The sequence below is a fragment of the Aquarana catesbeiana genome, linkage group LG01, assembly GCF_042186555.1.
Source record: "Aquarana catesbeiana isolate 2022-GZ linkage group LG01, ASM4218655v1, whole genome shotgun sequence".
Lineage (NCBI taxonomy): Eukaryota > Metazoa > Chordata > Amphibia > Anura > Ranidae > Aquarana > Aquarana catesbeiana.
This window is the reverse complement of record NC_133324.1, coordinates 421,587,223-421,712,573: the sequence shown is the minus strand read 5'-3', so window position 1 is coordinate 421,712,573 and position 125,351 is coordinate 421,587,223. Positions and strand designations below refer to the sequence as shown.

The following is a 125,351-nucleotide window of genomic DNA, read 5'->3' as shown; positions in this document are numbered from 1 at the left end:
TTACAACCCAAAACCTGCTGTTACTCTGTGTGTATGGCGATGTGAGACTTTCACAGCCTAGCCACAGAGGGGACCAAAATACATCTTTAGACATTCTAGGGGGATAAATAATGAATCTAATTTCATGACTACCACATCACAATTGTGGAGCACCAGGGCAGTGGAAAAGCTCACTGGTATTTAAGAGGCATGGTGAGCCTTTAGAAGGCTTCAGACACAAAGTAGTCAATTTAATAAGAGATTTCTCACACAGCATAGGCATTTTTAGCAGAATGTATTTTGGGGTGTAGTTCTGAGTATGGTGATACCATATGTGTGAGACTTTTTAAACAGATTATATACCAGACATGGTATCTGGTGTATTGCATAAATCAACCAATTGTATTGGTTGCCTCTATACGAGTGATCAGGGACTATAACTTGGTGTAGCGTCACCTATAGCAGTCCCAGTTCCTATAAGCCAATCAAGCCTAGCCTGCAACACCCAGCATTGTCATGTTTACTAACCAGGAAGTACAAGAGGCTGAAGAAGAGAAAAGCAAAAGAATTCCCTTGGTTCCAATAGTACAGTTTTCTGCAGGGGGTGGCTGGGACTGGTGTCTCGCTGGAACATAGTCGGACATGCAGATGGGTCCGTTCAGGCTACAGGCAAAGGATTGGTCCATGCAATAGGCAGAAATGTGGTTAATAAACAGGCCAAGGTCAGTACAGGCAGAGGCTGCACTGGTATGGCAGTGATCAGGAACATTGTTGCTGGCTGCACTGGTCAGGGGACTAGTGTGGCATCAGGAACAATGTTGCTGACTTAGACTTTTCAGGTGCCACTGCAACTGATGTGGCAGTAATTAGGGACACTGACTGGCAGCACTGGTCTGGTGACAATATACAGCTGTGTAGGTAATCAGAGATAATGGCTGGCAGCAGTGATAGCGCAGCCAGCAATGTCGCCACAGTGAAAAAAAAAAAAGTATTACATCCTAGTAACAAAGCACTACTCTGAATTGCTTCTACAACCACGATGGCTGTATAAGCAATTGTTTGACAGTTCTCCACTGCATTCCTGCAGCCATTTAGAATTTGATTGTTCAGTGATCACATGGTAGAGGCCCAAGCACCACCTCCCTATACCATGGGATTTCTATAGCCAGAGTTCACAGTAGTTCTGAATGTCGGCCATCTTTACTACTGGACATGCGATCACATGGTACAAGGGCAGAGCACCACTGCTTGGTACTCGGATTGGTGATCCACTGTTTAAGTTGGACACACTCGCACAAATGCAGACCTGGGAGTACGTCTCCCACCTCCCCCCACAGTAATAGTGTATATAGGTGGTCCAGGAGGCAGAGCACTCTACTCCAGCCCCTGACTGGGATTGCACCATGCAAGAACAGCTGGTGATGTCACAAAGAGGCAAAGTATTCTGGCAGCTACCATCTTAACCTTTCCCATGTGTTTACAGGGCAGGCAAACTACAATTCGCACTGGGGAGCCTGGGACTGAAGCTGGCGGTTCAGTCAGCTTACCATAGAGATGACTGAGGACCCAAAATGTCCCTGATCATCTCTATGATCTAAGAAGCCTTAAGCAACTAGTAACAGGCCCCCAGATGTCTCAGTAAAAAGTACCTGTTACTGCCCATACTATCACAAGGGATGTTACTCATTCCTGGTGATGGCAATAAAGTTGATTAGCCACTTCCACACCAAGCCATAGTAAAATGACGCTGGCAGGAACATCTCCCTCCGGGTGGATGTTGCATGACACCGCCTATTCTCACGCGCAGCGTGGCCATCAGGGATGAGGCATGTCCTTCAGGACACAGCCGATCAGTGTAAAGAGACCATAAAAATGGCTCTTTACCACGTGACCAGCTATGTCCAATCACAGAATGTAAACAAATCACGGCAACTAGCTGTTACTGGGTTCTCCTCCTCACACACCAATCGTGTGTGAGGAGGAGATTGTGGTAACAGCTAGTTACTGATCACAGTGTAGACTAAATCACACCGATTGCCCCCAGTAAGAGTACCCAAGTACCTAATCAAGATATACAAATGTGTGAAACAATCAGCGCCACCCTAAATTAATTAAGTGCAAATTTGCAGCCGCTATACACTTTAAATATATATGTTTGTGTGTGTGTAAGTGTACCAAAAGAGACACACAGTGCAGCGCTACTACGGTGCTAATTCAATGCTATACTTAGTGCTATGTATACATGCAATAAAATTCAAATTCATAAAAAAAATTCATAATAAATGTCCCATAAATCAATATCAATCTTGATAGTAGTGCTCCAGTGTTATTATCATATCACCGTACTTCTCAATAATTCTTATTGCTTGTGCAAACCACCAGATATTTAATCTACTCACCTCAAGGATGAGTCAAGAAGACTCAAATTAACTTTATTTTCACTCACCAAACTTATTTTCTTTCTCTCAGGACTCAGCTGTTCAATTTCTACCTTTCATGATCTCAATTCCACCCAATATATCCCTCACAGATAGGGGGTTGATCTATGAGATTATTCAGCTGTTCCTCCACTCCAAGGGACTCATGTATCATGTAATCAAAAACACAGCCGACATAGTGCTCTCTGCTATAAAACTTTTATTTAAAACCCCGCTAGAATAGGACACTTACTAGATATAAAAACAAAATTTGCTTGTTAAATGTATTGACTGCTCACTCACCACCGTGGCTGCGCAATGTCAAAGGCTCGGATCCTCTCCTCTGCACACGTGTCAACCTCTGAATGGTCTTCCTCAGCAGATGCAGCAGTCTTCCTGACTTGTCCTTGAGGTGAGCAGATTAAATTGCTGGTGGTGGTTTGCACAAGCAATAAGAATTATTGAGAAGCACGGTGATATGATAACAACACTGGAGCACCACTATCAAGATTGATATTGATTTAGTTTATGGGACATTATGAATTTTTTATGAATTTGAATTTTATTGCATGTATACATAGCAGTAAGTATAGCATTATACTTGTATCACTGTAGTAGCGCTGCACTGTGTCTCTTCTGGCATACAAATATATATATATATATATATATATATATATATATATATATATACACACACACACACACACATATATATATATATATATATATATACACATACACACACACACACACACACACACAAATATATATATATATATATATATATATATATATATATATATATATATATATATATATAAAAATAAATATACACACACACACACCCCCAAGTGCATGTCACCAGCCTAGGGTACCTATCTGCAGCCCATGCCTCATAGAATATACGTTGAGGCATTTGTTTTCCAAAATGGGGTCACTTTGTGGGTAATTCCACTGTCCTGGTGCTCCAGGACCTTCAAAAGCGTGATAGGTAGGAATGAATTTCTATGTGCAATTCATGCTCCTAGAACACCTGATGGTGTTCCCTGCATGTTAGGCCTCTGTATGTGGCCAGGATGTGAAATAGTCTCACACATGTGGCATCACCATACTCAGCAAAAATTAAACCCCAAAATACATTCTGCCGCTCCTCCTGAGTATAGCAATACCACATGTGTGAGACTATTTCACAGCCTGGCCACATACAGAGGCCTAACATGCAGGGAACACCATCAGGTGTTCTAAGAGCATAAATTACACGTCTAGTTTAATCCCTACCAATCACACTTTTGAAGGCCCTGGAGCACCAGAACAGTGTAATTTCCCACAAAATGATCCCATTTTAGAAAGAAAACACCCCAACTTATATTCTATGAGGCATAATTGGTCTTCTGAACATGTCTTTTTTTTTTTTTTTTGGAAGGCATGTTCAGACGACCAATTATGCCCCATAGAATATATGTTGGGGTGTTTGCTTTCTAAAATGGGGTCATTTTGTGGGTAATGCCACTGTTCTGGTGCTCCAAGGCCTTCAGAAGTGTGATCGGTAGGAATGAAACTAGATGTGTAAGTTAAGCCTTTAGAACACCTGACGATGCTCCCTGAATTACCAAACAACTGGGTACTATTGTGTTTTTGTGCATTAAGATTCACTAAAAAGTGTATTTCTTCCAAAAAAATTGTATTTTTCAAATCTGCTGAGCAAATACTGTGCAACATAAAAAATGACAACACCCACCTCTGCTTAAAAAAAAAAAAAAATATATATATTTATTGTAAAACTATATAGTGTAAAAAATTACTGCACTACCAAAGCTAAAGGCAAGCTGCTAGCAGAACAATATGACCAATTGTATATAAATATAGGGGGGAAAAAGTGCAGCGCTGAGTAAACGTGTACATAGAAGTGAAACACAATATGTTGAAGTTAAATGAGTATACAAGCATAAATGTGCAAAAAGTTACTGTGATATCCAAACAAATTAATATAGGTACATATAAATATATAAACTGCACGTGCTGAAAACCAATTAATCATCCAAATAAAAACAGCATGGACAGATTGTAACAGGGCAAAAAGTCCACCAATATCGATGCTGAACTATACTCACAAACCACGTATAAGTGTAAGGAGTAAAAAGACAGTCTTATACAACGTGGATGCTAATATTCAACTGTTCTGTGACGAAACACCTGAGGCTGTGCATCCACCATCCAAGGGAGGGGGTAGGTACTCTTACTGAAAGATGTGAGTCAAACGGGCATGGATAGGAAATGAAATCCCAGACCGTCTCCGGAAGTTGGAAGCTGGGGACACCAGTTGAAGTCCTGTAGGACGAAACGTATCAGGGTACCGCTTGCCAGCTCTGCACACTGCGCGTGTTTTAATGTTAACTTGTGATCACATTTTACTGTAGACATCTGAAGTGATGTTAGTACCCTTTTATTAAATAAATCCATACGTTTTTGAACGATGCCACGTGGAAGCCTTAATTTTTATGATTCCCATTTCCATCATTGATGGATGAGAGATCTGTGGATATCATCTGAATTTGGAGATTGTGGCTTGAGTCCCCGTTTCCAGCACTTGCCTGTCCGTTTTATCACCGCTGGCATGTGTCCCCATCTTCCAGAGACCGTGGCCTGGGATTTCGTTTCCTATCCATGCCCGTTTGACTCACCGCCGCTGGCGTGTGTCCACATTTTTCGGTAAGAGTAGTGCGTCACAGAACATTAGAATATTACCATCCACATTGTGTACGACTGTCTTTTCACTTCTTACACTTATAAGTGGTTTGGGAGTATTGTTCAGCATCGATATTGTTGGACTTTTTGCCCTGTTACAATCTGTCCATGCTGTTTTTATCTGGATTAGTAATTGTTTTTTAGCACGTGCACTTTATATATTTATTTATATGTACCTACATTCATTTGTTTGGCTATCACGGTAGATTTTTGCACATTTATGCTAGAGGTGCGCATCTTCACTGGCCTCACGATTCGATTCTGCGATGCATCACGATTACAGCGCAAGGTTTTCATCCAAAAAAAATTCAAGTATAGCCAGGAGAACGTCATTTTTTTAATTCTATCTGTTCTTAAAAAAAAAAAAAAAAAAAACACAACACTTCCTGCATGTAGTAAAGTCTAAACACAGCAGACAACAACTTAAAGGAGCTCCAGGCTCTCCCACAAAATACTAAAAGAGATGGATGAATACTAAAAGAGACTGCGGACATAATACAGGAGATGGTCAGAGACTGCGGACATAATACAGGAGATGGTCAGAGACTGCAAACATAGTACAGGAGATGGTCAGAGACTGCAAACATAGTACAGGAGATGGTCAGAGACTGCAAACATAGTACAGGAGATGGTCAGAGACTGCAAACATAGTACAGGAGATGGTCAGAGACTGCAAACATAGTACAGGAGATGGTCAGAGACTGCAAACATAGTACAGGAGATGGTCAGAGACTGCAAACATAGTACAGGAGATGGTCAGAGACTGCAAACATAGTACAGGAGATGGTCAGAGACTGCAAACATAGTACAGGAGATGGTCAGAGACTGCAAACATAGTACAGGAGATGGTCAGAGACTGCAAACATAGTACAGGAGATGGTCAGAGACTGCAAACATAGTACAGGAGATGGTCAGAGACTGCAAACATAGTACAGGAGATGGTCAGAGACTGCAAACATAGTACAGGAGATGGTCAGAGACTGCAAACATAGTACAGGAGATGGTCAGAGACTGCAAACATAGTACAGGAGATGTCAGAGACTGCAAACATAGTACAGGAGATGGTCAGAGACTGCAAACATAGTACAGGAGATGGTCAGAGACTGCAAACATAGTACAGGAGATGGTCAGAGACTGCAAACATAGTACAGGAGATGGTCAGAGACTGCAAACATAGTACAGGAGATGGTCAGAGACTGCAAACATAGTACAGGAGATGGTCAGAGACTGCAAACATTGTACAGGAGATGGTCAGAGACTGCAAACATTGTACAGGAGATGGTCAGAGACTGCAAACATAGTACAGGAGATGGTCAGAGACTGCAAACATAGTACAGGAGATGGTCAGAGACTGCAAACATTGTACAGGAGATGGTCAGAGACTGCAAACATTGTACAGGAGATGGTCAGAGACTGCAAACATTATACAGGAGTTAAGAGACTGTGGATAATAATGCAGAGTTGTTGTGTGATAAAGGCACATATAAGACAATTCTATCATATGGACTTGTGTTGGATTATGTAGATCAGCTGAATGGTGAATGTGACTCAACCTTAAAGATGGTCAGACTGGTAAGAGAAAGCAATAAACATAGTGTGCGTCACCCCCAGCATCATACTGGGAATAATAAGAGCAGACATTTGTGTTTTTATTTCTGACAATCTAATGGTGTCCTATGTCCCCACCCGAGCTGTCATCACATTCAGGAAGATATCACACCATACCTCCTGTCTATATTTCTCCTCCATACAGCCCAGTCCCCTGCAGTGGCAATGACATTACTTATCAGATTCCACTACATGCCCTGACTCCCCCCTTTGTCCCCGGATCACAGCTTCCCTCTCTGTACTCATATGCTGTTCTCCCGGTGCCCGTTCTGCAGGCCCTGGCTGCCGGTCTCCCTGGCAACGCTGTAAACACTGAGTGATAAGAAGGACGATCTGCCTGCTCACCATCCCCTCGATCTCCATTCCAGCCACCGCTGTTGGAGAATCTGACAGAACACCGGTGTTCTTACGTCTCATGTCTCTCCTGACGTCAGCAGGGAATTCTCAGGCCCGCCCACTGACTGTAGCTATCAGAGATTCAGAAGAGAGGCTGGTGGGGCTGACGTCAGGAGAGACGAGGCGTGAGGGAAGAGAGGCGGGCGGGGCTGACGTGAGCAGAGTGGAGAGAGGCGGGCCAGGCTGATGTCAGGAGAGATGAGGCGTGAGAGGAGAGAGGCGGGCCGGGCAGTCACATGAGTGGCATATACACAAACTGAGAAATGAGGTAACACACAGAGGGCTCTCCCGGGAGGGGCAGGGCAATCGATTCTCCCGGTCGCATGCACCGATGCCGCATCGGGGACACCCGAATCGCGATGCTGCGATTAATTTCAGCACCCCTAATTTATTGCTTGTATGTATACTCATTTAACTTCAACATATTGTGTTTCACTTATATGTACACGTTTACATATATATATATATATATATATATATATATATATATATATATATATATATATATATATATATATATATATATATATTAGGTTGGGGGTTCCAAGATTTTTACATATATGTGAGAAGTGTCAGAACTGGCAGGGGGGTTTAACCACCAGCCGACCAGCTTGCGCAGATATACTGCGGCAGGTCGGTTCTATTGTGTGAATCGACGTACCTGTACGTCAATGTGCAAGGAGGATAGCGGGTGCCAGTGTACTCTGTCTGCCGGCGACCCGCGATCGCAGCAAGGAGAGACAGAACGGGGAACTGCAAACAAGGCGATTTCCCATTCTGCCCAGTGACATGACAGAGATCTACTGTTTTCAGTGATCGGGAGCAGTGATCTGTCATAACCCTGGTAGCCCATCCCCCCCTACAGTTAAAACACACTGAGGGAACACAGTTAACCCCTTGATCGCCCCCTAGTGTTTACCCCTTCCCTGCCAGTGTCATTTTTACATTGATCAGTGCATTTATATAGCACTGATCAATGTAATAATGTCACTGGTCCCCAAAAAGTGTCATTTGGGGTCAAATTTGTCCGTCGCAGTCCTGCTAAAAATTGCAGATCGCTGCCATTACCAGTAAAAACAATAAAAGTCCCTAAATCTATCCCGCTGTTTGTAGACGCGATAACTTTCATGCAAACCGATAAATATACGCCTATTGCGATTTTTTTTTTAACCAAAAATATGTAGAAGAATATACATCGGCCTAAACTGATGAATAAATTATTTTTATATTTTTGGATATGTATTATAGCGGAAAGTTTGTTTATAGTGCAAGAAATAAAAAACACAGGTGATCAAATACCACCAAAAGAAAGCTCTATTTGTGGGTAAAAAAAGGACGTCGATTTTGTTTGGCGCAATTGTCAGTTAAAGTGACGCAGTGCCGTATCGCAAAAAATGGCCTGGTCATTAAGGGGGAAAATCCTTCCAGGGCTAAAGTGGTTAAAACTACTGCTTCCTCTGTAGCAAAGGTTACAGGTTTGGGATCATGGCATCTGCTGCAGCATCCCCAATCCTTTCCTGTACATCCTCAGTTAAAGGATGTGCTTTAAGCAGCAGGCAAAGAGAAGCTGTGACTTTAAATATGCCAAAGTTTTTAATTTGGATTTATTAAGTCTTATCTTTTTGGTTCAACAATTCAAGTAGTTAATCATGACAGGTTGCGATTTCTGCAGGTCAACTGACTCTCTTTACAGATGATTTTCATTGGCCAATATTATTTTCCTTTGCTGACCTAGAAAAAAAAAAAAAAAAAAAAAAAAAAAAAAAAAAAACTTACTCTAGAGCTGTAAATGTTTATGTACGTGTTGTCTGATGGACTTGGATCACAATGTTTGCTGGCTGGAAGGACTTATTTTACAACTCTCACACCACTTACTTTACATAGAAGTACAATTACATAGTATGAAGTTCCATTTAATCAGCAGTATTACATCAGAACTCCAATTCTGCTTAGTATTGTGTGCTACAGTAGAATGTGTAACTGTATGCTTTATACCTAGAAAAGAAAACCCATAAAGATGTTCTGTAAGCATGCAAATCTCCACTTCTTTGATTACAGTCTGCAGACTTATAAAGTTCATATCCTGTCCTTGGCATTTATCTTTGTGACCTTAGGTGTGTCGTTTATTGCTGCAATGTTCTATTTTTAATTAAAAGTTCCTGGGTCAACGTATGCATATGCAAGAAAGTCTCCAAGTTTATTGCCCTCGCTGTCATAGTGAAGCATCTTAAAGCAAACATCACAGAAGAAACATGGGTCATCTGGTGCAAAGCTGTCACTTTTTGTCACCCACCTAAAAGGAGAAAAATGAAACATTAAAACACGTCATTACTACATAACTGGTTGCTGTAAATAAATAGAACACTGCCAATGCCTTAGTTTCCACTCAAACATTGAGAACAAGTTAAAAATATGTAGATAAAAATCACAGGCAATATGTATGGGGTGCTGCCATTGATGGGAAAAAAAAAATAGGATTTTTAAAACAGCTTACCTGTAAAATCCTTTTCTTGGAGTACATCATAGGACACAGAGCCTCAAGTAATTACTTGGTGGGTTATGGGCCTACCTTCAGGTTTTGATACTGGTATAACCAATACAGGAAGTTGACACCCCTATATAACCCCTCCTCCTTCCAGGAGTCCTCAGTTTTTGTAGCCAAGCAATATAAGCAATATACTCTCACCCCATAAAACAGAGGGGTGGGAGCTCTGTGTCCTATGATGTACTCCAAGAAAAGGATTTTACAGGTAAGCCGTTTTAAAAATCCTATTTTCTTTATCGTACATCATAGGACACGGGGCCTCAAGTAATTACTTGGTAGGATGTCCCATAGCAATGATACTTGAGGGGAGGGAGACACAACCCGTAGGGAACCCCCAGACCTTGAGGAATTATACTGCTGCCTGCAGCACACTGCGCCCGAAGGCAATATCCTCATTCCATCTTACATCTACTTGATAACATTTTGTAAATGTATGCACTGAAGACCAAGTCGCGGCCTTGCAGATCTGAGACATGGAGGCCTGGTGACGCACTGCCCAAGAAGCACCAACCGCTCTGGCAGAGTGCTCCTTAACTTGAAAAGGGGGAATCTTTCCCTTTAAATCATAAGTTTGAATTATAACCTGCCAAATCCACTTAGCCACAGTGGATTTTGACGCTGCCTGTCCTTTTTTAGGACCCTCTGGCAGAATAAATAAGACATCAGTCTTACGAATCTGAGCAGTTTTCTTTAAATAGATCTTCACTGCTCTCACCACATCAAGACAATGTAGTGACTTTTCTTCTTTGGAACATGGTTTTGGAAAAAACGATGTCAGGACAATATCTTTATTCGGATGAAAGCCTGAAACCACTTTTGGCAAAAAGCCTGGACGAGGGCATAACACCACCATGTCCTCATGAATAACCAACATGGTTTTGGAAAAAAATGGCAGGACAATATCTTGGTTTAGGTGGAAACCTGAGACCACTTTTGGTAAAAAAAAACCTGGACGAGGGCCCAACACCACTCTGTCCTCATGAATAACCAAATATGGCTCTTTACAGGAAAGAGCAGCCAATAAGGAAACCCTCCTTGCTGAGGATATAGCAACCAAAAATATCAGCTTCCTAGTCGGAAGGACTAAGGGAACATGCTGTAATGGTTCGAATGGCGGTTTTTGTAACACTGACAAAACTAAATTCAAGTCCCAAGGGCTTAAGGGTGAATTAACTGGCGGATTAATCCGCATCACTCCTCGCATGAAACCCCGGACTAAAGAATGCATAGCAAGTGGTCTTTGAAATAAAAATCGATAAGGCTGAGACTTGGCCCTTAATAGTACTCAGGGCCAACTTCATCTCTACGCCTACTTTTAGAAAGGCAAGAATTCTGCCTATAATATATCTCCGAGGGTGCCAACCCTTGGATTCACACCAGGAAACATAAGCTTTCCAGACTCTATAATATATAGCTCTTCTTCTTTTCAGAATGTGGGTCTCAATAGCCAGGCCGTTAAATTTAGCATTCGTAAAGTAGGATGGAACATCGGCCCCTGTGAGAGCAGGTATGGCCTTCGTGGAAGGGACCACAGATCCTCCACTGCCATCTTTACGACCTCTGCATACCATGACCTTCTGGGCCATGCTGGTGCTGCCAGAATTACCGGTTTTCTTTCCAGCTTGATCCTGCAGAGAAGTCAAGGCAGCAACTGAATAGGGGGAAATGCATAGATCAGTAAAAGCTGATCCCACAGTATCATCAACGCATCTGTTCTGCATGCGAATAGATCCTTTGTTGTGGACACAAAGTTGACTAACTTTATGTTGCACTGGATGCTAGAAAATGCTAGAGTCCCCCATCCTTGACAAACAGCCCGAAACATGTCGGGGTGAATAGACCATTCCCCTGGGAATAATCTGCTGGCGGCACATGTAGTGCGCGTGTCAATTCTCTATTCCCAGAATGAAGACTGCCGTTGGGCACGGAATATTTCTTTCTGCTCAAGTTAAAATATGGTTCACTTCTCTCTGCACTGAGAGATTCTTGGTGCCCCTTTTGGCGATTGATATAGGCCACAGCCGTGGCATTGACAGATTGGATCCTGTCGGGACAATCCCTTAACCTGGAAGTCCAGGCTTTTAGAGCCAGACGCACTGCCCGAATCTCTAGGATGTTGATGGGCAAGGCTCTTTCGGTTCTTGAACATTGTCCTTGGGCAGTTGTCTTCTCTGTCATTACCACTTTCCAGATAAGTGGTCTGAAGTATTTACCCTTTAGGACATTCTTTAGTAACCACCAATTGAGGCTTTGGAACACCCTTGGGGACAGCCGCATTGGCAAGTCCAAAGCTTGGATCGTTTTGTTCCAAGCAAATAGAATACTGTTTTGCAACAGTCTTGAAAGGAACTGGGCAAAGGGAACTGCTTCGAATGAAGCCACCATCCTTTCTAACAACCTCATGCAAAGGTGAATGGAGGGACCTCCTATTGACCTGACCATCCGCACCAACTCTTTTATAGGAGTGGTGTTTTTTTTTTTTTTTTCCTGGGCAAGAAGACTCTTTTTCTGGGCTGTATCTATGATCAGACCCAAATACTGCAGCCCTTTTTTAGCGATTTTAATGGAGACTTTACTAGGTTGAGAGTGCAACCCAGACCTTTCCAGGTAACTGGTTGTAATAAACCTTACTTCGAACAGCGATTGGTCTATTAGCAATAGATCGTCTAGGTATGCCAAGACTGTTTAAGCCCTGTGCCCTTGACCTGGCTACAGGTGGGGCTAGCACCTTTGTGAACACTCGAGGTGCTGTAGCTAGCCCGAAGTGCAAGGCTATAAACTGAAATGCTGCTGTTCTACTTCGAACCGCAGAAACCTTTGGTGAGCAGGAAATATATGGACATGCATATATGCGTCCCTGATGCCGATAGGTGCTAGAAGTTTTCCTCCTTGCAGGATAGAAACTACTGACTTGATCGACTCCATAGAAAGGAGCCGATCTTCAGGAACTGATTTAGATTCTTTTAGATCTAGAATGTATCTGTTGAATTTCTGCGTGGCTCTGTACATGTACAGGAAACGCATGAAAAAGGCAGTGACGGTTCCAAGGAACCTAAGAAAAAACAGAACAATCAGCTGACTCTACTAGAGGTAGCTTGAAAGAGGCACAAATCACCTTTGTAAGAGGTTTGTACCAGCAATTTCTCAGCTTGCGAGGCTGAAAAAAAGTTCAACTCTAGTTGTCTCCTCTGCAGAGGAGTACTTGGTTTGCCTTTCTTCCCGATTACCTGAGGGTAATCCTTCATCCTCTACCCACTGTTCCCTTGATAAGGGATCTCAGGTGGGGGAGGGGATCTAACACGCTTCCCATCCTTGGATAGCGGATGCGATTAAAGTCGCTAATTTTCCTTCTAGGCCCTGCAGGGCAGAGGAAAAATGCATCTTCAATCATGTATACAGGGGCTGAATATTTTCTCCTCTTAGGCTGTTTCCACTATTGCAACCCCAAAGTTGCGTGATTTTACCGTGATCCTTTGCCGCCGAGAATACGTCGGGGCACGATTTTGATGCGACAGGAAACAATGCCTGTGTATTCTAGAGGTTTATGGACCTCAAATCGCATCAAAGTGGTACCAAAGTAGTGCAGGGACTACCTTGAAGTCGCACAGATCTGAACAGTATTTCTTGGAAATCATGCCATAGAGTCTGACGGTGGAGGCCGTCACCGCTGCCTAGAGGCAGCTGCCCCTGCGCAGGGGAAGAAATCTGTTTAAGTGACTTGCCCAAGGTCACAAGGAGCCAATGTGAGGACGAGGTCCCACGTCTTTCAGGAAGCCTCCCATGGCTACGCTGACCGTCAGAGTAGTTAACCAGTGAGGAATGGCTCCTTCACTAGTGAACGCCGACATGTGGATCTGAACCCATGTCTGTCAGGAAGTCTCCCATGGCTGCACTGGCCATCAGAGTAGTTAACCTGTGAGCTGTTGTGGCTTCACTTAAAATAAAAGGACATTTAAACCTTCTACTGGACAAAAAGAGCTTTACTGCTATAAATCATTTGGATGTATTTCACCAAACCTTCCCCAATGAAAAGGGAAACTAGTCAGACACCCTTTTTTGCAAGATGCTTCGGCTGACCAACCTTTTTAACCACAGGGTCCTAAGCATGTGTTTTAGCACAAGCACAAGGCGAGACACCTGGTGGTTAGGGTCTTTTATGGCATCTATGGCGAAACATAGCGCCATTGGTAGGAGGATTTTAACAAAAAAATTCCAACTCCTTATCTGTTGGATGCTTAAGCAATTATGCATCTTGTTGCTGGAAATCGCAGCGTCTACTGCTGGTACTTTCCAACCTTTGTGAATTTTTCCTCCATGATAGAGAACTGAGAAACTCTTTGGAGGGAAAAAATGCTTATCCAGATGATCCCATTCAGCATAAATAAGCACCGTAAAAGGTTTTTTTTTTGTTTTGTTTTTTAAAAACCAAAGAAGGGACCTGGACTTTCAGCTTACTCTGTTAGGAGTAGTATAGAAAGTGGAATGAACCATCAATCTGCATAAGGTTCATCAACAGTTGTTTCCTCCGCAGAGGAAAATTTGGCTTGTTTTCCCCCGTGATCACCTGAGGATAACACCTCATCCTGTGCCCACTGTTCCCTTGGAAAAAGGGGTTTGAGGTGGGGGAGGGGGATCTAGCATGCTTCCTATCCTCTTGGATGGAGAATGCGATTAAAGCCGCTAATCCTCCTTCTAAGCCCAACAGGGCAGAGGAGAATGCATCTTCAGTCACATACACAGGGGCTGAAGTGTGAGAAGCAGTTGCACCACCAATTGCTTCCAATGACTCACCCTGGCTTGCCATGTCAGGTATCTCCGGAGAGGATGACAGTGTGGAGGCATGACTCGAGTTCCCAGTGCCTGGGGGTGGAATCCTTGGTACCTTTGTGGTACACTGGAAATCAAATGTGCTAAGCACAACAGCAGAGGCACTTTAACAAATTATGGTATTTGCTGAACAATAGTTTTAGCAAAAGAAAACAATGTCACCATAAGGATCATCCTTTGATGCCAAGTACCATAATATTTCCTGTGCTGGAAATGCCTGTTTACACACCTTTACATGCCCAGTGCTCCTGCGTCTCTTAGTGTGACAGACTTCTGTCTTCAGCATATGAACTGAGAGCGTCTGTGTTAAGCCTCAGGTGAGAAACTGATTACACATAAGTGTCAGCTGTTACCGCACCTCTCCAGGAGGAGAGGAGAGGGGAGGGGAATTTTTATCAGCAGTGTTTGTTAAGCTCCTAGTTTTAAAGGAAGACTTCACTTCATACAAAAAAAAAAATGCAAATGGCTGGTTTTGTATGTTCATAAACTACTGCTGTAACCCCTTTAGATCCCCCAGAAGAGGAACACCATCTGTTCAATTAAGAACTCCCATCTGGCTCCAGGGACCACACCCGCTGTTATAGCCAGACACAGAGCTGCTGAAAAAGGCATCATACTAGGCAAGTGTAATATACTCCCTCTAGGGGAGACATTTTAAGGCATACAGTTATACATTTTTTATATATATATATATATATATATATATATATATATATATATATATATATATATATATATATATATATATATATATATATATATATATATATATATATATATATATATATATATATATTTATTTATTTTTTTGGAGAAAAGGCATAGGTGGACTTTTTACAGTTCCTAGGCTTCTCCCCTTACCTTATCCTCGCTGCAGGATACTGCTGATTTAACAGACAGGTCCAACCTTCACCTATCACGGCGGGCAGCATAGTTAAACCTTCAAAGACTGGGGCCCTTTTCAAAGGGGTTCCGCTCTCAGAGAAGCTTACAGGCAAAACCTTGTTCTTCAATGCGAGGCCCGGGTACCATCCTATGGCCTCAGGGGCGAGGATGGATCCGGTTGTGGAGGTTTTTTAAATCCAGCATGGATCCCTCCCTGGAGCTCCTCAGAGCACATCTTCACTCGTGACCGACACTGGCGAAAAAACTGAGGACTCCTGGAAGGAGGAGGGGTTATATAGGGGAGTAAACTTCCTGTATTGGTTATACCAGTGTCAACACCTGAAGGTAGGCCCATAACCCACCAAGTAATTACTTGAGGCTCTGTGTCCTATGATGTACGATAAAGAAAATACTAATTGCTTGAATTGTATATGACAAATACTTTCAATCACAGCCCTGGAATATGTACACTGTAAATTGTCAGAATGAATGTCTATGCTCATTGAATTTAAGTGGAACAACTATGACAGCCACCGTAGGATTTTCCTCTCTATTCTGGTCCTGGTGACAACCCAAAATTTGGAATTTTCTTTCACTTGCAGCGTTTACAGTAAACAGGACAATTAGATAGGGCCAAATTCCCTAATGGGGATACAGACAGACATAAAAACCTGACATAATTTCTAATCCCTCTTCACTATATCCAAAACTTAATAAAATACAGGTTTGGCCTGCATTCACACCTGAGCGTTTTCAGCTCATAAAATGCCCGAAAAAACACCTGAAAAACGCCCAACAAGCAAAATCCCATTCATTTCAATGGCACCTATTCACATCTGAGCATTTTGTCACTTGAAGCAAAACGCCTGAAACAAGCCCTAAGCTCAAAAAAGAACATGAGCTTCTTTGGGCCAGATTACGGGCATTTTTCTGCCTTTTACAGAAGGCCTTATGGGATCAGGACCAGATAAAGTGAATAATATGCCTACAGAATTTAGTAAGATGAAGTTGACTGGGCACCTTGGATCAAAGTATTTGGAAGAGCATTTAGTCAGCCACCTCCATGCATCATTATTTGTATCCATTGTAAGTAAATATCCCTTGATAGAACATTTAAATAAAGAACGTGACCTCCAAATACAATCTTTTGGATATCTCCACAAAAGTCCCCCATCAACGTCTCTTCTATTCAGATCAAGAGTCCTGAATGCACTCTGACTTTCCTGATAGTCAGTGCTGGGAAAAGCTTGCATGAGTACTGGAGCCAGAGACTGCCAGAACACAAGCATTTTCAGGAGTTTGATCATGGCAGCCTACACATACTCTGTGGACAGAACATGATTTTAAAAATGTAAATTAAAAAAAGGGAAGAGACTTACTTTGCAATATACAATTTACACACGTAACACTTTCTTGACAAAAGCCAATGCCTTCTAATATGTAATGGGTACAGGTGCCTTTCTAAGCAGTCATCATGGTGTACTAACCTTTTTAAGAAAGGGGGAAAAAAAGTGTCATTGTCATCATTCATTGCATGAATCAAAGCTTAAACTGCATTATATATTACACACATCCATCCCAAAATATTCCTAGGATTAGGTAGGGATTAGATTTTTTTTTTTTTTTACGGCACATTTCAAAACTGGCATAATACCCATGGGGTATAGTAAGCAGTGTGTAGTATTAAAGAAGTGCAGGGCATCACATAGTACCTAGTGGCAGTCCAGAGCAGAGCGGAAGCTGTATGTGCTGGCAATGAGTAGTATACAATGGCAGTGCAGTGAACTTTATATAGTGGAAGCTGCATAAATTGTCAGTGCCAAGCAGTGTGTAAAGCTACAAGATTAGTTCACAGTTTGGTCTATTGCGAGATAGAGGACTCAAATCACACAGACCCCTGGGTAATGTCTAGCAGGACAAAACAAGCTCCATGGGGAGAGAGAATGGGGGTAAATGGTAAGTGTACCCTTTAGGTTTTGGAATAGCATAATTCTTTTAAGCCATAAAAATTCCACATTCAGTGCAATTAACCCCAAAAATGTGTAAACTATAAAAATTAGGGAGCAATCCACATCAAATGCCTTGACCTAAAACAAAATATCCCAAAAATAATTGCACGCAATCCTTTTAAATCATAACCATACTTCATACAAAATTCCATATTTGTACAATTACCTTATCAATACATATTAACCGCTTGCCGACCAGCCTCCGCAGTTCTACTGCGACAGGTTGGCTCGGCTGCACGAATTGCCATACCTGTACGTCTGTTCGCTCAACAGCTATAGCAGGCGCGCGCGTTGCTGGAGCTGATGCGTGTGGCTGCGATGTCCACCGGCCACCCACGAACGCTCCACAGAGAGCCAGAACGAGGGTCCATCAATGAAAACAAACAGATCCCCTCTCTCAAAGAGGAGTGGAGAGAGATCGTCTGTTCCTAGTGATCAGGAACAGGGATCTCTCTCTACTCCCAGTCAGTTCCATCCCCCTAGTTTTTTTTTTTTTTTTAACAGAAAATTTTTTATTAAACAAATCAGCATTACAAGATAATTTAGTACATTCAAAGTAGAAAGGATAATAACAGTAAAATCTATCTTCAAACTGTAGTCTCTGTAGATATTCCAGTTATGCAGATGACAGAAATATCACATAACAATACCCCTTATTGCATTATAGTATTATACCATCGTAGATAAAATTATGTAAGTTAACAATTTCAATCCAGCCTGATATGGAGGGGGAGGGGGAGAAGAGGGGGGGGGAGAGGAGAGGGGAAGGGGAAGGAGGGGAACGAGAGAGAGGGAAGGGGGGGGGGGGGGCGAGAGGGGATGAGCACAAGAAGAGTAGGCAATGAGATATAGGATGTCCTCCAATGAGTTTCACAGCATACCAATTATGGATCAGGGGGCTCAGGGACCCCAGAGGCGTCTATCCAAGAGGACCAGATTTTATCGAACTTCCCTGGGCATTGCCTACTTTCATATGTCAACCTATATAGGGGAAGTACCATGTTTACCGACCTTCTCCATGATGCCAAAGTAGGAGGCTCTGCTAGTTTCCATACCAGTAAGATTTCACGCCTAGCATAATATAATGCAAAGGTAAGACACAATTTACTATACCTGTCTCCCTCAAGATCCTCCAAATGGCTAAGCAATAGTATCTGAGGATTGACCGATACATTTAAGCCTGTAATATTGCTCAGTGTGGAGGCCACTGCTGACCAAAAGGGTCTAAGTTTGGGACAGGACCAGACCATGTGCCACAAGGTGCCCACCTCCTGTCTGCATCTCTGACAATTGGGGTCCCTTTGATTGTAAATGCGTGCCAATATCTGGGGGGTGAAGTACACTCTGTGTAGGAACTTAAATTGTATGAACCTATCTTTCGCTGTGATCATGGAAGGAATGTAGGAAATTAAACACTCCTTCCAATCCTCTTCGTCCAGGGAAGGAATATCAACCCTCCACTTTTCCCATGTCTTAGTTAGTTTGGTGTCATATTCTACTGTGAGATATAAATATAATGTTGAAAGCGGCTTCCCCATCACACTAGAAATCAAGAGCTGTTCAATGGAGTCCGATTCCAAAATAAGGGGGGCAGGGAACTGAGCTTCAAAAGCATGCTTTAGCTGCCAGTATCTAAATTGGAAGGAGGATGGGATAGCAAATGATTGCCTCAGGGCCTGGAAAGTCATAAGCCTACCGTCCTGAACTATATGTTTTAGTGTGAGAATACCCTTTTTTGCCCAGATAGAGGGGTCTGGTATACTGTGAAGGTGAGGGATTACTCCATAGGGGCATATGCGGTGAGATATGATTAGGTTTCCCATATATCTTCCTAGCCTCCTGCCAGACCTTAACGGTGGTCCGCATCGAGGCGGTCATGGACGGGCTAGCCCTAAGTCCACGAAACGGAAGGTTGCTCAGGGCTGCAAAGGAGCCCAAAATGGCTGCCTCGAGAATGACCGCAGGATTCTGTGTGGGTTGGGAGAACCACCACCGGACCGTAACAAGAACAGCTGCCCAGTAATAGATTTGAAAGTTCGGTAGTGCCAATCCCCCCCCCCCCCCCGAAAGTGGGAGATATAGGATCTGCTTGGCCACCCTAGGTGGCCTCCCAGCCCACACAAAATTGTATCAACAGACTCTCCAACCGTCGAAAAAAGGCCCTAGGAATGTGTGTGGGTGTGTTGCGGAAAAAATATAAATATTTAGGAAGGAAAATAATTTTTAGCAGGTTTACTCTGCCGACCGGGGTCAGTGGAAGTGAACGCCAAGCAGCGCACCTAGCCGTTAGCTGTGTCATAAGTGGACGCAGATTGTTGTCCATATAATCCTGGACTTTACCACTGATTTTAATCCCTAGGTACTTGAAATCCTCCACCCATTTAAGCTGCGCGTGTGGAACTCTAGGGGTCGACAGGTGAAGCGGGAACAGTATTGACTTATCCCAAATAATATGGATCCCCGAATATCCGCCAATCGGTTGATCAGATCTAATAAATAAAGCAGAGCGTCGTCCGCATATAGCGAAATTTTCTCCTCAATTGGGCCCACCTGAAGCCCCCTAACCTCGGGGTCAGCCCTCAGCAGTATAGCCAGGGGCTCCATCGCCAGAGCAAATAAGCTCGGGGAAAAGGGACACCCCTGTTTCGTACCCCTAAATAATTTAAACTTCTCCGATATACTGGCTGAAGGGCTATGGTATAGCATGCGGAGCCACTTCGTAAAACCCGGGCCAAACCCAAATCGTGAGAGCACCTCCCATAAGTAGCCCCACTCGATGGAATCAAAAGCCTTCTCCGCGTCGAGTGAGGCCACTATTCCCCCGGACGCCTCATCCGCCCTGTCTATATGAGTATATAGGCGTCTAATATTGATGTCAGTACCTCTCCCTGGGCATGAAGCCTTTTTGATCCCTGTGGATCAGGGCAGTGATGACTAGGTTAAGCCTATTGGCCAATCCTTTTGCCAGTACTTTTGCATCCACATTCAGGAGGGATATGGGGCAATATGAAGAGCATAAAAAGTAGGGTCCTTCCCTTGTTTGGGGATTACCACTATGATCGCTTCACTCATTGTATCCGGGAGTTTCTCGAGGCGCGTCGACGCAGAAAAGAGGCCCTGAAGTTTGTCTACTAGTTCTGCCGCGTATTGTTTGTAAAATTCTACATGGATACCGTGGGGTCCCGGTGTTTTCCCCGTCTGCATTGACTTGAGTGCCCGGAGTATTTCTAAGGATGTAATTGGGGCATCAAGCTTCTCACGATACGTCACCGTAAGGGTTGGGATATCAATGTTATCTAGGTATGCTACCAGATCCTCCTCTCTCTAGTCTGCCCTGGATGTGTAGAGGGATTTATAGAATTCCGCAAAGCAGCCATTGATCTCTTCCGGTGTGTGAACTATCTGTCCCAAGGGGTCCCTGATATGGGAAATGCTCATCCCTCCCGCCTGTTCCTTGGAGAGCCAGGCCAGCAGGCGGCCCGCTCTCTCTCCCTGCTCAAATATACGCTGAGATTGAGCTAACATTTTTTTCTGGGTAAGAGAGGTAAGAAGACGAACCACCTCCGACGTCATAAGTTGTAATTGTGAATAGTGTACAGGGTCTCGGGTACGGACAAAGAGAACCTCCGCACTACTCGCATCCCGCTCCGCTCTTACCAAGTCTGCCCTGCGCTCCCTGCGAACTCTGGCTATGATGGTCTGGTAGTGTCCCCTCGTCGTGGCTTTAAAGGCATCACAGACAACTGTAGGGTCAGCCGAGCCCACGTTTACCGCCCAGAAGTCAAGCAGCTCCGTTCTGAATTGGGAGTCCACAGCAGTGTCTGAAATCCAAAACCTCGAGAGCCTCCATATCTTGTCTACAGGACCCAATGAAAGGTCCAATGACAACAACAGGGGGGCGTGATCAGAGATTCCTCTAGGCAGTATTCGTATATCTGTGACCCGTGGGAGGACCGGACTTTCTGCGAAGACTAAGTCTATTCGGGAGAACGCCCTATGAGAGGCCGAGTGGCATGTGTATGCCCTGGTCTGGGGGTGTCTCCACCTCCAGACATCAGTCAGGCCATAAGTGTTCGCCCACTCAGTCAACCCAGAGTAATGATGTCCCGCAGACATCAGTCTGTCAAGATCCGGGTCAGGGACCATATTAAAATCACCCAATATAATATTGTTATCAGATGCAAAGTCGGCTATCTTGCTGGTGATCTGATTGAGCACCAGCAATGAAGCCGGAGGAGGCAAATACAAGCCCACAATGGTCCACGTCAAAGAATATATTTTAGCATGGATGATAACATAACGACCATCTGGGTCCAGGGCCAAATCCAGGAGCCGAAAAGGAAGAGATTTCAGTATCAGGATAGTAACACCCCTGGAGAAACTGGAGTGTGTAGAGTGGTAGTGGTAGCCCACCCACGTTTTTTTAAGGGCCAGAACCCTACTTCCTATGAGGTGCGTTTCCTGGAACACACATATATGTGGGTTATATGCTTTAATAAATTGGAACACCAGGGAACGCTTGATCGGGGAGTTCAGTCCCCTAGTGTTCCATGAAATATTAAGGGAGGACATGGTTACTCAGAATGATAATATTAGGATTAATGTAAATCACGGCTCCTGAAGCGTACCCCCGGACCCACAACGGACACACCTGGAAACTTTGCAATGCTGATGAGTCAATTTTTTTTTAGTGCAAGTATAACACAAAAACAAAACCAAACTAAAAACAGTCCAACATCTAACGTAAATTAAAATAGCCCCATTAGAGGGACTTTTGCCACCCCCCACCCCACCCGACCCCCCCAAACTGAGGCGGGCTTCAATCCCAAACCAATTCAGCTCGCCGGCTGCAACAGAGGGTCCGTGGAAGAGGCGAGCCCAAACCCCCCCGAGGATTCACACGGGGGGGGGGGGCAAGCAGCAGTTCAAGCGGCTTTCCAAATGTGAGATCTCCGCTAATGGACTGTAACAGGCTGTGAGGTGTTAAAAGTCAGACAAAGGAGAAGTAGACCATATTGTGACCCCACAGTAAAGTCGATCCATCATTAAGGGGTATCTAGAGCAAGAACTTCAGTGCGCCCCAAGGGGACATGCAAGTGCCAAGAAGCTTCATATCTCAACAGTCACCTGACCAAATTCTTTGGCAGGGGCATTAACTTATAATTTCCTGGTAGGGGATAGTTAGTTACCCCCCTCAATTTCTAACACACCATGGGGTTGAACTGGGCACAACCTGTGCAGCAAAACTAAGTCATCCATGGAGTAGTTCGTGTATTAACCCAAACCTGGGCCCAGGTTGTTGTAAATAGACCATTGAAGAGGACATTCGGTACAAACCGGATAGTCGGTGGTAGTGATTCCAGCCAGGCAGAGGCCTCTCTCGGTGTGGTGAAAAATCGAGTTGTCTCTCCGTCTTGGACCCTCAGACGAGCTGGGAAGAGAATACTGTAGCGAATGTTGCGTGATCTCAATGCCGCTTTAACCTGGTCAAACGATTTCCTGAGCCTCTGGGTCTCCACCGAGTAGTCAGGGAAGATCATCAATTTAGTGTTCTGGAATCTGAGGTCCCCCACATTTCTGGAGGCGCGAAGAACTTCATCTCTGTCTCTAAAATTAAGGAGATGGAGTATGAAGGTGCGAGGAGGGGATCCAGGAGGCCCCGGCTTAGGCGGCATACGGTGTGCCCTCTCAACTGTATAGTAGGGTGACCATCGGGCCTCCGGTAGAAGGTCACGCAGCAAGCCTTCTATAAAGGAGGTAGGATTGTTCCCCTCCATCCCCTCCGACAAACCGATAATACGAAGATTATTGCGCCGATTTCTGTTCTCTGCGTCTTCGGCTCTGTATTCTAGGGCCTTTACTTTAGTTTGAAGTGTACGGAGTTGTACTCCATGTTCCGCCGTGGTGTCTTCAGTGGTACTCAGTCTTTGTTCCGTTTCAGTAACTCGCGACCTGATTTTGTCTATATCTTGGCGGATTAGACCCATATCCAGTTGGACAGCTTCAATTTTTGTTGTTAACGTGGATTGGCAAGTTGTGATGGCCGCCATGACGTCCGCCAGCCAGGGGGGACGAGAGTCGTCCGACTCCATGATGCTTGTCTGTGAGGCTCTATGGGCGCTGCGTGTGTTGTGAGCCTCCGGTGCGAGACAGGTGGGCGTTTGAGGGAAGTCCGACTGCGGCGGAAAGGTCAAACTTTTGCCCCCTTTACTGTATTTTGCACTAGACGACCTGCGCCTCATTCAGAATTCCGAAGCCCTGATCTGGGCAATATCCAGTGGCTGGCCGTGGGAGCCTGTCAGTGGGTTCAGGGGTGTTCAGGCAGTGGGTGCAGAACTATACGTGCCCCCCAGAGAGTCTTCCCCCTCACCTGCAAGTTAAGTAGAACAGGAGTGGTCCTCTTCAGGCTTCCACAGGCCTACAGGAACATACAGCTCATCCACAGAGTGCCTCACCTAGGATGTCAGGAATGGGGATGGTTTAGGGCCTGTTCCGCTGTCCAGGTGAAGGCCTCCAGCCGTCCCAGGGCCCCCTCCTCCAGGTATCCGGGATCAATTACTCCCCCAGGCGATCCAGCGGCCCCAGACCCCCAGGAAAGGCAGAGGCTGCGGCCTATTAAATCGTGGTGGGTGATCAGGCCCCGTTCAGCATTTATAGCCAAGCCCGAGCCCACCGGTTAATCTCCACCCGCGGGCCGCAGCAGGCTGTGATGGTTGATGGAGGCGCCGACTGCGCCAAGGGTCCTCCAGGTCGCGGCGCGGGCCACTGGGAAAGGCCGCGGCTAAGGCCTAGTGCCGCGAGGTAGGCCGGGGGGCGTCCGGCGGGCCTCGATCTCTGCCCAGGACCACAAACTCTCCTCTCTCCTCAGTAGACAAGAGATCCGCAGGTCCCCCACAGTCAGCAGGGACGTGTCCGCGGAAGATTGGAGGCTGATGGATCCGGATTAATGTAGTGGTGTGCGGAGCTCTCTAAAAACGCCGCCGCTCACCTCACCATCTTGGCCACACACCCCATCCCCCCAGTTTTACACTTAACCCCTTTCCTGCCAGTGTCCTTTATACAGTGATCAGTGGCTATTTTTAGCTCTGATCACTGGAATAATGTCAATGGTCCCAAAAAAGTGTCAAAAGTGTCCATTCTGTCCATCGCAATGTCGGAGTCCTGCTAAAAATCGCTAATCACTGCTATTACTAGTAAAAAAATAAAATAATGAAAATGCCATAAATGTATCATTGCTCCAGAGCTGTGTTATGCTAACACACGGGGGGGGGGGGGGGGTGTTACTGGCCAAATCACCAGGTGAACACAGAGGGGAAAAAAAGCCAAAGAAAAGAAAAACTAATGCAGCCACCACATCTCATGATCTGTAAGCTGCAATATATTAAATTTTTTGGTTTGAGGTTTAACATCTCTTAAAGCGGACCTTCAATTTTTTCAACCTTCCATCTATTAAATCTTTTGCCCTTGTTGTTTTAACATTGGATAGTAAAACATTTTTTATGCCAATAAATACCTTATACAGCTCACTTCCTTTTTCTTATCTGGTCAGTAGCCTAGGCTTATGACATCATGCACAGCTCTCTCTCAAGTGAGAGTTTGCCAGGAAGGGAGGGGGGATGAGTCATAAGAGGGCCAATCAGAGCTGCAGGGCTGCAAAGCTGGAGGTGTGCCTCTGTGTAAATCCAGGAAGTAAACAGGTAGCAGCTTCAGCTGCCCACAGTTAAGATGGATGCAGCCAGACTCGGTGGAGGGAAATTTCTGCCGCATATTTGGCAAGTACAGAATCACAGTATATATAAAATAATATGCAAAGTGATTGGTGGCAAGCTTCAGAATGGCAAAGATGTTTTTATTACAAATTATGTGAGCAGACTGCAGTTCCTCCAAGTCCTAAGAGAGCCTGATTGCGATTTTGCCTGTGAGGAAGCAAAAGAAGGATTTAGGGTAGAAATAATGAAGGGCCAAGGAACAAAACAAGATTGTAGCCCTAGCACACCACCCTAGGGAATGCAAGCTGTCCAAGGGTCTGCAAAGGTCATTGGAGTAGAAAAACTAAAAGGGACACTTCTCAATGCTCAGAAATGGGGACAATTTCCCAGTCTGCTCCTTAGACTCCTTCAGCTGGATAAGATAAGTGTTCTTGTCAAGCTCAAGTTTGTAGCTATCCAGGGGTCTGCAAATATCAACAGACGTCCTCACACTCTGGAAAGCAGGGGCACATCTTGAGGAGGAAGGATTGTCTGAAGATTTGGCAGACTTGGATCAGAGAGCCAAGCTTGGAGGCATCAATGTTGAAATCAAGAAAGTGGAGAAAGTAAAAGGGACACTTAATGCTCAGAAAGGAAGACTGTTTCACAGTCTGCTATTTATGCTCCCTCAACTGGACAAGTTGAGCGTCCTTGCCATCATTAATGAGAAGTAGAGCACGTCCAAAGAGACAATGTCCCTTGAATGCCATGTGAATTACATTTCTTACAAGACAGATACAAACAGGTTGCACATTTGCTGGACAGCTTGGTCTGGAAAAGGAAGTTACAAAAATAAACAAACATACTGGCCAGATCAACAGGTAAATGTAAACGACAAATGCCTAAACAAAGTAAACTAATGTAGAAGCCACATTAAAGGCTCTTCAGCAGATTGAGGGGATGGTGGGATGTTAGGGGGCGCTGTGGGAGCTCTCAAAAGTTGAGGGGCACTGCAGGCCACTAAGGGAAATGAAGGGACCTGCAGCTGGTTGGAGGCATTCAGGGGCTGGGAGGGGACGGGGTAGGGGGGAGGGGCTTAATGCAGAAGATATTCCCTCCTCCTCCCTTTTACTTCAGGCATGCTATCTGTGCAGATATCCATCAGGAAGGAAGCATGAAACTACACTCCCTGTTAGGCGCAGTTACGAATGACCTGTCTGCTGCTGCTCTGCATCAAGAGAGGCACTGATCTACCATGCCTTCTGAGGCAGAATGGAGCAGCGCTCAGTTCTGGCAACCTGGTAACACAGCAGCTGTCCCCTGAAAGTCCAGTTTGTTTACTCATGGCTGGGAGGAGGGAGGGCGTGACCTGCAGTTGAGAACCACTGATTTAGGACACATAGCATACACCATGTCGTCCTTTTTACTATGTGTGCATACATCTTTAGACAGGACCTTTACCCTAGATGACTGTGCTCCCCAATAAATATACAGTCAAACACTATGTGACTATACACCAACACATATTGTACATACTAAACTTTCTAAAATTAAAATACATTTCAAGCAGCTTTTTTATGCAACAAGAAGATGCACAGCCTTCTTGTTTTTATTCAGACACAAACATATTTCTTTTATAGATTTTACTTCAGATAACTGCAAAAATTCATGCCATATACTTACCTTATATCTGTAATTGTTACAATATGCTCACAATCTCCTTGATGGCTGTACAGATAAGGAAAGCCAATTTTTATGTTGAGGTCATTAAACGTATAGTCTTCCATCTTAGCTACCTGAAATTTACCATAGCCTCTGTCACGGGATTCAGCCCATTCAACTATAGTTCTGAAAAACCAAACAAATTTTAGAGAACTGTTAGTAAAGCTGAATTCCAGGGAAAAAAACATTTATACTTGCATTAGGTTTCCATCCTCGGGGAAGATGACTAAGGTAATTTAACTAATTCCTCACTCCTCCAGTAAACAGCACTAACCTTAACTACCTGACACTCTGGAATGTGGGTGACCCTTGGTGATCTCATATACTATGCAGGGCGGCTGGCCCTACATGGCATGAGATGGTACCAGAGAGCTGCGACAATCCCAGAAGCAAAGGGAAGAGGCTTCACGGGACCAGTCACACAAAGTGAAGGAAGCCTGAGGGGGAAGAATAAGGTAAGTATGTCACCTTATTTAACATTGACATAACTTGTCTTGATGTATAATGGAATAGAACATGCTAGCAGAGGTCCACAAAATGTAGGTTTCGCATGGCCAACAGAAATTTTATTTAAATGATATGTAATAATGAAGATGTATTTTGTTAAAGGTTAGTTATAATTGGGAGCATTGCTGGTACAGGGTTAAGAAAAGGGGAAAGGGGTGGTGGCAATGGTAGAAGAAATAAGACCCGAGGGGGCAGGAGGCGGAGCCTAGCGGAGCAGACATGCATTGTTAGAGCTCCACACCGCTGAGGAGAGAAGAGAAGGACAAAGCGGAGCCTGCAGGCTCAAAAGGTATCCATTTGAACCTTTTTGCCCCAGGGAACAAACTGTGAAAGTTTGGGCAGGAAATATGGTACTGGGAAGAAACCGTGGCAGAAATAAAAATCACCTCACAAAGAGCTCACAGGCACTCACTGCAGCTGAAGCAGCTCCAGTCACCTCACAAGATACAGCATCAGGGCGCTCTCACAGACAGAAAATGTCACAGCAAGACTCTCCATTTGAGTCAGATACAGAACAAATCCTCTCACAAACTTCTCCACAAGCCTCCTCAGTATCCCCAGTAACATTATTACAATTTGAAAAGATGCTTCATAAGGCTTTAAAACAAACCTCAGACCAAATAACAAACAGCCTAACCAAAGAAATAAGAGAGCTGGGAAACCGCACCGCAGCCTTAGAAATAAAAATGGATGAAACTGAAATTACAACCCAAGAAAATATAACAGAATTGGAACAATTAAAAAAAGAGAATTTAATACTTCAAACTAAGCTCGAAGATTACGAAAATAGAGCCAGACGTTCAAACTTGCGCATAAGGGGAATACCTGAAACTGTGACAGACCTGCAATCTACTATTACTGCTCTATTACAAGAACTAAAGCCAGATATCCCTATTGAACGTTTAGAACTGGACAGAGTACACAGAGCCCTCACAGCCAAAAAGAAAGATGGACCCCCACGTGATATAATCACAAAATTTCATTATTACAGAACGAAAGAACAAATACTAATTGCTGCAAGAGAAAAAAAGGAACTTAATTTTCAAGGACACAATTATCAAATTTTTGCTGACCTATCCCAACTTACTATTACTAAAAGACGATCCATGAAACCCCAACTAATGGAACTGCAACGCCACAACATTAGGTATCAATGGGGCTTCCCCTTTTCAGTCAGATTTAACTACCAAGGTACAATTTACAGAAGCAGATCAGCAGATGAACTACAACAAACCCTTTTAAAATTAAATCTGACAGAACCCACAAGCAGCAACACTCCCACACGCAGAAGAATGGCATCATCTTCACCTTCAGGCAGCACCCAGAAAATTTCAGAACAAAATGGGAATCATCATTCTCACAAAAGAGGCCGTTATGCCACATCATCCATGGACCAAGAAGATTCAATGGACTGACATCCTAATTCCTGATATCTCTTCATTTATTATACTAAGAGATGGTTCTCTATAAAAAACCTATATTTATAACGGAATGTAACTGCATTCTGATAGTCACACACTGTGTGGGATCATGTTACATTCCAGTTATATTTCTTATTACTTCTGATTCATATAGCCTTAGAATATATAAGTGAAATAAGGAAATTCTTGTTTAGTTATATATTATCAGGTAATAACAATAGATTTATTACTTTTTAGGACAAATATGTTCAATAATCCAGAAGTAATGGAAGCTTTTTCTTTCTTTTCTTAAAACAAATATATTATTACCTAACTAGTTCCTAGAATTAGGTTTTTGTTTATTCTAATCTGAAGCAATACAACCTCATTTTTATGAGTTAACATATCTAAACAGTTACATATGAATAAAATATGTAATTGTTTACTCTAAAAGGGTTAAAATCCCCAAATAATTCAAACTATCTTCATCAATACCAAAGTTATTAACAGTACCTTTCTAACTGAATTATTTAGCCTAGGGCAAGACTAACCATATACAACCACCCTGGAATAAATAATTTCAACAAAAACTATATTCTGCACTCCAATTAATGAAACATCATTTTGATGTCTTTTGACATAGCACTTCTCTCCTGTAAGCGGAAGATCCGTGTACCCCCATTAGCCCTCCTCATTCTCCCAACCATATTATGTGGGAGTGTGACGAAGGCACTTATTCCCCTGAGAGAGATATTTATTCTCTTTCACGGGTAAATTGTGATTACTTGCAAAAAATAATTTATACAATGTATCATCTAATCTCATATGTTTTTTGTTTACTCTTTACTCCAGAATTCACTGGTTTCTTTTCTATCTATTCATCTCTTCAGTCCACACAGGTTGATCTGCGCAGTCAGCTCTGCATAACAAAAAGTAAGTCAAAACTATTTGATCTGTTGCCATGGCACCACTGAATATACTTTCCCTGAATGTTCAGGGAATAAATGTCCCTCAAAAAAGGACCAAAGCCTTCCGTACCTTACATAACAAGAAGGCTCACATAGTATGCCTCCAAGAAACACACTTCACCAAAGATTCTACTCCAAAATATATTTCTCCTTTTTATCAACAAATTTACACGGCTTCTGCCTGTACCAAGCAAAGGGGAACTCTAATTGCATTTCACCGATCCACACCATTCACCTTATCATCAGAAATTAAAGACCCAGAAGGTAGATACCTGATACTCATGGGTTATATAATGGATACAGCAATCACGGTGATTTCCTACTACGCCCCTAACAAACAACCTACACCATTCCTCACACATATATTACAAGTGATTAATACACACAAAATAGGAACAGTGATAATGTGTGGGGATTCGAACCAGGTCCTCCTCCCATTTCTAGATAAATCACCTTTTACACCATCCAAAATAACCTCTAGATTACCTTTTTCTAAACTTCTTTCCAAATACAATCTGGTAGATTCATGGAGAGAAAGTAACCCAATGAAAAAGAAATTCACTTATTTCTCGCACCCTCATCAAACCTTCACCAGAATAGATCATATTTTTCTAACAATAGGAATGATACCAGAAATTATTGCATCAGATATAATTCCGATTCCGTGGTCTGACCATAATGCAGTATACACTACTATAGCCTCAGCCATACCAAAAGTGCATGACCCAACGTGGTACTTACCGGACATAATGCTCAAACACCCACTACATCAGATGGCCATTGAACAAGCTTTAAAGGAATACATATCAATTAATAATACAACAGACATCTCCCCAATAACACTGTGGGAAGCTCATAAGCCTGTCTTGCGTGGTACAATACAAAGACAAATGGCACTATTTAAACGGGAACGCAAAAATCTAGCAAAAAAACTAGAACTCAATTTTAATGCAGCCTACATATCATTTCAAGATAATCCATCTCAGAGTACAAAATCTCGATTGGAATACGATCTATTTCTCACTGAGTCAGTTGATAAATCCCTCAAACGCTCCAAACACAATTTCTACATGAATACAAACAAACCAGGTACATATTTGGCTCGGGCATTAAATTCAACTAACAAATCTTTCAAACCAATACGTTTGAAATTATCAAAAAATGTTTACACTTGTAATCCAGTTAAAATAGTCCATAAATTTCACTCACATCTCGCAACTTTATACAAGACAAACAATGAACTTAATCCTACAGAGGCTGAATCCTTCTTCTCAAAAATAACCTTACCTGAGTTATCTCAGAATCAAAAAAGCAGTTTGGATGAGCCTATAACTATAGATGAAGTTGCTAACGCCATAAAAGACCTAAAACTTAACAAAAGACCAGGCCCAGACGGCTACTCGGCTTTATACTATAAAACATTCTCAGAAATACTCTCTCCCATTCTCACTGAAACTTTTAACAAACTTCTAGATGGACATTCTTTTCGGCAAGAAACACTAATGGCAATTGTTTGTATGATCCCAAAACCCCTTTCTGATGATACTTCTTGTGTGAATTATCGGCCTATCTCTCTCTTAAACCTCGATATTAAATTATTAGCAAAAATAATAGCAAAACGCCTCAATAGCATTATAGGAAAATTAATACATAGAGATCAAGTAGGCTTCATGCCAAATAGACAGGCAGGCGATAATATACGCAGGGCAGTGTTATTGGCACATATTGCTAAAAAACGGAAAATCCCTTTATGTTTTCTATCTCTCGATATTAAGAGGGCATTTGACACAGTATCCTGGCAATATATGCAATATTCATTACAAAAATGGGGTTTTGGACCCCACTTTTTAACATGGATCAAAGCATTATATAATAAACCCAAAGCCTATATAAAATATGCTGGATACAAATCTGAAGCCTTTAATATCGAAAGAGGTACCCGACAGGGTTGCCCATTATCTCCCTTATTATTTGCCCTTATACTCGAACCCATGGCCCAATACATCAGAACAAACCAAACTATAACTGGCATTGAAGTAGGAGGTATTACACACAAATTATGTATATTTGCAGACGATATATTACTTTTTCTATCATCACCACAGGTCTCTGGTCCTAACTTAATACCAGCTCTTGATGGATTTGCAGCCCTATCCGGCCTTATGATTAATCCTAAGAAATGCCTAGTGCTTAATATTTCACTCACAAACATGGAATTGATCCCGGCTAGGGCTGCACTCCCATTCACATGGGCAGAAAAATCAATCCCATATCTTGGAATTTATTTAACGGCATCTCATTCTGACTTATTCTCAACCAATTATCCTCCTGTATTAAGACAGATCACAAATCTAATAAAACAATGGTCGCAACTTCCTTTATCCTGGATGGGGAAGATTAATGCAATCAAAATGACTATTCTACCCAAATTGCTTTATCTATTCAGAGTCCTCCCTATTCCAATTCCTTCCTATTTTTTGAGAATAGTACAAAAAAGAGCAACTTCGTTTATATGGGGCTCTTCTAAACCACGTATACCTATACACACACTACATCTTCCCAAAAATAAAGGAGGCCTGGGATACCCTAATTTTACTAACTACTACAGAGCAGCACATTTGGCCAGTCTGTCCAAATACCATGCAAAACAGGAAATCCCATTATGGGTATTTATAGAGGCTTCAGAAAATGACCCTCTATTAATATCAAATTTATTATGGCTTGATCCTAAAGACCGCTTTAAAATTCATAATCCCATAACTAAACACTTCTTATCTCTCTGGGATAAACTAAAAACCAAATATCAGTTACAATCTCCACACAATCCTCTCCTTTCTTTTATCAGAAATCCGGCCTTTTATCCGGCATGGATCTACCCAAATTCTTTTAAAGCTTGGACAACATCAGGCATTCAGACACTAAATGACTTCATAGCATCTAAATCATTCCTTTCATTCCCATCGCTTAGAGAAAAATATGATCTACCAAACTCTGAGATATTTAGATATCTCCAAATCAAAAATTTCTATACACCATTCCTAAAGGGGGATACACCATTATCCCAATTATCCATTTTTGAATCAATCTGTACAAAAGATCCATTTGCTAAAGGTACAATTTCATCACTTTATAATCAATTATATGGAGTAGCAAATCTTAATAGACCCTCTTACGTTCAGAGGTGGGAGGAGGACCTGGGACGAACTTTAGAAGACACGGACTGGTCTAACATATGGCTCACATCTAAGTCATCTTCACCCAACATCTTAGCACTGGAGACAAATTATAAAGTCCTAACTCGCTGGTACCTTGTACCCGCTAGAGTGGCGAAATATTCACCTAATACCTCAGCTCTTTGTTTTCGAGGATGCCAAGAAATAGGCACATATTTACACATATGGTGGACGTGCCCAGTAATCCAAACCTTCTGGAAGGAAGTCTTCGTGATTGCATCTAAAATATTTAAAAAAATAATACAACCAGATCCATATTTAACTTTACTTAATCTAAAACCGGAATGGTTAACACTCTCTCAATTCAAACTTATGATCCAACTAATAACGGCTGCAAAACAAACAGTGGCCAAGGCATGGAAATCTCCTACATTGGTACTAGCAGAAACAATTCACAGAATGAATAATACAATGTCCCATGCTAAGATGGTAGCCATCGATCAAAATCAAATTCCAAAATTTGAAAAATTTTGGCATCCTTGGATAAAACAACAGTTCCTGTCAAACTTCAATGACTCTGTCCTGTTGCCATGGTAACAGATTAAATGACTTGCGGAGACACCCATTCTAAGGCTTCAAAGAGAACTAAAAAGAATAATAAACTGACGAGCAGGACAACCTTGTGGACCATACCTCTACCTTTCAACCCTTTTTCTTCTTTCTCTTTCCTTTTCTCCACCTTACGATTAAAGCTTATTATCAGAATTTATTTGACCTATATACACTCTACTTGTAAACAATATGTATAGTAAGTATAAATCATTTAAATACCTACAAAAGTAACTAAGGAAATGATATATATCTTTAATTTAGGTTTACGTGAACCCAATGTTTAATATTTGAAATTTCATGATATTTACCTATATAAACCCTACTGTAAAACAATGAGCTTACTTTATAGATCCTTGTAAACTTACTTTATGTATCTTTATAACATTGTATACTCAATAAACTTCTTTTGACAAGGAAATAAGACCCACTTCTTAAAATGAAAAGAGATCAGATGAAAGAGTGAAGTAATAAAATCCATGGAGAAGGTAGGAGAGTTGTGAGGATCAAGGACAATGTTTAATGAGTCTCCCAGACTGAATCGTAAGGTACTTTTACTCTCTATGAAAACCTCTTAGTACATTTGAAGGCTTGACGAATGCTGTTCAAAAAGTTTTTCAAAATTGAATTTGCTTTGAACACTTGTCTTGGGACTGATGAACGTTAATGAAAACCATATACACTATTGCAAGAAAAAATTTCCAACCTGTTCTTTCGAATTTTCTCATCATGAACAATTAGAAAATTGAACAAATGTTTATTAAAAAAAAAATAAATAAATCAAATAAAAAAAAAAAATAAATAAAATAAAAAAAAAATAAAAATAAATTTTGGAACACAAATTCTACTACTTTATAGCCAGCTTTACACAGGCCTTCTGATGAACCACAAATATAAATGCAATGTCCTAAATTGGATACTCTATAGGTGCCTCTGCAGTGCTCTACTAATGCTGCCGGAATTGAGCGGCACACAGGATTGCCACTTAAGTGCAACAAAGTCACCTCTTTTCAATCTGCTGTGGCATTCCTACCACCATCTGCATTGTAGAAAAGTGGTGGACTGGACTTGGTGTTTCAAATCGACTGAGGTTAAAAATATAATTATTAAACATGCCAATGCCCCTTAGAACACTATCTAAACAATAAAACATTTTGATCACCTGAGATATACAGCCACTTTTAAACTGATCTTGGAGTACAGTTTTTTATTTTAAAACAAAAAAATAAATCCTTAATATACCTGCAGATATTTTCAATCATTAGAACTTGTGATAGTACCATTGGCTGCAGGTTAAAAGAAAGATGACCCACAAAGTCAGTTAAAAAATGGATTTTTGCTTTTAAAAATCCTTTCCTTGGGAGTACATCACAGGGCATCTTCATATCTATTATGGCAGGATCAGGATCATGGTGCCACCTTAAATGTGATTGAACACAAAAAAAATCCACTTAGGCACAGCATGCCATCAACAACAAAGGAGGGGGGGGGGGGAATCCCTCTGTCCTGCATATACTCTAAAGAAAAGGAATTCACAGATAAACCAAAAATCTTATTTTCTTTATCATACATCCCAGGGCACAGGACATCTTCATATCTATTGTGATAAGGATGTCCCAAAGCACTGAATATGAGGGGAGGGCAATATGGCAACAAGCCAACAGGCCCCAAAAATCCAAAACTACAATAGGTTAAAGCACAGCCACTTGTAAAACCATACTTCTGATGGAGGCATCTGCAGAGGACCAAATATCTGCCTGCCAGTACTTCATAAAGGTATGGACAGAAGACCAGATACCGCCTTACAAACTTGAGGAACAAAAGCTTGTTGCAAAATAGCCAAGTAAATGGTCCAAGCAGCCATAGAATAGGCCATTAAAAAGGAACAACGGAACCCTTCCTTTAAGACCATTACCTGAGAATGATTCATTCAAAAATGGTAGATTTTGAGGCTTCTCACCCCTTCCCTTGTCTGTCGGGAAGAACAAACCGAGAATCAGATAGTCAAATCGGCGCAGACGATTTTAGTTAAATCTTTACTGAGCAAAACCACATCCAAGGTATGAAAAGCTCCATCTTCTGTCAGCCTCACTAAATTCTTTTTGTAGATTAAATGAAAAAACAACCTTATGCAAAAAAAAAAAAAAAAGGATTTTTATAACGGCTTACCTGTAAAACCCTTTTCTTGGAGTACATCACGGGACACATAGCCACAGTAATAACTGTATGGGTTATATGGCACCTTCAGGTGATGGACACTGGCACACCCTAAACAGGAAGTTCAATTCCCATATAACCCCTCCCCTTACCGGGAGTACCTCAGTTTTGAAGCAAAGCAATACACGTGTAACCAGAAAGAGGGGAGGGACATCTGTGTCCCGTAATGTACTCCAAGAAAAGGATTTTACAGGTAAGCTGTTATAAAAACCCTTTTTTCTTTATCGTACATCACGGGACACAGAGCCACAGTAATAACTGTATGAGAAGTCCCAGAGCAATGCCACCTGAGGGGAGGGGAAACATAAAACGTAGGGTGCAATCAGACCTGAGGACCTATACTGCTGCCTGCAGCACACTGCGCCCAAAGGCGATATCCTCATGCCTTCTTACATCCACCTGATAGAATCTGGTGAACATATGGACTAAAGACCAGGGTGCGGCCTTGCAGATTTGAGCCATGGAGTCTTGGTGATGCACTGCCCAAAAACCACTAACATCCCTGGTGGAGTGCACTTTGACCTAAAAAGGTGGAAAAAATTTTCTTCAAGCCATAAGCGCGAATAATTACCTGCCGAATTTATTCGGCAATAGTAGATTTTGATGCTGCCTGTCTCTTCCTACTACCTTCAGGCAACACAAAGCATCTCTATTTTTCGAATCTGAGCAGTCACCTTCAAACAGATCTTGACTGCTCTCACTACATCCAAAGAGTGTAGTGACTTTCTTCCTTAGAACAGGGTTCTGGAAAAAATGAAGGTAAAATATCCTGGTTTAGGTAAAAACCTGAAACCACCTCTGGCAGAAAGCTAGGATGAGGATGCAATACTACTCCATCCTTGTGGACGATTAAATATGGCTCTTTACGAGAAGGAGCCACCAACTCTGATACCCTTCTTGCAGAAGAAATGGCTACCAGAAAAACTAGTTTCCTTGTCAAAAAGGTATATGTCGTATCGGCTCAAAAGGCTGTTTCTGTAATGCCGACAGAACTAAATTCAAGCCCCAAAAGGGTTCAGGGGTGCTCTAACTGGTGGATTAAGCTGCGTTATCCCTGTATAAAGCTTTGGATCAAACAATGCGAAGCAAGCAGATGCTGAAACAATACTAATAAGGCCGAGACCTGGCCCTTGATAGTACTCAAGGTCAGTTTCATCTCTAGCCTCACCTGCAGAAAGGCAAGAATTTCACCTATGGCATACTTGCTAGGATGCCAACCCCTGGATTCACACCAAGAATATATGCTTTCCAGACTCTATGAAAAATGACTCTGGAAGCTGATTTACTTGCATTAATCAAGGTAGGTATCACTGAGCCTGAAAGCCCACGATTCCTTAGAATGTGGGTTTGAATAGCCAAACCGTTAAAATTAGCGTTTGTAAAGTAGAATGGAACACTGGTCTCCACTATAGCAGGTCTGAACGTGGTGGTTGGGGCCATGGGGCCCCTACCACCATCTTTACTATTTCTGCATTCCAAGATCTTCTGGGCCACGCTAGGGCCACAAGACTACCGACTTCCTTCCTTCTTGATCCTGCGAAGAAGTCGAGGTAGCAGCAGAATAGGAGGGAATGCATAAATCAGTGAGAACAGATCCCACGGGGTCACCAACGCATCTGTTCTGCATGCGAGTGGATCCCTTATTCTTGACACAAAGTCGTCAACTTTGTTGTTAAACTTGGATGCAAACAGACTTACATCTGGGATCCCCCATCTTGGCATATAGCCAGGAAGACGTCGGGGTGAAGGAACCATTCCCCCGGGAACAATTGCTGGCGACTTAAGTAGTCTACCTGCCAGTTCATTACCCCTGGAATGAAGATTGTTGATATGTATGGCACATGTTTTTCTGCCCAGTTTAGGATATGGTTTACCTCTGCCTGGGCTGCCTGACTTCTGGTGCCCCCTTGGTGATTGATATAAGCCACTGCTGTGGCATTGTCAGATTGAATCCTGACAGGAGAATTCTGCAACCTGAATGTCCAGGCCTTTAGGGCTGGACGCGCTGCCTGAATTTCTAGAATGTTGATGGGCATGGTCCTTTCGGTTCTGGGTCGTTTCCCTTGGATAGACGCTTCTTTCAGGACTGCCCGGTAAGGAGGATTTCCCCTTCTGCAGATTCTCGGATAATCTCCACCAACTGAGGCTCTGGCGCATTTTTCGGTGACAAAAGCCCTGGAAAATCTGGTGTCTGAATCTTCTTGTTCCAGGACGATAGGATACTTGTCTTGCAGCAGTCTCAAATGAAAATGAGCATAGGGAACTTACATAGTAGGTGAGGTTGAAAAAAAAAAAAAAAAAAAAACACAAGTCCAACCTATGTGTGTGAATATATGTCAGTATTACATTGTATATCCCTGTATGTTGCGGTCTTTCAGGTGCTTATCTAATAGTCTCTTGAAACTATCAATGCCCCCCGGTGAGACCACCGCCTGTGGAAGGGAATGCCACATCCTAGCCACTCTTACAGTAAATAACCCTCTACGTAGTTTAAGGTTAAACCTCTTTTCTTCTAATTTTAATGAGTGGCCACGAGTCTAGTTAAACTCCCTTCTGCGAAAAAGTTTTATCCCCATTGTGGGCTCACCAGTATGGTATTTGTATATTGAAATCGTATCCCCTCTCAAGCGTCTTCTCCAGAGAGAATTGGTTCAGTGCTGGCAACCTTTCCTCATAACTAATATCCTCCAGACCCTTTATTAGCTTTGTTGCACTTCTTTGTACTTGCTCCATTTACAGTACATCCTTCCTGAAGACTGGTGCCCAGAACTGGACAGCATACTCTAGGTGCGGCCTGACCAGAGTCTTGTAGAACAGGAGAATTATTGTTTTATCTATCTCTGGAGTTGATCCCCTTTTTAAGGCATGACAATATTCTGTTTGCTCTGTTAGGAGCAGCTTGGCATTGCATGCCATTGCTGAGCCTATCATCTACTAGGACCCCCAGGTCCTTTTCCATCCTAGATTCCCCCAGAGGTTTTCCCCCAGTGTATAAATTGCATTCATATTTTTGCCACCCAAATGCATTATTTTACATTTTTCTACATTGAACCTCATTTGCCATGTAGTTGCCCACCACATTCATTTGTTCAGATCTTTTTGCAAGGTTTCCACATCCTGCAAAGAAGTTATTGCCCTGCTTAGTTTAGTATCTTCCACAAAGACAGAGATTTAACTGTTTACCCCATCCTCCAGATCATTTATGAACAAATAGGATTGGCCCCAGCACAGAACCCTGGGGGACCCCACTACCCACCCCTGACCATTCCGAGTACTCGCCATTTATCACCACCCTCTGAACTCGCCCTTGTAGCCAGTTTTCAATCAATGTACTTACCACCTTATGGTCCATGCCAACGGACCTTATTTTGTACAGTAAACGTTTATGTGGAACTGTGTCAAATGCTTTTGCAAAATCCAGATACACCAGGTCTACAGGCCTTTCTTTATCCAGATGGCAACTCACCTCCTCATAGAAGGTTAATAGATTGGTTTGGCAAGAACGATTCTTCATGAATCCATGCCGAATACTGCTACCGTTCTCATTACTAAAATCTTGTATATAGTCCCTTATCATCCCCTTCAAGAGTTTACATAATATTGATGTTAGGCCAACTGGTCTGTAATTAACAGGGATGTATTTTGGGCCATTTTTAAATATTGGTGCTACATTGGCTTTTCTCCAATCAGCTGGTACCATTCCAGTCAGTATACTGTCAGTAAAAATTAGGAACAATGGTCTGGCAATTACTTGACTGAGTTCCACAAGTACCCTCGGCTGCAAGCCATCTGGTCCCGGTGATTTATTAATGTTTAAGTCTAATTTTAATTCTGTCCTCTGTTAACCATAGAGGTGCTTCCTGTGATGTGTCATAAGGAAAAACACTGCAGTTTGGGTTACTGAAGCCCCCCCAATTCCCTCGTGAAGACTGAGGAGAAGAATAAATTCAATACCTTCACCATCTCCCCATCTTTTGTAACAAGATGTCCTTCCTCATTCTTTATGGGGTCAATATGGTCTGTCCTCCCTTTCTTACTGTTTACATACTTAAAGAATTTCTTGGGATTTTTTTTTGCTCTCCTCCGCTATGCGTCTTTCATGTTCTATCTTAGCCGTCCTTATTGCACCCTTACATTTCTTGTTGCATTCTTTATAAAGTCTAAATGCCGATGATGATCCCTCAACCTTGTATTTTTTTAAGGCCTTCTCCTTTGCTTTTATATGCATTTTTACATTGGAGTTAAGCCATCCAGGAATTTTGTTCGCTCTTTTAAATTTGTTACCCAATGGGATGCATTGGCTAATGCCCTTATTTAATATGCTCTTAAAGCAATCCCATCTCTCCACCGTGTTCTTTGTTCCTAAGATTTTATCTCAATTTATGCCTTCTAGCAAGGTTCGTAGTTTAGGGAAGTTGGCTCTTGAAATTCAGTGCTTCGAATGAAGCCACCATCTTCCCCAACAACTTTCTACAAAGGCGAATAAAAGGACCCTTCTTTGCCCTGACCCCCTGGATCAGCTCCTTTATGGCGCTGACCTTTGCCTGGGGTAAAAACACCTTCTTCTGGGCTGTACCCATGACCAGACCCAAGTACTCTAATCCTCTCTAAAGAAGATTTCTCTAGGTTGATGACCCAACCTAGGCATTCCAGGTAATTGACTGTGGTGACCACTCTTTGGTCCAAGCTCACTACCGACCGGTCTATTAAGAGCAAGTCGTTCAGGTATGCTATTATTGCTATACCTTGAGTCCTTAATAGAGGTCGACCGATATATCGGCCGGCCGATATATCGGCCGATATTTGGCGTTTTTTACTTAATCGGCATCGGCCGATTGTGCTGATAAAAAAGGCCGATTATAACTTCAGCCGTGACTTGCAAATGACTTCTGTAATAGAAGTTAATGCAAGTTTCCCTAAGTTATCTGTGGAGAGGATTCTCTCCTCCTCTGGGCAGCCTGCCAAGTCTGATAAGAAGATACATTGTATCTTTCAGGTTCTTTTTATCAATAGACTGAACTCCGTGTGTAGAAGTTTTCAGTTTAACCATTTAAAGACTAAATCTTTTCTGACACTTGTTGCTTACAAGTAAAAATCCTGTATTTTCTGCTAGAAAATCACTTAGAACCCCCAAACATTATATATATTTTTTTAGCAGAGACCCTAGGGAATAAAATGGTGATTGTTGCAAATATTTTATGTCACACGGTATTTGCGCAGCGGTCTTTCAAACGCAATTTAAAAAAAAAAAAATACAGTAATGAATTAAAAAAAAAAAATAAGCAGTAAAGTTAGCCCATTTTTTTTCGTCCAAAAGTTTTGATTACCTGTTTTTGTGTATTTATTATTTTAAGATAGAGTTTTTTTTTTTTTTTTTTTTTTTTTTTTTAGGTTTTTTTTCTAAATTATACATACAAGTGAACTGATTGAAGGTTTGTTTTGTTTAATGTTTAAATGAAAAAAAATTTCTGTATTACTTAAGGCTGCTTTCACACTGGAGCGGGCAGGCGTTGATGGTAAAACGCTGCTAGTTTTAGCGGCGCTTTACCGTCATTTTAGAGGCGCTATTCGGCTGCTAGCGGGGCGCTTATAACCCAGCTAGCGGCCGAGGAAGGGGTTAAATGCGCCGCTGCCAAAACGCTTTGCAGGCGCTTCGGCAGCGGTGCGCATTCATTTCAATGGGCAGGAGTGGTGGAGGAGGGGTATACACCGCTCCAAAGATGCCGTTTGCAGGACTTTTTTTTACATCCTGCCAGCGCATCGCCTCAGTGTGAAAGCACTCGGGATCTCACACTGAGACTGCAGGGGAGCCGTTTTACAGGCACTTTACAGGTGCTATTTTTAGCCAAAAAGCGCCTGAAAAATGCCCCAGTGTGAAAGGGGTCTAACTGTTAGATTTTATGAGATGAAGGGAAAAAAGAAAGGAAAAAAAAAATCGGCCAAATATATCGGCCCAAAAAAATCGGCATCACATATCGGCCATCGGCCACCGCGATTTCTAAATATCGGCATCGGCATCGGCCAGAGAAAAACCCATATCGGTCGACCTCTAGTCCTTAATCTGGCCAGAAGTTTTGTAAACACCCGAGGTGCAATAACTAGACCGAAAGGCAAGGCTACAAACGAAAACTGATGCTTTTCTACTACGAAACACAGATACTACTGGTGAGCGGGGAAAATAGGTAAATGCAAGTATGCATCCTTGATGTCGATTAATGCCCTTGTAGGATGGAGACTTCTGAATGGATTGATTCCATGCGAAAAGAACGAATCATCAGGAACTGGTTTAGATCTTTGAGCTCTAACATGGGTCTGACATCCCCATTTGGTTTTGGTAACGTGAAAACGTTTGATTAAAACCCTGACCCTTGCTCATCCACGGGGACCACCATGATAATTTTTGCGACAAAAGTCGGTCTAATGCTAGAAAGGGAGATCTTTCTCTCTGGATCTTTGGGGACAGTTGACCTGAGGAAACAAGGAGACAGGAATTACCAGAACTCTAGTCTGTAACCTAGAGCTTTTGTGGGGACCACCCATCTGTCCCGAAATTCTTTCCTGCCAGACCTTAGAGAGCTGCAGAAGTCTTCCCCCTACTTGAGCTAGCGGGGTGCCTCCTCATAAAGCGGCTTTAGCGTTCTGTCCTGCGGGTTTTCTTTCCCCAGGACTTCTTTTGTCCCTGGGGTTGACCCTGAGGTTTACCTCTTGAACCTGACGGCGGAGGCCACCGTGACTGCCCGGAGGCTGATGCCCCTGGCACTGGAAAAAAACAGCCCGTTTAAATGAGGGACGTTACTGTTTTCCTTAAAGTGGAGTTCCACCCACTTTTACAACTCTTCAGCATCCCTCACTAAACTGTGCACTGTAAACGAATTGGATATTTAAAAATTTTTTTTCTCAGCACTTACTGTATATCTGCTGTATTCATTTTTCATGACCTCCTCCCTGGCCGCAGCCCATCGCATCATTTCCTGTTTGCAATGCATTCTGGGAAGGGGCGGCAACTTCCTCTGACACTGCCGTTGATATGAAAACCTGACCTGAAACCTATTACACTGCTTGTGCTGTACTGAGCATGTGCAAGATCTGCAAGGATGAGATCCAGGAAGAAATACAGTCTGGCTTCAGATGCCCACACTGAAGATAACCACAGCCTGCTGTAAGTTTATAAAATAACAAACTACTGCTATAAACTAACAAAACCGACCTTAGTTTACAGTATTATAGGGCTATTTTTATTTAAAAAGTATAATTTCGGCCGGAACACCACTTTAACTGGCAAAAAAGGGGTACTCCCAAAACAGCTTTTCACAGCGGAAGGAAAACCAGCCAGGAGCTTTTGCATGGCGCTTCGGCTGACCAACTTTTTCAACCATAAGATTCTACGTATATGTACCAACCCAAGCGTAAGGAGAGAGGTTTGAAGAATAGAATCTCTAATTGCGTCAAACACAAAGCCGCTGGCAGCTCAGATAATTCCTGAGCCTGCTGTTCAGGGAACACCTTGAGTACCTCTTTCAAATGGTCTCTCTAGGATTGACATACCCCAATTGCCGCTCCTGCAGGCTGAGCCACTGAACCTGCCAAGGAGAAAAATGTTTAACAGGAATTCCAATTTTTTATTAGTTGGATCCCCAAGCATTTGTGCACTGCCAAGCAGACAAGTCAAACTTTTATTCACAGAGGATATCACAGCGTCAATTCCCTGTATACTCCACCCCTTAGTAAAATGTTTTCCTTCATAGGATAAAGTGTTAAAAACTTTTTGGGAAGAAAAAAGTGCTTATCTGGGTGATCCCACTCAGAATACATAAGCTTTCTTAGTAATGAATGGACAGGAAAGGCATGCAAGGCTTGTGGAGGCTTTAGTGAACCCAAACAGAAAGTGGGCTCTTTAACCGACTCAGTTAAGGGTAGCTTTAATGTGGAGCGGACCCAATTTCTCAGCATGAGAAGCTGAAGGTTCTTCCCCACTTGATCCCATGGAAGAAGAATCATCAGCCTCTTCACGGTCCCCTGAGGGGGATTCATCCTCCCCCTCCCACAGTTCCTTCGTTTGAGGACCCTGGGTGGTAGAAGGGGACCTAATGCGTTTTCTTCCACTCTGTGAAGATGTGATTAAAGCCTCTAATCTTTCCTCTAAACCACTCATAGCTGAGGAGAAAACCTGCTCAGTTATATAGACAGGGGCTGAAGTGTCGGAAGCAATTGCAGCCCCTGATGACCCCAATGGCTCACTATGACCAGCCTCCTTAGATCGGGGTGGTGTTACAGAGAGAGGGTCCCTAGGACTTAAGGGCGACCCCTTTGAGTCCTTGGTCTTTGTGGCATTTGAACCACCTCCTCTGGTCATAGTGCTGAGCACAAATGCAGAGGTACCACAAAAAAATGCACCCACTGCTGAGTAATAGTCCAGCAACTGCTGCTGCTATTAAGCTCAGCCTGATGCTTTAAAATAAATGTGCCTGGGAATGCCCGTGTCACCCACTCACATGCCACTCGTCTGCTCTGTGTCCCTCCTAGCTGTATGCCCCTGAAAAAGGTGCATTTTATAACTATGCAGCCCGTGTTGTGGACGCTCAGTTAGCGCCAACGCCGCTAAGCCCCGCCCCCTTCCTCCGACCACACACCGTGCCCCCCTTCTTCACATTTTAAATTAGATCGTTTCCCGCGCGAGCGGGCTCCGATGCAGACCGGACGGGGGAGAACTGGTGGAGGAGAGCTGCCGAAGGGAACCGCCTCAATGGCAGCGCGGTACACCGCCGTTAAGCGCCACGCTCCCTCTGCCTAGAGGAAGCTATCCAGGTGGCTGGACATTCCTGGGAGAAGAAAACCCCCCTTTCCTACGACTTTACCTGGAGCCTGGGCCGGAGGAAGCGTGCAGCTTGAAACACAGAGGCGAGACCGACAAGCATGAACAGGTACGTGCTTTTGACAGCCCCCGGTGGTGAATATAGGCATAGCAACATTTACTTTAAAGGAGAAAGCCCACAAGAATTAGAAAAAATCCTTAGGAATCTTCTTTACCTTTTCCAGCTGCAGGGTCTGTGGTAAAACAGACCCAATCTTCACCTCTCACGGTGGGCTAGAAAACCTTCAGGGACTGGGGCCCCCTTTTAAATCGGGGGATCCACAGCCCTGGGCCTGTAAAAGGCACCCTGCCTGGAATATGGCTGAAAAAAAAAAAAAATACTGGATCCCAGGGTCCAGCCCTCTAAAAAGAGAAGCGTTACAAGTAAAACCTCATTTCTTCGGACACGAGGCCCGGGTACCATTCAATTCAACCTGGAAAATACACTTTGAATGGATCCGGTTGCATGGCTTGCCCCAGTAAGGAATATTCCAGTGGAGCTCAGCACAGCACGTCTTTACTCGTGACCAACACCTAAAGACACTGGTGAAAAAACTGAGGTACTCCCGGTAAGGGGAGGGGTTATATGGGGAATTGAACTTCCCGTTTAGGGTGTGCCAGTGTCCATCACCTGAAGGTGCCATATAACCCATACAGTTATTACTGTGGCTCTGTGTCCTGTGATGTACGATAAAGAAAAGACAACTGATGTCATAAGACCACTTTCTCTCGATGAATGACCAGGAAAGGTTCCTTACAGTCAAGAGTTGCCAACTCCAAAACTTCAAGAGTCGAAATTATAGCAACCAAAAACATGACCTTCCTCATCAGAACTACAAAGGCAATGACTTGGATGTGCTCAAAGACTTCTGTAACAAAGTACCAAGCTGAGGTCCCATGGAGTCAACCTGGTCCAGATCAGAGGAACAATGCAAGTGACACCCTGTACGAAGGCATGCACTATGGAATGAGAATAGTATCACCGAAATCCCTTCTAACCATATCCTGTGAAGAAGCTGGGGCAGAAGCTGCACAAAGGGAAGGCATAAATTAGGAGAAAACTGGTCCGACAGTGTCGATTGTTAATCAGTCACAAATGGTCAAGGGTACCCCGTCCTTGACACAATTCAGTTAATTTTTACATTGAACCTAGAAGATTTACATCCAACATTCCCGATCTCTTGCAGAGCCCCTAAAACCGCTCTGGGTGAATAACCTGTTCACTCGGATTCAGACGTCTGCTGAGGAAATCCACCTGCCAGTTTTCAATACCAGGAATGTGTGTGGCAGACAAGGCCGCAATGGGATTTTTGGTCCAATCTAGAATCAGATCCATTTCCTCCTAAGCGTTGCAACCTTGTGTTCCTCCCTGGTGGTTTATGTACACCAATACTGTGGCATTGTCTGACTGGATTTGCACCAGGAGACCTCTTAAGTGTACTGATCAACGCAGAAAAGCTAGTCGAATCACCCACAATGCCAGGATGTGGATAGACAACATAATTTCCTCTGAATATAGAGCGCCCTGAACCAAGAGGTTCTCTGACTCCACCCCAGCTGGACAAGCTTGCATCCTTTGTCAGGACTTTTCCCAATTGAGCAACGGCATTGCCTTGTGGTGAAAACTCATCTGAGAATTTAGTGACTGCGTCCCCTTGTCCCATGCCAACAAAAGATTTCATTGAAGGGCTCTGGAATAAAACTGGGCAAATGGTACCATCTCAAAAGGAAGCACCCATCTTCCCCAGAACCCTCATGCAGAAGTACATCAAGAGTTGCGGTAAAGTCTGAAGCAAATCCACCAGTTTGCAGCGACAGACGTTTTTCCAGGGGTAGGATCCCTTTCTATCCATATTCTAGACCAGACACCGATATTCCAGTCACTGACTTGGGGCCAAAGCTGATTTCTGGAATTTCAGAATCCACCTGAATCTCGCCCAGGGTCACATTGATGCAGGTTAGAAATCGTGCGAGGTTAGCTGAACATGCACGATTTCAAACCGGCAATGCAATGCGGCTTCACGCACAGATGTCTATTCAAATTGCCCCCGAAGTCACCAAAAGTAGTACAGGAACTACTTTTGGGAATCTGTGCAGCGCCACAAAGTCGGCGCTGCACCGATTCAGACAATGCCATTGCCGGCAATAGCTACCGATTTAGCAAGCTATTTGACATGTCAAATTGCAAGCCAAATCAGCCCGATGTGAACATGGCCTTCTAAAGTTAGTATTGTCTGATGCAAATTGGACTCCAGAAGTGAAGCAAATTGCTTACAGAGCAGGAGAATGTCCAGTTAACCCACAATGGGAATACATTGGAGACCTAAGACTGGAGCCAACACCTTGATGAATAACCTGGGGGCCATGTAAAGGCCAAATGACAGAGCAGTAAACTGAATTTGTTGAGTCTTAAGATCCAGAACTGGGCAAACATCGTCATTCGGCTTGGGTACCATGAAGAAGTTCAAATAAAAATCACAAAACTTTTCTCCCTCAGGGACCAGAGCAATCACTCCCTTTGCGAGCAGACAATTGAGTGCCTGAAAAAAAAGCTTGCTCTACTTTGTGGATTCAACATCTGAGAGCATGAAACACGCAAGGGGAAAGTTCAGAAATTCCAGCCTGTAACCCAGAGTTACTATGCGGAAGACCAATATTTCCCTGTCAAAATGTCTGCGAAGACCAGCAAGCGAAGACCAGAGGCATCCCTTCATTGGAAGTAAGACTTGTCCCCAGGCATTGCAGGTTTTGAGGTCTACGGCTTCTTGCAGAATTGGAGCTGGAAGCTTAGGCTGGAGTCCTGACAATGCTCCTTGAAAGTAAGAGAAGCATGCTTCTGAACCAAAGACTGCCTTCTTCTTGAGTGGTAATAAGGTCACTATACCCAGAATTACTTTTTGGATGTAATCATCCAAGGCAGGGCCAAATAAATGTTCCCCTTAAAAAAAAAGAGTAGGTGTTCAATCTTCTCCTTACAGTTACAAGGCTGCCCCTATAGGAGCAAAAGATGACTTAAATTGTAGCAAACTTAAAGATAGGTATTTCATCCACAGGAACAGTCAGGGTTTTCTTAAGATAGCAGACATCCTCCATTTTTGGTAAACTCGCTTTCCATAGGATATTAGTGAACTGCTTCATTGGGACAAATGCCTTTTCAGGGTGAACCCACAGTACATACACTATATTGTCAAAAGTATTGGGACACCTGCCCAGTCTTAGCCCGTAGGGTTCAATATTGAGTTGGCCCACCAATACCAGCTTCAACTCTTCTGGGAAGGCTGTCCTTAAGGTTTAGGAGTGTCTATGGAAATGTTTGACCATTCTTCCAGAAGCACATTCGTGAGGTCAGGCACTGATGTTGGACGAGAAGTCCTGGCTCGCAGTCTCCACTCTAATTCATCCCAAAGGTTTTCTATTGGGTTGAGGTCAGGGGCAGGCCAGTCTAATTCGCCGACCTCAAACTCGCTCATCCATGTCTTTATGGAACTTGCCTTGTGCATTAGTCCAAATCACTTGGTGGAGGGGGGGATTATTGAGTGGGGTTGTTTTTCAGGGGTTGGGTTTGGCCCCTTAGTTCCAGTGAAGGCAACTCTTATGGCGTCAGCACACCAAGACATTTTGGACAATTTCATGCTCCCAACTGTGGGAACAGTTTGAGGGTGGCGCCTTCCTGCTCCAACACGACTGTGCACCAGTACACAAAGCAAGGTCCATAAAGACATGGATGAGCGAATTTGGGGTGGAGGAACTTGACTGGCCTGCTCAGAGTCCTGACCTCAACCCGATAGCACATCTTTGGGATGAATTACAGCAGAGACTGGGAGCCAGGCCTTCTCATCCAACATCAGTGCCCGACCTCACAAATGGGCTTCTGAAAGAATGGTCAATCATTCCCATAGACACACTCCTAAACCTTGTGGACAGCCTTCCCAGAAGAGTTGAAGCTGTTATAGCTGCAAAGGGTGGGCCAACTCAATACTGAATGCTACGGACTAAGACTGGGATGACATTAAAGTTCATGTGCGTGTAAAGGCAGGCATCTCAATACTTTTGACAATATAGTGTACATCATGAACTTTAAGTGAAGTTTAACAAAGAAAGACGGGGGGGGGGGGAACGTGGCTGCCATGACGCTAAATGGCCCAAATGGGTAACTTTTTGAATAAGCGTTTCAGGGAGCAGCAACCTCAAGTTGGTCCACACCACTTCTGCCAGGAAACCTAAAAAAGCATTTTGACCAGGCCCTGGGTTTTCTCAGGACCTCCTAAGATCCTGCTTCTTCTTTCCCCCTCTTCTTCCAGTGGATCCATAGCTGGTTACTCCTCCATCAGCAGGGAGGAGAGGAAGAGTATTTTTGTTTGTGACTTATGCAGTCTAAAGCAGAAAGGACACCAGAAATTTGGTGTTGTAAACTGGCGATAGGTGGATCAAGGAAAGAATTCTCATCGGCTAACAGCTTTGATTTCACCACCGAGCACCCTGCCTCAGGAACCATATGTTTCTTTCTAAGTCGATGCATTAAGGGTCCAAAATGGCAGCCGCATTCATTAGGAGTGGGCACAAAAGAACAATCTGCCCCACTAGATGCTGCCAAAATCCCATGTATTGCTTGGGAAGCTGCAATGAAGAGTGCAGTAAAAAATTGAAAACAACTATGAATTAAAGCAATTGTTGGAGAGTGGTGTCACTCCTGTATGGAATAAGGACAGTTGGCCCACATCCCTAATAAGATAGACTAGGTCACTCAGAAGAGTGTGTTTCCTCTAATGGGACTTAGAATTGGGTCACTGACAAACTAGGTATGAATATTATAAATCAAATGGATAGTAATTAAAAGAGTATATTTATTTGGAACAAGATAAAAAATTGATAACTATGACAAATGCAAACAAACATCTAAAAGGATGCACATTGGTGGATGCAGTGATTACATTTAGTACAATACATTTAACCAAGTCTATAGAAAATTGATAGCAAACAATAGAAGAACCCAACGTTTCGAGGACTTTGAAGGTAAAACCTCTTCTTCAGGGATAATGGTTTCGGTCACAACAAAATTTACGTCTACGGTTAAAAGAGAAATAAGGACAAAATTGTAAACATATACACATTAACCAACAGATTATTGCATTTTGAACATAGCAGACTTTTTTTACCATATATATAGTAATCAAATTATACAATGAAGTATAGATACTGACCATGTGTATTGTATAGGGGTTTTCAAGACATCCATAGCATCAGGGCCGGTGCCAGACTATTTGTGCCCGCCCCCCCCCCCCCCAAAAAATCAAAATGGATTCAATAATTTTAACACCAGAACTCCTGGTTCAGGGATGGTGCCAGGAGGGGGGGTGGAGGGATGGAGGGATGGAGGGATGGAGCCCGGTGGAGGGATGGAGCCCGGTGGAGGGATGGAGCCCGGTGGAGGGATGGAGCCAGGTGGAGGGATGGAGCCAGGTGGAGGGATGGAGCCCGGTGGAGGGATGGAGTGATGAAGCCAGGTGGAGGGATAGAGGGATGGAGCCAGGTGGAGGGATGGAGGGATGGAGCCAGGTGGAGGGATAGAGGGATGGAGCCAGGTGGAGGGATAGAGGGATGGAGCCAGGTGGAGGGATAGAGGGATGGAGCCAGGTAGAGGGATAGAGGGATGGAGCCAGGTGGAGGGATAGAGGGATGGAGCCAGGTGGAGGGGTGGAGCCAGGTGGAGGGATGGAGCCAGGTGGAGGGATGGAGCCAGGTGGAGGGATGGAGCCAGGTGGAGGGATGGAGTCATGAAGCCAGATGGAGGGAGGAGCCAGTTGGAGGGATGGAGCCAGGTGGAGGAATGGAGTCATGAAGCCAGATGGAGGGAGGAGCCAGTTGGAGGGATGGAGCCAGGTGGAGGGAGGAGCCAGTTGGAGGGAGGAGCCAGGTGGAGGGATAGAGGGATGGAGCCAGATGGAGGGAGGAGCCAGTTGGAGGGATGGAGCCAGATGGAGGGAGGAGCCAGTTGGAGGGATGGAGCCAGGTGGAGGGATGGAGCCAGGTGGAGGGATAGAGGGATGGAGCCAGGTGGAGGGATAGAGGGATGGAGCCAGGTGGAGGGATAGAGGGATGGAGCCAGGTGGAGGGATAGAGGGATGGAGCCAGGTGGAGGGATAGAGGGATGGAGCCAGGTGGAGGGATAGAGGGATGGAGCCAGGTGGAGGGATAGAGGGATGGAGCCAGTTGGAGGGATAGAGGGATGGAGCCAGGTGGAGGGATGGAGCCAGGTGGAGGGATGGAGCCAGGTGGAGGGATGGAGCCAGGTGGAGGGATGGAGCCAGGTGCCAGGTGGAGGGATGAGCCAGGTGGAGGGATGGAGGGATGAGCCAGGTGGAGGGATGGAGGGATGAGCCAGGTGGAGGGATGGAGGGATGAGCCAGGTGGAGGGATGGAGGGATGAGCCAGGTGGAGGGATGAGCCAGGTGGAGGGATGAGCCAGGTGGAGGGATGGAGGGATGAGCCAGGTGGAGGGATGGAGGGATGGAGCCAGATGGAGGGATGAGCTAGGTGGAGGGATGGAGCCAGGTGGAGGGATAGAGGGATGGAGCCAGGTGGAGGGATAGAGGGATGGAGCCAGGTGGAGGGATAGAGAGATGGAGCCAGGTGGAGGGATAGAGGGATGGAGCCAGGTGGAGGGATAGAGAGATGGAGCCAGGTGGAGGGATAGAGAGATGGAGCCAGGTGGAGGGATAGAGAGATGGAGCCAGGTGGAGGGATAGAGAGATGGAGCCAGGTGGAGGGATAGAGAGATGGAGCCAGGTGGAGGGATAGAGCCAGGTGGAGGGATAGAGGGATAGAGCCAGGTGAAGGGATAGAGGGATGAGTCAGGTGGAGGGATGGAGCTGGGTGGAGGGATGGAGCCGGGTGGAGGGATGAGTCAGGTGGAGGGATGGAGCCAGGTGGAGGGATAGAGGGATGGAGCCAGGTGGAGGGATAGAGGGATGGAGCCAGGTGGAGGGATAGAGGGATGGAGCCAGGTGGAGGGATAGAGGGATGGAGCCAGGTGGAGGGATAGAGGGATGGAGCCAGGTGGAGGGATAGAGGGATGGAGCCAGGTGGAGGGATAGAGGGATGGAGCCAGGTGGAGGGATAGAGGGATGGAGGGATGGAGCCAGGTGGAGGGATAGAGGGATGGAGGGATGGAGCCAGGTGGAGGGGTGGAGGGATGAGCCAGGTGGAGGGATGGAGCCAGGTGGAGGGATGGAGCCAGGTGGAGGGATGGAGCCAGGTGGAGGGATGGAGCCAGGTGGAGGGATGGAGCCAGGTGGAGGGATGGAGCCAGGTGGAGGGATGGAGCCAGGTGGAGGGATGGAGCCAGGTGGAGGGATGGAGCCAGGTGGAGGGATGGAGCCAGGTGGAGGGATGGAGCCAGGTGGAGGGATGGAGCCAGGTGGAGGGATGGAGCCAGGTGGAGGGATGGAGCCAGGTGGAGGGATGGAGCCAAGTGGAGGGATGGAGCCAAGTGGAGGGATGGAGCCAAGTGGAGGGATGGAGCCAAGTGGAGGGATGGAGCCAAGTGGAGGGATGGAGCCAAGTGGAGGGATGGAGCCAAGTGGAGGGATGGAGCCAAGTGGAGGGATGGAGCCAAGTGGAGGGATGGAGCCAAGTGGAGGGATGGAGCCAAGTGGAGGGATGGAGCCAAGTGGAGGGATGGAGCCAAGTGGAGGGATGGAGCCAAGTGGAGGGATGGAGCCAGGTGGAGGGATGGAGCCAGGTGGAGCCAGGTGGAGCCAGGTGGAGGGATGGAGCCAGGTGGAGGGGTGGAGCCAGATGGAGGGATGGAGCCAGGTGGAAAGGAGAAGGGGTGCAGCCAAGTGGAAGGGGTCACACACCAGTGATAAGGTCTGGAAGTCTTCATCCCCAGCGCCCCCCCCACCACCTGACAAGTTCTTACCTTGGGTCACTGGCACATGTCAGGCAGCGGTCACAGGAGATGGGGTTTCCTACAGGCTGCGACTCACTGCTCATGCACGGGAAACCTCCTCCAGCTCCTTCCCCATCAGATCAGCTGATCATTCGGTTCCACCCCCGGGCTCTGGCGGACGGCCGCGGAGAGACTGGTGAAGCGGGGCGGGCTGCTGTAGCAGCTTTGCTTTGGGCTCCTCGCTCCTCCAGGACAAGTGACCCGGCGTGCTCGGTCCAGTGAGTGTCCTATGGCCAGTCCGGACCTAGGTGGATCCATCCCGGTTGTCTTTGTGCAGAATGCCGCCCGCCCTGCTCCTCCAATGGCTGCACATCACTCAAGTTGGGAGGCGGGCTGAGAGCTGAAACCCATGACTGCTGGACACCGGCATGGTCGCCCCTGGGGAAGGGGGTGGGGGGAACCTGCCTGCACCTTCTCCCCGCACAGCGACTATGCAGCCAGCTAGATGGAGCCGCCTCCCGCACCGCACCAGCCACCATCTGCCAGGGGGATCCGATCCTCTGGAGGGGACCCAGCGCCTGTGGTTGAGCCCCTAGGCGGCAGTGCGCTCTAGGCAGCTGCCTAGTTCGCCTAGTGGGAGCACCGGCCCTGCATAGCATCCACTTGGAGACCAGTCAGCTGCAGCTCCACAAAGGCCAGAAGGGGGGGGGGGGAGAAAGGAAAATGGGAAGGGAAGAGGGAAGGGGGGGGGGGAACCGGGACAGCAAAAGGGGAGGCCGCCAGGAATGGACAGGATACCACCAATGTGGACAGGTATCTCCAGCAGTCGCAGCAGCTCCACAAAGGGCGCGCCCACTTGTGCAGGTCCCCACTCCTTAGAGGGGTGAGACAAAACCAGATCAAAAGAAATGGTACATCACCGCTCAGGGTCACTAGAAAAACTAAAATGAATTTGAATGAAGAAAAACCTAAAAAAAAAAAGTCTAAACTCGGTCTAGTAGCCTCTACAAATAAGTTTATTTTAAAAAATACATAAATCCACAAAGTGGAGACACTCTCCACGGGTGGGAATAAAACCTACCCAAAATCCTGGCTCTTAGTTGTGTATCCACAGATAAAGGAGCTATATGGCCAGTCAGGGATACAATGAAGGTTAAATTGAAACCTCCCAACGATGTATCAGGTCAGGTTTTTGAATCTGAAGAAAATCAAACACAGAGAAAACACATAGTGTTGATTCCTAGATCCAATATTTAGCCCATATAGAAATAAAAAGATAATAAAAGGAAGTAAAAAGGTCAAAGTGCAATAATCTGTTGGTTAATGTGTATATGTTTACAATTTTGTCCTTATTTCTCTTTTAACCATAGATGTAAATTTTGTTGCGACTTAAACCATTACCCCTGAAGAAGAGGTTTTACCTTCATAGACCTCGAAAGGTTGGGTTCTTCTATTGTTTGCTATCAATTTTCAATAGAGTTGGTTAAATGTATTGTACTTAATGTAATCACTGCATCCACCAATGTGCATCCTTTTAGATGTTTGTTTGCATTTGTCATAGTTATCAATTTTTAATCTTGTTCCAAATAAATATAAACTCTTTAATTACTATCCTTTTGATTTATAATATTCATACCTAGTTTGTCAGTGACCCAATTCAAAGTCCCATTAGAGGAAACTTACTCTTCTGAGTGACCTAGTCTATGAATTAAAGCAAGGGGATATAATTAGGGACATAGGAAGGTAAACTCCCTAACCACAGTACAGCCACCAGTGGGACTCCCATCAGAGGTACTTATCGTTCTCGCTACAGGAACCCCACCGAAGAGTCCAAACCACTCATCTCAGTGGCCATGCCACTAGGGCTTTAAGGGACACAGCTACCCATCTGGAGATAACTGTCCTGGATCTATAAAGTACTCTGCCAATATGCCAGGCAATATAGAACTGCACAGACCCCAGAAATAGAAGGCAAACTTACCCATAGTAGTGTCTGGGTAACAATCGCCTTGGCCTTAGGCCAGTGTCCAATCATCTGAAGGTGACAAAATAACCCTATTGTAATGGACATAAAGGTGCCCTGTGTCCCAGAAAGTATGATTAACCACTTAAGGACCAGCCTCGTTTTGGATTTTAGGTGTTTACATGTTTAAAACAGGTTTTTCTGCTAGAAAATTACTAAGAACCCCCAAACATTATATATGGTTTTTCTTCTAACACCCTAGAGAATACAATGGCGGTCATTGCAATACTTTTTTTTGCACTGTATTTGCGCAGCGGTCTTAGAAGCGCACTTTTTTTGGAAAAAACTCACTTTTTTGAATAAAAAAATAAAACAGTAAAGTTATCCCAATTTTTTTTTATATTGTGAAATATAATGTTACGCCAAGTAAATTGATACCCAACATGTCATGCTTGAAAATTGCGCCTGCTCGTGGAATGGCGTCAAACTTTTACCCTCAAAAATCTCCATAGGCGACGTTTACAAAATTCTACAGGTTGCATATTTTGCACTACAGAGGAGGTCTAGGGCTAGAATTATTGCTCTCGCTCTACCGGTCGCGGCGATACCTCACATGTGTGGTTTGACCACCGTTTTCATATGCGGGCGCTACTCGCGTATGCGTTCGCTTCTGCGCGCGAGCTCGTCGGGACAGGGGGGTTTTAAAATTTTTTTTTTTATTTTTATTATTTATTTTACAATATTTTATTTATTTTTACACTGTTTAAAAAAAAAAAAAAAAAAATTGTGTCACTTTTATTCCTATTACAAGGAATGTAAACATCCCTTGTAATAGAAAAAAGCATGGCAGGACCTCTTAAATATGAGATCTGGGGTCAAAAAGACCTCAGATCTCATATTTACACTAAAAAGCAATAAAAAAAAAAAAAAAAAAAAAAGTCATTTAGAAAAACGACATTTTAAAAAATATGCCTTTAAGAGGCGTGGACGGAAGTGACGTTTTGACGTCGCTTCCGCCCAGCAGTGTCATGGAAACGAGTGAGCGCCATCTTGGCCTCAGGGACCACTTTTATCTGAAAGCCGGCCGCCGCACGAAAACGGGGATACCGGGGTTATGGCAGCTAGCTGCTGCCATAACAACGATATCCCCGTTCAAACTTAGGACGTACATAGTCGTGCGGCGGTCGGGAAGTGGTTAAGGACCAGCCTCGTTTTGGATTTTAGGTGTTTACATGTTTAAAACAGGTTTTTTTGCTAGAAAATTACTTAGAATCCCCAAACATTATAGGTTGTTTTTTTTCTAACACCTTAGAGAATAAAACGGCGGTCATTGCAATACTTTTTTTCACACCGTATTTGCGCAGCTATCTTACAAGCGCGCTTTTTTTGGAAAAAATTCACTTTTTTGAAAAAAAAAAATAGGACAATAGTACAGTTAGCCCAATTTTTTTTATATTGTGAAAGATAATGTTACGCTGAGTAAATTGATACCCAACGTCACGCTTCAAAATTGCGCCCGCTCGTGGAATGGCGTCAAACTTTTACCCTCAAAAATCTCCATAGGCGATGTTTAAAAAATTCTACTGGTTGCATGTTTTGCGTTACAGAGGAGGTCTAGGGCTAGAATTATTGCTCTCGCTCTAACGATTGCGGCGATACCTTACATGTGTGGTTTGACCACCGTTTTCATATGCGGGCTCTACTCACGTATGCGTTCGCTTCTGTGCGCAAGCTCGTCAGGACGGGGGGTTTTTAAAACATTTTTTTTTAATTTTTATTATTTATTTTACATGATTTAATTTATTTTTACACTGTTTTAAAATAAAAAAAACGGTGTCACTTTTATTCCTTTTACAAGGAATGTAAATCCCTTGTAATAGAAAAAAGCAGGACAGGACCTCTTAAATATGAGATCTGGGGTCAAAAAGACCTCAGATCTCATATTTACACTAAAATGCAATTAAAAAAAAAAAAAAAAAGTAATTTAAAAAAATGACATTGAAAAAAATGTGCCTTTAAGACGTATGGGAGGAAGTGACGTTTTGACGTCGCTTCCGCCCAGCAGTGTCATGAAGACAGGTGGGCGCCACCTTAGCCTCACTCGTCTCCAGGAACAGCAGGGAGACAGGCGCGATCGCCTCCACCGCTACAGACGGCTCCGGTAAGCAGCGGAGGGCAACGGATCGTTGCGAGAGGGGGGCCCTCTCCCACCACCAAAATGATCTCGTGGCGAATCTGCAGCAGAGGCCACTTTTATCTGAAAGCCGACCACCGCACGAAAACGGGGATACCGGGGTTATGGCAGCTAGCTGCTGCCATAACAACAATATCCCCCACCAAACTTTGGACGTACATTGGCGTGCGGCGGTCGGCAAGTGGGTAAGAAACAGTCATTTATTTTTCATTCAAGTGAAAACAAAAAAACAAAAAAAAAAAAAACAACATGGGTCCCTAAGGTCACCAGGAATACAAAGAGTGCTTAAAACTGCTTAAAAAAAATACATAAATAAAATTTAAAAAAAAGGACTTCAAAATATACTTTTTTTTGCAAAACAGGTTATGAATATTCACAACTCAATTCAAATAAAAATGTTATATGCATTGTACCTGCTTAGATCTCTGCACTCTGGATACCTCATATCATTGTAAAATATACCTTCAAAATAAAAGAATGCCGATTTGAAAAGATCCTAAAAAAAAAAATATTGAGAAAAATATAAAACACAATGCAAGTCAAACTCAAACAACTTTTACTAGAAGAGGGAAGGGTTATAAATTCTGTTATATTTTATTGCTAGACAAGATCTACCCTCTCTACTTACCCTGGTGACAATTGCCACACAGGCAGAAAGTGCTGGAAAATCAAAGATTTGACAACTGTCACCAGAAGTGACATCACTGGCCATCAGAAGCCCATCACAGGCCATCCTAAACCTAGGGATAGAGAATATACCACCACTCCTCAGGAAATTCACCACACACCTATTCCTAGCCGCCAAACTAGTAATTCTTAGGCTCTGGAAATCTCCTGATCTTCCTGAGATTGAAGAAGTTATTCACACACTCTCAATTCACCACACATATGAAAGCATGCTAGCCAATGTAGAAGGAAAATATGTGGAGTTTCTTCAACATCGGGAACCATGGATAGAATGGTATAAAGCACATATAGGACAATGACACCAAAAGGATCGGCAAGGTCAGCTAATCTGAAGCTCATGAAAATAATATACGCAGCCCCGAGCATAACCTACAAACAATAATGGCACCATTTAAAAAGGGACCTAGTTCCTTCTTTTCCTTTTCTCCCCACCTCCAAGTTTATTTACCCCTTATTTCTTTTTTAAAAAAAGAAAAAGTTGGAGATACATGTTACTAATATACACGTTACCAAAGCAAAATGTACTGCATGAATAGCAAGTTGTAACGTAATAAAGAAGTAATTAACATTTTCAAGGGCAGCTCTCCCTAGGTCGCAGGTAGTTCCCATTGGGGCGACTCGGGTGAAGGGACAGTCCCACTAGTTGCTGAATATCAGTTGTTATGCATACAGAAGTTTGAAGAATGTAATAACTTGTATTCTAGAGATGAACGTCTGCACTTGTACCAATTTTGTATTGATGATACATGTTATTCATCTTTTGTCTTACTGTTAAATTGAGTAAAAATTGAATGGAGGGGGAATTACCCTCACTTTGAAGACATTTCCTCTCATTTTCTGTCTACATATGGTTAGGAATGATTTGTTCAAAAGGTACATCTCTGTAACAAAGTAAGAATTAACTTGTAGTATTTGCTGGACTACTAAATGACAAAATGGTGATGTTAACATGTGGTTCAATTTCAAATCTATGTCTTCAAATATAATTGGATATTCCCCGTAACAAAATACTCACAAATCACCAAATCAACAATACTAGCTGAAAACGAATATGTCAGGACATGTCAGCAATGTTTTCATGGACAAAACAAAAAACACAAAAGCTCCTCAAGGTAGGATAGACCATAATTCTCATTTCCTTGTTTCTTTTCAAAAATAGGCCTGCGGGGTCATTGTACCCCAATAAAAATTTTACCTTGCAAATGTTTTCAGGAGCCAAATCTGGATTGTCGCTGAACTCCCCTCCAATTTGTAGGTCACTGACACATTTGATGGCATCTCTCAATTCTGAAAGCCTCTGACTGCCAAGCACTAATATGGTCTCATAGGGTTTGTATTCTTTGTGCTGTAATAGAATAAAACATGCCATTAACTGCTTGCCGATCAGCCGCCGCCTTTATACTGCGTTGTATGAACGTTGCATGAATGTGCATTTGTCAGTTAAAGCGACAGTGCCGTATTGCAAAAAATGGCCTGGCCATTAAGGGGGCAAATCCTTCCGGGGCTGAAGTGGTTTGCCCCTTAATGACCAGGCCATTTTTTGCACTACGGCACTGCGTCACTTTAACTGACAATTGTACAGTCGTGAGATGCTGTACCCAAACAAAATTGACGCCCTCTTTTCCCCACAAATAGAGCTTTCTTTTGGTGGTATTTGGTTACCTCTGCGTTTTTTATTTTTTACGCTATAAAACAAAAAAAGTGTCAATTTTTTGCTATAATAAATATCCAAAAATGTTTTAAAAAAGCTAAAAATAAAAACAAATCGCAGTAAGTGTATATTGATTGGTTTGCACAAAAGTTATAGCGTCTACAAAATAGGAGACTAGTAATTGGGTGATCAGCGATTTTTATCTGGACTAAGACATTGCGGTGGGCAGATCGGACACTTGACACTTTTTTGGGACCACTGACATTTATACAGCGATCAGTGCTAAAAATAGCCACTTATATCTGTATAAATGTCACTGGCAAAGAAGGGGTTAACACTAGGGGATTATCAAGGGGTTAAATTTGTGTCCTAGGGGGTGTTTCTAACTGTGGGGGGGGATGGGACTGCCTGGGGGAGGGGACCGATCGCTGTTCCTAAGCAGTAGGAACAACAGATCAGTCTCCTCACCCCTGACAGAAGGGAGATCTGTCTGTTTACATTGACAGACCTCCGTTCTGTCTCTCTCTGGAGCAATTGCGGGTCGCCGGCTTACATGGCGACCGCTGGGCACGCACATGGGCACGCGACGACGGAGCCACCTAGTGCTCTTAAAGCAGTCGACGTGCAGGTACATCAGCTCGCCCAGAGGAGCCAACCTGCCGCAGTATAACCGTGGCGGCAGGTCCTCAATTGTTAAAGTAGAAATTCAGCCAAAAACTAAATCTACTGGCAGCCACATTCTAAGACTAATCTATCTAAGCCTGTACATACCTTTTCTGCAGCCTATCCAGTCCAATCCCACGCCGAGCTGTCAGTGCAGCTTCTGTGTGTAGGTTTGTGCAGGAGAGACAGCTGACAATCAATGTCCCATAGTAACTCTATGGGCGACGTCACTTCGCAGGCATTTCACAGCCGTTGTAAGCTGTCTCTTCTACACAGCATCCGCCGCTGGAGACCAGGCTGGATAGGCAGCAGAAAGGTATATCAATTTTTGCTTTATAGGGTTAGATAGATTAGTCTTAGAACGTGGCTGCCAGTAGATTTATAGCTTTAGGCTGAATTTGCACTTTAATGAAGACATCTAAATCAGATATACTTTTGTAATTTAGAATAAAGCAAAATAATTTTTGGGCGTTTGCCTCCATTTTGGTAGCCACAGAAAGAAAAGCATTGTAGTGAAAGTGGAGTGCAGAATATCAGAGACAGTGAAATGTGGCATCTAAAGATATGTAGATCAGGGCAGAAATTAAAGTGTAGGCAGTGGAGGTAAAGACTCCAGAGAAAGTAGTATGGACTAGAAGTGGACACAGCCAGTGAAAGGTGTGTGTATATATACATTGGAAATTCCACAGAATAAAGTGCAAGCAGTGGAAGGAGAGCTGCCAGAGAAGCTACTGCAGACAGTGTGGGAAGAGCTAAGATAGAATCCAATATACACACACTGGAGAAAGAGCTACAACACAGATGTGTGCAGTTTTTAGTGCTTTGGACATTGCCAAAGAAAATGTGTCTGGGCTCTATTCTGTCCACTGGCAACTCATAGGAAACAGCTGCAAAGACCCCATAAAAAAAAAAAAAAAAAAAAAAAAGGTTCAATTTAATTCCCTTTAAAATTATATATTTAGGGTGTGTCCTCTCTTGGGAGATTTGTTCTCTCATCCCATCATTGTGAACACTATCAAATTAATATTTTAGAAAACATTTTCAAACATCATTTTCAGAGCTAAATTGTACACTATAGTTACTATTACTACGTTTAAAGAAGAGCTCAATAGGCTACATGAACATGGGTGCATTTTCCTGAACAATGTAAAGACACTGCATATTTCTGGTGTCCCAGATGTCCTAGAGCTTAGTACAGCCACCCATAGACAAGAATGAGTATAGGCAGCTGTTCACATATATTTGCATAAAGTAGTGCACATGCACAGACATAATGTACCTAGGGGGTTTGGTGCATTACATCTATGTGCGTGCATTACTTTACAGAAATAGTGGCACCTTGCTGTGTACAGCCACCTTCACCCATTCATGTCTTTGTGTGGCAGTGTCTATGTTACAGGGGCAAATGCGCCCATATGCATATAGCCCAACCATCAAGAAATAAAATAAAATAATTGCTAATTAAAACTATTCCCATGTGTACAAACAAATAGCAAAATTGTGCAAATTCTGTGCAAGTGTTTGTGTGTGCGTAAAAAACAGTTGCTTAGTGCAAAACACTGCAATTCAACAGCATGAAAATCAGCAAGTGTTCAGACCCACTTCTTAATAGAGTGCATCCATGTACTTTTTTTAAACCAAAAACCTTTCTTCTCCAAATGAAATAAAAAAATTCTTCCACCCCTCCACTACCAGGTGCAACCATAATGGGATAGAATCCAAATGTAGAAGACCAGTTAGATCAATAAGCTAGACCAGCCCTCAAAAAACCCACTCGCCTGCTCGAGTGGATTTTGAGGGCTGGTGAGCTATTGGCTGCCTGGGAGCGGGGAGCGAGCACTGCTGGCAGCCTGGGTTGAATGGGAGTCCTTCCTCCCATTCAACCCATTCCTTGAATGGGAGTCCAGCGATCGCGGAGGGGCCCGGATGATCAGAGCGCAGGGAACACAGCTATAACAGCTTTCATTTCACATTACTGTGTTCCCCCACTGCTCGCTCTCACATATATGAGAGAGGGGCTATAGCCCCTCCTCCTGGTCCCGGGACTTTGATAGACAGATCAGCCGTCCAATCCCAGGACGGGAGATCTGTCAATCAAAGTCCCCCCGCCAGGGGGTGGGGCTATATGTGACGTTGAGCAGTGGGAAGACCGCAATTGAAATGAAAGCGGTTATCGATGTGTTTCCTCATCCGGGTGGCTCTCCTGTTCTTCTCCTCCCCTGCACGGGTAGGCTGCATGGTGGACACAGGCTGCATTGGTGGGCACGGATAAAGTTGTTAATATTTTATTTTTATAACTTAATTCTGCATAAAACATTTAAGTGTCATTTTATGAGGGCGTGTTTAGGGGTGGAATTAGGGGCGGGGCAGAGGCAGGATTGAGTGGGGCAACTGGTGGCTAGTAACCCTTGAGGCCTGGCTAGTAGCTCAGGACTTGAAATTTTGAGCCCTGAGCTAGACTAAAAAAAGTGTGTACATATACACACACACATATACATACATACATATACACACACATTCTACCATGCAAAAGTATTAAGAATGCTTTCAGAAATAGAAACGTTAGTAGTTTATTGTTCTCAATTAAAGTGGAAAGTAAATGAACAGAAGAGAAATCCAAATCAAAACAATTTTTGGGTTGACCTCCCCTTTACCTTCAAAAGAGCATCAATTCTTCTAGGTACACTTTCACGCAGTTTTTGAAGGAACTCCGCAGATAGTTCTCCAAGATGTTTGGCACAACCTAACCACAGATCTTCTAGGCTGCCTCAAATCCTTCTGTCTCTTGTAATACCAGACAGATTCCATGATGTTGATATTAGGGCTCTATGGGGGCCAAACCATCACTTTCAGGACGACTCCTTCTTTACGCTGAAGATAGTTATTAAGGATATTGGCTGTATGTTTGGGATTGTTGTCCTGCGGCAGAATAAATCTGCCAGGATTTCTCAGCATTGAGGAAACCATCGATCCTGACCAAATCTCCAACTCCATTAGCAGAAATGCAGCCCCAAACTTGTCACAGCCAAATATTTTAAATTTTGACTCATCAATTCAGAGCACCTGTTGTCATTTTTCTGCACACCAGTTCCTATATTTTTATACAAAACATTTTTTTTTATCTTAATGCATGCTTTGCATGAAGGTAAAAAAACATTTTATATTGCTCCGTCCTCCCCTTTCCTTGTGTGAAAGGGAAGAGAGGTGAGAAGAGATCCAGCACTGTGCACAGCTGCATCTCTTCTCCCCTCTCTTCCTCTTCACACAGGGACTCGAACAGCAGCAAAAGCCATTGGTACCCGTCAATCAAATGCAGTGAGAAGGAAGTGGAGGGTGGGGCTAAGTCCTGCTGTGTGTCTATGAAGTGCGACTCCATTGTCACCATTAGCTTCTAGACACTTGATTTTCGGCGAACTACTGCATGAACTACATTGACTAGTGTGTCCAAAGGAATTGCTCTGCATGATGTTTCAATTTCTTCCTGTAGTGTAGTCAGTGTAGCTGGTTTTCCACAGTACAACACATCCTTTGGTGTTCCACACAGATAGAAATCGAGGGGTGTTAAGTCTAGGGAACGTGGAGGGAATTCAACAGCACCTCTACGTCCTATCCAACGTCCTGGTACAATGTCATTGAGATACACTCTCACGTCTTAGTGGTAGTGAGGTGGTGTGCCATTTTGCTGGAAGTAAAATTGCTCATCCGCATAAACCGCACAATGGCCGGTAAAATGGATGTGCTTTGCGTGTCAAGGGACACTGGACCAGTGACTGTGCCTTCAAAAAAGAATGGTCCAATTAAACCCCAGGATGACAGGCCACACCAGACATTGAGCCCTGGTAAATTGATTACTTTGCCCACATCAACATGAGGATGTTCTGGAGCTCAATAAACACAATTATCACAGTTTATAGTACCATTTAGTTTAAACTGCACATCATCAGACCACACCATTTTCTGCACAAACTCCTCATCCTCATGTACAATCACAGTACTCCATTCTACGATCATGGTCATCTTCATTCATGCCATGTAACTGTCTCAGGATGAAAAATTTTCAGTGTGCTCTCTTCAGAATACATTGTATACTTGCTTTCTTGTCTATATTCCCATCGCACACATTCCTGGATCACAGACTCATATGTATCGGGTGCTATCACAGATCAATACACATAAGGCATCTGATAAAGGGGTCCTGCGTGGCTCCAAAACATTGTACTTGTTCTTTTGTGATGTGGTCTCTATGCAATAAAAGCTTTGGACTACAATTGAAGATCCATGGTGTGCTGTCGAATATGTGTATTGATTTACATTGTATGCTTGATCTGCTAATTCCTGTGCCCATAGTTTGACAGACTTTTCCAGTGAGCATGTAAACTGTTGCAAAACTATATTCGAGGAAGCAGAACTTGTAGCTGTGCGACGACTCCCAGAACGTTGCTTGTGCACATCACACACAGCGTCATCATTTTTTAACTTGTCACGAATTGTGCGAGTGGTGTTGGTGGTTCTGTTCCAAACTCTTGGACCTTGAGCTCTGTCACACGGAAAATATGATCTATGCAAAAAATTACATAAAGCCTACAGCAGGCAATTCATATCTACACTACCAAAAGCTGCCAACACCCCAGATGGATCTCTAATATCCCTAAAAGTCAATTCAACCGCCTGAAACGAAATTGCACCCATAACCCTGAATACATCAGACAAGGCAACCGGTTTAAAACCAAGTTCGAGGAAAAAGGGTACCCCCAGCCCTAGTACAAGAAGCATTTGCCAAATTCTTGGATGATGACTTTTCCGCCCCCCATACAGAACCACAAACCCAACCCATCACCCCCTCCCAACCCCAAACCACCAGGTTTATCACCCAATTTCACTCCCAATATAAAAAAAGTAAAGAATCTTCCAAAAACATTGGGACATCCTACTTGAGGACCCCATGTTAAAATCATCCATCCACACTGCACCCAAGATCACATACCGCAAAGCCAGAAGCATAAAAAGCTTCATCACTCCAAGCAGGCTCAAAACTACACGCAATAGACCAACCCCGTCCCGGACATTCCTTACACTAAATGGCATGTACCTATGCAAAAAGCTAAAATGTCTCACCTGCAAATTTGTCCCCCACCGCCAAAAATCCTTTTCCACAAAAGGAAACACCTACCAACTCAGAGAATTCTTCAATTGTTCCTCAGAATTCGTAAATCTATGGCATTTGTTGCCCTTGCGACCTACTCTACATCGGTCGAACTATCCGAACACTCAGGAAAAGATTTGGAGAACACCGCAGATCAATAGAAGAAAACTTTAACCTAACCATCCCTAGACACTTTAAAGAATACCACCAAGGCTCCACCAATGTAATACGGGTCTGGGTTATAGAACAAATACCCAGGACTCTCCCCCCAGCAGAGTGCTTCAAACGCCTCTGTGAAAGGGAAAATTTTGGATATACACTCTCGACACCCTTGCGCCTGGAGGCCTGAATGAGGATATAGAAATTAACCCAGTCCTCTAAAAAAAATCCATCCTCAACCATGTCAAAACCCAACTCATCCCACATCACCCACCTATAGCCCCAACATATACCTCACATACAATTACCTCCCCCCCGTCTCCCCCCCCCCAACCATACGCTCCCCCCCAAACCCCCATGCCTTCCCTCCCTTTCTCCCCCCCCCCCCCCAACTTCACGTACCCCTATTATCCCCCCATGCAATCCACTGATAACCGCAATCCACCTCAGCATGCGCCTATACATTCTATGGTCCCACAGAACACATGCACATGTGCTTTTGTGTACATGTGCCTATACATACACATGAACCTTACGTCCTTTCCCCATCATCTGTATGTGTGTATTTAGGTGGACACATATACAAAAAAAAAAAAAAAATTTTTTTTATTATTTCTTATTATTCCTTCTTTCATACTTTTTTTTATAAATTCATCTATATCCTTTTTATTATTATTATATTTTTTACATTCATTCATCAAATACCCTTCCACCTTCGTCCCCATGGTCTAATCACCCAAAAATCAGAATTGTTTTACCCCATTTCATCCTTATATATATTTTTTCTATTTTTATCCCCATTCTCTTATATGTTAAAAAATAAAAACATTTTTTATCAGTTTTGATAATTTTCCAATTTTTTACTTTTCTTTTTTTTTTACACATCTTTTCACCTTCTTCCTTTTCTCCATTAATATACCCCTTCCAGGTGTACAAATGTATATACAAATATTCTCTTCCACCCCCACCCCACGTCTTCTTTTGTCTCATATTATGTGCTCCTTGATAGCAAACATCCATGTATTTTGTCCCTCTGCCGCTCTCTCTCCTGCACACACACTATCACCACCTCCGCTATCTCTCCGTGTCCCCCATACTCTTTTTCTTCCCTTTCCTTTACTCTGCAACCCAGCAACAATACTATTGGCTGACAGAGCCTGTGTAATATATATCCAACCCCTCCCACGGCTCCCTGAAGCCCATTACGAGGCAGACGGGACTACGACCTGATTGGCCCGCCTGCCCTTCTTATACCACTCCTAATATGGATGACAGCTATGCCTGATGAAGGAGCACGCATGCTCCGAATGCGTGCACGCCCATAGCGTCACCGGGACCCGGAAAACACAAACAGAGGATCCATGCTGTAACTCTCCTGCCCCAGCCTGAGACACTGGTTACCACCGGCGCCGACAGACAGGACAAGAGGAGAACACCTCAGCACTTAGGATCATCCCCTGTGGAGCCCTGCTGCCTACCACCCGGACTAACCCTACCTGATGTGTCTGTTTATTATATCCTACTCTGAGTGAGTGTATTTCTACCTGTAATAAATGTGTATATTTTAAATACTGCACTTAGGTTGGCGCTGCTTCTTTCTCTTTTTTTTCTGCTCCAAACTCACGCCTCTGTCATTGAACTTCACACACATTTTCCGATTTACAATACCACTTCAAAATGGTCTTGCGTTGCTCGAAAGTCAAGCATACTGCCGCCATTTTCTTTGACTCTCTCCTCACGGTCACATGATGAGAACAACAACGATGTGACTACTGACATCTTTGGGGGAAACATGATACTATATAAAAACCCAAGAATCGCGCTTATGTGCAAGTATAAACCATAAATTGACATATGAAACTATGAGTGGATTAGTAATCACTAGAAAAAATTCAAATTAAAAACAAAGTTGGATGGGTATAAGGTGCAAAGAAAGAATAAGTCTCTGTGAATAATAACGACAAATATCATCCACCCATGCAAAACAAAAAGTACAAAAAACGTCCACAAAAGACGATCTTCATCCACTGTGTGACATAAAGATGTGATCCACCACCGGTATAGAAGGGGTTACTTTTTACCAAACAGACATGATCCCCCACTACAGAGGATCATGAAAAGCATAACAGCTGTGACTCTGGAAATATCACCCGTGCTGATCTGCCGCTGGGTCCTTGGATCATCGCCTTGTATGAACCGGCTCATAGGAAATGCATAGCCTATTCAGGAATGTTCACTGAACGGCATCCTGGTTCGGAGGTGATGACACTGAATGACTGCCTAATGATGGACCCAGAGGTGGAGAGATGAACCAAAAATATAAACTGCTGGACCAAAAAATCTGGGTGTCACTTGTCCGGCTGGGCAGCATGAACATGTGTGTAAATCACAAGACTGGATAGACAGAGCCAGAAATCCTGTGGCAGGTAATCTGTATACATATATGTATTTCAATTGTGTATTTCACTTTAATATTGTTTTATTACTGGAAAGTCTTTGTTGGTCTTGGTCTCTGAACACGCAACTTTTGACCGTGAGAAAGTTGCGAGTTCAAAGACCAAGACCAACAAAGACTTTCCAGTAATAAAACAATATTAAAGTGAAATATACCCATACAACTTAGTTTTTAATTTGAATTTTTTCTAGCAATTACTAATCCACTCACTTGGTTTCATATGTCAATTTATGGTTTATACTTGCACATAAGCGCGATTCTTGGGTTTTTATATTTTATTACTATATGGGTGTCATATAATTAGAATTGCTGCTTTTCACATTTATCTAGTTTCACATATTTGAGTTATTTACTCACACATACCTTAGCGCAGTTTTTTTTTCCTGTTTTATTTTAAACATAATACTACACATTGCTGCCATAATTCAATTCATGTTTTAAAAAAGGGCATAGATAACTGCTGAAGTGTGTATACATTTGGGGGTCTCAGTCTCTCTCTCTATACACACACACAGGACTTTGTATGATGGCACAATTTTGCTATTGTTGCACTGATTTATGGCATTTGCACACTTTTTTTTTTAATTCAAAGTGCTGCTTTTAATAATATATATTTTATGATATTAAAACAGCTGCTAGAGATTTATGTATTTGATTTTAGCATGGACTTTTATACACACACACCCCTATTATTATGTTAATGAATGTTTAGTATGACAAATCTGATCTAAGCTAATGCACAGGCAGAGAGGCTTAATTATACATTAATAGACTGATGGGTTCAGTTTGGCATTACTGCCTAAAAATTCAGTGATTGTTTATAAACTCAAATCTTCATATAAGTGAAGTTTCTTCCCTGATTTTTTTTTCTAATATAGGGCATTTAGATTATAAACTTCCCCCTACTGTGACATGTAACAAAAATACATAAAAATAAAGCAGCAAATATGGAGCTGAATAAACTTTAATGCATATAATTAAATATTAGAACAAACCTTTTGGAAAATCATTGGATAAATCAAATTCAAAGTTAAAACCAGTTCTCCCTCATCAACCATGTCTGAAGGATCTTCTGGTCTCCTTCCTAAACCACGGGATTCCTAAAGAATTATAAATACATTAAAAAAAAAAAAGACAGTTTACAACATGCATGTAATTTAGTAAGTTTTTTTTTTTATATATAATCGGGGGGGGGGGGTATTCCCAAAGTTTAATAAATCGCTGTTCTGAAAATCTATTTCAAAACAAACAAGTCTTACAACCAAATGAGTATAAGCTGGCTGTGGTGATTTCATATTCTGGTCAACCACCTTTTTCTGACGTGGAAGTACATTTTTAAAAAAGAACTGCTTTTGGTGTATAAACTGCCTGTAAACTAATATAAATAGGAGACACTGTCCATATGGCTTTTGTTTTAAGTGTGATAGTGTAGCAGTACTTGCATTTAAGTGTTATAAATCAGTTCACTGCAGTCAAATGGCAGACTGCAGCAAAATATCGTACAGAGCTGGAAAGGCTTTTTTTTGTGTCCAAAAGTGTTCAAACATGATACACCACTGTGTAAATCTTCAGAAATGTGACAGCAAGGCCAGAAAATTAGAAATATTAACCTCACGAAGAACAGAAAGAGAAAAATTGGGGAGACCACCAGTTGAATAACAGGGGTTAAACATTCAATAACAGAACCTAACAGGCCCCAAAAATCAAAACCACAAAAGTTCAGAGACTCACACAGCCCGAACATCTACTTGGTGGTACTTTGTAAAGGTATGAACAGGGCCAGGTAGCAGTCTTAAACTTGATCTACTGAAGCCTGATGTTTAATAGCCCAGAAAGCACCAACACTCCTGGTAGAATCAGCCATCTTTAAGAACAGCTGAAGCCTGCCGTTTAGACAGTAAGCTTGAGAAATGGAAGCATAAACAGTGAATTAGACTGACAAATTGCTGCAGTCGACTTTAGGTAAACTTTACCTAAACAAACCACATTCAAGGTATGAAGCGCCTTGACCTCCGGCATTTGAGGCTTAGGACAGATAGAATGCAACACAATATCCTGGTTATGATGGAACAAAGAAACCATCTTAAAAGGAGTTGTAAAGGCAGAAGGTTTTTTTTTTATCTTAATAGATTCTATGCTTTAAGATAAAAAGCCTTCTGTGTGTAGCAGCCTCCCCCTAATACCTGAGCCTCATCTCTGTCCAGCGATGTCCACAAGTCCCTCATCCGTCCGGGACCCTCCATCTGATTGGCCGAGACAGCAGCAGTGTCATTGGCTCCCACGGCTGTCAAACTCAGTTAGCCAATCGGGAGAGAGGGGGCAGTGAAAAACGGCAGCTCCATGAACGTGAAACAGCAGCTCTGAATGGACACAGGGAGCGGTGACTCGGCTCAGGTGCTTGCTGTGGGGGCATTCGACAAGAGGGAGGGGCCAGGAGCAGCAAAGAAGGACCCAAGAAGAGGAGGATCCGGGCTGCTCTGTGCAAATCCACTGCACAGGGCAGGCAAGTATAACATGTTTTTTTTAAATAACAAGCGAGACTTTACAATCACCTTAAATAGAGGGGATAGCTGAGGGTACAAGACCATCTTATCACAATGGATCACCGGGAACAGTTGTTTACAGGCAAGAGCAGCTAATTCTGAAAATCTACGAGCTTAAGTAATGGCAACCAAAAAAATAACCTTCCATGTCAGAAGGACAGAGAGAAACTGGGATTTCTGCAATACAGAAAGCACCAAACGGAGGTTCCACAAAGTCCTGAGTGGTGGAACAATACATGTGAACCCCAGACTGGCGAAATGCCAGAATGCAAAATAAGTTTCCCCGTTTGATGGTGAATCTTCTGTGAAATCGCCTTCCTGGACCTCAGCAGGGTTGGAATGACCAAATCAGATACACCCCCACCAACCCCCCCCCCTTTCCTCCCTCTTTCTCTCACGACTCTAGCTTCAACAGCCATGCCATTAAAAGCCAGGGACTATAAAGAAGACTGTAAGTTTGGCCCCTGGGAGAGAAGGTTGGGTCAATACAGCAGGGTATACAGTTTATGATGCTGGAGTACTACGTTCTCCTGGGCCAAGCTGGTGATCAGAGATATTAGGGAGAATTGATTCCAGAGTGTCACAACAGCATTCACCATAAATATTTAGGGGTCCCTGGTCATGGATACAAACATGGACACCAGAAGATCCACATCCAGTCTTACCCACCTTTGGCAGAATTATTTAAACACCTCTAATCAAAGAGTCCACACTCCCCCATAGTCAGACATTGATGAATAAAAAAAAATCCACCTGCCATTAGACCCATGGCATTGTCCGACTGAACCTGCACAGGGAGACCCTTCAGCTGAAACAAGCAATGCAGCAGGGCAAAAAGAATCACCCTCAATTAAAGGCTGTTGATGAGCTACAGCCTCACCTGAACCAAGAAATTGTCCAGTACTCAACTCAAGCCCACCAGGCCAAAGTCCTTTGTCAGCCCCTCCATGACAGAGGGAGAAATGTTTTTCCCATTTTCAGCACACTCGAAGAAATCCACCAGTCCAGAGACAATCTCGTCTTGTGATGTAAATGCATAGATGAGTTCAGAAACTGCATCCTCTTGTCCCAGGTCAAGACGACATTCAGTTAGAGGGACCTGAAATTAATCTTGGCAAAAGCAACTGCTTTGAAGGAGGCTACTATCTTTCCCAAAGACGGGTCGAGGGGTTTGTCAGAAACAACCCAACCTGAGTAAGCAGAGCAAGGTATTTGACCTAGGATAGGATCACTTGACTGGACCTTGTCCTAAATCAGCCCCATATATTCCAAACTATGGGATGGGACCAAGGCTGACTTTTAAAACGTTCAGGACCCATCGAATTCTCTCCAGAGTCTGCACCAGTCACACTAAACTCCAGAAGCATACTGCTCCCTCAGAAGTATGTCATCCAGATAACCTATGGTAGGAATATCTTGAGCAAGTAGAAGCCCCAAGACTGGTGACTACTCTGGGAGCAGTAGACAGGCTGAATGGCAAAGTCACAAACATAGAAGTAGCAGTTTTACACTGCAAAAGGCAGGAACCGTTGGAGAGGTTGGAAGATTGACATATGAGGATAAGTATCCTTAAAATCCACTGATGCCAGCAAATCTCCCTGCTTGAGGAAGGCAACCACTAGTAGCACATCTAACTTTTGCACTCAGAGAAAGTCTCTTGGGATCTAGAATGGGGTGAACGTTGCCTGCTCAGTTCTGGAACCTTGAGGAGGCATAAGAAGAAACCGTGAAACCCTTTACTCTCTGAAACTAGATAGATTACTCCTTGTGATAGTAAGTGATCGAGCACTCGAAAAAGAAAGCCTTTCTTTGTGGATTCAAAGATACATTTAAAAAGCGCAGAAGGCTCTGAAATTCCAGCTTGTAACCTTAAGCCACTATACTGTGGACTAGTGGTGTGCTGAAACATATTGGCCAAAAATTGTGTTTTCTGCATTTTGCTGAAATAAAAAAAAAAAAGGCGCTGATAATTGTGCATGAGCAGTAGCCGTGACGCCGTGTGATGTCACTCGCTGTGAGGCTGGCGTCCCGTTGTTTCCCTTTTTTTGCCAGTTACCAATCACCTGAAGGTGGCAGCATAACCCAATCATAATGGATTTTGTGTTCTGGGATGTATGATAAAGACATTGCTTTTACTTTTATTCTTACAGAACGCCACAAATAACTTAATATTTAAAACATGCTGGTTTACAATGGGTTAACTCCATCAACATGTATGCTGTCTTGTGGATTTCTTCTTTATTTACAACTGACAATTTTACTAAGCGCCAAAGTACTGCTATTGCTACACTCCTACGCACCGCGCTGCTTTCCCCACGTTGTGTTTGACTGTCAACCGGTCAGTGGAGCACTGTCTGCTGCCTTTTTATAATTTTACCAATAAAGCAAAGTTTTTTACGGATTTACGCGATGGGGCTTATTCTTGTTTCATATGGATGTTACTGCGGGGAGTGACGGGAAGTGATCGGGATACCAGGAGAGGAGATCCGAACAGAGGACTGTCACCAGGGACCATTGCTGCAGGATACGGCTTACAGGCTTGATACCCCTGCAGGGGTGAATTCTTCCGGTGAGTGAGGGCACATAGGGGGCTCCTTTGGAAGGCTGGAAGAGTTTATCTTATCAAGAGTATTGCTAGATGTGTGAAGAGACTTATTATTGCACTTTAAGAAGAATGTTCTATGGACTTTCTTCCCTTATTTTCTTTTTGGGACATTTTTATGGACTGATAATTTAAAAATCAATTTTCAAACACTTTTATGTGCACTTATTATTATATGGTTTAGCACTTTTTGATGTACACATTCACACCATTTTTTATTTAGGAATTTTTTAATGATTTTTGGGCAATTTATCACTATCTTTTTTACTTTTTTATTTTTCCGGATCATTTCCATTTTAGTAAGGTGATAACACATATTGCACTTTATATATTTGTGGGCATTTTCACACACACACGTTGGAAGTTTACTATTCCCATATATATAATATTTTATTTTAGTTCTCACTATTTATTTATTTATTTATTCATTCACTTTATGCACCTTACTAGCTTCTGTATATTAGACAGGGTTTAGTGGAACAGCGCCGATAGCCCCAAATTTGGGTCTCTACATTATTCAGAATTTCACTTAGTTGTTTTTCTGTGCTGGGGGGGGCTGCAGTTCCTTTATTGCCTAAGCGCGGAGCTATTTGTCTCTTATACACTCCTAGTGTTATCACAGGAGAGATGCAGCTGCTTTGTGTTTGCCCGCCCCTCTCCTGTCCATTCACGGAAGACTTTGTATTTTGTGAATGGGTTCACACAATGCAAAGTGTTCTGTGACTGGATGGGAGGTGAGGAGGGGCGGGCAGAGTGGCTGCACATGGCTTTGCAGATTCTGTATCAGGAACCCAAAGGCCCAGTGTCAGAGCTGTGGAAGTATAGCGATGATTGTACTCCTGGCACTCAGTAGAAGTTCACAATGTGGCATACACCTCGATGGACTTGTAAGCCAGCACAATTTAAATAGTAAGATAATTCCTAGAGTTTTTTCCTATTTTCACATAAAACTGTACGACATTCTCTGCTACATTTCTACTGTAGAGGCACCTCTGAAGTACTCTAAAGAATGAAGATTACAGTTCTTGGAATAATCTTTAAACAATACAGATTAGGCAAAGATCTGGAGATAGCACTGCATTTTTTGCACTGTGATAACTATCCAAATATGACTGTCAAGTCCAGTCCTTTACCCTGGTGCCCAGCAAACATGATGAAAAACGAACAAAGGACCACCCCAGTAACGTGGACCGCCAGGCCCAAGAATTGTGGCGGTCAACTACTTCAGCTTCCTAAAGAAAAACAGAATTATGTAGCAGCTAAGTTAGTAAATATGTACTGACCCCAGAAAAAGACAGCTCAGAGAAATGGCTGCAGCCACTAGAAGACACAGATAATCCAGCTGCAGTATGGCCTAACCTTAAGGGGGTACCCTCTTTCACTACTTCCTCTACATCAACAGTAAGCAATGCTGCCTTGCCACCATTAAGTAGTAAGGGGAAAGCAAATTATTTCAGGATTTAGGATGCCCATACACTACACAATCTGACAATCTGACAATCTGACTGTACAATCTCTGAAAAATCTCCTTTAGATTTACCAAAACTATGTAATAGAAGGACATGCCTCAACAATCCATTCAATGTGCATCAAACCAGACAGGTTCTTTCACTACACAAATGATGGTAGCTCTTAAAGAGATTGTACAGTATATTATCAACTTAAGGCAGACAGCAAAAGATTTTTCATGGCCCAAAGATACAAGGATGTAGGAAATACAAGGCAAACATTGTCCTTGATAGCAAAAACATAAACATGATGTGTGAGCACTTACAGTGTCTTGAAAAAGTATTCATACCTGTTTAAATTTTCCACATTTTGTCATGTTACAACCATATATATCATATATGTATTGTATATAATATACATATATGCATTTTATTGGGATTTTATGTGATAGACCAACACAAAGTGGCACGTAATTGTGAAGTGGAGAGAAAACGATAAATATTTTCAATTTTTTTTACAAATAAATATCTGAAAAGTGTGGCGTGCATTTGCTTTCAACCTACTCGGATACCCCCAATTAAAATCTAGTGGAACCAATTGCCTTCAGAAGTCACCTAATAAGTCCACCCGTGTGTAATTTAATCTCAGTATAAAATACAGCAGTTCCGTGAAGCCCTCAGAGGTTTGTTAGAGAACCTTAGTGAACAAATAGCATCGTGAAGGCCAAGGAACACACCAGACGGGTCAGGGACGAAGTTGTGGAGAAGTTTAAAGCAGGGTTAGGTTATAAAAAATATCCCAAGCTTTGAACATCTCACAGAGCACTGTTCAATCCATCATCCGAAAATGGAAAAAGAGAATGGCACAACTGCAAACCTCCCGAGACATGGCCGTCCACCTAAACTAACAGTCTGGCCAAGGAGAGCATTAAATCAGAGAAGCAGCCAAGAGGCCCATGGTAACTGCAGAGATCCACAGCTCAGTTGGGAGAATCTGTCCACAGGACAACTATTAGTCATGTACTCCACAAATCTGGCTTTTTTGGAAGAGTGGTAAGAAGAAAGCCATTGTTGAAAGAAAGTCATAAGTCCAGACCTAAATCAATTGAGAATCTGTGGCAAGACTTGCTATTCACAGATGCTCTCCATCCAATCTGACAGAGCTGAGCTATTTTACAAGGAAGAATGGGCAAAACATTCACTCTAAAACGGGGGTGTCCAAACTTTTTTCAAAGAGGGCCAGATTTGATGAAGTGAACATGTGTGAGGGCCGACCATTTTGCCTGACATTCTTTGAACCATTAAAATTCGGTCTAAGTGTGTTCGTTCGAGCACTAATACACTGCCCAACAAGAATTCTCTTGCCTTTGTCGCGCTCGTTCCCGACACACAGGCGAATGCTCTGCTCTTTAGGGGTACCGTTAATTCTCAGTGCAATTCAAAAAAAAAAAAAAAGGTCGGGACTTCTTTACCTGCATTTTTGTGGGTAGGGAAGCCCATTGAAATGAATGGGCTGCCCTACAGGTAGCACGCAGCCACACAGATGTGAACCAAGGGCTTGTTCACATGTCAGGTTGGAGGGGCAGTAAAACCACATGATTAAGCTGTTTTTACCACCCCCAACTTCTCCCCCTTTAGCTGCAGAGGGAGCAGCTGGGGGTGTACACATGCTGTGGCTGCAGCTGGAGGTATACCCAGGCTGAATGGGGCTGCACTGCAACTATGCGGTATAGTGATGCTGCATTTACGGGCTTAAAACAGGTGGTGAGGAGGCAACATAATGCCCCTTTACCGCCTGTCATATGCCTCTGAAAAGCCATCTGTGCATGGATTGCTTTTCAGAGGAGCAGCAGTCCTGGCTGCTATCACAAACAAGCCCTACAAAAGCAGTTCTGATGGTACAGGAAATGGGGGGGGGGCAGATTAAAAGTAACATACACGCATACATGCAGACACATACACACACATGCATACACATGCAGACACATGCATACACATACATACAGACACATGCACACGCACATACATACAGACGCACACGCACACACACATACAGACACATGCACACACACACACATACAGAGACATGCACACACACAGACATACATACAGACACATGCACACACACACACACACATGCACAGACACATGAATAAAGCCCTTTTAAAACGCATCTAGCTTCAATCACAGTATTGTACCTTTCCAACTTCCTCATTCAGCCGGGTACTGCACTGTAGGGGGAAGCAGAGAGCACAGCACACTCCCCTGCACTTTACTTTCACTTTTGAGGCTGACGGATCTTCTCACAGTGCCGATGTACAGTTCGGCAGGGGATCTGGCTCATCTGACAGCCCTGATCCCGCGGCACACTGGCTGAGAAAGGCTGGTTTAGATAACCAGGCGGGCCGTGCAAAACTGGACCGCGGGCCGCGATTGGCCCACGGGCCGGACTTTGGACATGCCTGCTCTAGGATGTGCAAAGCTGGTAGAGACATACCCAAAAAGACTTGCAGCTGTAATTTCAGTGAAAGGTGGTTCTACAAAGTATTGACTTGGGGGGGCTGAATACAAATGCATGCTACACTTTTTACATATTTGTAAAACATTTTGAAAATCATTTATCATTTTACTTTCACTTCACAATTATGTGCCACCTTGTGTTGGTCTATCACATAAAATACATTTACGTTTTTGGTTGTAACATGACAAAATGTGAAAAATCTTAAGGGGTATGAATACTTTTTCAACACTGTACAGCATTGTAGTTTTAAAAGAGCCTTCCTTTTAGCCAAAAATCAAGTGCTACATATTATTTTGTACCTCATATCTAGCCAGCAGGTGACATTTAGGCTATTTTTCACATTTTTACTGTTTATCCTTATCTCTTGTTAAAAAAAAAAAAAAAAACCTTAAAGGACTTAATAATTCAAGCTCAAGCATATACATGTAAATGAGTCATAGAAATTATTTATCCCACCTTTCTCTCCCCCTCTCTCAGAGGTTTCAATCTGAGACAGTCTGTCTCAATAGAGACAGCTAATAATGTGCCCTCTCTTCAGCTAACACATAATAGTCTAGGAATCAAGCGTCATGTATGAAAAGTGTATTTGTAAAACACATAAAACATCAGTTTAAAGACCTAAGACAAAAATAAATCTTTACTCTAAACCATTAGGGTAAGCTTATTTAGTATGCCTTGGTCACGCTAAGGCCCCTTTCACACTGGGGCAGTGGGGGCGTCGGCGGTAAAACAGCGCTATTTTTAGCGCTGTTTTACCGTCGTTTTTGCGGCGGTACTCGCCCGCTAGCAGTGCGGTTTTAACCCCCGCTGGTGGCCGAAAAAGGGTTAAAACCGCTCGCATAGCGCGGCTATAGCCACGGTATTGCTGCGGTATAGCCGCGCTACCCCATTGATTTCAATGAGCAGGAGAGGTTTAGGAGCGGTGAATACACCGCTCCTTCACCGCTCCAAAGATGCGGCTTGCAGGAGTTTTTTTCTTCTCCTGCCAGCGCACCGCTTCAGTGTGAAAGCCCTTGGGCTTTCACACTGAACAAACAGTAGAGGCTGTTTTGGGTCGGTTTGCAGGCGGTATTTTTAGCGCAATAACGCCTGCAAACCTCCCCAGTGTGAAAGGGCTCTTAAAAATGAATAAAAGAATAAAAAATAAACCACTATATCCAACTAACTTACCATTTCATACATGAAAGTCTCCATCCTGCATGCTCTGTCAATTATTAATTCTTTGCGTCGTTCCACTGCTTTCTTCCGAACCCTGGATAAAAAATATATATATAAATAAAAACACAATAAAAATAGTAACATTATCCATACCTTGTGAATCTTGCATCATTAATCCCCTTTACATATACTCATTATCGATTGTCTTACAACTGAACCAATTCCATGAAAAACACTAATCAACACAGAATACTGACTGTATTCATGACAATCTGCAGGCTGAACAATTTATTCAGCTGCACTTTCCATATGCACACAGTACTCATGCATTAAAAAAGAATGTAAAGCGGTACAACAATGTCAGAATTCTATAGGCAATTTAACCGGGCAAGTGCAGGGAAGAATTTATTTTTCTACACCAGGATGTACAGAAAATAAGGGAAAAAATGTCTGCTTTGGAAGATCGGGTTAAAGAATTAGAGGACACTTCACAGCCACTGGGCAAAGATAATAAAGAAGTGATGAAAAAAAATCAGATATCAATGCTCGAAAGCTGGACGATCTCGAAAACATTTTTCGACGCAATAATATTAGGCTGGTGGGTCTCAGAGCATTCTGAGGGAGCAAACCCCACAGAATTTGCAGAAACATGGCTATGAGAAACAATAGGGAAAGAATATCTTTATTTCTGGGTTGAAAGAGCACACAGAGTACCTAGTAGGCATTTACCAGCAGGAGCCCCCCCCAAGCCATTTCTAATAAGATTACTTAATCAACCAGAAAGATTCTATTCTCAGAAGAGCTAGATCACTGAAGGAAGTTGTTTTTAATGGAAGTAAAGTTATGTTTTTTCCTGACTTTTCTCTTGAAGTACAAAAACAGCGTGTTAAATTTTAAGAGATAAAAAAAAAACTGCAGACCCTGCAACTATCCTATTCACTGCTACAACCCCTGGCAAAAATTATGGAATCACCAGTCCCTGAGGATGTTCCTTCAGTTGTTTATTGTTGTAGAAAAAAAGCAGATCACAGAAATGGCCTAAAACTAAAGGCATTCCAAATGGTAACTTTCTGGCTTTAAGAAACACTAAAAGAAATCAAGAAAAATAATTGTGGTGACCAGTAACAGATTTATAGAACAAGCACAGGGAATAAATTATGGAATCACTCAATTCTGAGGAATTAAAAACCTGTATAGTAGTAAAGTATCCTATAAGGAGGCTGAATTGCAACTTTTTCTTAATTCTATTACGTTAACAGAACTATCTGTTAAATCAGCCTTTGACATTAGAGGAACTTCAAATCGCCTCTGCCAGTTTGCCTAATAATAAAGCCCCAGGTGCAGACGGTCTTTAAGGTTTTAGGTTTTATGGAGACTATTTGTTGTCTGAATTGTTATTATTGCTATCTCCCACCTTCCATGAATGAAGCCATTATTATAGATTTGTTAAAACCTGATAAAACTTCTAACAACCCTGAATCATATCGCCCAATTTCATTGCTCACTTCAAATGTGAAGCTATTGGCGAAAGCGTTAGCCACTAGACTGGCGAAAGTAATATCTAGGATAGTGCATATAGACCAATCTGGTTTCACCCCAAATAGATCTACTGCAGTCAATATAAGGTATTTCTTAATCTACAGATTCCGTCTGAAAACTTGGGTAATATCGCTATATTGTCGCTTGATGCAGCAAAAGCTTTTGATAGCATAGAATTGGATTTTTTATGGCATTGTTTAGAAAAATTTGGTTTTGGATCTCAGCTATAAGATGGATACAACTCCTTTATGCTGCCCAAGTGGCACAGGTAAGTCAGTCCTTCTACCTGTGGACCCCCCCTGGTGACCAGTCTGACAACTTCTGCTTTTCAAATTGCGGTAGTCTCTACATTTAAATATCTAGGTGTACAAGTCACATCACGAGTACATATGTGGAGAGGAATTTGAACCCACTATTTAACCACTTGCCCATTGGGCACTTAAACCCCCTTCCTAACCAGACCAGTTTTCAGCATTTTCCTCATTTCGGTCATAAAATTTAGCAAATTAGTAATTTTTCTTCATAAATTTTGGGCAAAATTTATACTGCTACATATCTTTGGTAAACATAACCGATGAGCACTGTAGTGGCATGGATGAGCATGAATGGGTATGGCTGGGCATGGCTGAGTATTGATGGGCATGGCTGAGCATGGATGGATGAGTCCCCGAATTGGCGCAGATCAGCGCTGTGGACAATACAGATGCAGCCCACAGCACTGCTGCACCCGATCTCTCCCCTCTGCGCTCACACTGTACCGACCGGTACAGAGAGGGGAGAGAGGAACCAGACATGACGTTGGTTAGTTTACAAGTGATCGCTCTGTCATTTGACAGAGATTACGTGGTAAACGGTCGCTGCCAGCGGCCATTTACCGTGATCCGTGAAGCGCCAGGTCCTCGGAACCTGTCGGTCACTGAAACTCATGTGTGCGTGTCCCAGGGAGCAGGCGATTCTGGGAGGGCGTCACAGTACTCCCTCCCAGAGTTATCAAGCCGCGCTGTAGCTGTCATTCGGCTATAGCGCGGTTGTTAGCTGGTTAAGCGGTTTGGGCAAGTGGGGAAAATCTGGAGTAAGCTGAATTAACAATGGGTAGAGCTAATTTGATAAAGATGATATGGATGCCACAATTATTATATTTGTTACATAATTGCCCCATATGGCTTCCACGGAAATATTTTAAACAAATAGATACCCTGTTTAGAGATCTTATTTGGAGATATAAACATCCCTGGATTAGATTGGAAATTTTGCAGTTGCCTAAGGATGGAGGAGGCTTGGCTGTTCCTAATGCCAGGTTGTATTACCTGGCGTGTCAACTCCAGTAATTGTATGGATGGAATAATATAGATTGTGAGGATCCCATACAACAAATTATATTTTCTCAATTGCCGATAGACCCACAGTGCAATAGTAGCATCCCATTTTTACAGTAAACGTGGGATATCCTACATTTTATCTAATACATATGTTGGACCATGGTCCAAATCCTGACACTCAGTATGAGGGATTTACTCAATATATGACCATATGGAAAAATTTACAATTACCTGAAGTGGCGCAAAATTTTGATTTGTGGAAAAAGTCTGGCATTTTGCTTCTTAGTCAACTTTTTGATAATGATGTTTTGCAATCATTTGATAAACTGACAGAGAAATATCAATTGTCCAATAAAACATTGGACAGCTACGGCAAGCTTTGCAGAGTCAAGCAGGGACCTTTTTATTAAAATATAACCCTTTATCAATTCTAGATTTGGCAGTAACTGTAAGACGTTCTAAACAGGGACTTCAGGAAATATATATTCATCTCTACAAATGATTTGTGAAAATTTGGCATTGGTGGTTGGTCCCCAATCTACCTGAGCGGTCAGTTGAGTATATTAATGGTACTGTGGAAAGTTAGTAAGATAGAATCTTGGAGGGCTACCCTGGAGGGTACATATGAATATATGCACCATTTAGGTGTAATAATGTGTTGGAGGGGTCTGAATAATGATTGAAATATAGTCTGGTGAACGCAAACGTGGAAGGTTGTTTTTTGGTTTTCTCTTTGGCTTTATTGTTGGGTGGGATTATGTGATAGAAATGTTTTATATGTTTTTGTTATATAATGGAAAAAATCTATAAAAAATTATTTGATTGAAAAAAAAAAAAAAAAGATGGAAAAGGATATAAACAAGATATCTAAAGCCTTGAATATGCCAGCCGGTACTGTTCAATCACTTATTAATTGGAAAATTGAGGGATTTCTTGATACCAAGCCATGGTCAGGTAGACCAAGAAAGATTGCAGCCACAAGTTCCAGAAGAGCTGTTCAGAATACAAAGAAAAACCCAAAGGAGAAATACAGGCTGCTCTGGAAAAAGACAACATGGTTATTGCAGGCTGCGTTCACACCTGAACATTTCCAGCTCATAAAACGCCTGTAAAATGCCTGAAAAACGCCCGACAAGCAAAATCCCATTAATTTCAATGGCACCTGTTCACATCTGAGCGTTTTGTCACCTGAAGCGGCACAGTGGTGCAGTGGTTAGCACTCTCACCTAGCAGTAAAAAAGGGTCGTTGGTTCGAATCCCAACCACGACACTACCTGCCTGGAGTTTGCATGTTCTCCCTGTGCCTGCGTGGGTTTCCTCCGGGTTCTCCGGTTTCCTCCCACACTCCAAAGACATGCTGGTAGGTTAATTGGCTTCTGTCCAAAATTGGCCCTAGTATATGAATGGGGACCTTGGATTGAGGGTAGGGATTGATGTGAGTGTGCGATGTTCAGGGTTAGGGACAAGGGTCAGGGTTGTAGACCCACACTCACTCAGGTTGAACTGGATGGATTGGTGTCTTTATTCAACCTTACTAACTATGTAACTATGTAACTATGAAGCAAAACACCTGAAAAACGCCTTAAGCTCAAAAAAGAACGAGCTTCTTTGGGGCATATTACAGGTATTTTTCTGCTTTTTACATTGGTGACCTGCACAAAATCGTGGCAAAAACGCGCCAAACACGCAACTTTGAAACGCAAAGGTGTGAATGCAGCCTAAAGAAGCACAATACGACAATACTTAAAGAGTATGAGCTGCATGGTCAAGTTGCCAAGAAGCCTTTACTGCACTAATGCCACAAAAAAAAAAAAAAACGGGTTACAATATGCCTGACAACACCTTAACACGCCTCACAGCTTCTGGCATACTGGAACCTGGAGTGACAAGACCAAAATAGAATAGAATAAATAGAATGGAATACCATCCCCATTGCGAACCATGGGACTTTCCAGCTTGACAATGACCTTACAGAGGAAGTAAAACCCTAATGGGTTTTACTTCCTCTTTTGCTCCCTGCAATGCCTGCAAATTAAAAGCATTATGGGCTAGTATTCATTGCATACTAGCCCATTATGTGACACCTGCAAACAAATTCATTGCTGTCCCCTGTGCAGGCTGCATCCATCTTCGCCCCTCTTCCTTCCGGGGGCCACAGACTCCGGGGCTCTGCAACTGGCTGGAGCCGCGTGATGTCACTCCCGCGCATGCACGTGGGTGCCGTCAGTAACGGCACACGCTGGGGAAAGAAACGGCACAGAGGTCCGTTCCTTCACAGCGCATGCGCCGTTTACATCATCAGCGCACTACAAGTGAAATGTGAAACTGACAACACCCCATGTCCATACACAGGGGCCCAATCCCACCATACCTGAACTATCATCATACAGCCAACTAGGGACAGGACCCTCATTACCAGACCCTGCCAGGCTGGGATCCAGTACCAGCACTCCATCAACCTCACCCTGCACCCCAGCGAGTGACAAAACCCCCCTAACCAAGGGGCCCCTATCTGCACCATTCCCCACCCCCATACCCCCTGTACAACACCACATCCCACTCCGTGTCCCGCTGCACCCCACCTATCCCACTGCCCCCCCCCCCTCACCTGGCTCCAAACTTTTTTAGCTGGCCTCTAGATTCAAAGCAAATTTGTCAAGCCCTGCTCCAAGGGGGTGTAAACTGGAGTGTGACTGGCTGGAGCCGCATGACGTCACTCCCGCACATGTACGCGGGAGCCGTCAGTAATTGGCACACGCTGGGGGAAGAAACAGCACGGAGGTCTGTTTCTTCACAGCACATGCGCCGAATACATCATCGGCGCACTACAAGTGAAATATCGCCTAAACGGCACATGTTTAGGAGATATTTCCACTACCTATAGGCAAGTGTTATTCTAGGCTTACTTATAGGTAATAGTCACTAGGGAGGGTTTACAACCACTTTAAGCACAAGGCCAAGCTGACCCTACAACTGGCTACAGCAGAAAAAGGTGAAGGTTCTGGAGTGGCCATCACAGTCTCCTGACCTTAGTATTATTGAGCCACTCTGGGGAGATTTTAAACATGCGGTTCATGCAAGATGACCAAAGACTTTGCATGACCTGGAGGCATATTGCCAAGACGAATCGACAGCTATACCACCTGCAAGAATTCAGGGCCTCATAGACCATTATTACAAAAGACTGCACACCGTCATTGATGCTAAAAAGGGCAACACACAGTATTAAGAACTAAGGGTATGCAGACTTTTGAATAGGGGTCATTTCATTTGTTTACTTGTTGCCATGTTTTGTTTATGATTGTGCAATTCTGTTATGACCTACAGTTTAATATGAATCCCATAAGAAATGAGTTTTGCTCACTCAGGTTTTCTTTAAAAATGGTACGCGCTGTATATTTTCTCCAAGGAAGGGCTCGACAATTCCCAGGTGCCGGGTTGTCACGGCACCCAGAAACCGCGGGCCCCCGTCAGCATACACTGTTTTGCACTATGCCATGCCCCACCACGTGTCCTCGGCTGGACCATTTCTCCTGCCCCATAGAGCGGAGCTCGGTACAGAACCCCGGGATCCCTGGAGTCTCCTCCATCTCTCCCTGTGTACAGAGGCCAAAAGCTCTGGTGTACACTACTCCAAGGCAAAGAACTCCCCGCCCTTTGAGAGCCAGCTCCCCAGATGACACTGCAGGCTCGTCTCTAAACACACAGTGATCCCCTCTGGGGAGCCCATGGAGCAGACGATGTGGCCTCCTGCACTGATCACCCTGTCCATACTACTTCTGCTTGAGGGTGATCAGGAGGTCATGAACAAGTGCTCCGAGGGTGGCTTGCCGCAGCGCTTAATGCCAGAGCTCGACAATGCTGCCTTCAATATGACGGCAGTGGCCTCCAATATATGCGGCTCCCCCCTGGAGGAGTACTGTATGCAGACCAGAGTCACCAAGTCCTGTCACCTGTGTGAAAGCGGATAGCCCTCCCTCCAGCACGGCACCAACTAGAACAGGGGTCTCAAAGTGCCGGCCCTCTGGCTGTTGCGAAACCACAAGTTCCATAATGCCTCTGTTTGTGGGAGTCATGCTTGTAACGGTCAGCCTTGCAATGCCTCATGGGACCTGTAGTTTCACAACAGCTGGAGGGCCACCAGTTTGAGACCCCTGGACTAGAACAACTAGGCAGACACGACGTGGTGGCAGAGCCACACTATGCTGGCCAGGATCCAGTAGCCGCACTCCATCAACCTCACCCTGCACCTTGTTGACTGACAACACCTCATGCCCATACACAGGGGCCCAATCCCACCATACCTGAACTATCATACAGCCAACTAGGGATAGGGACCCCCATTACCAGACCCTGTCAACTTTTAAACACAACTGTACATAAAGAATGAATAGATAAGTATCAGGTGGCCTTATATATAAGCAGCATTATACTACTACTACGACACTGAGTCACACAGGCTTCAAATCCTGTGTCAAAAATCACAAATTCAAAGCCTCTGATGTCAAATATGTAGCTAAATAAAGACAAAATATCATCCTCCTTCACTAACCTATAATGTTATGCAAGGTAAGAGGCCTATAATGAACGTTAACATCCTGTCCTTTTATGCATATTGGATGCACTGAAAGACCTTTATTCATCCATATCATGTAAGATTTACGGTTATAATCATACCCCAAAGTCACCAGACTGGTATCTTCGGGGATTTCTTCAGGATCTGATTCCCCTTCTTCCCCATTATTCTTCAGTCCATCAATGCTAAAAGAAAAAAATAAACATCAGGGTGTTAAAATTAATCTCAAAGCCATAAAGGGAAATATACAAATCAGAAACAGATATAGGCTTATTCATGAAAAACCTACACAAACCTGGTAGCAGCTTAATGTACAGCTGCAAAACATAAAAGTGAAAAGTGAAGTGTTTTAACTTGGAAGTTCGACATTGCTACACAAAGTTTGTGCTTTACTGTTTCTTCTCAAAATGCAATTCTATAAGTTGGATTACTCATTTAAAGGATAAGTTCACCTTTAAAAAAATAAATAAAAATAAAAGGACTTTTTTTCTAAAAAGCCTGCAGAACATTGTATCAGTGGCCAGCAGACTGCAGGTGCAATGCCCAGCTCCTGCAGACTCTCAGCATAGCTGTCTGCCCGAACCTCATATGGGCAGACATTTACTTGAGAGCAGGAAGATCGATAAACTATGAGGATGCTGACCAGTGCCCTCACAGCCCACTGAAAACTACAAGCCATCACCTGCAATGGCTGGCCGTACTTGTAGGCATTCATTCAGTTGAAACTATATGAATGATGCTGCCGTGTGGGCGGAGCCCCGCATTGCCCGTGCTGTTTTAAAAAAACTGACAGCAGGGGTGGGGAGAAGATCCCTGGCTTGCTGTCACAAAGAGGGCAGCAGAGGGGAGAGAGCTGCAGATGATGGAACATGTTACATGCCCCCCCTTAAATACAGGTGGAACATGTAACTTGTTCCAAGGTATCCTTTAAAACAGCACACTCCCAAAGTAACCAATATCTTATTTCAATAGGGGTTTCCCTTTCAGCAATATAGTCTGTTATACGATCCACCCTAGCCCGTGATTTGACAATGAAGGACAGCAGCACACTCATGAAGTTATCCTTGTGTTCCCCCTCCTGTATGAATCATTAAAATAATGAGGCATCTTAACACTAAAGCCCCTTCCACACAGGGCAGGCTCCATTGGAGTATATTGAACATTATTGTTCCAAGTTCACAGCTATCTTATATTTATACTTATCTAAATACTGCTTTATTCCAAAATCCTCTTGTTCGCTTGGCATCTCTAACAAACACACATGGGAAAGACATCTGAAAACACAGGCCAAGGTGTGGAAAGCTTAACCGCTTGCTGACTGGGCCATAGCCGAAAAACAGCTACAGCACAGTCGGATAACTCTGGGAGGGCGTACTATAACGCCCTCCCAGAATTGCGCTCCTGCGCCCCCAGGAATGTCCATGACCGCCTCCATCCACATTCATGCTCAGCTATGCTCCATCCCTGGCTCATCCATCCACATCCATGCTCCATCCCTGGTTCATCCATCCACATTAATCCCCGGCTCATTCATGCTCCATCCCTGGCTCATCCATCCACATTCATGCTCATCCATATGCTCCATCCCTGGCTCAACCATCCATATTCATGCTGATCCATGCTCCATCCCTGGTTCATCCATCCACATTCAGGCTCATCCATACTCCATCCCTTGCTCATCTGTGCCACATTAGTGCTCATCCGTGCCACCACAGTGCTCATCAGTGCCTCACAAAAGTGTAACAGGTAGTCCAATTAGATTTGAAATGTATGTCCCTAGAACACCTGATGGTGCTCCCTGCATGTTGCACCTCTGTATGTGGCCAGGCTGTGTAAAAAGTCTCACATGTGGTATCGCGTATTCAGGAGTATCAGAATGTATTTTGGGGTGTAATTTTTGCTATGTACATGCTATAATAGCTCTTATAAATGGACAACTTTGTGTTACATGTTCAAAAGACACATTACGCCTCATAGAATATATGTTTTGGTGTTAACTTTCCAAAATGGGGTCTTTTGTGGGCGTTTCCATTGTCCTGGTGCTCCAGGGCCTTCAAAAGTGTAGAAGGTAGTCTAGACATTAAAACTGCTACAGCACTGTCGGATAACTCTGGGAGGGGGTACTATAACACCCTCCCAGAATCGTGCTCCATGCCCCCGGGAATGTCCATGACTGTCGGGCTCCATTCACATTCATGCTCAGCCATGCTCCATCCCTGAAAAAAAAACAAAGCCCGAAGGCTGAAGCTGCGCTAGAAATAATGAGTGAATAACAAATATAATAGATAAAGCTGCCAGCACCTAAAAGTTTAGTATCAAACTCCAAAATAGCAAACAGGAACATGAAAGATGCAGCACTAAAAATGACATGTGGAAAAAAAAAAAAAAAAAAAAAAAAAAAAACACAACTTGATGTGAAAACAAATTGTGACCAAAGAAAACTAAGGCAGAGTCTCAAAGATGCCAGCATAGATCAATGGTGAGTAATCATATAAAAACATAATCATAATATGAAAACATATGAAAAACTTTACAAGTGAAATATATGAAGAAAAAAAGTCCCGTTAGATATCAGTCCATGAATAAACAAGAAAATGACACCCATCCATGTAGATGCAGGAAAAAGAAGGGGTATCCTCCGTGTGACTTCACACCCAAGGTGAGTAATATAATCCGCTTACCAGACTGCGATGATTGCTATCACGGCAATCTCGCCCAGCACAGAGAATTCGGTCTCCCCAAAACCAAAGACAGTACCGGAACAGCAACTAGCGGCAGATAATTCTCGGGAATATGAAACGAAAAACTTCCATAGTGCAGTATGTACAAAAATGTGATTTATTGAGAATAAAAAGAATCGCACTTACAATGTTGCAGTAGGTTAAGAGCAATGGGATATAGCATAAAAATAGGTTGCGGTGTCTCCGTCTGTTGTGCTTCCTACGTCCGTTTGTTAGCCCATACAAAAACGCAATGACGTCACATGCTCCATCCACATTCATGCTCCATCCACGGCTCATCCATCCACATTCATGCTCCATCCACGGCTCATCCATCCACATTCATGCTCCATCCACGGCTCATCCATCCACATTCATGCTCCATCCATGGCTCATCCATCCACATTCATGACATGACATCCAAGCCCGGCTAAATTTTGCAAAAACACATCTGAAGTCTCCCAAAAGCATGTGAGAAAATGTGTTATGGTCTGATGAAACCAAGGTTGAACTTTTTAGCCATAATTCTAAATGTTAGGTTAAGCACAAAAACACTGCACATCACCAAAAGAACACCATACCCACCGTGAAGCATGGTGGTGGCAACAACATGCTTTGGAGCCGTTTTTCTTCAGCTGGAACAGGGGCCTTAGTCAAGGTAGAGGGAATTATGAACAGTTCCAAATACCAATCAATATTGGCACAAAACCTTCATGCTTCTGCTAGAAAGCTGAACTTAAAGAGGAACTTCATCTTTCAGCATAACAATGACCCAAAGCATACATCCAAATCAACAAAGGAATGGCTCCACCAGAAGAAGATTAAAGTTTTGGAATGGCCCAGCCAGAGCCCAGACCTGAATCCGATTGAAAATCTGTGGGGTGATCTGAAGAGAGCTGTGCACAGGAGATGCCCTCGCAATCTGATATATTTGGAGTATTTTTGCAAAGAAGAGTGGGCAAATATTGCCAAGTCAAGATATGCCATGCTGCTAGACTCATACCCAAAAAGACTGAGTGCTGTAATAAAATCAAAAGGGGCTACAACAAAGGATTAGTTTAAGGGTGTGCACACTTACAGTGGGGATCGAAAGTTTGGGCACCCCAGGTAAAAATGTGTATTAATGTGCATAACGAAGCCAAGGAAAGATGGAAAAATCTCCAAATGGCATCAAATTACAGATTAGACATTCTTATAGTATGTCAAAAAAAGTTAGATTTTATTTCCATCATCAAAGTTTGGGCACCCTGTAGAGTTATTACCTTGTACTGCCCCCTTTGGCAAGTATCACAGCTTGTAAACGCTTTTTGTAGCCAGCCAAGAGTCTTTCAATTCTTGTTTGAGGTATCTTTGCCCATTCTTCCTTACAAAAGTCTTCCAGTTCTTTGAGATTTCTGGGCTGTCTGTCACGCACTGCTCTTTTAAGGTCTATCCATAGATTTTCAATAATGTTGAGGTCAGGAGATTGTGAAGGCCATGGCAAAACCTTCAGTTTACGCCTCTTGATGTAATCCCCTGTGGATTTTGAGGTGTGTTTAGGATCATTATCCATTTGTAGAAGCCATCCTCTCTTTAACTTCAGCTTTTTCACAGATGGCATCAAGTTACCATCCAAAATTTGCTGAAATTTTATTGAATCCATTTTTCCTTCTACTCGTGAAATGTTCCCTGTGCCTACAACCCCAAAGCATGATTGATCCACCCCCATGCTTAACAGTTGGACAGAGGTTCTTTTCATTAAATTTTGTGCCCTTTCTTCTCCAAACATACCTTTGCTCATTCAGGCCAAAAAGTTCTATTTTAACCTCATCGGTCCACAGAACTTGTTTACAAAATGCCTCGTCTATATGTTCATTTGCAAAGTTCAAACGCTGATTTTTGTGGTGAGGACGTAGAAGAGGTTTTCTTCTGATGACTCTTCCATGAAGACCACATTTGTACAAGTATCTCTTTATAGTGGAATAGTGTACCACAACTCCAGTGTCTGCCAGATCTTTCTGGAGGGATCGTGCAGTCAAACGTGGGTTTTGAATTGCTTTTCTCACAATCCTGCGAGCTGTTCTGTCTGATATTTTTCTTGGTCTTCCAGATCTTGCTTTAACTTCCACTGTTCCTGATGACTGCCATTTCTTAATTACATTCCGAACAGAGGATATTGACATCTGAAAACGCTTTGCTATCTTCTTATAGCCTTCTCCAGCTTTGTGAGCGTCAATTTTCAGTTTCAGTTTTCTAGACAACTGCTTAGAAGAACCCATGGTGCTGATTGTTGGGGCAAGGTCAGAGGAGTCTGGCCATTTAAAACCTTTGAGATTGACATTACCTGGTCTTCCCAGACGATGATTGAGAACAATCCATGACACTGGCAGGTCTCAGCTTTGCAAAGGGGGCAGTGCATGCTATAAATTCTGCAGGGTGCCCAAACCTTTGCAGACGCCATTTTTTGTTTTCCGTAATTTTGAAAGTGTAAATGATGGGAAAAAAAAAATCTAACTTTGACATATTATAAGAATGTCTAATCTATAATTTGATGCCATTTGGAGATTTTTCCATCTTTCTTTGGCTTCGTTATGCACATTAAAAAACATTTTTACCTGGGGTGCCCAAACTTTCGATCACCACTGTATGCAACCATATTATTTTAGTTTTTTATTTTTACTTTCCGCCACCTAAAAGCTTTCAGTTTGTTTTTCAACTAAGTTGTACAGTTTATAGGTCACATTAAAAAGGTGGAAAAAGTTCTGAAATGATTTATCTGTCTCATTTTTTTACATCACAGAAACCTGACATTTTAACAGTGGTGTCTGGACTTTTTATATCCACTGTATACACACACACACACACACACACACACACACACACACACACTATGGATTCAATTTTTGCATCCAAACCATATAGCTGGTTATTTATATTTCCCACCACATAGAGATATTCAAGATTAACCACTTGCCGCCCGCCATATAGCAAAATGATGTCAGCAAAGTGGTTGCGATATCCTGACCGAAGGTGGTCAGGATAACAAGCCCCTGCATGCCCCCGGGGGCATCGCAGCGATTCTTGTTGCGGCATGTCAATCTGACACACCGCAACTACGATCTAGGTAAAGAGTCTCCGACAGAGACTCTTTACCACATGATCAGCCGCGTCTGATCACGATGTAAACAGGAAGAGCCGTTTATCGGCTTTTACTCATTCATGTCTGACAGGGGCAAGTAGAGAGCAGATCAGCTGATCCTCTGACAGGGGGTGTGTGCACGGATTGTTTATCAGCGCAGCCCCCCCTCGGATGCCCACCCAGGACCCCCAGGGATGCCACCAGGGATGGCCACCACTGATGACCACCAGGGATGGCATCCCTGGTGGCCATGTGTGCCCACACATGCCAATCAGTGCCCACCAGCAATACCTGCCAGTACCTTCTAATCAGTGATGACAATCAGTGCCACCCATCAGTACCCATCTGTGCCACCTATGAGTGTCCATCATCAGTGCCACCTCATCGGTACCACCTTATCAGTGCTCATCAGTGAAGGCAAAAACGTACTTATTTACAAAATTTTATAACAGAAACAAAAGAAAAACTTTTTTTCTAAATTTTCGGTCTTTTTTTATTTGTTTAGCAAAAAATTAAAACCGCAGAGGTGATCAAATACCACAAAAGAAAGCTCTATTTGTGGGAAGAAAATGATAAAAATGTTGTTTGAGTACAGCGTAGCATGACCACGCAATTGTCATTTAAACAGCAACAACGCTGAAAGCTGGAAATTGGCTTGGGCAGGAAGGGGGGAAAGTGCCCTGTATTGAAGTGTCACTAAACCCAGGACCCTGCATTCACTATATCTGGTCTCCCACAGTACACAGAACAAGGAAATGCAATTATTTTAGTAAATATAAACTGCTAAATACCTTTTATCATCAGCAGTAAATAGCAGTCTTGTGACTTGGTTAAAGCTTGTAGGAGGAGTTTTCATACCACACTGGCTGCCCTATCAGGATGCAGGACACTTGACCCTCTGTCTGGCCCTGTGATGATCACATGCATCTCAAGAAAAAAAAAACTCTCTGGCAATACACACCAAACTGAGCATGTGCAGCCTGACTCCATAGACTGTCTTATGGAGACCTGTTTTGGAGTCAGTGGAAGAAGAGGAGGATCTGTGCATACAGGATCAAAACAGCCTTTACACAATGCGGAGGATTAACCCCTTAGGTTCCACAGTGCGTATAGCAAACATGCTTTACTGCATATACAGACTGACTTTACTGTTGTGGGTTTAGTAACACTTTAAATTGTTTTTTTTTTTGTTTTTTTTTACTTTATATATTAACTAAATTATACACCACACCTTTGAGGTTTTTATCGGATTCATCAAAAAAATAAACAGCCAACTGATTATGAAAATAATATTTAGTTGAAGCCCTAGTAGATATACAGTACTTTACCACTGGATTCACACACATTAAAGCGATTATACAGTGCCTTGAAAAAGTATTCATACCCCTCGAAATTTCCCACATTTTGTCATGTTACAACCAAAAAGCTAAATGTGTTTTATTGAGATTTTGTGTGATAGACCAACACAAAGTGGCACATAATTGTGAAGTGAAAGGAAAAAATGATGAATGGTTTAATTTTTTTTTTTACAAATAAATATTTATTAATTATATAAATATAATAAATAATAAAATAATAAAAGTGTGGCATGCATTTGTATTCAGCCCCATTTACTCTGATACCCCTAACTAAACTAAAATTTGGTGGAACAAATTGCCTTCAGAAGTCACCTAATTAGTAACTAGAGTCCATCTGTGTGTAATTTAATCTGAGTATAAATACAGCTGTTCTGTGAAGCCCTCAGGGGTTTGTTAGGAAATCATAGTGTACAAACAGCATCATAAAGGCCAAGGAACATACCAGATAGGTCGGGGATAAAGTTGTGGAGAAGTTTATAGCAGGGTTAGGTTATAAAAAAAAAAAAAAATTATATATAGATAGAGATATAAATATAGATAGATAGAGAGATAGATAGAGAGATAGATAGAGAGATAGATAGAGAGATAGATAGAGAGATAGATAGAGAGATAGATAGAGAGATAGATAGAGAGATAGATAGAGAGATAGATAGAGAGATAGATAGAGAGATTATATATATCCCAAGCTTTGAACATCTCACAGAGAACTGTTCAATCCATCATCCAAAAATGGAAAGAGTATGGCACAACTGCAAACCTACCAAGACACGGCCGTCCACCTAAACTGACAGGCTGGGCAAGGAGAGTATTAATTAGAAAAGCAGCCAAGAGGTAACTCTGGAGGAGCTGCAGAGATCCACAGCTCAGGTGGGGAGAATCTGTCCACAGGACAACTATTTGTCGTGCACTCCACAATTCTGGCCTTGATGGAAGAGTGGCAAGAAAAAAGCCATTGTTGAAAGAAAGTCATAAGCAGTCCCGTTTGCAATTTGCAAGAAGTCATGTGAGGACACTGCAAACATGTGGCAGAAGGTGATCTGGTCAGATGAGACCCCTCATATTTTTGTAAATATTTTATTCTATCTTTTCATGTGATACTGAAGAAATGACACTTTGCTACAATGTAAAGTAATGAGTGTACAGCTTGTATAACAGTGTAAATTTGCTGTCCACTCAAAATAACTCAACACACAGCTATTAATGTCTAAACCGCTGGCAACAAAAGTGAGTACACTCCTAAGTGAAAATGTCCAAATTGGGCCCATTAGCCATTTTCCCTCCCCTGTGTCATGTGACTTATCAGTGTTACAAGGTGTCAGGTGTGAATGGGGAGCAGGTGTGTTAAATTTGGCATTATCGCTCTCACTCGCTTATACTGGTCACTAGAAGTTCAATATGGCACCTCATGGCAAAGAATTCTCTAAGGATGTGAAAAAAAATGTTGCTATACATAAAAATGGCCTAGGCTATAAGAAGATTGCCAAGAACCTGAAATTGAGCTGCAGCATGGTGGCCAAGACCATACAACGGTTTAACAGGACAGGTTCCACTCAGAACAGGCCTCGCCATGGTCGACCAAAGAAGTTGAGTGCACATGCTCAGTGTCATATTCGTCCCCACATATATACAGGAGGGACGGAAAGTATTCAGACCCCCTTACATCTTTTACTCTTTGTTATATTGCAGCCATTTGCTAAAATCATTTAAGTTAATTTTTTTCCTCATTAATGTACACACAGCACCCCATATTGACAGAAAAAAAAAACAGAATTGTTGACATTTTTGCAGATTTATTAAAAAAGAAAAACTGAAATATCACATGGTCCTAAGTACAGGGGGTCCCCGGGTTACAAACAAGTTAGGGACTGTAGGTTTGTTCTTAGGTTGAATCTGTAAGTCAGAACAGGTACATTTTTTAAGTGTAGCTCCAGCCAAAAAAAATATTTTTAAGCTCTTTGGATAGCATAGGGAAGGGTTCTCACCCCTGTAACATTTGTTTTGCTATGTGTGCCCCTGTTTAGAAGATTTTACCTCACTTTCTGTCCCAATGACAATTGGATTTCGAAAATTTTGGGTTGTTGTGGAAACAAGCCTTGGTGATAAAGCATCGGTGGAGGTACCTTTTCCCCATTATAGCTCTTACAGGAGTGAATTTACCTTCCTAGGGGTAGATTTCCTCTCACTTCCTGTTGTCTCCCTCTGTTTGTAAGTAGGAGTTGTTTGTAAGGCGGATGTTTGTAACTAGGGGACCCCCTGTATTCAGACCCTTTGCTGTGACACTCATATATTTAACTCAGGTGCTGTCCATTTCTTCTGATCATCCTTGAGTCCAGCTGTGTTTGATTATACTGATTGGACTTTATTGGGAAAGCCACACACCTGTCTATATAAGACCATACAGCTCACAGTGCATGCCAAAGCAAATGAGAATCATGAGGTCAAAGGAACTGCCTGAAGAGCTCAGACAGAATTGTGGTAAGGCACAGATCTGGCCAAGGTTACAAAAAAATTTCTGCTGCACTTAAGGTTCCTAAGAGCACAGTGGCCTCCATAATTCTTAAATGGAAGACAGTTGGGACGACCAGAACCCTTCCTAGAGCTGGCCGTCTGGCCAAACTGAGCTATCGGGGGAGAAGAGCCATGGTGAGAGAGGTAAAGAAGAACCCAAAGATCACTGTGGCTGAGCTACAGAGATGCTGTCAGGAGATGGGAGAAAGTCAACCATCACTGCAGCCCCCCCACCAGTCGGGGCTTTATGGCAGAGTGGCCCGATGGAAGCCTCTCCTCAGGGCAAGACACATGAAAGCCCGCATGGAGTTAGCTAAAAAAAACCACCTGAAGGACTCCAAGATGGTGAGAAATAAGATTCTTTGGTCTGATGAGACCAAGGTAGAACTTTTTGGCCTTAATTTTAAGTGGTATGTGTGGAGAAAACCAGGCACTGCTCATTACCTGTCCAATACAGTCCCGACAGTGAAGCATGGTGGTGGCAGCATCATGCTGTGGGGGTGTTTTTTCAGCTGCAGGGACAGGACGACTGGTTGCAATCGAGGGAAAGATGAATGCAGCCAAGTACAGGGATATCCTGGACAAAAACCTTCTCCAGAGTGCTCAGGACCTCAGACTTGGCTGAAGGTTTACCTTCCAACAAGACAATGACCTAAGCACACAGCTAAAATAACGAAGGAGTGGCTTCACAACAACTCAGTGACTGTTCTTGAAAGGCCCAGCCAGAGCCCTGACTTAAACCCAATTGAGCATCTCTGGAGAGACCTAAAAATGACTGTCCACCAACATTTACCATCCAACCTGACAGAACTGGAGAGGATCTGCAAGGAGGAATGGCAGAGGATCCCCAAATCCAGGTGTGAAAAACTTGTTGCATCTTTCCCAAAAAGACTCATGGCTGTATTAGATCAAAAGGGTGCTTCTACTAAATACTGAGCAAAGGGTCTGAATACTAAGGACCATGTGAAATTTCAGCTTTTTTTTTTTAATAAATCTGCAAAAATGTCAATAATTCTGTGTTTTTCTGTCAATATGGGGTGCTGTGTGTACATTAATGAGGAAAAAAAAATGAACTTACCGTATTTATCGGCATATAACACACACTTTTTTCCCCTGAAAATCAGGGGAAAATCGTGGGTGCGTGTTATAGGCCGATCCCCGAAAATTTTGTGTGATCGGAGCGATCGCGGCAATAGCCGCCGACATACACAGCCGTGTGTAAATTCAAATATGGCGCCGAGACTGCAGGGACTCGGCAGAGCCGAGATACACATACCCGAGAGTCCTTGGCTTTTCTTGGCGCCGCTTACAGTCCCGCCCAGTCCCGCCATTGGACCTGTGTGATGTCCATGATAGGGCGGGACTAAGCGGCGCCAAGAAAAGCCGAGGACTTTCGGGTATGTGTATCTCGGCTCCGCCAAGTCCCTGCAGTCTCTGCGCCATATTTGAATTTACACACGGCTGTGTATGTCGGCAGGGATCGTGGCGATCACACAAGGCTGCACTGGGGCAAGGCTGCACTGACAAGGCTGCAATGGACACTGGGGCAAGGCTGCACTGACAAGGCTGCAGATGGACACCGATAACGCTGCATTGATGGGCATTTTAATGTTTTTTTTTTATTTTTTTTTATTTAAGTTTTTCTTCCTTAAAATTTCCTCCTAAACTTGGGGTGCGTGTTATACGCTGATAAATACGGTAAATGATTTTAGCAAATGGCTGCAATATAACAAAGAGTGAAAAATTTAAGGGGGTCTGAATACTTTCCGTCCCCACTATAATATATATATATATATATTTTTTTTTTTTTTTTTTTCATTCAATCATACTCAGTTCCTCCCTCCACTCTGAGCAGAGAGCCAGGACTGTCAGTCAGCATCTCTCTGCTCTGCCCCTCCAGCACACACTGGAGCGCTGGGCTGTGGAGGGGACAGGAGGGGGTGGCTCAGGCTCTCAGTGGCATGCTGACAGGCTGAGCCAGCTGCTTTCCCTTGCCTGAACCGGCTGAGTGATATCAGAAGACAGCGGGTTTTAGCCCACTGTTAGCTAAACACAAGTCACAGGAGTGCAGAATGAACTGCACTCCTGTGATCCATAGAAGTACAGCCAAAATAGATTTGGCTATACTTCTCCTTTAAACCCAAAAGAAAAAATTACATTGTATCTTACCAATTCTTAGATGTGATAGTTGCATTACTTTCTTTTTTAGGCTTTCTTTCCTTTATTTCATTTTCTTTTGGTGATTCAGGCAGTAAGTCTGTTTTTCAAAAGAACAACCCTTTCTTGCAAGCGTATATTACAGGGATAAGACAAACTATTTCATGTAAAGGAGGAAAACACTGTTTGCAATAACTGTTTATAATGTATTTGCTGGAGTCTGCCTTCAATATGTTAGATATACTAGCAGGTTTAGATACACTAACACTGGCCTCCCCCAAGGCTGACAGTGCTGCTGTCCAAATATGCCCCCTGTGCTCATTCATCCAGAGTTTAGGCAGCCTAATACAGGAAGCACGATAACGGCTCACCAGATGACAAGAGAAGGAAAACATAACCAAACCAATACGCTTCAAGTTTGACCCACTGTGCAAAATAAATGCACACAGTTATCTGTCAACAAAATTGATTAATTGCCATGAACCGAATGCCTTAACAGGCATTGAAGTGCAGCTACACCCTTTGATATCTTATGTAGGCCAACATCTGTAAGTCTGAATGGATGTGCAAGGTTCACTCTGCAGCACTGGGAATGCTAAAAGCTAAATATTTTACAAGGCAGAAGCATACAGATGATAATTTATTATGAATGTGCAGCATGCTGTTATGTTGTTCTTTGAAAATCCTTTTTATACAAATTGGCTCTCATATCAAAAGTCTGCTAAGAGAACTACAGCCTTGTTTCCCATAGCAACAAGTTTCTCATGTCATTTTTACAGTTTAAAAAAAATAAACAAACTTAAAGTGATTGCAAACCGATACATATATCCAATGAAGTTACTAGTCTCAGATGAAACAGAGATGAAACAAATCCTACATAAGTTGTACCTGTTTATCTGCATCTCTCTCCGCTATATCCGTTCAAAGTGTCGAATTTATAGAGATTGTCCGAGCTTTCAGAAAGCAGGGGGTGGGAAGCTGAAGTTAAACTCTGCAGAGCTTAGTGAGGAGAGCTCTGAGAGCTGTTTGAAGGGAAGGGACACACCACCCTTCACACAGAACAAAGGAACAGAGCTGAGGCTGACAATCACAGGCTGTATGCTGGCGCTCCCTTTTCATCACCCTTTTTTTCTCTTGGTGTCAGAAAAACTGTCAGAAGCGACTCCTGCAAATTGCAGAGGTATGAGGCAGCAGAGAGAAATTACGCTTAGTACTCTGGATAGAGACAAGCACACACTATAGAAGGATATGCTTTACTCATATTTAATGTCAGAGGTATACAACCACTTTAAGCTGATTGGTTGCTATAGCCAATAATACATTTTTACTGCTGTATACAGACGATCAAGTCTAACCCATAATAATCGACATAAATAAAAAAGGTGTGAAATTCTTGTATTATAAACGAGCAAAATTGAGTCATTTGTAATTAAAACTATCCATATCCGAGCCACAGTTTTTCTAGTGCATTTTAAACAAACAGGAACTAAGAGGGATAATTATAGCACAATGAATCTGACATTTGGCAAATATTCTCTGCAGACAAATCTTCCAGGTGTATGTGTTTTAAATAGCACTGCTTGAGTCTCCGCCACTATTTTCACAGTAACGGCCCATTCATACTAGAAGCTAAATGTGAATCGCACAGGAACGCTGTGTGCTTGCTGCGTGATTCACATGCAGTTCTGTGCAGTGCGATTTCAGCCCATTCATTTTGAATGAACTGAAATCGCCCCACGACGCACTACTTTTTGAAACGCACGGCGACCACATTGCATGGTACTTTTGTAACATGTCAATCAGCTGTCAGTCAGCATCTCTCCTGCTCTGCTCCTCCACGTTCATTGGAGTGCTGAGCTGTGGAGGGGTGGGGAGCAGCCCTCTCATCGGCTCGCTGAGAGGCTGAGACTGTCATCAGTCCAGGCACCTGGCGGATCCAGACTTTTGAAGAAGCCCAGCCAAATGAGCCCAGGCTGGACTTCTCCTTTAACTTGGTCACAGCAAGTCGCAAGGGCAGTGCGATTGGAATGCGGTGCAGAAAGATGCACAGGAGTGTGGCTTGCCCGCACTGCATTCTAGTGTGAATGTGCCCTTAAAAAGGTGATTAAAGTTGACCTTCACACTCCTGAGAGAATTTGGGCCCTTCCTCCACTATAAAAACCTCAGCCTAGGTGAGAACGACATATCCCTTCTACCGCAGTCTCCTGGGATATCCCCCATTACATCAGGCTGAACTCAGGTTGTGACATTTCTACAGCGGATCACAGCAGGATAAGCTGTGTGAGTATCTGAATTAAGGACAGGCCAACCTAACATGAATGGGAGGGATCTCTATCAGTGAAGTGTTTAATGGTGATATATACAAGTCTATAGAGGTGCTGTAGAGTGTAAAAAAAAAAAAAAAAACAGAACAAAAAAGCCAAACAAAAACCTAGCCGTATCTCGGCTCTAACTATACACTATGCAGGCCCTAACTACCAAGCTGAGCAAGCCTACCACTTGTCAGTTTCCACATAAACTGCTTAACAGCTTTTTACCAACCTTTTTTCTCTCACAGACCAGCGTTGTCTGTTTCCCAGGCAGAGAGCAAAGGCTGTCTGCTCAGGTGAGCCTAAATTAGCCTGGGGAAGAGGACCAAGATCCGAACTGGATCATGGATCAGAGATCCCTGAACATATATGAGAGGAGCCTGGGAGATGTATAAACGCTGAACACGACACTTCTTGGCTCTCTCTGGGACGCTCTGCTAATAAATACATTATATTATAATCACATATATTACACATATACACCAAAATGGTTAAAGCTGCACCCTAAACAGAAATAAAAACCACAGAATAATGCAACTAGGTCTCCATTAAAAATAATTAGTGTATTTTTAGATGCAGCTACGGTAGTAATAAGGTCTGGTTCACACTAGTGCAATTCTGCAGCTACTTTGTGCATCCAGGTATATGAATACAATTTTTATTATTATTATTATGATCAAAAAGAAAACTGTCACAAAATAGTAAATAGTTTTTTTCATTTAGCTGTACATTTCTTGCTATTACTATAACCTAACATCAAAGAACAACCTAAAATACATTCTCCTGTCCCTGCTGAACCCAGCAATACAACATATGTGTAGATCTGTTTGTTATCTGTGGTACATACTACCATTTATTTATTTTTCTATATTTTTTTTTATTCTACGCAAAATACATTAACCTGACCTTTGGTCCCAACTCTTAACCCTAACCTAGATCAACCCTGATCTACAAACATACTTTTTTTTTGCACACATTTTTCTTCTCCATAAGGAGGATGCAATGCATCTTTTTTTCCATTCAGGAATAAAGGGAAAAAAAAAAAAAAAACAGTAACTGATCACTGTGATAGCCAAAGACTATCACAGCAATCTGGTGATCAAGAAATGACTTCCTGAACATTAGTACGGATCCTGGGCTCTTGGTGAAAGCCTGGCACCTGTGCTGGATGTGTGCTGTGCAGCTCACTCCCAGCAAAAACACATGAATGCATATATGCGGCCCCACAGAAGACCAGCTTCTGTGAAGCCTCATATGTGTGCACGCAGTGAGAAGAGTTAACAACCAGCATCCAGTTTCCTTCCTCTAACAAAAAAAATGCAGTGGTATCAAATGCAACCAAGTCGCACTACATAATCACACTGAAAATTGGATCAAATCACAGCTGCATTAGTGTGAACCTAGCCAAAATACACGTGTTTAACTTTAAAAATCTACTTTTGGTATTCCCCTGTGCAACAGAACATTATTCTACCAAGTGCCAACCCTTGTCAGATGAGCAACTTGGCCACCAATCACTGACAGAATGTCAAAACTTTAGCTTAAAGAAGAATTCTGCTTGAAGCTGAAAATATTGCTCTGTTGCTGTTACCTCACCACTGACTGAAAATAAGCAGGCACGCCGAGCAGCATCAGTGACTTCCTTTAGCGATTACGCAAGTTGAAATTTTGGAGAAGTGAAGCCAAGATTGAATCATCCAGCTATCATAGCTCTAAACATTACAGAAACTCTTTAAGGCAAAGCTGTTAGTTGATCTTTATTCTCAGGCTTAACGCACACAGGCTTATAAAAATAATCAACATTTTTTTTCTGCCAGAATTTAACAGAAAAACGCCTCTAATGTTACAATATGTATGCTCGTATGGCATTGTGTTTGAGCGTAAATGCATTCTACTTGTAAGAATATTAATTTATTCTGCCCATTGGAATAAATTTACGTGCATACACGTGCATTTACACACTTTTCAACCTTTAAATACGTCTGTGAATGCCTATGTGTGCATGGCCACATAAGCTAACAAAGGTGCTTTTACAGGTATAAAAAAAAAAAAAAAAAAATTCTGAATGCCAATATAAGCAGCTTTTTACGCTCTGTGCACATGAGGCCTTAGAGCAGAATTAAAAGGGGTTGTAAAGGTAATTAATTTTTTTTTTTAAAATAACAAACATGTTATACTTACCTTCACTGTGCAGCTCGTTCTGCACAGAGTGGCCCCGAACCTGGTCTTCTGGGGTCCCTCGGCGGCTGTTTCAGCTCCTCCCCGCAAGCATTAACCACCTTAATGCGAGCTCCCGCATGGTGGTGAGTGCTTGCGGGCGCGCTACCGTGATACAGCCGGCGGCTATAGCCGCTCGCTGTATCACTCGGCCCCGCCCCCCGGCGCGCCGCGTCATCGGATGTGATTGACAGCAGCGCGAGCCAATGGCTGCGCTGCTTTCAATCCATCCACTGCAGCCAATCAGCGACCAGGCTGAGCTGCAATGAAGATGACGAGAACGAGCAGCGAAGATTCGAGGCGTCAGGTAAGTAAAACGGGGGGGCTGGGGGCGGCGGTATTGTCAAAAGTTTTTTCACCTTAATGCATAGAATGCATTAAGGTGAAAAAATTTTTACCTTTATAACCCCTTTAAGACCTCTGATCCTTTACAGCCAAGGAAGTTACCATCTTAGGGCTCTTTCACACGGGGCGGATCAGTGATGATCCGCCCCGTGAACACCCGCTTGCTCAGCGGGGATCGCTCCGCCGATCCCCGCTGAGCAGGAAGATGACAGGTCCGTCGCTGCCTGTCAGAGCGCCGCTCTCCCCTATGGGGGATCAGATGATGATGGACTGTAGAGTCCGTCGTCACCCGATCCGATCATGGATGGAAAAGTAGGGTTTTCCTCCGTTACACTTTTTCGGATCGGAGCAGGCCGGATGTCAGCGGACATGTCACCGATGACATTCGAAGCTCCATAGGGATACATGTATGTCCGTTTTTCATCCGAAAACGGAAGGATGAAAAACAGACATACGGATAGTCCGTGTGAAAGAGCCCTTTGTCTCTGTTTGATATGCAGTTGCACGTGTGATTAGTTTCTATGCCAGCCATTTTTTGGCTTGACAGTTTGGTTGAGAGCAAAAGAAGCTCTGGCAGTTATCTATCATGGCATGCCCTTGAATGTAACTGTTTTGGGAAATCAATGGGTTTAGTTCCACTTTAGAAAGTTTATAAAGGATTTTTTTTTATTAAAATAATAAAACATCTTATACTTACCTGTTCTGTTCAATGGCATTGCACAGAGCAGCCCCAAACCTACTCTTCTTGGGTCCCCTGCCAGGGCTCTCTGCTCTTCCTCTTTGGTGCCTGCCACTATTGCAAACCGCTTGCTATGGGAGCAGACGTGCAGGCTTAATCCCTTGTCAGGCTGTGTGCATCCATAGACACACACACACACACAATGTGGCTCAGCCCACCTCCCGTTCCCCCCTCACAGCTTTTGACTGACAGCAGCAGGAGCCAATGGCTTCTGCTGCTGCCAGAGTCCCAGTGAGTAGAGGGAGATGAGATGCAGCCGGGCACAGCGTTAGATAGAATGAGGGCTAGTATTTAGGGAGGTGGGGGAGCATAGCATGGTCGTAAAAATGTTTTACCTTAATGCAGGGAATACATTAAGAAAGGTAAAAAACATTTAGCTTTAGAATCACTTTAAGTCATCCATGCAATGAAAAACTTCGAATAAAATAGATCAATGGCCTCAGTCTCTCTCGCCCAATAGAACAATTTTTAGGACATTAGAAAACTACCCTGGCAGTGGGGCTTTCCCTACGCTGCAAAGGTTAAATGCTCTGTTTTATTTAGAGTACCTTTAAAAAAATACTTTTATTTACCTTATCCCTTGCACCCCGACACCTGGCACTTTCTGCTTTCCTCTGATGTTCCAGGTTGTGGACAGGCCCTAGGTGTCCTCATGTTCAATGCAGGAATGTTGGACCTGCAATGTACATGACAAATGTCAAAGTGTGGTTGACTGCACCGAAAAGAAGCAATTTAAGGTACTCTAGTTTAAAAAAAAAAAGAAGAGTATTTCAATTTCTCATTCACACTCTCACTGTCAAACTTGCATTTGTATATGCATTAATAAACAAATCATAAAACCCTCTTTGTGCTATAGTGCTACAAAACTGGTGTCTATATCTCTGCTATAAATGTCAACAAAGAAAACTATTATTATATATGAAGATTGGCCAATACCCCCAAACATAAGCCCAGCACCCAATATACTAATTAAAAAGGTATCCATCAGAAACTTAAAGACAAGATAAAAGGTAAAACAGAAACGACTACTTTATTACATAAGTTTCCAAATTTAAACATTAGGGATGGGTTTTATGTTCGGGTCGAACATGAGTTCGCCCGTTCGCCGAATAGCGAACAATTTGGGGTGTTTGCGGCAAATTCGATAGCCGCGGAACACCCTTTAAAAGTCTATGGGAGAAATCAAAAGTGCTAATTTTAAAGGCTTATATGCAAGTTATTGTCATAAAAAGTGTTTGGGGACCTGGGTCCTGCCCCAGGGGACATGAATCAATGCAAAAAAAAAAAAAAGTTTCAAAAACGGCCATTTTTTCGGGAGCAGTGATTTTAATAATGCTTAAAGTGAAACAATAAGAGTGCAATATTCCTTTAAATTTCGTACCGGGGGGGTGTCTATAGTATGCCTGTAAAGTGGCGCATTTTTTCCTGTGTTTAGAATAGTCTGACAGCAAAATGACATTTCTAAAGGAAAAAAAGTCATTTAAAACTACTCGCTGCTATAATGAATTGTCAGTCCGGCAATACACATAAAAGTTCATTGATAAAAACGGAATGGGATTCCCCCACAAGGGAACCTCGAACCAAAATTAAAAAAAAAAAAAAAAAAAATGCGTGGGGTTCCCCCTAAATTCCATACCAGGCCCATCATCTCTTTTAAAACTGAGGGTGGGGCCACACTGTGTCACTGCCGGGTGACCCCCCCTCTGACGCACAGGGATATCCCTATGGTTTCCCCCGTAGCGTTAGAGGGGCGGGGTCACCGGCGGCGTCACCGCGTGGCCACGTCCACAGTTGTAAAAAAGCTGTCACCTGTGAGGATGCGTCATATGGAGTGTGCCTCCGATGGAGGCAGATGATTTTTTTTTTTTTTTTTTTTTTTTTTTTTCGGTCCATCCGCGGAGGTGAATGGACTACGTGGGACAGTTTTATTTTTTAATAAAGAACTTCTCCAAGGTGTGTTTTTTTTTACCCGTTACCATTTCAAACAGGTGGGGGGCCGAGATCTGGGAGTCCCCTTGTTAAAGGGGGCTTCCAGATTCCGATAAGCCCCCCCGCCTGCAGACCCTCATAACCACCAGGCAAGGGTTGTGGGGATGAGGCCCTTCTCCCAATCAATATGGGGACAAGGTGCTTTGGGGGGGCTACCCCAAAGCACCCTCCCAATGTTGAGGGCATGTGGCCTGGTACGGTTCAGGAGGGGGGGCGCTTTCTCGTCCCCCCCTCTTTTCCTGCAGCCTGCCAGGTTACGTGCTCGGATAAGGGTCTGGTATGGATTTTTGGGGGGACCCCACGCCATTTTTTTTTTAATTTTGGCGGGGTTCCCCTTAATATCCACACCAGACCTGAAGGGCCTGGTATGGAATTTAGGGGGACCCCCACGCATTTTTTTTTTTTTTTAATTCTGGTTCGGGGTTCCCCTGTGGGGGAATCCCATGCTGTTTTTATCAATGAACTTTTATGTGTATTGCCGGACCGAGAATTCATTATAGCCGCGAGTAGTTTTAAATGACTTTTTTCCTTTAGAAATGTCATTTTGCTGTCAGACTGTTCTAAACACGGGAAACATGCGCCACTTTACAGGCATACTATAGACACCCCCCCAGGTATGCAATTTAAAGGAATATTACACTTTTGTTTCACTTTAAGCATTATCAAAATAACCGCTCCAAAAAAAACGGCCGTTTTAAAAACTTTTTTTTGCATTGATATGTCCCCTTGGGCAGGACCCAGGTCCCCAAATACTTTAAGACAATACCATGCATATAAGCCTTTAAAATTAGCACTTTTGATTTCTCATGTTCGTGTCCCATAGACTTTTAATGGTGTTCGCACAAATTTTTTGCCTGTTCGCATGTTCTGGTGCGAAACGAATGGGGGGGGTGTTCGGCCCATCCCTATTAAACATCCAGCAAAAGTTTATAATTAGTATTCAAATCACATTCAGAAAAATAAAACCTGTGGAGGATGAATCAGTTCCCCCACATCCTAGTGTAAAGCAGAGGGTCCTCATGAGTGTACTTAAATATAGCTTCACCACGTGTCAATCCGTAAACAGCCTAAAAAAATCCACTGGTTCCACCAACCACCAAAAAGAATCCATTCCGCCCTCACCGGATTTCAGAGCCTGTTTCAAAAGAAAGGCAAAGAAGCTTAATATATTTGCTTCACCTGGCTCACAGCTCTCTGATCTCAGTCTCTTTCCCTCAGAGGGTTAAAGTGGATGTAAACCCACTCTCATCATTTCTAAATTACTTCCATAGTGCTTATCTATAAGGATCCTTACCAGGGGTGGACTGACCGGTCGGTCCATTCGGCCATGGTCCGAGGGCCTGGCCAGGGAAGGGGGCCCGCCAGCTCTACCTGTTACAACTCTCAGGGCTCCCGGGGGCCACTGGTGAACATCTTTCTGGGCCCCAGTGCTGCCTCAGAGTGTTTCATACTGACGCGAACGCGCGGAACCCAGCTAGCCTGTGATTGGCCAAACGGGGTCATGTGCAGACAGCCGACATGGGTGTCTGTGACTGGCCCCTGGCGGAGCTGGTCACATGTGGAGGTGGGGCTGGCCTGTGTATGATCCAGGCCGCCTGGTTCTGGAGTCCCACCTCGCTGCCTGGTGCGCTGTGTGTCTCCTGAGGTCTCTCATCTGCCCCCCAATCCACCCCCCCATACCCCCCCTCTCTCTGGGTCAGCCCCCTTCTGTGTCAGCCACAGCAAGGTGCACAGTGCCAGCCACCAACCCGCAGCAGAGTGCACCATGCCAGCCAGCCATCCACCCATCGACCCACAGCAGGAGACACTGAGCCAGCCGCACACTGACCCACAGCAGGGGACACTGTCATCCAGCCACCCACCCACTGACCCACAGCAGGGAACCAGCTAACCACATCAGTGGCTGGCACTGTGCCAGCCATCCACAGCAGGGAGCCAGCCAGCCACCCATAGCAGGAGCTAGCCAGTCACAGCAGTGTGCACCTGGCCAGCCATCCAACAACCCACAGCAGGGAGCCAGCGAGGACGCGGGAGCCAGCCAGCCAGCGAGGACGCGGGAGCCAGCCAGCCAGCGAGGACGCGGGAGCCAGCCAGCGAGGATGCGGGAGCCAGCCAGCCACAGAACCCATAGTTCAGGTAGGAGGAGGAGGAGACCCCCAGCCAGGTTCCATTAGAGACTCTGTTGTAGTCTCTAATGGGAATGCAGACTGTCTAATGGACACGGTTAGAGAGAGACCCCCCTCCAGGTCCCATTATACTCCTTTGTAGTCTCTAATGGGGCCTGCAGGGGGGTTTCTCTCTAACAGAGCCTCGCTAATGGCCACTGAGAGGGCCTCTGTTAAAAAATGTCCCCTTCAGGTCCCATTAGAGACTACAATGGGACCCGGAGGGGGGGTCTCTCTCTGAGAGACCTTCTATAGGGCCTCAGAGAGACCCACCTCCAGGTCCTATTAGAGTTGCTTCACCTTCTGTATTTTGTTTATTGTTGAATGTGAAGAAATTGTGTGAGGATCCCAGGGAAACAAAAACTCTTAAACCCCTTTCACACTGGGGCTGCTCCGCGTTAGTAGTAAAGAGCCATTCGTTTTAGCTGCGCTTTTTGGCCACTAGCGGGCGCTTCTAACCCCAAAGATGGGGTTAAAAGCACCAGTGCTGTGGTGCTTTGGAAGTGCTGCCCATTCATTTCAGCACTCCCAACCCGCCCCAAAGATGCTGCTTGCAGGATATTTCCTAACGTCCCGCAAGCGCACCGCCCCAGTGTGAAAAAGTCACACTGAAATGAACAGGAGGCGGTTTTCAGGCATTATTTAGAGGCTATTTCTAGTGCTAAAATGCCTGAAAACCGCCTCAGTGTGAAAGGGCTCTTAAGGGGAGTATCTCTGTATTTGAATGCATTTATACACTTTTTAATATGTTTTTCGATTAGATTAAAGTGTGTGTTTATGTGATAGATATATATATATATATATAGCTATATCTATAGATCTATATATATATCTATAGATATATCTATATATATATATATATATATATATATATATATATATATATATATATATATATATATATATATATATATATATCTATATCTATATCTATATCTATATCTCTAGTATTTGCTTTTATTCAATTTGTGCAAAATGTAGGGGCGGGGCACGGGCGAGGCCTGACAGGGGGCCCTTGATTTCTTTGGTCCGGGGGCCCTGAGTGTTGTCAGTCTGCCCCTGATCCTTACCTGTCAAAATATCTCCCCTTTAGCTGTCTGCAATACTCCGGATTCTGTGGGCGGGTCTGTTGTCCAGGGCTCGGTGGGCGGAGTCGTGATGTCAGCAGACTCCCCACCCACCTTTACACTCCCCTTGGCCAGGCATCGGTATTTCTTACACTGAACTTCTGCTGGACTCGTGGATTATGCCCCATGATCACTAACATCCAGTCAAACCCCAGGAAAGTCACCACATGACTTCAGCATGCCCAACCATGCCAAGGTGTAAAGCAGCTAATCCTGGGAGAACTGGAGAAGAAAGGAGGGGGGGATGTTAAGTACACAGAATGCCTCTCTCACACTGTGCATGAGATAAGGAAATCACCTGTCACTCACAGCAAGGGGGGAAGAAACTGACACATATTTCTCTGTGCATCCATTTTTATCTTACTGAAAAAAAAAGATAAAATGATTGCTCAGAGCTGGATTAACTCTTCGAGGAAAGACTGGGCACAGATGAAATGACATCCTCTGCTGTAACAGATATGAGTCTTAATAAAAGTAAAAAAAAAAAAAAAAAAAATTGGGGTTTACATCCACTTTAAATCGGTGAAAGCAAGTCCCCAAAAAGAAAAAAGCTTATATAGTGTAAAATCATCCAAGGTTTTTTTTTCTTTTAAATACCAATTCTACTCACATAAACAGAGGTAACATGGCTAAACAAGCAAAGGCTTATAGGGAAAACAGTGTACAGCGTCGACACACACTCCCAGCACCGCTGGCCAGCCGCTCACAGCTGCTCTGTGTTTGTCTCACCATGCCTTGATCTCCCTCTTCCGCTCTAGACTATCGATGTGCCTCTGATGCGTTGTTGCCTTAGCAACTTTATCAAGAGTTACTTCCTTCTTTCTTTGGGCTTTTATGTGAACTGCAATGTGTTTGCATGTGTTTGTATGCATTTGCAGTGCGGCAAAAAGGCAACATGTTGTACTTTTTTTTGCACTGCAATGATGTGAACTATGCTCGCAGGATAGCTAAGATTTTGGACTCAATTCAATTGGAATGCATTCAAAAATGCCTCCAACTGTAGCGGTTGTAAACTTTAAAATATTTTATATATTTTATTTCCTAGGATGCAAAAACAGATGGCATTTTTTCCCTTTTGTTTTTCTCTGCGTCAGCTCCATGTCACAATCAGGAGACAAGTAGCAGTAGAGAGTTTCCCAACAACCAATCAGGAAAAGTATACAAGTGGGTCATGACACGGGGTCACCTCAGGCATAGGGTCTAAGCACTAACTTTTTTTTTCCCCAAGAAAAAAACTTGTATTGGTTACATACAGCCCAAAAGAACATATCCAACCACATATACTGTACATTATACAAAAACAAAGCAGAATTGCAGCGACAGTGCCTGCCAAATGTTAACATTGAAAAATCAACACAAATATATAGTGCAACGGAAATGCACATCCTCATCAGCATCATTCCCAGGTTGAGTTCAAACTATATACAGTGGATATAAAAAGTCTACACACCCCTGTTAAAATGTTATCTTTCTGTGATGTAAAAAAAAAAATGAGACAAAGATAAATCATTTCAGAACTTTTTCCACCTTTAACCACTTAAGGACCAGCCTCGTTTTGAGATTTTGGCGTTTACATGTTTAAAAAAAATTGGGTTTTTTTGCTAGAAAAAGAACCCCCAAACATATATATTTTTTTTCTAACACCCTAGAGTATAAAATGGCGGTCATTGCAATACTTCTACTTTCACACCGTATTTGTGCAGCGGTCTTACAAGCGCACTTTTTTTGGGGGAAAATGCACTTTTTTTAATAAAAAAAATAAGACAACAGTAAAGTTAGCCAAAAAAACGACGTTTAAAAAAATTCTACAGGTTGCATGTTTTGAGTTACAGAGGAGGTCTAGGACTAGAATTATTGCTCTTGCTCTATCGATTGTGGCGATACCTCACATGTCTGGTTTGACCACCGTTTTCATATACGGGCGCCACTCACGTATGTGTTCGCTTCTGCGTGCGAGCTCGTGGGGACGGGGCATTTAAAAAAAAAAAAAAAAAAATTTATTTATTTTACTTGATTTTATTTATTTTTACACTGTTTTTTTTTTTGTTTTTTTGTTTTTAAATTGGGTCACTTTTATCCCTATTACAAGAAATGTAAACATCCCTTGTAATAGAAAAAAACATGACAGGTCCTCTTAAATATGAGATCTGGGGTCAAAAAGTCCTCAGATCTCATATTTGGACTTAAATGCAAAAAGAAAAAGAAAAAATGTTGTCATTTGAAAAAATGACAACAGAAAAATGTGCCTTTAAGACATATGGGCGGAAGTGACATTTGGACGTCGCTTCCGCCCTGCTATGGTATGGAGACGGGTGGGGGCCCATCTTCCCCTCACTCATCTTCATACACAGCAAGGGGAATGACACAAACACCTCCGCCGCTGCCGATGGCTCCGGTAAGCGGCAGAGGGCAACGGATCGCAGCGGGAGGGGGGGCCCTCTCCCGCCACCGATAAAAGTGATCTTGCAGCGAATCAGCCGCAGAGACCACTTTTATCTTGTAGCTGACCGCCGGCCGAACACGGGGATACCAGGGTTATGGCAGCTAGCTGCTGCCATAACAACGATATCTGTCCCCAAAGTAGGGACGTACATCGGCGTGCGGCAGTCGGCAAGCAGTTACCTATAAACTATACAAAACAAACAGAAACCTTTTGGGGGGGGGGGGGGGGTGTAAAAATGAAAAACTAAAATAATGTGTTTGCATAAGTGTGCACACCCTCTTATAACTGGGGATGCAACTGTGTTCAGAATTAAACAATCACATTCAAACGCATGTTAAATAGGAGTTAGTACACACTTACCATCATTTAAAGTGTCTCCGATTAACTCTAAATAAAGTGTCTGGGCTATGGGGCAGAGTGGCAATACGGAAGCCTTCTTGTACAAAGAAAAACATCCAAGCCCAGCTAAATTTTGCAAAAACACATCTGAAGTCTCCCAAAAGCATGTGGGAAAATGTGTTATGGTCTGATGAAACCAAGGTTGAACTTTTTGGCCATAATTCCAAAATATATGTTTGGCCCAAAAACAACACTGCACATCACCAAAAGGACACCATACCCACAGTGAAGCATGGTGGTGGCAGCATCATGCTTTGGGGTCGTTTTTCTTCAGCTGGAACAGGGGCCTTAGTCAAGGTAGAGGGAATTAGGAACAGTTCCAAATACCAGTCAATAATGGCACAAAACCTTCAGGCTTCTGCTAGAAAGCTGAACATGAAGAAGAACTTTATCTTTCAGCTTGACAACGACCCAAAGCATACATCCAAATCAACAAAGGAATGGCTTCACCAGAAAGAGATTAAAGTTTTGGAATGGAGCCCAGACCTGAATCCGATTGAAAATCTGTGGGGTGATTTGCGGCCGGGTTCACACTGATCTGACATGACAGTTGTACCACTTTGGATCCGACTTTGCCCTGAGATTTGAAGTCCGACTTCAATGAACAGAGATCCGACTTTGATCCCTGACAATACCAGACACTGTGTCTGGTATGAATCTTTAGGGGGAACGCCACACCAAAAAAAAAAAAAAAAAAAAAACGGCATGGGTTCCCCCTCATGGAGCATACCAGGCACTACGTTCCGGCATGGATTTTAAAGGGAACCCACCTAAGCTGAAAAAACGGAGCGGAAGTCCCCCCCAAAATCCACACCAAACCCTTATCCAAGCACACAGCCGGCAGGCCACAAAAGGGGGTGGGAACGAGCGAGTGCCCCCCATAAACCGTACTGGTCCACATGCCCTCAACATGGGGGGTGCTTTGGGGCAGGGGGAGGCCCTGCACCCCGCCTCCCCAAAGCACCTTGCCCCCATGTTGATGAGGACAGGTGCCTCTCCCCGACAACCCTGGCTGTTGGTTGTCGGGGTCTGCGGGCGAGGGGGCTTATCGGAATCTGGAAGCCCCCTTTAACAAGACTTCAGAAAAGGATACATCCTCAGAAAAGGATACATCCTCTTCTCCCCTCCCCGGCAGAGGAGCCGGGGAGGGGAGAAGAGATCGGAAGAGACAACAGGACTGCTTAAAAAGTTACTTTAAAAACATGTGTTTTGGGTGGAACACCACTTTAAGTGGTTAAACTGATCTCATTTACAGAACGAAGTGCTTCTAGGCATTTCTCAAGCCTTTGAAATTGTTTTGTATCCATCTCCTGACTTCTGCCTGTCCACAACTTTATCCTGGAGACAGGGTCTTGGCACCCATTGTTGATTGTTTGCTTCAGTTGCATTACCAGTGACTGAAATGCTCCAGGAAAGATCTTTTCATGCTGAGCTAATCAAAATTACCACAGCTGATCACAGTTGAAAGTCAAATGGCTTTGTGTGCCATTCAGGTGAATAGCCACACCTGATTGAGTTTACAAGTCATTTTTAGGAGGGGGGTGATCCTTTTCCAACTCAGCGACTGTTTTTGGATTTATTTTTATGACATGTAGGTGTAATATATATCACTTGGATGATAGAAGTTGTACTGAGTAAATACAGCTGGGTAAAAAAAAAAAAAAAAAACCTGTCTTCATTGTAGGCTGCAAAGCAACAAAAAACTTGATTATTTTAATAGATTCATTTATATACCCACTATATCCATTAGCATAAAAAGGGAAACAAACTCTGGCTGCTTGTTTAGGAGCATTTTTAGCAAATACAGAAAATTTCTGTTGATCATGCCAGAAATGCGGCATCCTTGTCACTTCTTCTTTATGGTCCTGAAGAAAGCACACACATCTAGCTTTCTTGTGTAAACTACTAGTCTTATCAGTCCACCCTGTAATGGGTGATGAACAAAGTCAGTGTATTTTAAATGAAATTATGGGCTTGATAGGAAGGTGCACCAATATTCATCATCCCCATTTTATTATACTGGACCTCTACTTTCAGAAAATGTATAACATTTGGGGGTTTTAAGTAATCTTCAGGCCTAAAATGTACATTTTAAAGTGGACCTTCCATCTTTCAGGTAATACAACCAAGATCCATCAGACCCTTCCCCCTTTCAGAGATCATGTTACAGGCAGTGAAAGCCATTAAAGAAATGTTTTCAATGGAGGAGGAGGAGGAAGGATAAAAAAAAAAAAAAAAAAAAAAAAAAATTTAAATGGCTTCAACAGTAAAAGGGTTAAACGAGAAATCTGATTGGTTGATGCAAGCACCAGCTCCTCTTTGAGGACCAGTTCACACAGAACATGTTGAGAGAAACCCGTTAGCAAGACCTCATTTGGAATATGCAGTTCAGTTTTGGGCACCAGTTCTCAAAAAGGATATCAGGGAACTGAAGAAAGTGCAGAGAAGGGCAAACAAACTGATAAGAGGCATGGAGGAGCTCAGCTACGAAGAAAGATTAGAGGAACTGTAGTCCCTCTTGAGAGGAGGAGATTAAGGGGGGATATGATCAACACGTACTAATACATAAGGGGTCCATATAGTGAACTTGGTGTTGAGTTATTCACTTTAAGGTCATCACAGAGGACAGGAGGGCACTCTTTACGTCTAGAGGAAAAAATATCTAATCTTCAAATACGGAAAGGTTTCTTCACAGTAAGAGCTGTGGAATCACAGTAAAATGTGGAATCGACTCACTCAAGAGCTGGTTCTGACCATCTCAGTAGATTGCTTCAAAACCACTTCTGGACTACCCACCGTGGATATACCGATGTTAGGGCAGCAGATAGCTGCCATAACCCCTGTATTTTTATTCACGACTGGCAGTCCTCTTTCACATAAAAGTGGTCTCAGTGGCGGATTCGCCACAAGATCACTTTTATGCGCAGCAGGAGGGGTGCCACCCCCACCCCTCGGGATTCTCCACCGCTTACTGGAGCCGTTGGAAGCGGCGGAAACGATCCAATTGCCGGGATGGATGGCCAGGAAGTCGAGTTTGGGCATGAGGACACCCACTTGACTACATGCCCTTGGGAGGACCGGAGCGACGTCAAACATCTCTTCAGCCTTAAAAGGGACAATTTTTTTTTTTTTTTTTTTTACTGAAAAGTGTAGTTGTGAGATCTGAGGTCTTTTTACCCCAGATATCACATTAAAGAGGCCCTGTCGTGCTTTTTTCAATTACAAGGGATTTTTACATTTCTTGTAATAGGAATAAAAGCGATTTTAAAAGGGACAGTGTAAAAATTCAAAACAAATTTTTTAAAGCGTCCCTTCCCTCCGAGCTCACGCTCAGAAGCGAACGCATACGCAAGTCGCACCCACATATGTAAATGGTGTTCAAACCACACAAGTGAGGTATCGCTGCGATCATAGAGTGAAAGCAAGAATTCTAGCCCAAGACCTCGTCTGCAACTCAAAACTGGTAACCTGTAGAAATTTTTAAACGTTGCCATTGGAGATTTTTATGTGCAAAAGTTTGTCGCCATTCCACGAGCGGGCGCAATTTTGAAGCATGAAATGTTAGGTATCAATTTACTCGGTGCAACATTATCTCTTTGACATCATAGAAAAAAATTGGGCTAACTTAATTGTGGTCTTATTTTTTAAATTCCAAAAAGTGTATTTTTTTCCACAAAAAAAATTGCGTTTGTAAGACCGCTGCGCAAATACAGTGTGACGAAGTATTGCAACTATCTCCATTTTATCCTCTAGGGTGTCTGCTAGAAAAAAAAAAAGTTAGTTAGGTACCTGCTAACTCTTTTTCTAAGAAGTCTTCCAGGACAGCATCCGAGAGATAGGCTCCTCTTCCCTAAAACAGGAAACACGTTAGTCCACCATTATAAATTTCACAGCCTTACCTGCGTGCCTCAGTTGTATTTAAGTACCGAAGGAATTCCCAGTAAGTTCAAAAGCTCCCCCGCTGTACCTGGTATTTATCATTTCAAGGGTGGGAACTAGTGCTGCCCTGGAAAACTTCTTAGAAAAAGAGTTACCAGGTACCTAACTCTGTTTTCTCAAATCGTCTTCCAAGGCAGCATCTGAGAGGATGTATCAAGCAATACTTACTAGGGTGGGGATAGAGACTGGAGCACCTTGCGACCAAATGCCTGGTCTTGGTCAGACAGCTGGCTTATACCGTAGTGCTTTGCGAAGGTACTAAAGCTTGACCATGTCGCTGCCCTGCAGATCTGCTCCGGAGTTGCCCCTGCTTTCTCTGCGACCCGAGGTTGCCCAAGCTCTGGTTGTGTGCGCTCTGATTCCGCTTGGCGGAGTGAGGTCCTGTGCCTCATAAGTCGTCTGTATGGCCATTCTTATCCATCTGCTGATGGTATTCTTGGAAGCCTGTTTCCCTTTGTTGACTCTTGCATAAAGGACGAAAAGGGAGGTCGTTCTTCGCAAATCCTTTGTTCTTTCGAGATATGTTATGATCGTGTTTCTTACATCTAGCTTGTTGAAAGTGTCTCTTTTTCTACTGTCCATAGTTTTTGGAAGAGAAGGTATGACGATATTTTGGGTTCTATGGAACGTTGAAGAGACCTTGGGTAGAAAGGCCGGATCTGGAGAGAAAATTATTTTGTCTAAATGTATTAGGCAGTATGGTTCCATTATAGACAGAGCTTGGATTTCGCTCACTCTTCTGGCAGACACTAGGGCCAGAAGGAGTGCAGTCTTCAAAGTGAGGCTTTTGTCTGAACTTTTTTCCATGGGTTCAAATGGAGGGGACAGAAAGCCCTTAAGTACTGTGGCCATGTCCCAAGTTGGAGTTCTATGAATTTTGGCTGGTCTAGCTCTTTTAAGCGATATTAGGAATCGCTTTATCAGCGGATCCTCTGCTAATCTGGTATCCATGACCGAGGAGAGCGCTGCAACTTGTACCTTCAATGTAGCTGGATAGATGTTTTTATCTGCACCATCTTGTAGGAAATCCAAAATTGTTGGGATTATCCCCCTGTTGGAGATCGGTTTGTTTATGTTCCAGGAGATAAACTTTTTCCCAACTTTCTCATAGATAGCCCTAGTTACCGGCTTCCTGCTGTTTAATATGGTATTGATCACTTTGTCTGACAGCCCTTTGTTCTGAAGCCTTACCCTTTCAGTAACCAAGCCGAAAGCTTCAGGATCTTGTGATTCGGGTGATTGACTGGGCCCTGTGACAGCAGATCCGGCCGGTCCATCAGTGTCAGCTGAGGTTGTATGCTGAGGTTTTTCAAGTGGCTGAACCATGCTCTCTGGGGCCAGTGCGGAGCTATTAGTATCACCGTTGTTTTCTCTGCCTTGATTTTTTGAATCACCTTTGGGATTATGGCAGTTGGAGGGAACGCATAACACAGTTGCCATCCCCAGCTTTGGTTGAAAGCATCTACCCCGCTGTTGCCATCTGTGGGGTCCAGGGAGAAAAATATTGATGATTTTGCATTTGCTTTGGAAGCGAATAGATCTACCTCGGGTACTCCCCATTTTTGCGTGATTTGAGCGAAGGTTGTTTGGTTCAGTGACTATTCTGTCTGTCTTATGGTCTTCCGGCTCAGGAAGTCTGCCAGCGTATTGTCTGTTCCTTTCAGATGAATGCCTGATATTGATTTATGTTCGATTCTGCCCATAGTAGGATCGTCTCCGTCAGTTTCATCAAGTTTCAGGACTTTGTACCACCTTGTCTGTTTAGATATGCCACAGTCGTGACGCTGTCTGATTGCACCTTTACGTCTTTCCCCCGTAATGCTGGCTTGAACGCTTTTAATGCTTCCCCCACAGCTTTTAGCTCTCTCAAGTTTGAGGAGGCTTGGGACCATTTGGATGTCCATCTCTCTTGTGAGCAGAGCCCCTCCATGTGGGCCCCCCAGCCTAGGGTGCTGGCATCGGTGGTGATCCTGACTGGATCGTATTGAGCCCATCTGCGTCCTTCGATGTATCGAAGTGGATTGAGCCACCATTGGAGTGTTTGCTTAACTGTGGTTGGAACAGAAATGGATTTGTCTAGGGATGAGTGCCTGCCATCCCACTGAGACAGAATGTAGTTCTGTAGAGGTCTCACGTGAATCTGTGCCCAGGTGATGGCTGGAATGGAAGACGTCATAGGTCCTAGTATGGTCATTCCTTGTCTCACTGTTATGGCATTGGTCCCTAAAAGGGAGGTTATTGCCTGTGTGATTTTTTCTCTTTTCTTCTGTTAGAAAGATTTTTGATAGTCTGGAGTCCAGCACATATCCCAAATATACCACTCTCTGGCTTGGGGTCATTCTCTGCATTCACTATCCATCCCAGGTTTTGCAGATAGGACATACTGGTGCGCAGATTGTTCTCTAGGATTTCTGCCGAGTCCGCAAAGAACAGTAGGTCGCCTAAGTAGGGTATTATTCAAATACCTTGCTGTCTTAGACCTTTTAATGCTTCCGCCATTATCTTTGAGAAGATTCTTGGTGCTGAAGAGATGCCAAAAGGGAGAGCTGCGTATTGCAGGTGTAAAGTAGTTGCTGGCCCTTGTATTGCGAACCTCAGGAATTTTTGATGATCCTCCCTTATGGGGACATGTAGGTAGGCATCCTGTAGGTCTAGCGTCGCCATGAATGTCTCCTGTGGTAGGATGTTCCTGATCGAGTAAATAGACTCGATTCTGAATTTCTTGTATTTTATCCCTCGGTTGAGAGGTTTGAGGTTCAGTATGAGTCTTAACTTGCCTGACGCTTTCTTTTTTGCGAATATATGGGAGTAGAAGCCCCTTTGTTCCTCTTGAGGTACATGGCGAATCACCTTTTGATCCAGTAGGTTTTGCAGGGATTCTAAGAAGGCCTTTGCTCGATCGTTGTCCCTTGGCAACATGGTTGCTAGGTACTTGGTTGGGGGGCGGGTGGAGAATTCTATTGCGTAGCCGTCCGCTATGGTGCGCAAAATGAACTTGTTTTTTGTTGCCTTCTCCCATTGTCGGGAAAAGGCCCCAAGTCTGCCCCCCACCTGGTGACAGTCATTGTTTTTTGTTCTTTTGGTTAGGAGGCTTGAGGATGAATTCACCCTTGCCTTTTTTGTTTTGCTGTCCCCAGCGTTTTTTTGCCCCCGGTTTGTTGAATTTTTTTTAATTGCCGAAAGGGCACCTTCCCTTGCTTCTTTTTGTTTTGGGAAAACCCTTGTTTTTTGCTGCGGTCCTGTCTAGGACTGTTTCTAGTTCAGGCCCGAAAAGTAGGTCTCCAGAGAATGGAATCCCGCATAATCTGTTCTTGGAAGAAATGTCCCCTCCCCAAGACTTCAGCCACAGGGCTCTACGGGCTGAGTTGAGCAGAGCTGTGGCCCTTGAAGATATCCAGACAGTTTCAGCTGAGGCATCAGCTAGAAAAGCTGCTGCTCTGGTTAGTGTAGGGATGGTTTTTATTAATTCCTCTCTGGGTGTGTCATTCTCCAGCAGTTCTTGGAGCTGGGTTAACCAGATTAGTAAAGTCTGGGCTGTGCAGGTGGAAGCTATTGCCGGATTCAGGTTTGCGGCCCCTGCCTCCCAGGCCCTCTTTAGGAGGGCTTCTATTTTTTTATCCATGGGGTCGCTCAGGATACCTGCGTCATCAAAAGCCAAGTCAGATTTATATTTGTGACTTTCGCCAGAGAGGCATCCACTTTGGGGCATTGGACCCAGGTTTTGGTGTGTGTCTATGCAAACGGCATCTGCGTTTGACCGTGGCTGGTATAAAGAGTTTTTTCTCTGGGTCTTCCCATTCTTTTTTGACTATGTCTTTTAGGGTTTGGTGTACAGGGAATGTTCTGGGTTTTCTGGGTTGTAGCCCTTTGTACATCTTGTCATGTATTGTAAGCTCTGCGGTTTTCTGTTCTTTAATGCCTAGCGTGTCAGCTATGGCTTTAAGAAGACTGTCCGTATCCTCTGAGGGGAATAGGTTGCCCTCTGCCGTGTCATCTTCCTCCTCAGAGTCTGAGCAAATTCCATCCTCCGATTCAGCTTGTTCAGATTCATCTGAATCCTCTTCCTGCTCTGCCTGTTCCCTGTTACCTGCAGGAACGCATGTTCCGCTGGTAGATGGGATACTGGTCTGACCGATTCTTGATGGCGCTTCCAATTTATCAATAACTGAGCATAGTGGCGCCATGGTGCTCTGAATTTCCTTCTTGAAAGGGTTGAGTAGATCTTTCAAGTACCCCTGCGATTCTTTAGCCACCATCTTGTCTATACATTTTTGACATAGGGGTTTTTTCCATTCAGGGGAAAGCCGGTGGCTGCATGAAGCACGTTTTGCCTTTCGCTTTCCTTTCCTCAGGGGTCTTTGCCTAAAATTAAACACAGTAAAAAAGGTCCCCGTGAGGTAGGCGGTCAAAAACCGCCTGTAAGTAGGCAGTTTTATAGTAAGGTTAAGACAGAGATAACTCCTGAGTATTCTGGCTTACCTTGGAGCTGTCCTGGCTTGCAGGGTCTATAAGGCAGGGTGGAGAAGCGTCAGACATGGTCAGCCACCAGGATCCTCTGCTTAGAGGGCCCTTTTTAACTGCTTCCTGCTTAAGCTCCGGCCCCGCCCCCAGCTGACCCCGTGCAGGTTGGTGGATATACCTGCACATGCCGCTGCCGTTGGTATTCTCCTACCCAGGTGTACCAACTAATAGGGAGGGAGATACTCTGAATGTAAATAATATTGCCTTTTTTTTTTTTAAATTCCCGCCGCCGGAAGTCCCGAGTGTCCCGCTTTACCCCTTCCCGGAGATGGGCTTCGGGAAAATGGCCGCCACCAGGAACCAGAAATGCATCCCACAGGGCTGGAGCCATCTTGGTACACCCTGTAGAGCCTCCATGAGGAGAGGCTCGTACAGCGGTGTGCAGAGGACGCCATCCGCAGCAGGAAGCGGGCTGGCGGGCGAGCACAGACACACCAGGGACAATAGGGGAAGAAAATGAAGTTAAAACATGACCTACCCCACCGACACGGCCCTGTGGCGGGGGTTGTTAAGATACCATCCCCCTCCCTGGTACACATATGGAGGGCTGGAGGAGATCCCCAGACTTGACAAAAAAAGTGCGGCAGGCCCGAGTGCAGCAGCATGGGGGGGATGACAGTGCCTCCTTGCAGCCTGGGGGGATGATTGCAGACTCCTCAGTAGGGGTGAAACCTCAGGCAGAGCAATACTGCTCACGTTTTGCTGCTCCTGCTCTCCCTCCCAAGGCCCACCGGGCTGTATGGGATGCTGGCAGGGGGTCTCCTGCAACAAGCACAGAGACAAAAGTAAAAATAACAAACATTTCTTGCAGCTCCTGTGGGTCGAAAAAATATATAACGTTTGGGGGTTCCAAGTTATTTTCTAGCACAAAATAAACACAGATTTTAACTTGAAAACAACAAGTGTCAGAAATAGGCTCCGTCCTTAAGTGGTTAAAAAAGGCCTGGATTCTTTCCTAAATGTACATAATATAACAGGGTACTAACATTTATAGGTAAAGTTGATCCAGTGAAAATCGAATTTCCTCTCGGGAGACCAGGAAGGAATTTTTTTTCCCCTGCTATAGCAAATTGGATCACGCTTTGCTGGGGTTTTTCGTCTTCCTCTGGATAAACTGTGGGAAGGATTGTGCATATGGGATTGTATGATTTTTTTTTTTTTTTTTTATTAGTTGAACTTGTGTCTTTTTTCAACCTATGTAAATGCGTTCAAAATGCACTGCCGTTGCAATCTGCAGCGGGTATCAATATTAATTTAACCACTTCCGGACCGCCGCACGACGATGTACGTCCAAACTTTGAAGGGGTATATCGTTGCAATGGCAGCAGCTAGCTGCCATAACCCCGGTATCCCTGTTTTCGTGCAGCGGTTGGCTGATAAAAGTGGTCCCTGCGGCGGATTCGCCGCGAGATCACTTTTAATCGGTGGCGGGAGAGGGCCCCCCCCTCCCGCCGCGATCCGGTGCTCTCCGCCGCTTACCGGAGCCGTCGGTAGCGGCGGAGGCAATCACATCTGTCTCCATCCTGTGCCTGGAGACGAGTGAGGCTAAGATGGCGCCCACTCGTCTCCATGACACTGCTGGGCGGAAGCGACATCAAAACGTCACTTCCGCCCACGCCTCTTAAAGGCATATTTTTTTAAATGTCATTTTTTTTAAATGACTTTTTTTTTTTTTCCATTTTAGTGTAAATATGAGATCTGAGGTCTTTTTGACCCCAGATCTCATATTTAAGAGATCCTGTCTTTTTTCTATTACAAGGGATGTTTACATTCCTTGTAATAGGAATAAAAGTGACACCATTTTTTTTTTTTTTTTTTAAACAGTGTAAAAAAAAAAAAATGTAAAATAAATAAAAAAAAAAAAAAAATTTTAAAAACCCCCCGTCCCGTCGAGCTCGCGCGCAGAAGCGAACGCATACGCGAGTAGCGCCTGCATATGAAAATGGTGGTCAAACCACACATGTGAGGTATCGCTGCAATCGTTAGAGCGAGAGCAATGATTCTAGCCCTAGACCTCCTCTGTAACGCAAAACATGCAACCTGTAGAATTTTTTAAACGTCGCCTATGGAGATTTTTGAGGGTAAAAGTTTGACACCATTCCACGAGCGGGCGCAATTTTGAAGCGTGACATGTTGGGTATCAATTTACTTGGCGTAACATTATATTTCACAATATAAAAAAAATTTGGCTAACTTTACTGTTGTCTTTTTTTTATTCCAGAAAGTGAATTTGTTCCAAAAAAAGTGCACTTATAAGAACGCTGCGCAAATACGGTGCAAAAAAAAGTATTGCAACAACCGCCATTTTATTCTCTAGGGTGTTAGAAAAAAAAAACATATATAATGTTTGGGGGTTCTAAGTAATTTTCTAGCAAAAAAACTGTTTTAAACATGTAAACACCTAAAATCCAAAACGAGGCTGGTCCTTAAGTGGTTAATGACGTCCCAAAGGCAAGTCGTGAATACAATGTGTTAACCCGCACTCACTGGGTTGCATGATACAGAAGTATGGTCCATAGTACAGTTGTACTGAGTTTCCAAAAGCAGTGCATGCAATACTTTTGGTGTGCAATTGCACCACATGGCACTACATTTAAATCACACAGGAACGCACAACGCGTTCTTATGCGATTCCAGTGTGAACCGACCCTCAGGACTCGTGCAAATGGGTGTAAAAACAAACAAAAAACTGTTTTTAGATCTCTTTTTACACTTGCATTGCTCTCCAGGTATCAATCTGTATTTAAATCGCTCTCCACAGCATCTGACAGGTGTATTGCTTCCCGTTTTACCCCTAAATGCCAGATTACCCCATCGTACCACCGCTGACTTGAATGGCTTGTGTTTGGAGGGCAGTAGTGCTGCGACAGGGTAGAATTCCTTCTGTGACTGCAAAGCAGAGCATCACAGCATGTGTACACCTCCTGCCGCTGCCCTTCCAGCTAAAAGGAAGAGGGGGCAGATGAGAGGCGGTAAAGGTGCAGTTCAGCTGCATGATTTTACAGCCTCCCAACTGCTGGTGTAAATGAACCTTCAGCCTTGGTTCACACTTGTGCGATGCAGACACTGCATGTGACTCCTGTGCGTATCACATGCGAATGCAGTGTGATTCCTGTGCGTATCACATGCGATATCTGTGAGGTGTGATTAGAGCCATACATTTTATAAGGCTCAAACCGCACCAAAATGGTGCAGGACCCTTTTTTTCCCACACCTGAATCGCATCACATGGGTGTGGCAATCACACTGCGCTTTGTGATCTGAATCAGGGTGTTGTTAATATAAGATCGACACCTGTAGCAGATCACTTGGACGCCGTGCAATTGCAATGCAATGCGGGAGACGCATAGGATTCGCTGCGTTTCCCACATTGCATAAGTGTGAACCAGGGCTCAGAGATGCCTTTTTTTTTTTTTTTTTTATACCTCTGACCGCAGCTGCATGTTAGCGAATGTGCCCATGCAGGTGTTTAAAAGCAACTGCCCCAAACCTGGGTTAAGTTGAAGAGCTTCTATGCTTTATACACGTAAATGCATTCTTGCAGCTAGAATTAATGTTATAGCCAATAGAATACATTTACATGCAAACGCACATATTTACGCACCAAAACCTGCACGATTTTTCAGCCAGCAACTAGCAGAAAGATCCAACCTACAATACAGTGTGCCATGTGCATGAGGCCTTCCAGCAAGCAGCAATTGTGGTGTACCAGTGCAGACAGCCTGCCAGTAAAGAAGAAGGGATGGTAACCTGCACAGCAGTCTGAGCTCTGCAGCTGTATCCACAGGACAGCCCAGCTCCACAGCCAGCTCAGCATCTTCCACCTCCTGCGAGCTCTCCTCTGCCAGGCTCAGGTCACACTCAGTCAGGCTGCCCCTCCACAGCGCCCCCAACGAGCCCACGTGAATCTTCCGTGTGGTCACATGTGTCACTTCAAACACCGGGACGTTCTCCACTACCTCCTCCGCCATACTGCACACACGGTCGGCCCCGCTGCCTGCCGGAGATTGTAGTCACTGACGCCTCATTTCCCACAATCCACTTCACTGCTTACGTCTAATGCACCTGTTCTGTGGTATCCCTACTTTGGACGAGTGCAGGGTGCAGCAAGATGGCGGCGATGAAACGTCACTTCCGTGACAAATTCTGACGGGTACCCTAATCTGACGAAACACCGAAAATTCCAATTTGCCCAGAACTCCAACACATCACTTCCGGTCGAAAATCCCGACGGGTTGCAGTTAGTGCGCATGCGCGATGGAGTTTTCGGCAGGACACCAGGATGTCCCTTGCTAACCACTTCGCACCCAGGCCAATTCTGTCATTTCTCTCCTACACGTAAAATTCAGCATTTTTTTTGCTACAAAATTACATAGAACCCACAAACATTATATATGTTTTTTTAGCAAAGACCCTAGAGAATACAATGGCGATCGTTGCAACTTTTTATCTTGCACGGTATTTGCGCAGCAATTTTTTGAACACTTTTTTTTTGGGGAAAAAAAAAACTGTTTCATGCTTTAAAAAAAAAAACAAAAAAAACATTAAAGTTAGCCCAATTTTTTTGCATAATGTGAAAGATTAAGTTACGCCGAGTAAATATATACCTAACATGTCACGCTTCAAAATTGCACACACTCGTGGAATGGCGCCAAACTTCAGTACTTAAAAGTCCCCATAGGCAACGCTTTTAATTTTTTTACTGGTTACATGTTTTGAGTTACAGAGGAGGTCTAGGGCTAGAATTATTGCTCTCGCTCTAACGTTCTTGGCGATACCTCACGTATGTGGTTTGAACACCGTTTTCATATGCGGGCAGGACTTACATATGCATTGGCTTCTGCGTGCAAGCTCACGGGAACAAGGGGCGCTTTAATTTTTTATTTTTTTGTTAATTTGAATTTTATTATTTTAGTTTGACACTTTAAAAAAAAATTTGATCACTTTTATTCCTATTACAAGGAATGTAAACAATGTATTGTAATGTAATAGGAATATGGCACAATCGGTCCTTTTTACAGTGAGAGGCTGGGAAGCCTAGGAAAAAAAAAAAACGGCTTCCCAGCTGTGGCGGCGCCATTTTTTTTAATGCAGAGGTCGGGCGTGACGTCATAACATTGCGTCGGGCTTCTGAACAATCATAGAGACTCCGGCAACCATCTGGTCTGCCAGAAATCTCTATGATCACCATGCGGGGCCGGCAGGTCCGTTCATCCGACTCACTGATGGAAGCAGTGAGTCGGTAGAAGCACAGGAGGGGTGTCCCCTCCCGCCGCCCATAAGAACGATCAAGCGGGGGAACAGCCGCTATGATCGTTCTTATGGTGCAAAGAATCGCCGGCTGAAAAAGCCGATATCTGAATGATGATGTCTGCAGCTGCAGGCATCATTCAGATATCCCCCTACAAAGTCAAGGACGTCCCCGGATGCCCTCCTGGCACGAAGTGGTTAATATAGTACCACTATGGGCTGGCCAATACTTCAGTTGTTAGCGTTTTCTTTACTATTAATAGTGATAATGTTTGTATGGCATGCTGTTACTTAACCACTTGCCTACCAGGCACTTACACCCTATTCCTCCCCAGGCCATTTTTCAGCTTTCAGCGCTGTCGCACTTTGAATGACAATTGCGCGGTCGTGCTACACTGTACCCAAATTATGTTTTCATGTTTTTTCATTTTCTTCACACAAATAGAGCTTTCTTTTGGTGGTATTTAATCACTGCTGGGTTTTTTTATTTTTTTACTAAAAAAAAAAAAAGACCAAACTTTTTTTTTCATTTTTTTTTTTTACTTAGTTTCTGATAGTAAATTTTGTAATTTTGTAAATCATTTTTCTCTTTCACTGATGTGCGCTGATGAGGTGGTACTGATAGGCTAAACTAGTGGACATTGATGAGGTAGCACTGATGAGGAGTCACTAATATGCCACAGTTATCGGCACTAATAGGTGGCACTGATGGGCACTAATAGGTGGTGCTAATGGGCATTGATGGGTGGCACTGATGGGCATTGATCGACAGCAGTGATGGGCATTGATGGGCAGCACTGATAGCCAGCACTGACTGGCATCGCTAATGGGCACTAATTGGTGGCACTTGTGGGCACTGATTGCTGCCACTGGTGGGCACTGATTGCTGCCACTGGTGGGCACTGATTGGTGACACAGTTGACGCTATATTGTAATCAGGGCACTGATGATCGGTGCCCTGATTACATGTGTAGATGTCCCCCTGTGTG

The 125,351-nt window shown here is 43.5% G+C and overlaps 1 protein-coding gene across 1 annotated transcript; it reads right to left on the bottom strand.

Annotated features, from left to right (window-relative positions):
* Nucleotides 1–7,665: 7,665 nt before the first annotated feature.
* On the bottom strand, nt 7,666–123,242 carry SNAPC3 (small nuclear RNA activating complex polypeptide 3). Its single transcript, XM_073635710.1, has 9 exons — nt 122,863–123,242; nt 85,160–85,243; nt 77,637–77,718; nt 68,348–68,452; nt 58,477–58,626; nt 57,008–57,090; nt 26,783–26,947; nt 16,782–16,889; nt 7,666–9,438 (listed from the first exon to the last, which is right to left on the bottom strand). Exons 1-9 carry the CDS (start codon nt 123,081–123,083, stop codon nt 9,291–9,293), a joined length of 1,146 nt encoding a protein of 381 aa, XP_073491811.1. The 5' UTR covers nt 123,084–123,242; the 3' UTR covers nt 7,666–9,290.
* Nucleotides 123,243–125,351: the final 2,109 nt, after the last annotated feature.

Coding starts and splice junctions, on each gene's coding strand:
- SNAPC3 (XM_073635710.1), bottom strand. CDS start 123,083: ATGGCGGAGGAGGTAGTGGAGAACGTCCCGGTGTTTGAAGTGACACAT. Junction 77,719..85,159: donor ACCAGTCTGGTGACTTTGGG/GTATGATTATAA, acceptor TTTTTTATCCAG/GGTTCGGAAGAAAGCAGTGG. Junction 68,453..77,636: donor AGACTTTCATGTATGAAATG/GTAAGTTAGTTG, acceptor ATAATTCTTTAG/GAATCCCGTGGTTTAGGAAG.